At 37.1% G+C, this 121,896-nt stretch overlaps 2 protein-coding genes, 1 non-coding gene and 1 pseudogene across 4 annotated transcripts; 3 read left to right on the top strand and 1 right to left on the bottom strand.

Moving 5' to 3' along the window:
• Nucleotides 1-648: 648 nt before the first annotated feature.
• SERINC1 (serine incorporator 1) lies at nt 649-24,973 on the top strand. Its single transcript, XM_066248466.1, has 10 exons — nt 649-807; nt 7,176-7,337; nt 10,312-10,481; nt 16,667-16,746; nt 16,994-17,131; nt 18,416-18,585; nt 18,689-18,779; nt 21,181-21,325; nt 21,431-21,661; nt 23,457-24,973. The coding sequence occupies exons 1-10, from the start codon at nt 769-771 to the stop codon at nt 23,590-23,592; spliced, it is 1,362 nt and encodes a 453-aa protein (XP_066104563.1). The 5' UTR covers nt 649-768; the 3' UTR covers nt 23,593-24,973.
• Nucleotides 10,730-16,659, top strand: LOC136316410 (ADP-ribosylation factor-like protein 2-binding protein pseudogene; annotated as a pseudogene).
• A 686-nt stretch (nt 24,974-25,659) lies between the features above and the next one.
• Nucleotides 25,660-72,025, bottom strand: HSF2 (heat shock transcription factor 2). Of its 2 annotated transcripts, XM_066248463.1 has the most exons (13): nt 71,827-72,025; nt 48,470-48,578; nt 48,182-48,309; nt 46,486-46,610; nt 43,795-43,870; nt 39,746-39,807; nt 38,040-38,127; nt 35,958-36,103; nt 35,299-35,538; nt 34,565-34,670; nt 30,132-30,185; nt 27,000-27,084; nt 25,660-26,626 (listed from the first exon to the last, which is right to left on the bottom strand). In XM_066248463.1, the coding sequence occupies exons 1-13, from the start codon at nt 71,917-71,919 to the stop codon at nt 26,337-26,339; spliced, it is 1,602 nt and encodes a 533-aa protein (XP_066104560.1). In that variant the 5' UTR covers nt 71,920-72,025; the 3' UTR covers nt 25,660-26,336. The 2 variants fall into 2 exon arrangements, with proteins under 2 accessions (XP_066104560.1, XP_066104561.1); XM_066248464.1 differs by lacking the exon at nt 30,132-30,185.
• A 43,814-nt stretch (nt 72,026-115,839) lies between these two features.
• TRNAA-AGC (transfer RNA alanine (anticodon AGC)) lies at nt 115,840-115,915 on the top strand. The gene has a single exon. It is a non-coding gene; the product is annotated as a tRNA-Ala (tRNA).
• Nucleotides 115,916-121,896: the final 5,981 nt, after the last annotated feature.

Below are 121,896 nucleotides of genomic sequence, written 5' to 3'. Positions count from 1 at the left end.
ACAATAATACACTATAATATGATAAATGCATAATAAAAACATTTGTAATATTTTATATTGTAATTATGCTTACATGCCTATTTTTAATAATAATTTTAAGAAAAAAGTACTCATTCAGATACAAATACATCACATCACATGCAATGGATCGACTCTGCATCGTTTGAATACAGACAATTACAGATTAGTCTTCCAATATCAAAAAAGAGGACATGTAGGAGGACACTTTTCAAGGGAGGACGGAACTTACAAAAGAAGGACTGTCCTCCGTAAAGTAGGACTATTGGTCACCTTAGTTTACTGCTTTATTTACCACTGAAATCCTTAGTATCTAAGGCCTAAGCACTAAATAAATAATTGGTAGGAGGTGACTTTGGGTTGCAATAAAAGATGCTGTGACTGCAAAGGCAAATTCTACCCTCTACTAATCAAATTCATATAGGAAGTAAGTAAAGGTGACTTTTCCTCACATTGTCTTCTAATTCTGGCAAACTACGATTAGCCCTGCATTAGCCAGACACTTTGGACCCAGGGTATTAGAAGATTCTCCGAAATGAACTGCCCCAGGATCCACGTTTGCGCATGCGCGATCTCAACACGCCACTTCGCGATGCCACCCCACCCAGGCCGCAGAGGACGTGACGCAAAGCGAGGGGCGGGGTAGGTTCTGCGCCGGAAGGGGCTCGAAGATCGTAAATAAGCCAGAAAAGGCAGGAGAAGCGTTGTCTCCATTTTGTTGGCATTTGCTGCTCCTGCGACGTTTTGGAGATGGGGGGCGTCTTGGGCCTGTGCTCGGTGGCGAGCTGGGTAAGGTGGTTCTGGGCAGCCTCGGGGGGCTAGCGTGGGACGCGGAAGGGAAAGGGATCCGGGTGGGCTGCGTGAGGACGGCTGGGAACGTGGCACCCCACCCAACCCGGAGTGCCTTGCGGCCCCATTTTCTCCTTATTTTCGCTGGTCACTCCGACTCAGTTTCGGGGCTCTGATTCCTGTAAGAGCCGACCGGGCGGCCGTGGGAGCCTGCCTGGAGATGGGACGATGACTCCCACGGGGAGAGCGTCGGGGCGGGCTGGGAGCCGCCCGCCCGCACCCTTTTCCAGGCTCCTTTTGTGGTTATCCGTGTCTGCGTAGCGCTAGGCCGTCTCTGCGGAGCTCTCAGGCCCTTTCCTTCCCCGGAGTGCTTCGTCTCTCCCGGTCATCACTTCCCCGCGACCCCAGACTGCAGCAGTGTCATCCCTGGAGGCATGTCGGTCTCTTTGTTCTGTCGCTCGGACTACGATTATTTGAGACAGCCTGGCTGTAGTATTACTGTAGTAATCGAGTTTTGAAATAAATAGTCCTGTCTTGCGACTGAGTCCTCGACCTTCATGGTATGAAGAGATTACAGTACTTCTCAAGAAATATATGTATCTGGGAAAGCTGGTCGGTTCTACAATATTAAATTAACTTGTGTCTTTTGACGTTTAATTGTATGTACTTTGCATTTTGATTAGATAGCGTTGTTAGAGTGAAACCATTTTTCCTTTTATTGGCGAGATTTCTTGATTGAGATGGCACAAATAAACTTTAGTTTAAAATAACCACACTCAAATAAAAGTAGACAAAACGTTGGCATTACAGTTAGTAGAGATATTTGTAATTTTGAGATATTCGGATTCAAATAATATTTCTTTAATACGTGAGTTGTAAATTCCACTTCTAACAATTGCTTGTCTGACTTTCCAGATGTCTTCATTATATACATTAGCCAACATTTTGATTATTTTACATCGCCGTTTTTTGTTTTTGTTTTCGAAAGTTCATGTTATGACTTGAATTATAAATGTTAAATATTTATAATAAACTAATAGGTGAACGTTGTTACTACAACCTAGGTTGTTCTCAGTTTGGTCAGGGATTCTTGGTATATTTTTATCTAAAAACAAAAATTAGAGGATCGACCTGTGTGCTGACTGTTTTATGCAAATATATAGGGTAATAAATAAAATGCATTACAAAATAATAAATGATTATTATTAGATTGTTTTCATTGTTTTTTGGGGGGAGGGGGAGATGTCCTATAATTTGATTCATCAAGTCAGATTTTGTTCGGTTTTCAAGGGGGCATGTTTGTATATAGGAAAGATTTAAAAGGCGGTGTACATGTTTTCCATTTCGCTCTCATCTCTAGATCAGTGATGAGCCAACCTTTTTTTTACCTCAAGGACAATCACAGTTTTTAAAAAGTTTTAAGATATTTCTTTATATGTGTTTTAAATCAGAAAGAATAGCTTTAGTGAACAATGTTGGGAAAATGATAGTTTCTGTATATGTTTTTAAAACTTAGCTCTCCACCTTTGTTGACTACAAAACTGAATTAATACTGTCTTTCCAAGGGAAATTGAAAAGATACTAACAAAGAGGCAGTTTTCTTATCTTCTAGTAATTAGATCTCTGGCAGATGGAGAGGCTAGGTGACCAAGGTTATTCATGGTTCTAGGTTATTGTGGCCTGTCTAGGAATTCATTGTATGGTATGCAATTCAGATCATCTTTTTCCCAGGTGCCTTTGACTCTTTATTCCTGAATTGTTCAATTGTTAGTACAGTTCTACAGCAATTGAAGGGGACTTTGCCTTGTAATGTACAAACCCATTTCTTCTAGTCTTAGCAGTCAGTATGCTCTTAGAGGTATTGACAAATTTAAATTTTATTCAAATTTATAAAAGTATTCACATTATTAAATTAGAGCAGTTAAGTCAGAATTAAATAAACTTTCATTCTTCATTTGCTTAAGTTTCTTTTAGCTAATATTTGTAAAAGTTTTTCTAAATAACAAAGCAACTAGAAATTTCTGAACTATGGGAAAAGTAAAAAAGAAAAATTACATGTAATGTGTAGAGATTAGAGTGTTAAATTTTTTATTTCATTTTTATTTCTTTTTCATTTCTTTATTTATTTGCTGTTAAAAGGCCTAGAATTAGATGATTCATAACCCTTGGTTCATGGATGGCTCTTTGGTGATTAATTTCCACCAATTCCTGCTGAGACTGTGATTGAAATTGAGTTGAATCTATAGATCAATTTTAAAAGAACTGACATCTTAATAGTATTGAGTCTTCCAATCAGTGAACCCAGTGTATTGTGCCTTTTATTTAGGGCTTTGACTTCTTTCATTAGTGTTTTCTAATTTTATCATTAGTGATCTAGTATATATTTTGTTTCATACCTAAGTGTTTCTTTCTGCTTGTTTAATTTTAGTTCCAGTTTTTTTGGTTTGGGGTTTTTTTGGTTTTGTTTTGTTGGGGTTTTTTTGCTAGTATGTGGCAATATGATTGGTAAGTGTACATTGACCTTATATCCTATGACCTTATTAAACTCACTTGTAGTTATAGTAGCATTTTGTAAATTCTTTGGGATTTTCTATGTAGACAATTAGGTATGAATGGAAACAGTTTTATTCTTTCTTTCAAATTTGTATACCTTTATACCTTTTCTTTCTTTTTCTTGCCTTGTTATATTGACTAGGACCTCCCAGTGTGACTTGAATACAACTGGTAAGAACAGATATCCTTGCCCTGTCTTAGACCTTAGGGGAAATTATTCAGACATTCACCATAAAGTTTGGATGGCAGCTATAGATTTTTTTAAATGCCCTTTATGCTATTCCTTGTTTGCAGAAATATATATCATATATTTTTTTGTCATGGGAATTGAATTTTGTCAAATGATTTTTCTGCATCTTAACAGTATATTACTGTGATGAATTGCATTGGTTGATTTTTAAATGCTTAATCAGCCTTGCCATCCCGTTCTAAATTCCACCTGATAACAGTGTTATTCTTTTTTTTTTATGTTCTTTTAAAAAGATTGTGTTTTTGAGTAATTTTAGGTTCACAAATATTGAAAAAGATACAGAGATTTTCCATATAGTCCTTGTCCCTATGTGTGCATGGCTGCCTTAATTATCAACATTCTCCTCCAGGGTAGTATGTTTGTTACAATTCACAGAACTTACATTGACACATCATGATCATTCAGTCTGTACTTTACATTAGGATTAGCTTTTGCCGTTGGCATTCTGTGGATTTGGACAAATGTATAATGACATGTATCCTCCATTATAGGAACATAAAAATAGATTTACTGCCCGAAAAGTCCTCCTTGCCTTGCCTAATCATCCCTCCACCCACTCCCAGTCCCTGATCTTTTTACTGTCTCCATGGTTTTGCCGTTTCCAGAATGTCATACAGTGGCAATCATATAATATGTAGCATTTTCATACTATTTTTTTTTTCATTTAGTAATATCCTTTTAATGGCTTGATAGTGCTTTTTTTTTTTGAAGCACTGATTAATATTTCATTGCCTGGATGTACTACATTTCATTTGTCCATTCACCCACTGGAGGACATCTCTGTTACATCCAGGTTTGGGCAGTTATGAATAAAGCTGCTATAAACAGGTATGGGAGGCTGGTTCAATAATCCAAAATCAATTAATGGATTCATCACATCAGCAAGCTTTAAAAAAATCACATCAGTTGATGCAGGAAATGCATTTGACAAAATTCAACACTTGTTCATGAGAAAAATTCCCAATAATCTAAGAATAGAGGGAACTTCTTCAAGTTTAAAGAATATCAAGAAAACACTTCTAGCTAAAATCATACTTGATGAGAAACTCAAAGCTGCTTTTTCTCACTAAAATTAGTTACAAGGCCAAGAGTGTTTCCTCTTACCTCTTCTTTGCAACATTGTTCTGGAAGTTCTAGCTAGTGCAATAAGATAAGGAAATGAAAAGTGTACAGGTGAACAGATGACATTATGCTCTATGTAGAAAATCCAAAAGAATCAAGATAGAAACTCCAGGAAATAGTAAGCAGTTATAGCAAAGTTGCAGTAAACAAGGTTAATACATAAAAGTAAATCACTTTCCTGTATACCAGCAATTTTAAAAGTGGAACTTTCAATATAAAACGCTATAGCTTTTACACCAGCATCCAGAAAACAAAATTCTTGTGTGTAAATCTAATAAAGTATATATAAGGTTGTTAAGAAGAATACTACAGAATTCTGTTGAGCCAAGCTTGAATGGACAGATATTTCCTGTTCATAGATTAATAAGATTTACTGTTGTTAAGATGGTCAGTTTCTCAAATATCTGTAGTTTCAATGCAGTCTCGATCAAAATCCCAGGAAGTTATTGTGTAGAAACTGACAGACTGATTCTAAAGTTTATATGGAAATATAAAAGACTCAGAATAGCCAACTCAATACTGAAGAACAAAGTTGTAGGATCAACACTACCCAGCAGCATGATTTAGTGTAAACCTATAGTAATAATTAAGGCAGTGCTGTATTGGCAAAAGAATAGACAAATAGATCAGTGGAACCCAGTAGAGAGCCCAGAAATAGATCCACCTAAATATAGTCAACTGATACTTGACAGTGTTGCAAATTTTACCTTGATAGGTGCTGGTTATATTTCTATTTTTAAAAAATACTCTTGCACTTTGAATTTTATCTTTTTGATGCTTGCTTTTAGATGTTGTTAAGTGAGACTGGAATAGCCTTTAGTTTTATGGCTGATTTTTTTTCTCTAGTACTGAGTAATAAATACCCTTATAAGTCTGCTCAATACCTCATGGATTACAGGGATTTTTCATTCTAGCAGGTGGGGATACCAACTCTTCACACTTCCTGCCCCTGTGGGTAATTTTTTCAAATGTATGCACCGCTCACTACTCTCTCTAAGACTCAAGTTGAAGCCTCTGCACATCTCCAGGGCTTATTTTATGTAATTTTTTCCTCTCTCGGATTCTGCCTAAAGAAACTGTCTTTACTTCCCTGAACTCTCAACCCTGATAGACGGCTGGTCTCAGCCTGCATCCTACTCCCTGCACTGTCTAAGCAGAAAGATGGGCCACTCATAGAGCTCATTTGTTTCCTTCCTTAGAAATTACTGCCTTGCATTGCCTGTTGTTAATTTTCTGAAAATCATTTTTCATTTATTGTTTTCCATTGATTAAGGCAGTAGGGTATAAGTCTAGACACTGTTAACGTTATCTTGGCCTGTGTTTATGTGCATTTACACTGGGTAAAGGTAGCTGGCCTCAGTTGTTCATTTATCCTGTTTTGCCCAATTATAGTAGTGATTTTAACTATTATCCCTACCACCAAGTCAGAAGAGGGAAAAGATAAGGATACTACCAATTCACTTCTTTTCCTCTGGAGTATTTGAGGATTCGTCAAGTTTTGTGAATTCCACCGGTATGATTTCTAAAGGGCAGGAGGGGGAGAGATGGACTTGTGATCATGAAAAGGTCATTCCTTTTTTATTTTTCCCGAGTTAAACATGGCTGCTGGTGATTTTCCCCCTTTTTTGTTTTAACTGATTTTATTCATTTTGCTTGGTACTGGGGCAGACACTTTTATGTTTGACTTTGCTCTACCCCAGGGGTCTCAAACTCAACTCAGCATGTGGGCCGCAGAGCGAGATCACAGCCATTCCGCGGGCTGCACTAGGTCTACAAAAGGCAACTGTTACGAAACACTTTTCTCACTGCAGTTGAAAACAAAAAAAAAAAATCAGTACAACAAGCACAATCGTACATGCAGTTTACTCGGTGTCACAAAACGACCAGAAACTGTAGTTCGCATCACAACTGCTGTTAACTAAGCTAATATCTAGCTAGGATGCTAGAGAAATGAAAAATACAAGTAGGCCCCTAGGCTTACTTAATTTTATCCAAAATATTTTGAACTTTGTGGATTAGTCTGTGGGCTGCACAAAATTGTTCGGCGGGCCGTGAGTTTGAGACCCCTGCTCTACCCTAACCCAGAAGTTACTAAGGTTTGTGTGTGTTGAAAGTGAGAGTAAGTGTATTAAATCTTGGGACAGTAAGGCAAGGACAGGCCCATGGAGACAGGATGAGGATGTGAGCCTGGGACGAGCCGCCACTTTGCTTTCCTGGGTGCCAGTCTCTTTGGGATGCTTAGAGCTTAGGATGGAAGAAGCAGAGTACATGCCTGAGGAAAGAGGCATGGGCATGCTCTCATGCATTTTACCACTAAGCTTTGTAAATTTACAGTGATCCCTGGGAATTATCTTAACTTCAGTTCATTTTCTTTTTTGAATGGATAGAATATAAATTTTCGCTGTATCATTTTTAACTACATTGATTTTTAATATTTTCTCAGATACCATGTTTGTGTGGCAGTGCCCCGTGTCTGCTGTGCCGATGCTGCCCTAGTGGAAACAACTCCACTGTAACTAGGTTGATCTATGCACTTTTCTTGCTTGTTGGAGTGTGTGTGGCTTGTGTAATGTTAATACCAGGAATGGAAGAACAACTGAATAAGGTTTGTCTTTTTTTTTTTTATTGATTAACTGAACCTATAGTGGATGCATGCATAGAACTGACTTTTTGTGCATTGGAAACAGAATAATGTACAAAGTAAGATAATACACAATCCCAATTTTAATAACTCATAATTTTTTAGGAAAGACAGACAGTATAGGCAGCTTGTTAAATTCTGTGATGGTGGTATAGAAAATGTGCTGTGGTAATCAGAGGAGGTAAGTATAGGCAGTTTTGGAATACTAATGAGAAAGGTTCTCTTGGTTTTAAGACATTTAAATATTTATATGCACAGAAAGGTAAAGTAAATGCTCTGTTAAGACAAACATTTGTCCAAGTTGCATTTAATGGGTAAACGTACCTGTTTCAACTTACATACAAATTCAACTTAAGAACAGACCTGTAGAACCTATCTCATTCATAACCCAGGGACTTCCTGTAATTCTAATGAACTAAATGTCAATCTCAGTGGGTCTTATGGAAAACGGCATTCTGAGAATGAGTAGAACTTCTGTATTCAGATTGAGAAGTAGGAAGTTAAATGAGGATAAAGAGCTATTTTGAGTGGACTACATGCTTTAGAAGATTGATCTGATAATTGGAAGTCAATTAAGTGTGGAGGTGGTTGCAGTGATGTAACATGAGGTGTATAGAGAACCTAAAATAGACTTTATTATAGAAATGCCTGGATCTGGATTTAAACATTGGCAGTGGTAGGATTATAACCAGGTTCTGGTCTCTTAGACAACTGGGAGGAAACGATTGCTGTTAACTGAAGGAAATAAAGGGTATTTTATTTTTAAAGTATTTTTCACGGAGTTGGATTGTAAAAAGAGGTGAGGAAGATACAGTTTATTATAGTTTGTAACATGTTGACTTTGGGGTACTGAACTGAGAATGAGAGAAAGGGAGAGAGGCAGGAAGTAGGAAACATGGGTGTGTAACATTGAAAAAGAAAGTTGGGTTGTCGAGAAAAGGAAACCTCTGAAGAAACAGTGAAAAAAGGAATAAGCAAGAGAATGTACTGAGCAGACCTTAGGGAGAGTACTGGACAATCAGTACATGACTGTGTCTTAAAAAAGCAGTTTCGGCCTGACCTGTGGTGGTGCAGTGGATAAAGCGTCGACCTGGAAATGCTGAGGTCGCCGGTTCGAAACCCTGGGCTTACCTGGTCAAGGCACATATGGGAGTTGATGCTTCCTGCTCCTCCTCCCCTTCTCTCTCTGTTTCTCTCCTCTCTCTCTCTCTCCTTTCTAAAATGAATAAATAAAAAAATTTTTAAAAAAAAGGCAGTTTCTTTAGGGTGGGAGGGCCAGAGGCGAGTGGGAAGGAGTGGGCTGGCCATGAGGCTGTGGGTCCAGTGAGCATAAACTGCCCATTTATCATGAAGTTTTCGTTATGAAGATGCTGGTCTTAGCTGGAAACTGAGTTAAGGAAAGGATTTTGTAGAATGGAGAGATTTGATCATTTGTATTTTGAGAGTAGTCAAAGATCGGAGATCTCATCTGTGTGGGGGGGAGAGAGAGGAAGAGGAAGAAGAAGGGGATCAAGAGAAGGGGATATAGAAATTAGCAGTCCTTCAAGGCAAGACGAATGAAAATAGAAAATTTGAGGTTGGGAGAGAGTATTTATGTTAGAGAACCCCCATTGTAAAGCATACAGTTGTCTATTTGGGGTTGGCTTTGGGGTGAGGAAAAATGGTGAAAGTTTGGGAAATTATGATTTTGAAAGTAACTAGCATTGTACATGGCACATCTGGATGCTCAGGTATTGTGTATAAGCAGAAAACATGCCATAAGATGTTCATTGGGTTTTGTCGTGAATCCAGTTGATCGTAGTAATAATGGTTTATTTAGGTGATGGCTGTTGCTTCTTGTCAGTAAATATTTCTCCTTCTCTGCTTTCTGAAGATTTGCGTTTCCTAGGGTGCTCGTGATATGTAGGGTCATGTCCCTGGCACTGGTCAGTGAGTTGTGAGTGGACATGGTACCTGTCAGCTTCTACTTCCTTATGCAAGAGCTCCTTTCTTTTCTGTCACAACCTGTACATCATTTGAGATGGTGGCTTCTAGTACTCAGGACCAATTATGTACAGGTATATGAGCAAGAAATACACCTTTGTTGTTTTGAGCTGATATTTGCAAGGTTTTACTATATCAGCTTAACCTGACTAATATAGATGGCTGAATTAACTTAATGATGGAAATTGGCCAGGTGGTTGCTGCTATAAAGGAGTGGATAATTAAGGGTGCTAGTGAGTGCATGTTGCAAGCAATTATGGGTAAGTACATATTGCATAAGGTTTAGACTGGATCGGAAAGATAGGGTTTAAGTGAGACCGGAAAGAGGCTTACTGACTTTGCAGGAACTAGCAAAAGGAAGTAGTGCCTTCATAGCTTAAATAGAAGTCTTAAGTTCTCATACATACCAATAATGTGTGTAGCTCTGAGGACTACTCCCATTTTATTTTCCTTAAAAATATTTTTTTGTAGTCTAATTCCATGTGACTTTCTGAAATGGTCATCAGCCTTTTTCAATTCTAAGTTAAAAAATAAAATCTGCCAGCAATTATGTTAATCTAAGTTTATTCATTATTAGAAATAACTCTAGGGTTTAAAAACAGACTTAGTTACTCTATAGTTCTTAAACTTTTTTGATTGTATTTTTCTCTTATATAGGTAATTCGGTATATCACAGAATGTAAGTTTTAAATAATTTAGAAAAAGTCTACAGGTCAAAATAAATATTCTCTTTAGGATTTGAATTGGAGTTTATCATGTGCTCATGTAAAGTGAAAAAAATAATTAAACTTTTGTCTATGAAAACGTTCCCGATTTACCTTGATTACACATTCAGTGTAAACTAAAAAGCAAACGTTAGTTTTCCAAATCTTTTCTTAAACTACTTGATTATACAGAATTTTTATTTTTACTTGAAAAGTTCTGGATCACAAATTCTTGTTTTGTGTTATATTAGATTCCTGGATTTTGTGAGAATGAAAAGGGTGTCGTCCCTTGTAATATTCTGGTTGGCTACAAAGCTGTATACCGGTTGTGCTTTGGCTTGGCTATGTTCTACCTTCTCCTGTCTCTGTTGATGATCAAAGTGAAGAGCAGCAGTGATCCTAGAGCTGTGGTGCACAATGGGTAAGTGTTTGGATGCAGTCATATGCTGCCTAACGATGGGGATACACTCTGAGGAGTGTGTTGTTAAGCAGTTTCACGAGCATTGTAGAGTGTTCATACATAAAGCAAGACAGGATAGCTCAGTACACAAGTAGGCTATTGTTCCTATGCCACAAATCTCTACAGCATGTTACTGTACTGAGACTGTAGGAAGTTGAAACACTGCTAAGTATTTGTGTATCTAAACATAGAAACAATACAGTAAAAATATGGTACAGAAGATAAAAAAGAAATGGTACACCTGTATAGAACACTTACCATGTCTGGAGCTTGCAGGACTGGAAGTTGCTCTGGGTGAGTCAGGGAGTGGGTATGAGTGCATGTGAAGGCCTTGGACAGTGCTGTTGACAGCCTTTATGAACACTGTACACGTAGGCTACATGGAATATACAAAACAACACGAGATTAAATCAAACACAAGAGAAGATAATGCAGTCAAGGCTGCTGCCAGCATAACAATACACTGATCTATGGGAACCTTTTTTTTTTCAATAAGTACAAAAGAGTACACTCTAAAGTATAATAAAATATATGGTATACCTTGAAATTAATATAATATTGTATGTCAACTGTAATTGAAAAATTTTAAAAAGCATATAGTATAGTAAAAACCAGGAACAGGGTTCTATTGGCATTGTCTATTTTTTGTGCTGTATATAATTGTATGTGTTGTACTTTTATACAGCCAACCGCATACTAGGTTTGTTTTCGCCAGCATCCCCACAAACACCTGAGTCATGTGTTGTATCACAACACAATGACAGCTACAGTGTTTTAAGTGATCGAAATTTTTTGGCTCCATTGTGATCTTAGAGGACCACTGTCTATGGGTGGTTTGTCTGCTGACCAAAATGTTATCATGTGGTGCATGATTGTAAACTTCAATGTGAGAGTCTGGGTAGCCTCTTCAAAGTAAATTTGAATCTGTCTTAATAAACATTAAAGTAAAATAAACAAAGTTTGTTGAATTATTTTGTTATTCATGAATGATAAGACATTCTCTTTTGTCTACTTAAGAATGTCAGATTTTGGAAATAGAAGTGTTAAATACAAGCCTTGGTCATCTATCTACCAGTATAATCTCTGATACATAATATTTTATATTTTCATCCTAAAGAGGGGATCTGCCACATCTGTGAATATAATGAGGAACTTACTCTTTTTCTTCTTAGCTTTTGGGCGACCAGTCTGACTACTTAAAACAACTCGGTTTCTTTGACATACAGTGCAGCCAGAATGAAAAACTTTATTCCTAAACAGTGTGCTTACTTTTCTAAATGTTTGTGAAATGTAGAAAAGAACAGCTTTTAGCAATAAGGTAGCTTTAAAAGGCTCTTAGCATAAGTAACTTTATTTAGCTTCTCCTCCATCTTGAACTCTAAGTTACCCCAGAACTTACTTTTTCTAAAATTCCCTACTCCTGGCCTTGAAGTTTGTTTTGCCAAATTGCAGATGTGTCAGGGGTGGTAAACCCTAGAATGTTTAGAAATCTTTTTGTTAGGGATAGAAAAAAATGTATCACTACTGTTATCATCTTCAAAACTTATGGTCTTCATGTTTAGAAATATTTTTCTTTAAATTGATCTTATTGATAAACATTGTAACAAGTCAGTAAGATTTAATGAGCTTGTTAGCGAGATTAATGACTTTTATTGCTTTTGTACTATGCTTTTCGGGGCTCCCCCTCCTCCCCATACCCCAGTCAGTATGTGATTTTGTCTTTAAAAGCTAACTTCAAACTGTTTGAGGCTGCATGATTTGACTGACTTAGGTCTCCATGCAGTCGCCAGCTTTGAATAAAGACTCCTTTAAATTTGTACTTTGGTTTGTATACTCTTGCTGGTTTCAGTACAACATTTTTAATTTTTTGAGGAAACTTGATACTGTTTTCTGTAGTGGCTGAACTAGTTGGCATTCCCACCAACAATGCACAGGGGTCCTGTTTTTATTATATTCTCCCAACACTCATTATTTCTTGTTTAGATGATGGCCATTCTAACAGGCATGAAATGATATATATATTTTTAATTATTAAGTTAAATTTATTATGTTAACATGGATTCAAGTGTCCCACTGAATATAACACCCCCACCCCTGTGTCCCCATTTACACCCCTTTTGCCCCCGCCCCCTAACTCCCTCCCCCTTCCCTCTGTGATTTGCTTTCCTGTTATCTGTATCTCTGTGTTGTGTATATATAATTTTACTAATCCCTCACCTTCTCTGATCCCATCTCGAATCCCCCTTCCCTCTGGTCCCTGTGACCCCACCTCTGCCTCTATTCCGTTCCTCAGTTCACTTTGTTTATTAGATTCCACATATGTGTGAGATCATATGATATTTGTCTTTCTCTGCCTGGCTTATTTCACTTAGCATAATAGTCTCCAGGTCCATCCATCTTATAATGGTTTTGATTTACATTTCCTTGACCATTAGTGATATGGAGTACCTTTTCATGTATCTTTTGGCTATTTGTATTTCTTTGGAAAAAAGTGCCTTTGTCCTTTTTTAAATCAGGTGGTTTGCTTAATGAGTTGTATGAGTTCCTTATGTATATTGGGTATTCACACCTTATCCAATATGTGCTTTGCAGTTATTTTCTCCTGTTCTGTAGGCTGCTTTTTCATTTCGTTGTTGTTTTGTAGGCTATGCAGAAACATTTTAGTTTGCTGAGTTCCACTTGTTTGATTTTACTTTAGTTGCTATGCTTTTGGTGTCTCATTCTAAGACTCATCGCCAAGACTAATGTCAAGGAGCTTTTCTAGTAATCTTTTACAGTGTCTGGTCTTAGGTTTAAGTCTTTACTCCATTTCTAGTTAATTTTTGTGAGTAGTAAGATAGGAGTCCAGTTTCATTTTTCTACATGTGACTGTCCAGTTTTCCCAAGATTGTCTGTTAAAGACCATATAGATAAGGGCTAAGTTCTAGGCACTGCTCTGTCCCATTGGTAGTCTAGTTTGGAACCACTAAGTGTGATACCTCCAGCGTTGTTTTCCTTCTCACTATTGCTTTGGCTATGTGGAGTCTTTTGTGGTCTTGTAAATACTTTAGGACTGTTTAATCCATTTTTGTGAAAAATACCATTGGAATTTTTATAGGGATTGCGTGAAATCTATAGATGACTTTGGATAGTATGGACATTTTAACAATATGAAGTCTTCAGAACCATGAATACCAGGTATCTTTACATTTTGTAGTTTTTATTATGCAGATCTTTCACTTTTTTGGCTGAATTTATTTCTGTGTATTTTATTGGTTCTGATGCTGTTGTGAATTAAGATAGTTTTTAAAATTATTTTCAGATATTTTGTTAGTGTATAGGAACTAACTGATTTTCATATGGTGATTTCATATACTGTAACTTTACTAAATTTGTTGATTAATTCCTAGATTTTGGTTGAGTCTTGAGGATTTTATGTTTATAAGATCGTATCATTTGCAGATAACAATTTTACTTTGTTCTTTTCCAATTTGGCTACCTTTCATTTCTTTGTTTTATTGCATTGCTGTGGCTAGGACTTCTGGTACTCTGTTGACTAATAGTGATGAGAGTGAGAACCCTTGTCTTGTTCCTGCTTGTGAGGAAAAGCTTTTGTTATTTCACCATTGAGATTGATGTTAGGAGTTTTGTGTATATGGCTTTTATTATGTTGAAATATATTCCTTTTATACCCAATTTGTTGAGTGTTTTTTATCATGAAAGGATGTTGTATTTGTGAATTTGCTTTCCTAACATTTTGTTGAGAATTTTTGCATATACATTCATCAGGGAAATTGGTCTCCAGTTTTCTTGAGGCCAGGGTGGTATGTAGGTGCTGACCTGGCTGGGCCTTGAATCGGCAAAGAGCTGGTTTTGGCCTCAGCAGCAAGGCTTCCTCTGTGCCAGTTGGGGCTTTTTGGAGCAGAATGGAGGCCAGGCCACGACCACCAGCAGGGAAGGAGGCCTATGGACCAGCTCACTCCATGCGGGGTGGATACAGCTACAGCAGCGATGGATGTCCTAGAGCAGTGGTAGTCATCCTGGTCCCTACTGCCCACTATTAGGTGTTCCAGCTTTCATGGTGGGTGGTAGTGGAGCAACCAGAGTATAAATTAAAAGATAGATTTAACTATGCTAAGTTGTTTTATAAAGATTTATTCTGCCAAACTTAGCAAAAATCCAACATAAAATACTTGGTAAGTAATTATTATTATATGCTTTAACTTGCTGTGACTCTGCTTTATAAATTTTATAAAGCAAAGTTACTTCTCTACTTTATAAATCACCATTACTGTGGAACTGGGGGCTGTTAGAAGATTTTACTACTAACAGAGATACAAAAGTGGGCGGTAGGTATAAAAAGGTTGACTACCCCTGTCCTAGAGGGAGAGAGCTTCGCACTGTCTCTTCTGCCTCTGATACAGAATTTGATGCTGTGGGTTGGATATTTAGAGGACATTATCATGGAGTTCCAGTTATTACAAATTTTAAGAACAAGTACTGTACTACCAGGAATTTGAAGACACAGAAGAGAATAAATTCACCTACACGCCTATTTTTAGCAAATATATTTTTTTGGTAGAAAGTGTATTGAAGACCAGCTGATGGAGCAGATTCCTGGATTTAACATGGTGGCCTTGACAAGAACTTCACAGCACCAAAAAGATGACGTGGCTGATGACATATCTGACATGCTACTGACTTTTACTGATTTTCTGACTTTTAGAGAAATGTTTCTGGACTACAGAGCAGCAGAAGAAGACTGGGGATTGGATTTAAGTGGTGATTTAATGGTGACTTCGTTGTGTAAATCACTCTTTTTGCTGGCTTCCCAGAGCAGTCTGTGGCACTAGGTCCCACCTCCAGGCAGTGAGATTGTTCTGGATAGCAGCAGCCCAGTAGACTGGGAGAGGCTTCAGCTCATGACAGAAGAGTACATCTTGGAAAGACTGGCTTGGTACTGCAGCTCTTCATTGACGTTAAGTATTGGTGGGTCAAAAAATCACCTGACCCTCCTGGGACCTGTTCCTTCTGAAAAACCTTGGGATAGTAACCCTAATATTCCTCCCCAAGTAGACAACTCGCTCAGGAGCTTTTGAGTCAGGCTTCTCTGGACCAAGCCCACATCCAGCATCCCCCCTCGGGGCCTTCCCAGATGTGTCAGCGCTCACCATTACCCAACCTCTTTGTCTCAGCAGGCTTTGCATGAGACTTTCATGCATTCAAAGCTTTTTACATGCATTCAAGTTTCCATCCTAAATCGGATTTTTGACTGTTTGGGACTGTTATCTGGGTGTTACTCAAGCCAGATGCCTGTCTGGAGATTTCTGGAGCTTGTTATCACAGCTATTCTTAGCTGGGAACCTGCTGGAAAAAAGATGTTCTTTTCCTAAAAGCTACACGTGAAAATCAATTTCTAGTCTTTCATTTGCAGTCCTTGTATCACTGTATCTTCTGTGCTGTTCCAGACGTAGTCCCATGGTTTCTAAAAATCTCTTTTAAGCATAAGAGATATCCTTTTCTTAGATTAAATGTTCGTGAGGTTTGCTCTAAAGCCCTCCTGTGTACATCAGTATGTTAGGTTTTCTGTTGGGGAAAAGGGCTGTGCAATTCTTCCTGTCAAAGTCTTCTACGAAGACAGTGTTCCACTGGTCTAGCTCAGCAGTTTGAGTACAGATAGCAAACAGTACTGTGGGTCACGTGACTGCTTTGATTTAGTACATTGGCTTAAGTAAAAATAAGATCTGTACTGACTTTTCACTTGACTGTTCTGGTTTTAAAGATGAGCAATAGACTGTATGTTTTCTGTGCTGGGAATGGTGCTTAGTACTTTCGTATTGTGAGTTTAAAAAATAAAAGAAACTCAAACCTATTTAGTTATACAGTGCACCTTACATTTTCACAAATTATTGCACTCACTATCTGAAATGAACCTGTGAAATGGAAGATACTCTCATTTTATTATAATGAATTGACAAAAATATCTTTCTTAAAATTGTTCTAAAACAGTTGACATAATGGTCTTCACTTCTCATTTTCAGGATATCGGTGGGGGAATAGAACAGTCACATAAAGTGTAGCTGTTCTTTAAGATGTTTTTATAAGATTTTATATATGAAATTATTGAATGAAAATGTATTATTAAAAAATATTTCCTGTTGTTTTAGATTCTGGTTCTTTAAATTTGCTGCAGCAATAGCAATTATTATTGGGGCTTTCTTCATTCCAGAAGGAACTTTTACAACTGGTAAGAAATCATTTTGTGTGCATGTGTATATGTGTGTGTGGTGTTGGTATTTTTTTAAAGAAACTGAAATAATTGCCTGGAACTATAACTTCGGCTTGTTTCTGTTTTGTTTTCTCCCAGTTGGCTAAACTCAAGCATTTGTATAAAATTTTATTTTCCTCTTTGTGTATTGTGATTGTGTAAATGAAATAATAGAAACTGAACCAGCTACTCATTTGTGTTCTGTTTTTTTTTTTTTTCTTTTCAGTGTGGTTTTATGTAGGCATGGCAGGTGCCTTTTGCTTCATCCTCATACAGCTAGTCTTACTTATTGATTTTGCCCATTCATGGAATGAATCATGGGTTGAAAAAATGGAAGAAGGAAATTCAAGATGTTGGTACGCAGGTAAGTTTTTGTTTACAGAATATCTGCAGGATAGTTGAATTTTGAAGCTGAGAATAGATGTATAAACTAGAGGAAAATCATGATTTTAGTGGGGTTAGTTTTCTAGTTAAGAGGTTTATATTTATTAGTAACACTAAGGGAATTCTTATAATATTGTAACCAGTGCTTATTAATAATGATGAACTTGAGTCATATGGTTATACTGTAAAACATGAAAATTCATATGTTTACACAGTAGGTAACAAAAATGAGGGAAGAGAGCCAGGTTTAAGTTTACATTCAATCCTTGTGAAAATAGTAGAGACTGATGAATTGGAGAGTATAAAGGCCTTACCTGAAGGGTATAGCTACTGCTCATTTCCATCCAGTAGTTGCCCTGTGGAAGTCTGAACCCACTGTTGTTTAATTTTTTAATTTTTTTTCAAGAGAAGCCAGAAATCTAGTTTTATGTGAAATGATCTGAGTTTTAACAAAAATATATTTTAAATCAGTGAAAGCTAGCCTGACATTTCTCTCACACAACTCATTTGTGGTATTTGATCTCAGTGGCTAAAATAAGGAGAGTTTGGTGTTCAAAGAAATAAGCTTTAGTCATTTGGAAAATTCACTTATGTAGAAATACCTCAGTCATTAATGCAAAGTCTAAGATAAGAGTTTTGGTTTTGTTCTCTACTGTGTACTCAGGGCCTGGAATTTTGAGGCACATATACAGGTATACTGAGCACACATTAACATAAAAACTAAAGCGCGTGTGTATTTTGAAATTTACATATAGAAGAAACTTAGTTTACCGTCTTAAGTAATGACTTACTCTTTCATAACAAAAATGTTTTAAAAAAAGTTTTTTTAAGATTTTAGTTGAAAAGTACTGTTTAATGGGCTTAGCATTGACAATAAAAATAATTTTGTTTCAGATGCCTTTATAGCTTAAACAATTATGGTTCTTAAAAAAATCTTAACATTTCCCCTCTAGTTATTTCTCTATATTTTGAAAATAATGGTTAGCATATGTGAATGTTTTGTAAACTCTAATATAGTTATTACTATTAATAACAATCATATTAGTATGTTCCTAACTTGGAAACGTATAATAGTGAGCTATTTGTAAAGATGATAAAATTCTTCTAAAATTAAGTTTAAAATTAATCTCTTCCCCTACATTTACAGCCTGCATAATGCTGACAATGTTAGTTGCTTAAATATATGAGTACATTATTTTTATAAGGCCTCTATGCCTAATTTGTTTGTGATAAAATCTAAATGTCCAATTATATTTCTTCACAGCTTTGTTATCAGCTACAGCTCTGAATTATCTGCTGTCTTTAGTTGCTATCGTCCTGTTCTTTGTTTACTATACTCATCCAGCCAGTTGTTCAGAAAATAAAGCATTCATCAGTGTCAACATGCTCCTCTGCCTTGGTGCTTCTGTAATGTCAATACTGCCAAAAATCCAAGTATGCTCTTTATATCATTAGTTTGCATGAAGCTTCTATTTTTCTAAGTTTTCCTAAGTCTTGAATGATGTTACAATATTTATCTCCATGTTATTTTCTGTAGGAATCACAGCCAAGATCTGGTTTGTTACAGTCTTCAGTAATTACAATCTACACAATGTATTTGACATGGTCTGCTATGACCAATGAACCAGGTATGTATTGTTTGCTTGGGTTTATTTTTTAATCAATCCTGCAACTTTTCTCCCTTTCAAAGATGATTATTTTGTGAAATTAAGCTATTTTAAAATAAAGACAAATACTATATGATGTCACTCATATGTGGAATATAAAAAACAAAAGAAAGAACAAGCTCATAGAGATAGACAATAGATTGGTAACTAGAGGCAGGGGATGTTAGAGGGAGGGCAAAATGGGTGAGGGAGGTCAACTGTATAGTGACAGAAGGCAGTCGTATTCCTAGAAGAATAAAGAGCATGTAAATAAGACTACTTGATGGATTGTTAGATATTTTTTAGTTTCTTTCAATAAAATTTTATGAAAGTCTATGAACATTATAAGAAATATGCCTAATTTGCATAGTGCTTGTGATAAATAAAAAGTGGTTTAAATGCTTGATTCAGTTGTAATATTATTTTTTCACTTAAGTTATTCTATTTGTGACTACCTTCCAAGTGAAAATAATTGAGCTTTGTAATGAATCTCTATATAGATCCATTACATTGCATTTTATGGGAATAGAAGCCAATATATCATTTGAGGTGGAACAAATTGGTTGAGGAATTTGCTATATTTTGAAAAGACAATGATCTTTTTTCCTTTAAAATAATTATAGAACATGTTACCTCAATCTCATAGAGTTTACAAACTGTAGGTGCTTTATCACTAGTTGGAAAAAAGGGTGGTTGTTTTTCTTGTGGGTTTTTGGTTTGTTTTTAGTATATTAGAGAAGGATTCATAATATTGTCTATATAAGTGGTTAGAAAAACTATTAGTAATTTGATTTTGAGATTATCCTTATCTGAATAGCTTTATGATGAGAATCATTTTCATTAAGATGGTGACTGACAGCCCTGGCCGGTTGGCTCAGCGGTAGAGCGTCGGCCTGGCGTGCGGGGGACCTGGGTTCAATTCCGGGCCAGGGCACATAGGAGACGCGCCCATTTGCTTCTCCACCCCCCCCCCCTTCCTCTCTGTCTCTCTCTTCCCCTCCCGCAGCCAAGGCTCCATTGGAGCAAAGATGGCCCGGGCACTGGGGATGGCTCCTTGGCCTCTGCCCCAGGCACTAGAGTGGCTCTGGTCGCAGCAGAGCGGCGCCCGGGAGGGGCAGAGCATCGCCCCTGGTGGGCGTGCTGGTAGATCCCGGTCGGGCTTATGCGGGAGTCTGTCTGACTGTCTCTCCCCATCTCCAGCTTCAGAAAAATACAGGGAAAAAAAAAAAAAAAGATGGTGACTGACATCTGACTTTGTTGGGGTAAAAAAACATATTTTGGAAACAACTGAGTATCAGCCCTACTTCTTTCTTAGAAGAGTTAAAAAGCTGAATAAGCATCAGGCCATTATAGGTTAGTTCTTTTCACATAGCATTTGCTACAATTTTGATAACTTGGTATTATGTGTAAGCTATCTTGCTTGAGAGACTGATAAACTTCATCAAGTCACTAATCACTATTGGTATGTCACAATATATAAGGTCTACCAGAAAGTTCTGTCCGTTTTTGGAATAAAACAAAATACAATTTTTTCTCACCGTCAATAAACTTTATTAAATAATATAATTGCCATTATTATTAATGATTTCTTGCCAGCGTGAGGGCAATTTGTATATCCCATTTTTGAAAAATGTTTTATCTTTTCATGCGAAAAATCGAACCAGTGCTTATTGAGATCTTCATTTTTTAATTTTTTGCCCTTCAAAAAATTTTGTAAGGACAAAAACAAGTGATAATCGGTTATTATTCCTTCACCAAACACTTTCAATAAATTTCTACATGCTTCTGTAGCATTTCTTCCTTGTTGAAATTCGTAAAAATTACAGTGGCATAAATGAACTTGATCAGTAGCCATGGGTACACTATCGCTTCACACACAAGACTAACGTGAAGCAACTTTTAGTTAATTTGCTACATCAGTATGTATACATTAAGTGATAAAAATAGAGAGGCACACATGCGCCAAATAAACAGGAGCTTACATGTAGAAACTTGTTGTGATGGAAACGGACAGAACTTTCTGGTAGACCTTATATATACGATATATAGTAAAAAGCCAATGCATTTTGGTTTAGAGCACTTGAATTTATTCCTAAATCAGCTACAGATTTATTATAGAGAGCTTAATAATATCTCAGCTCCTTCATGAGGTTGAAAATGAAATGAACTTTTTCAAGCACTTCTATAAAATTAGCAATATAAAATTTGAAAGTTTTCATTATTAATACAAATATAAGTTGTCTTAAAACATTTTGTTAAATTTGTGTCCTTTTCCAGGAATCTCTTTGAATTTGTAAGTGTATATGTAGTTACAAAGAACTAGTTAACACCTTGAAAAATAAAATTTTTACACTAACATTTTTGACTTTCATTTACATTCCAGAAACAAATTGCAACCCAAGTCTACTAAGCATAATTGGGTACAATACAACAAGAACTGTCTCAAAGGATGGGGAGTCTGTCCAGTGGTGGCATGCTCAAGGAATTATTGGACTAATCCTCTTTTTATTGTGTGTGTTTTATTCAAGGTAAGAAAAGTTATGGATTTTGTAACGAGAAGTCTAGATATAAATTTGTAAATCTTTTTTTTAATGCCCTTTCTCTTCTCTTTTCCTAAACTGTCCTTCATTCAGCATCCGTACTTCAAACAATAGTCAGGTTAATAAACTGACTCTAACAAGTGATGAATCAACATTAATAGAAGATGGTGGAGCCAGAAGTGATGGATCACTTGAGGATGGAGATGATGTTCACCGAGCTGTAGATAATGAAAGGGATGGTGTCACATACAGTTATTCCTTCTTTCACTTCATGCTTTTCCTGGCTTCCCTTTATATTATGATGACCCTTACCAACTGGTACAGGTACTTATATTTTATGAAAACTTTGCACGTGGAAATTCTGCTTTTTCTTAATTCCATTGCAAAACATGGTATGAAGTTACTTTAATCCTTCAGTGTATTTCAAAACTTATAGCTAAATGAATAGTGAGATCAGTGTGCGAAATGCAGACTTACATGCTTTTGCAATAACATTGAACTTTTCCAAATCTTGGTGAGATTTAAATAGAACTTTTCATGAAACTAATATTTATTATAGAAATACATGTTGATATATTTAGTCCAACAGTTTATTTTTCCTTATTTTTTAAATACTGTAACCAATTCCTGACAAAAGACACAACAAAACACCTCTTGTTTTGTTCAAATTTTGTCATTAAGGCTTTAAAATTGAAGTGTGAATACATTAATGTACATGTATCCTTAGAAGTCTTCAAAGCTAATTTATGGGGTAACCATATATATCTTTCTGATAAGAGTAAAGTAGCAATTTATATTATTTATATTTTGTTTTCAAAAATTCTAATTTAGTCCAAATGATTACTGAAAGATTTGAGATCCAGGTGAACTATATGTTTTGGACAGTTCTGTTTTTAGTAATTTTTGATGCATAAAACCTTTAACTCATAATAAGACTTTAAATACCAGCAAAAGTTATAAAAAATTACTCTGCCTCATTTCTTTGTGAGCAGCCTTTACTGCCGTTTATTATTGAAAAATAAGCATTTTAAAAAAAATTTCTGGGCCCTGGCCGGTTGGCTTAGTGGAGCATCAGCTTGGGGTATGGACCTCCTGGGTTCGATTCCTAGTCAGGGCACACAAGGGAAGTGACCATCTGCTTTTCTCCCTCTCTCAACCTCCTCCGTCTCCCCATTCTCTCCCACTTCCCTTGTAGCCAGTAGCTCCATTGGTTTGAGCATCAGCCATGGGCACTGAAGATAGCTTGGTTGGTCAGAGCCTGTCAGCCTCAGGTGCTAAAAATTGTTTGGCTGATTCACACATCAGTCCCAGACAGGGTTGTTGGGTGGATCCCAGTAGGGGTGCATACGGGGAGTCTGTCTTACTATCTCCCCTCCTTAAAAAAAATAAAAAAACTACAATGTAATATATTAAACTGTAAGAATCCACATAGTTCTCAGCATTTCACAGCTCTGGCTTGCAGGTGATGAGTAAATGTTAAGACTTCAGATCAAAAATATACTTGGTGTGTTTCATTGACACAAAGATCAGCTAAATTTGGGGTATATTTCCTTCCCAGTCTTAAATCTAAGACAGGAAGGGGTGTGGGTAGTTCCCCATATATGCGTTGAACAGATTATATTCTTTATACAGGATAGGACTGTTAACTATGTTACATCTTAGTTATCCAAGGTCACATTCCATTTCTCTGCTATCTCTTTACTACTAACCTAGAAATACACAAAAAATCTCTTGAGTATTGTGTAAAAGAAGCTACTTTAGAGGGAAGTCTATGTCTTTTACTCCTTTAAAGAATATTACTGATAGTTACCTTCACAACTAACTGCTCACAAAAATTAAGGGATCAGGGAATGTGCGAATACTCCAGTATTTTCAGCCTTTTGTGTAATGCATTTTCACCAATGAAATAAAAGTTGGTTTTGCATGTCATTTGTATCATCAAACAACTTTTTTTGACTTGCTTTTCTGATATTCTTAATAAAAAAAAAATCAAATGCTAATTTTTGTGAGCAGTGTATCTTACCAGAAACTGAATACAAAAACACTTCTGAAGTAATGAAGTAACTTGATAGCTGATATTCAACACTTCCCTCTTTGTTTTCTCTAAATTAAATTTCAGATATGAGCCTTCTCGTGAGATGAAGAGTCAGTGGACAGCTGTGTGGGTGAAAATCTCTTCCAGTTGGATTGGCATCATACTTTATGTTTGGACACTGGTGGCTCCACTTGTTCTTACAAATCGTGATTTTGACTGAACAGGACTTCTGGCATGAAAGTCCCAATTTTATCATTGCTTATTTGAAATTAACAGTATTCCCAATTTTTGTAAAGTTGTGTATATGTATGAGTGTGCTTCCCATGAAACTTCTGCAGTGTTCTGGCATGAATTAGATTTTACTGCTTGCCATTTTATTCATTATATTCTTGCCAAGTGCATTGATAGGTGTGTTAGAATGAATCACAAAGGTTTTATGAGTATGGTGATGTTAGGAAAAATGGGTATTGTTAGGTTTATCTCCTGCTCTGTATTTGTTAAAATAATAGTAAAAACAAACTACTTGAAAATTTGATTCTGGAATTGTGTTAGATCTTAAGCTGTCTTAGGAAATATAAAAGCAAGTGTATGACTGCCTTTGAAAACTTCATGCCTTGCCCTATGGGAGGGTGCAAAGGACATGGCTATTTAAAAATTATATATATAAGTCACTTAACAGTTATCTGAAAACTCTTGGTTTTCAGTTTTTCTCCTGATATACATAGGAAACTTACACAGGTAGGGAATGTTTGGTGGACAACTGTAGGTTTATGATAGAGATTGAGACAGAGCCTTCAGAGAAATTCAGATTGGTGGTGGGTACTAAATTGAATATTCAATTAGGTTATAATCTTCCTTGAGCAAGGATGGCCTTCCATACCAACATAGTCAGCTTTTTTTATTATAAACATGCAAAAGTATGGGTTCAACGAAGATGTTAGAAAATCACTTTAAAGGTTTGTTTTGAAAATCAAATGTGGTAAACTTGACAGCAAGAAACTGTAAAATCCTAGGCTTCAGTAGATACTTAAGAGACAAATCTAGTCCAGTCCTCCTGCTTTAAACATGAAGTAACTGGAGCACAGACTTAAACAGCTCAGGGAGCTAGTTAGTGGCAAAACTGAGAAGTCCTAAGTCTGCCAAAAATAGCTGACATTCTTTCTGGCATTCAAAACTAATTTCTATTCAAAATACATGCATAACAGACTTTACACCTGTGTAGTGGTAGATAATTTATGTGATGTGGATTCCTATTGTCCAGCTTGCCTTCTATGTGTAAACTGAGGCCATGAGAATGTTGGAATGCTATAGAATAAACTCCTGCTTATAGTACATTATACAGTGCAAAAGATGCTTAAAATGCTTTTGTATCTGCTGCCATTTAATTAAAATGTTATAATCTTAAAAATCAAGCATTGTAACATTATAGAAACTCAATTACTTGTGCATTAATCTTAAAATCTACATTTGCTTCTTTTAATTATATTTATTTAAGTGAAATGTAACTTCCTCAACTTTATTCTGTATTGATATTGTCCATAATAATCTGTATTGATCTGAGTGATTGTACTTTCTCTAAATAAATGAATTCAGAGAAAGTATGCAAGGTATTAATTCTTTGTCAACTCTAATTTAGGTGGCTGTAATAGACCTACTTTCCTCATGTGTATAAGGGCTTCCTATCCCTCTGTGCTAGATTCTATTTACTTTGAATTTTTACATCTTTATTAGAGAAATTGTGAGATATCAAAGGACAAACTATGACCCATAGGGAAGCTATCTGTGTAATTCCTCATCAGGTAGCTCTATAAAATATTCACATACTAACCATACTGCTTCCAGCCCCCTGCCTGAATCTTCAGTGATAAAAGAAAGAGGCAGCCTTGTCTTACATTGTCTCCATAGTCCTCTGAGCACTGAGGAAGTGACCTGACTTTCTTTCATCTCAGGACAAAAATTGTAGGCCCTTAATGGCATACAGTGATAAATGTTCTTTACTCATTTGGAACAATGAGAGGCATATTTCTCTCAGTTCTTTATTAGAAACATAGAAAACAAGCCACTATAATTTTTAAACAGAACTCTTAAAACAGTAAGTTGAGAGGCTTTATATTCCTCCCTTATTGCAATACAGTCTGTATTTTGAGATGAGGCACGAAGATCATGGTGTAACTCACATTAAGAATAATGGATAACATACAGTTTACAGTTTATCTACTCCCTATGAAAAGGGAAAATATTACATGTGCATATCACCTTCAAAGAAGACACATAACAGACACTAGTAACATACATTTATTTATTTTACTAAATATGGTTCAAAAAAACAAACCAAAAAACTTACTTAAAACTAGTCCAACTAGGTGGACTGGGCTGACAACGACCCAACCCCCTTCTATGTATACAGAACTGGAACCATATCAGACAGCAAGCACTCATGTACACTTTGCCTCTCCTGTTGAACATGAACAAACTTCTCTGAACCAAGACAAATGAAGTTTTACAAGATACAGGCACTTTATGTTCCCAGTTTTAGAAATAAGCCAAGTGAAAAATACTTAGTAAAAGTAACTGGAACAGAGAAAGCTTTAGGAGTTCTACCATTAATTTTAGTGACCTACACTCAATGCAAACAAGACAGCAGCAAACAAGTAAAACAAAAGTTTAATAGGTTAATGGGCATATATATAAAAAATAATTCAAATTTACTACAACTGGAGAAAAATGCCCATCTGAATCCAACTTAAAGATATGACAATAATGTGCATTAAATTGTGTACACCTACATAGCTGAGTAACATCTGAAAGCTTTGCAAGAGTGTATGGTGAGAAAAGCAAAGGTGCTTTTGATTCCACAGTATCCAATTAAAACAACTTACCAAAAAAAAAAGGTACCAAATACTTTAAAATAAATAGTTCATCATTTTGATGAATATATACATATAGAGTCCACGTCTTGGGAATTTAGCTATCTAAAAGCGGCATATCACTATCCAGAGGTGCAGGAGCAAGTTCACATAAATAGAACAGTGTGGCTTCACTAGCTTCGGCCTCAGTCAGTGGCTCCAAGCGAACAAGCTTACTTTGGGTTGGTTCTGGGTCCAGGCTGCTATCCAGAAGCTCATCAACTTCTATGGGTTTATCTACAGTGGGCATAACTTCAGATGATGCTGTGCTCCCCTGTTCAACAGCAGAAGGGTTCCCATCAAGGAATGCAAGAAGTGGGAAGGCAGTGTACTGGATAAGCTGTTTATCTACAATAAAGATTAGGAAAAAGCACTGTTAACACCAGCTTATACAGAGGTTCAAGATAAAAGTGGAAAAAAAACAAACAGATGTGCATATATGCAATCACTAAACCAGCAAAAGAATATTTGTACCAGTAAATTAAAAAACGTTGAAGTCAGAAAAGTTAGTCTTTTTCGTTCAATAGTTACAAAAGGAGGGTCCTTTCAGTTTTCCTCAAGTTAAAAAGCAACAAAAATTTTCAGAACTATTACCTCATCAATTCAATTTTCTCTATGCTGGAACCTTCACACATGCATAGGATTTCATTAGCATACATTAGTTTTTATGAAGGACTCCTATTTTAAAATCTATAAAAACTAGTACTACATTTATACTTACCTGTTTTGGGTTTAGATTTTCTTCCCTCTTCTGAAACGGGCTGAATTACATTGTTCTTGGCAGTTTCTAATCCTTTATTCTCGGACTAAAAGAAAAATAAGATGAAAAATACCTTTTCATATTTTATATGTTCCTGAAAATAGCAAAAAAAATTAAAAACTGGTATGGGAATATTGTGAATAGTGATACATTATCTGAAACATGGGAAGGGGAAGCATCAGGAAAGATGGACTCAAGAGAGAAGATGTGAGTAGAGGTAATAAGACATTAAGAAAACGACTGCTGTCATCAAATGGTTGAAACAAAGATCCTGAACTAGAATGACAGGTAAGTATGAAAAGGGGACATTTCAATAGTAGAATAGACAATTTGTCAAGAATAAAAGATGGAAGTCAAAGAAGGCTGGTTCAAACTTCTAATTAAGAGACAATTCTTCAAACAAACTAATTTTAAACAGTTTTCATTAAAAACGTATTATGCAGCCTGACCAGATGGTGGTGCAGTAGATAAAGTGGTGGCCTGGAACACAGGACCCAGGTTCAAAACCTCAAGGTTGCCAGCTTGAGCACGGACTCATCTGGCTTGAGCGTGGGCTCACCAGCTTGAGCGTGGGATCGCTGGCTTGAGCATGGGATCATAGACATGACCCCATGGTCGCTGGCTTGAGCCTAAAGGTTACTGGCTTGAAGCCCAAGGTCGCTGGCTTGAGCAAGGGGTCACTCTGTTGTAGCCCCCAGTCAAGGCACATTTAAGAAAGCAATCAATGAATAACTAAGGTGCTGCAACGAATAACTGATGCTTCTCATCTCTATCCCTGCCTGCCTGTCCCTTTCTCCACCTCTCTTGCTAAAAAAAATAAAATAAAATAAAAACATACTATGCATTTCTCTTCATTCACAAGACAGATTAAATAAACATATTTAGAGTAGCTCAGGATAACATGGTAACATCCTAAAACTGTTTATCCCTATATTTGGAAGCTTCATATTAGAGGTGGTTCTTTACTTCCTTTATGTGGCTCTTTCAGTTCTTTTCTGTCATTTAAATTGCTTCTTTCAACCAGTGTCTTCTCTCCTTACATCTCATTGTAAGGGAATTAATTTCTAATGCTTTTAAGTTCTTCAGAGCTCTTTTCAACGATGTTCAAAGTGAGGTACAGAGATTCACAATTTCTCCTAAATAGCCGTTAAGTCCCCTATACTGCATGCTGGTTAGGTATATATGGTGTAACAAACATACTAATTTTTGTAATTCCGATAGTCATCATAAAATAGTACAAGTTTCCAGGATTCAGAGAGAATAACAATGTCAAGATAAGATAAAATCTTATAGCCTTCCAAAAAAGTTACATAAAAATATTTCTCATTTGGCATTCACAACAAACATTAAAGCAGTATCAATTTTATTTTTATACTCCCTAAAATGGGTATGTTCCAAAGACACCACTGTTATTACTCTAAAACATACAAGAACCAGGATGACAAATGAGTTTCAGCTCCCATGCAATTTCTTATTCATTAAAAATGACCACTTAGATTCCGGAATTGAGGAGTACGGGGTATCCTGATTTATTAAGAAAGTACTGTAATCCATGTCATATAACCCATCATGAGAAAGAGGTAACAATTAATGTGCTAATTATTTGAAAATGTTAATCTATATTCTAGTACTATAATGAAAAGTTGCTCTTAAATTTTTCTGTAGTAATTTGAAGCAATATACATACAATTTGCTGTTCAACTGCTATTTATGAAAACTGTTATTTAAGCTATTGGTTTTTGAAATAGGGAGGTGATCCCAAGAATAAATAATGACTCAATGTCTAGCAATAAAGAAACAGTATCACAGTCACTAAATAAATGCATGATATGGGTTCATTCAACTTAAGGTCTAACATTCAATAGTAACATATTTACTGAAACAAAGTACCGAGGTGTTTCATGGAATCTTATAAATCTAGGCAAACAATGGTCTACATGCCAAATTCAGCATGCTGCCTGCTTTTATAAAGTTTTGTTGAAACACAGCCATGCTTGTTCTTTTATGTACTGTCTATAACTACTTTTGCACTAAAATTACAGAGCTGATAGTGTGACAGAGAACATATGGCCTGCAAAACCTAAAATATTTATTAACCGGCCTTTACAGGAAAAGTATGCCAAACCCTAACATAAATCAGCCAAAGCTGACTGTAAAATTAACTTTCTGGTTCAAAAGTTCACAAATTCTTTCAACTCTACGTTACCCAGACTATAACTTAGAAAATGTAAAAAATCTGGTTAGACTATCCTCACATGTGATAACAGTCAAGAAAAATGCACCCCCTCACTACAACCAAAGTTATTTGATATGTGTTCATATTTTAGACTTTAAAATTTGATCCCACTAATCTAGAATTTCAGACTTGATTTACCTGTATAATCAATAAAAAACGGATTACTAAACAAGTTTATATAAATACAAGATAAATGGAGTGTATATCTATTCAAACAATAAGCTATATAAATTTCTAAATGTCTTCTCTAAACAACCTCAAATTGTCCGTTATTACTCATGAAAAACCAGCTTCAAAGAATTTTTTGTTAACGTGTGCTAATCCCAACTGGAATTCTTATATCTTTAAGAAAATAACAAAAGCCATTACCTAAAGAAGTCTAAAAGCCATATTTCGTTTCAATTTGCCTTACCTAAAATAGTATAAAATCCCTGAATTTTTACTATATTCTAATAAAATGAAGAAACTTATTTAAGAATATGGGTACCAGTAAATTCTCAGTAAAAAATGCTGAGAAGTTTAAAGAAGGAATAAGTTAAAATGAAATATATAAAATATAAAAAAAACTTGAATAATTTATTTCAGTAATACACCTGAACATGCCACGTTTAATCACATGATCTTCTAACACTTTGAGGGTTGATTTCATACTGTTTATTGCACTAGTGCCAGTAAATCTGGGCAATGATTTAACACATAATCAAAAGATAATTTTTCAACTTGATTTTACTATCTTGATCACACACACTAGGTAAGAAAAGAAAATGATAACTGGGAGTGATACTGCCCTCTACTTACTAGGACTTTTTTCAGATTCTTATAGCTATGGGTCCTGAGCAACATGAATTAAAACTTACTTTTGTATTATTGATGTAATCTGTGGGATTCATCTGCACAGAACTAGTGAAAAGCTGAAAGACCAAACAAGAAAGATGATAAGTTTAAAAAATATTAAGGGAAAAAAAAACTGTGTTCAAAAATTTTATACAGCCATGTTGGGTGAAGAGATGTAGTTCTTGCACTAGAAACTCTCCATACAGTTTGGAAGAGGAAAGCAGAAAGAAAAACAAACAAAAGCAGAGCAAGCCAGCTCATACATTTAGGTGTTCTAAGAATTTCTCTATAAAACTAAGAGACTAGGAAGTAAATAATGAGACAAATGGTGGTTTTCTATAGCTCTCCTTCTGCTCTTTTATTTTTCTTCTCTCTAAATGCCTTGGGCCTTGCGTGGCAACCAGGTCTGAGTTCCTTGCCCTGACATTAAGCCTTCACAGACAATCTGTTAATTTTTTCAGATATGTGATAAATTTATAGCATCCGTCCTACGATAGTGGCTACTAAAATAAATTACATGTGACATACCTCCTTTGTTGGTTGTTTTCTCCTCACCTAGCTACAAATGCTAAAACCACTGCTTACTGCACTCCTCAGTCCAGCCAGTTTACAGACACAACTTTTCTTTAAGTCATAAGTTTCCAAGTCATCCATTCCATAGGCATTTATTGACCATGCAAGAAATAATTGACATCATAAAGAATATAAAATGAAGACACTATTCCTGCTCTTCAGGAGCTTACAATCTAAAAGACAAGATAAGAACAACATCAAATAGCAACAAATGATCAGATACAATCCAGTATTATAATAATAATGGATGGCGGAGCTCAAAAGTACTAAGGAGTTAAGAGAAAGAAAGAAAACACACAGTCACAGACATACACATAAATACATAAGGTCCAAAAAGGAAAGCAAGACCAGTCAGTCAGGAGACAAGACCACATTCTGCCGGCAATAGGAGCACTGGAAATGAAATGAGCAATGAAATACAGCAATCAAAGCATTTTAAGAGAATGAGCACACCAAATGATTCTTCACAGAAGAAAATGAAATGCAGTGAGGCCACAGGCAGGATCCTCCTCCATCCTATCTACACTGTGACACACTGATTCCTGTCAACATTCCATATGCACAGTAGACCAAAAAATATCCCCGGCTCTTCTTTTTCTTTCATTAACTTTTCTCCCTTTCATAACACCTACTGATCTATGAAAAGGAAGAGACTCGGTTCCTAAAGAGTGGACTGCTATACACGACTGCCAGTTTCTGCCAGTTCAGTGTGTACTGCCTTAGAGGCCTGACCGGATTTTTTCCCTACAGAAAGTGACGACTAAAAAGGGTAGGCCAACAGAGTAAGATCCTCACTTTTTTTTTTTTTTTTGTATTTTTCTGAAGCTGGAAATGGGAGAGACAGTCAGACTCCTGCATGCGCCCGACCGGGATCCACCCGGCACGCCCACCAGGGGGCGACACTCTGCCCACCAGGGGGCGATGCTCTGCCCCTCCAGGGCGTCGCTCTGTTGCGACCAGAGCCACTCCAGCGCCTGGGGCAGAGGCCAAGGAGCCATCCCCAGCGCCCGGGCCATCTTTGCTCCAATGGAGCCTTGGCTGCGGAAGGGGAAGAGAGAGACAGAGAGGAAGGAGATGGGGAGGGGTGGAGAAGCAGATGGGCGCTTCTCCTGTGTGCCCTGGCCGGGAATCAAACCCGGAACTTCTGCACGCCAGGCCAATGCTCTACCACTGAGCCAACCGGCCAGGGCAAGATCCTCACTCTTTCTTTCCCCTACTCCCCCTTCACACTGACTCAGCAATATCTTCCTGTCGTCCCAGCAGATGTATGGTATGAACTAGAAAAAAACGGATCACAAATGAGGAGCTGATATAGTTGGTTGAATTCTATAGGCAGGCCCCTCCTGCCGATTCCACACTGGATCACTCAGAAATGAGCTTTGCAGAGAGAACTCATGAACTCCTCAGCATACTTATTCATGTCCTTATCATCTTTGCCATCTCAGAGAACAAGGCAACTTACAGGCAGATGGTTTATTTATGGAAATACAGCACAATTCAAAGATGAGATAATAATGGTCTTAGATGAGAGAGGCAAGAGTAGAAAGAGAAAGTACGGATGGTTTGTGAATGCTATTTTGAAAAATACACAGGACTTGGTGAATGATAAGATCAAGATCAGGAAGCCAAGATGCTTCTGTGATTATGATCCTGCGTGAGTCAAGTCAAGTCAACTCTGATACCACTACAGACATTAAAAAAGCTGAAGACTTCCCAGTTTAGAAAATAAAGAAAAGTTTAGTGTGTTAAGAACACAATCTAAGGCAAGATCTAACTGATGATTCTCTCAAAGGCATGGAATTAGAATTCAAACTAATTCTACGTTAAAAAATATTAAGAGCTGAAGATACACATTTGAGAGCAATCCTACAAGCACAAAACCCTTCACCAAGGATGAACAGAAACAGAAGAGGCACAGAAAAAAAATAAAAAGATAAAAGACCAGATACCTTGGAGAAGACCCACGAGTAGAAGACAGCGGAAAAAGAAAAAAAGTTTGAGGAAATGGAGAATGTTTAGAGAGGCAGGAAGAGAACAAAGTTCTGAGAACTTCTAAAATCAACAGAACAAGTTCTATTGTGGGATAGCAATAGTATTAATAATAATAAAGTTAATTCTTACAACAGCCATTCTGGACATTAGCTACATTTTATAGATGGGGAAACTGAGCAAGAGAGGTTAACTTTCACAAGGGTAATAACATAACTAATATAGTAAATAACAGGAGCCAAAAATGAAACCAACATCTGATTCAAAACAAAGCTTCCACTAGCCAGGAACCTTATTTGGGGGTTAAAAATATCACAGCCTACCTACTCTAGATAAACCAAGGCAGTGCAGGTTTAGAGAAAATATGCAAGACAATACAAGCTCTCCAAAGAAATATAGAGTAAAACAGAAGTAACAAACATAGCCACTCATTTCTAAGTAAGTGAAAGGATTAGGAAAGAATGGTAAATGAGCAGAGCAACATGTCAAAATGTTTTGTTAAGATGGGCAAATCTGTACCTATTGAAGGCAGATGGGAAGGATCGAGGATAGACATAGAAAACTGGCAGAGGGCAGGTTGTACAAACTGGCTTTAAATAGGAAGTAAGCACTACCTCTAAGATGAGATTCCACAGCTCATGAGAGGAAAAGGGCAGGGTGAATTATCCTTTGTGAATTGGAAACAGCTGGCTGGATGAGATCTTGAGTAAAATGAGAGTGATAAACGTTCCAAAGTTGAATTAAAATAACCTAGTTGGAGACTGCAAGGATTTGCAGAGTCAGAATTATGGGATTTTATTTCTTTCTTAGTGATCTAAGGGACAGCTATTCTAAATGGTCCCTGGATTCAGAGTGGGGACAAAGACTGATAGAATCAAGAAAGGCAGTCAAGTTACTGTTAACAAGTTGAAGTGGGTCATCAATGTGGATGCTGAATTCACTTAAGATGGTAACATAGGTCAGCATGGAAAGAAAGTCTTCAAAGGTGAAATGCATCCTGTGAGGCACTGATTATTTGGAAAACATAATAAAGCCTTGTTACACAAACACTGATGAGAAGTAGAGGGATAAAATTGTAAATTAAGATAAAAAAGTAAGAAACGACTAATTCCTTTTAGACTCACCAAGAAGCTCTTAAAAGGGAAAGACTGTACAATCTTGATGTGAGAGAAGCTCCACTTTAAGAAAAAAAGTCAAAAAAGGAGCAATAAAACTTTCAAAAGACAAAAACATGTTCACAACAGGAAGTGAAATGGGGAGACTAGATTTTTCTGGATAGGAGCAGGCCACAAAGGAGGTTTTAGGTAGGAGACGGAGTGATAGAGAAACACAAGGAAAGAAAACAAGAAAGGTGGTTAGTGCCAGAAATGGTACGTTAAGTATTCACAGACCAGATAACACTGGAGTCAAGTTCATAGAGGTGGTGGAGTAGGGGAACCTTAGAACACAGGACATAACATTTTTTAAAATATAGCACATATATTTGAGTGCAAACACTAATTCCTAAAGGTAAGAAGTGTCTTCAAGCTGTTTCCTGGCTACATATTTCTTATTAATAATTTTCACCAATTTCTACGCAGTGACAATTTATTCTAGAGCAAAATATAACACAGCAACAAGTCCAGACAAGACCTGGACTTCACAGTATTGTTGAACAGAGTTGATATGTTGTTTCAGGGAGATTAACTGAATTGCTACTCCGAGATAGTAGTGATTACCCTCCTTCACTGTCCTGAACCCATCTGTCCAATCTTCCTGATAAAGGAAATTAGTCATTAAAATAATGAAAATGCAAAAACAAGTGTAAGATACAAGAACATGATGTACTAATTTATAAATAATATACATTAACACACAAATTGCCAGTACAGCAAAGATTATTCAAAGTACCTACATCAACCAGGAGATCTGGGTCTATGCTAAACTGTCTTCCTGACAGCATGGCTTGGAAGTCCTCTAAACTGCAATCAATACTGTCAAGATAATCCAACAGCTCAACCCTAAGGGAAAAATTTGAAAAAAAAATTAGGTTTTCCTGTTTTTATGTTTAAGGTAACATTGCTATCTAGCTTGGCAGATCATTCTCAGCAATTGCTAAATCCTTACCAATTCTTAATCTTAAGAGATCCTATTCAATACGTAGGATTCATGAAAATTTGGCTAAATGGTAACTCACAGCCTTTACATAAAACTTTAGCATTTCTGGAGAAAAGTTCTGCAACAGCACAGACTAATTCATCTCTTTCCTCTATGTATATTATAAATTATTAAATGTTTAACCTTGTATTACTGGTCACTGCTACTAATTTCTGGTCGTCTTCTGTTATGTAAGTCCCTTAATGGAGATATGTTATTATACTGTCCTGATAAAAACACAAAATCACATATACTATATGGACATTCAAAACAAGAATTTCATTTAAAAAATCTGAGGAACTGCCAAGAAAATTCCAAGACTGCTCTTGGTATAATTAAATTCATATCAAACTAGCATTTATACAGCTTAGCCCTGACAAAAACAGAAAAAGGTAGACACCATACTGTGAAAGAAAGATCAAAGAGAAATAGAATATGTGAAGTAAACAAAGAAAGAAAATAAATTTAGACAATATCTAGATAAGCACTCACTTTCCCAAAAGATTGATGTTATCATTTAAAATGGAATCCATCATGGTTACAGGATCTTCTGTGGTCAGACTGGATGAGCCATTTAGCTGGACAGCACTAGACATGAGTGGGTTGGTGCCATCACTGTCTGAACTTAGGGATTCTCTGGCTGGTTCATTCTGATCTCCACTCTGAATGACAGGTGCATATTCATCTTCATTGTCATCTTCAACAATGACAATATCAGGGTACTGACTACAGCTAGATCAGCAATATGAGAAGAATCCAATTACATTTTTAGACCAATTAAATAAATTAATTCTATCCATTCCTTCTCTTTAAAAATCCTCTTCCCAAACCACATTATCAAAAAGTTGAAATTTCTTGGGAGAGTATCTTAATCACAAATATTGATAGTTCATATGATACAAGGCCACAAAAAGTCAATTAAAGGTGTTTAACTACACAATTAAAAAATGAGAATTCTCATTACTTTTTTGTTGGGAGTCTTTTTCCTGGAGAGGAGGAAGTCTCCAGTTGAATAATTTTAATTTTTTCAGTTTAATATCCCAAACATGAGTTAAGATATTAGTTCATCAAAGAATATAGTAGTTTTGAGTCTAACTCTTTGGTATAAAAGTAACCAATTTTTCAGAAATTTTATTTCATAATCTCCTTACGTGGAAGGATCAGATATAACATCCTCATTAGTTTCTGGAATAACTGGAATATTTTCATCTGCATTATCATCGGTAACATCATAAATAATGATGTCATCTGAAATCCGTTCCCTTGGTTTTAAACCTTCAGTCCTACTGTGTGGAACCTAAAAAATCAGGGAGATATAAATATTAAAAAGAAGTTATTGGAAAAAATATAAAGAAAAAAAATTATTTAACTACCAAACATTACTATTTTTAAAATGCTAACTGGGAACCTACTATTTACTAAATGTTGAAGATACAACAGTCAGCAAAACAGATATGTTCTCTATCCTTCTTGTACTGAGAGGTATCAGTAGTACTACATAATTCACAAAAGTATGATATATTCTCTGCATTCTACTTAACTAATTTTTTTAAACTGTAAGGGCCCTAGAAGATGACATGCTTCAGAATGTTTATATGAAAAGATCTTCAAATTTTAAAGTACTTTTTTAATACCCAAAGAATAAAAAAAAGTCAAGCTTTTACCAGAAATTGCAAGCACAACCAGATGGTCACTGTCTGATCAGGATTATTTCATTTCAAGCTGCTCTTTTTGACATATATTTTATTTTTAGTCATAAAATAGTTCCAAAAAAGGAGGGGGGGACCCACTCCAACTATTCCACAGTAAATATCAGCATGGCACTTTAGAATTTATTTTTAAAATTTAGCTACATTTAGATCATAAGTACAGTAAACAAAAAAACCATTCAATTCCTTAAAGCAAACAAGTCATTAATATAATGCAAAAATCAATTTTAACACTAGAAAATAGCAAAAGATATAAAGTATTTGAAAATATACAAATCCAGTTAAACATCTTCATTACTGTACATAAATCTTGCATCTTAAAAACAAAATATGCCCTGGCCGGTTGGCTCAGTGGTAGAGCGTCGGCCTGGCGTGCGGGGACCCGGGTTCGATTCCCAGCCAGGGCACATAGGAGAAGCGCCCATTTGCTTCTCCACTCCCCACCCCCTCCTTCCTCTCTGTCTCTCTCTTCCCCTCCTGCAGCCAAGGCTCCATTGGAGCAAAGATGGCCTGGGTGCTGGGGATGGCTCCTTGGCCTGTGCCCCAGGCGCTAGAGTGGCTCTGGTCACGGCAGAGCGAGGCCCAGGAGGGGCAGAGCATCGCCCCCTGGTGGGCAGAGTGTCGCCCCTGGTGGGCGTGCTGGGTGGATCCTGGTCGGGCGCATGCGGGAGTCTGTCTGACTGTCTCTCCCCGTTTCCAGCTTCAGAAAAATACAACAAAAAAAAACAAAACCAAAATATTAGGTATGCTTGTGAAAAGCATTGGTGGGCAGAGGAACCAGGTATTAGATTAACTCTGATTTTCCTGAGAACAAAAATCTTGATCCTTTTAATAATAAATCTGTAACAGTATTTAAAGTTCTAAGATTTGAAAATAACAATTATAATCAGGTCTGAGCTCTGGACTGGACAATTTTGCCACTGGATATAAGTTTGACAAATTAGCCAGAGAGCCTGTGACAAAAATGAAGGTAAACAAAAATATTTTTTGAAATTGCTATAGTAAAACAGTTTAGTCTATGTAGATTTATAATATAAATCAGAAACAACTTAAAATAACCAATGAATGAAGGCATAATTACATTATCATATCATTCAATTAATATCATATAGTAGTTGAGATGAACTAAATCTTGGTTTAATAAATCTCAAAAGCAAGACCAAGTAAAAAAAGCCAAAAGTCAAAATGATATGTACAAAATGGTATCATTTATATAAAGTTAGATATATGTAAAATTACCATGAAAATAAATAGTAATTCAAAATAGAGATTATCTCTAAGTGACAGAGAAAACTGGAAAAGGGGAGAAAACCAAACTTGGAAACAAGCAACTGAAACAACTATATAATGGTTTATTTCTTAAAACAATCTAAAGTAAAAAATGAAAAATGTCATGATTTAATAAAGTTGGATGATGAGCACTTAGATTATGACTTAATAAACTTTTCTGAATACATGAAATATTACTATAATAAGTTTAGTTTGAGACAATAAATATAAAATAGAATTTAAATAAAAAATTACTTTGTGATGGTGACTATCAGCTGGTTCTTTAACTATGTGCTGAAACAGATTCTTCTTTTGGGCTCCATTAGTGTTTAGAAGTAGAGGCCTGAAAATCAGATGATATCCATAAGATTCAGTGAAGCAAACATACAAGAAATTAAAACAGCTTTTAATAGTTTACCCACACACAAACACAGTCATTTATTATTTATTTATCTTGAGAGAGAGAGAAGCATCAACTCCTAGTTGCACCATTTTAGTTGTTCACTGATTGCTACCTTAAACGGGGGGCTTAAGCCAAACCAGTGACCACTTGCTCAACCAGCAACTGTGGGGTCAAGCCAGTGACCTTTAGGCTCAAGCCAGAAACCATGGGATCATTCTGATGATCCCACGCTCACACCAGCAAGCCTGCACTCAAGCTGGATGAGCCGGCGCTCAAGCCAGTAACTTTGGGGTTTCAAACCTGAGACCTTAGTGTCCCAGGTAGATGCTCTATCCACTGTGCCACCACTAGTCAAGCACAAACATAATTTTAATAATGAAAAATATTTTAGTAAGAATATAAAAGGAAATCTTAAAAATGATTATGTCTTAGGAATAGACACTGGGGGGTGAATGTGTCTAAAACTTTTATTGATCTATTCATCTATACTACTTTTATTATAATATATGTAATATACTCTCTCCAGATATACTTCATTATTGACTGAACTACATAACTCTTTAAGAACTGTGCTTATATGGTAAAAAAATAAACAGGTAATATCTAAAAACTAGTGGAAGTAGAATTAAGGCCATAGCATAAGTTGTGAACATAACCACCAAGCTTTGCTAAAATCTTAGCCTTACAAGATAAATCTTTTTCTCCTTCCAAGTATTCCTTCACTACTATTCTTCTTATTATATATATATTAGTTGTGACAACGGTACTTACATTAATAGGTATAACGACCCATGGTTAACATACTGGCTTTTAAATACCCTTACGAGTAGATTAAACATAAGAGGGATCAAGTGAAAAAAAAATTTTTTTTATTTTTCAAAGATATATATGGCCTCTTTTTAAGATCTTCTCTCAGGTTTTCTAATGCTACATTAAATTGCTAATGTGAATGTAGTATGGATTTTTTAGTAACGGTATGTGTCTGTAAAGTGACCATTTAGGCTATCACTGTCTCTCAAAAACATCAGCAGGATGACAGCACTAGGAAATAAGACACTCTTGAAATGTTGTGTGTTCATCCAGGACAACTCAGCAAATGTAGGCCATTCATAGCTAAACACTAAATTTTTGTCCATGTATATAGATTATAAAAACTTACCATTCGGCCCTGGCCAGTTGGCTCAGTGGTGGAGCGTCGGCCTGGCGTGCAGGAGTCCCGGGTTCAATTCCCGGCCAGAGCACACAGGAGAAGCGTCCATCTGCTTCTCCACCCCTCCCCCTCTCCTTCCTCTCTCTCTCTCTCTTCCCCTCCTGCAGCCAAGGCTCCACTGGAGCAGGGTTGGCCTGGGCACTGAGGATGGCTCCATGGCCTCTGCCTCAGGCTCTAGAATGGCTCTGGTTGCAACAGAGCAACGCCCCAGATGGGCAGAGCATCGCCCCCTGGTGGGCATGCCGGGTGGATCCCGGTCGTACGCATGCGGGAGTCTGTCTGACTGCCTCCCTGTTTCCAACTTCATAAAAATACAAAAAAAACAAACAAACAAACAAAAAAACTTACCGTTTACGTTTTAAACTCACAAGTTGGTTATTCTGAACCAATGTAACAATGAACTGGACAATCTAAAAGAAAAATGTAAATTAAAAAATTTCTATCATAGACTTCATCTTCTTTAGTCCACATTACAAGCCTTACAAAATTCATTTAAATATTTTATGTCCCCTACTCCAAGTCACATAATTTCTCATATATTAATAAATCTGAAATTTGGATGCATCTTAAAATTCCTATCTAAAGAAACATAACAACCTCCAGGCAAAAGAATGTTGCTACCACCTAAAATAAAGAAATGCCTAAGACATCCATCCATCCATTTACCTAACCCAATATTTAGTTATTTGTTTTGGTGATAAGTATTAAACATGCCTAAATATATATTTGAACTTTTAAAAATTCTTTCAAGAATATTTAAATGCAAAAAATATATATATATATATGGTGTTTGATAGAAAACACTTCTTGAAAAAGGTAATAGAAATAAAAATAAAAAAAACCCTGCCAACTCTTTTAGAATAATAATAGATCGTATAATTTTCAAGTTAGAACCAGTAAACTGACTGACTGCAGAAAAACTGTTGAGGCACTAAACATTTGTCAAAGCTTCCTGCTGACAATCAAGAGAAACAGGTTTAATCTTCAAAGTCTGATTAAATTGAGAGGAAAACTACTGAACAGATTAAGACATGCCATATTCCTTATATGTCAGTATTTCTTCAAGTGTGGTCCATGGAGCAGTAGTACTGGCCTAGAAACTTGATGAACATGGAAATTCTTGAGCCTCACTCCAGAAATGCTAATCTGAAATTCTGAGGATGGGGCCCAGCAATGTGTATTTAGCAAGTCCTCCAAATAGTTCTAATGTGAATATGAGAACCATATATAGTATGATATGCTTTGAAAGTATACTGTCAGCTTTCTCAAGAAACTAAAAAGTGAGCATCACATGGTGAACTATGAAAAAAGTATGTCATTGAAAGGCTATAAAGAAAAAAGGGACTGGAAGACAATGTAGACACTGCAGAAAAGTTCTTTGTAAGCATTGTGAATTATATGATTAAAGAATTATCAATTAAAAACACATATATAGCTTTAATATCATGTGTTCTCCCTCAAAAAAGCCTATTAAATAATTTGCCTTACAATCAATATCAGCTTTTCCAAGGGAAAAAATATAAACATTATTTTTAAAGTTACTGAATTTATTGGAGAGATACTGGTTAAAAAAATTATATAGGTTTCAGGTTTACAGTACTAAAGTATATCACCTGTATCTTGTACTGTACGTTCACCACCACAAGTCAACTTTCTTTCCATCACCACTTATCCCTTTACTCTCTCCTATCTACCCCCACACTCCCCTTTCCTTCTGGAAATCACTAAACTGTTATCTATGAAGTTCTTTTTTTTTATTGTCTTCCTTTTTTTCTTAATTCCTTTCAAAATATAAACATTTTAACTGAAGAGTCAGACACCATTAGAGTATATGAAAAGGTTAGCCACTAAACTGCTTATTCAAAAGAAAATGCTAAGCTGACAAAAGGACATTTACGCTTAAAGCTATCTTTTGAAATCATTCAATTTCAATTATTTTTATTAACTTACAAAACAATGTTATAGTAAAATTCTAAAAACATTAGTAACTGAATGTCTAAGAAGATAAATCACTGGCTAAATTTCTTCTAAAATCTGTTCTCTGATTCAGTTCTCCTTTTCTACTTCTGCATCACACTGTACAGAGTTTATAACCTGAATAAGATAGGCATCTAACATGTACCACATCTAACTTGTACACCCGACAAGTCCTGTAACAGATACTTCATATGCATTATTTCTAATTAATCCAGGGCCAAAGAGTAAATGGCAGAGTTAAAAACCAAGTCCAGGAATAGAGAAAAAATTACCAGCTACCATCATGCATTATATAAACTCCCTAACCCCAGAAAAAGGAACCCTCATTCACTGTTGGTGGGACTGTAAAGTAGTACAACCATTATGGAGGAAAGTATGGTGGTTCCTCAAAAAACTGCAAATAGAACTACCTTATGACCCAGCAATCCCTCTACTGGGTATATATATACCCCAAAACCTCAGAAACATTGATACGTGAAGACACATGTAGCCCCATGTTCATTGCAGCACTGTTCACAGTGGCCAAGACATGGAAACAACCAAAAAGCCCTTCAATAGAAGACTGGATAAAGAAGATGTGGCACATATACACTATGGAATACTACTCAGCCATAAGAAATGATGACATCAGATCATTTACAGCAAAATGGTGGGATCTTGATAACATTATAAGGAGTGAAATAAGTAAATCAGAAAAAAACAAGAACTACATGATTCCATACATTGGTGGAACATAAAAATGAGACTAAGAGACATGGACAAGAGTGTGGTGGTTACCAGGGGTGGGGGGAGGGAGGACATGGGAAGGAGGGAGGGAGAGAGTTAGGGGGAGGGGGAGGGGCACAGAGAACTAGATAGAGGGTGGCGGTGGACAATCTGACTTTGGGCGAGGGGTACGCAACATAATTTAATGACAATATAACCTAGACATGTTTTCTTTGAATATATGTACCCTGATTTATTAATGTCATCCCATTACCATTAATAAAAATTTATTTAAAAAAAAAAACAAAAAAAAACTCCCTAACCCCCACCAAAACACACAGGTTCAAAATCAAATCTGAACAAAGAGAATCTTAGGCTTCATGAAAAATTGAAATGTTATCTTACAAACTATTCTTTCCATTATGGGGGGAAAAAAACCCCAACAAATTGTGAAGTTAATATTTAACCAAAACACTTTTTTGAAAAAGATTTTTAAAATAAAGTGAAGGGTATGGTACATTATCATTTTAAATTAGGTTTTCTCTACAGGACTGCATGTTGAAGTTAGCTATGGAAGTTTTGAAAGTATATGTACTCAGACTTAGAATTGAATTCTACATTCAGCCATCACTTGCACACCATTTATTTTTAAAATAGGCTATTTTGATTATAGGCCAAAGGCTGCAACTACCATTCATCTCTGTTTTAAGCCTGTTCCACTCACTAGATTCAAATCCTGTCAGTCATAACTCTATTTTTAGCTAAAGACCTCTGAGCATAAAAAAGTTGAAGCTCTCCCACCCTCCCTCCCCCCACAGTGTCCACTTTACTCATGAGCAAAAAATAGCTACCTTAATTACTTTTATGTTTCACCTCTTATTAACATATGAAAGCTGATATAAACAGGTTAAACACAAGGATACAATGCAAAAGAGATTTTCAGTTACCCCAGTAATTTTTAGCTCAGATACTAAAATATAGGATTTATTTTACACCACTATATTAACTGCTTTTCTGCGGACTAATGACATACATTGATAATTCACTTTTTTGAACTCAGAATTGGGTCAACTGACTTGAAAATATTAGTTTCTTATCTTCTGAACCTATATCCATGCCTTTTAGAGTAAAAAAAACAAAACAAATGAACAAAAACCCCACACAGTAAAGCTTTGTCTTTTTTTTTTTTATTTTATTTTAATTTTATTTATTCATTTTAGAAAGGAGAGAGAGAGAGAGAGAGAGAGAGAGAGAGAGAAGGGGGGAGGAGCTGGAAGCATCAACTCCCATATGTGCCTTGACCAGGCAAGCCCAGGGTTTCGAACCGGCGACCTCAGCATTTCCAGGTCGACGCTTTATCCACTGCGCCACCACAGGTCAGGCAGCTTTGTCTTTTATTGTAAAAATTATGTAAGAAATTGATTGTGTATTAATTATGATTTTCTAAGAATACAGTATTTTAAAGTTCTATTGGGCAAAAAAACTTCTTTATTAAAAATTAATGACATACTAACAGGGAGCATGTAATAAATATATTTAGCTAATGAAAAGTTTTTTATTAAAAAGGATATATAACACTTGGCCTAATTTGATTCACAGTTTTACATCCAATATATAAGAAATTAAAATCAACCACTGACTGTTCAACAGACTTCTTTGGGTCACAAATGATACTCATTAAACAAATGCAACTAGGTCATGGGGGAAAAGCTTACCTTCCGAATAACTTGTTGCTGTTGTGCATGTTTTGCTCGTAATTCTGACACCTCCTTCCAAAGGGACTCGTTTTCACTGTTATCATTTATTAAAAAACAAAACAAAAATTTCAGTCAGAAAGCCAGGCCTCAACATCTTTAATGAAGTATACTAGAGAATACCACAGCTATAGAGAACAAGCTGATGGCTGCCAAAGAGAAGGGATGGTAAGGGCATGGAAATATTTTTTTTAATTAAGAAAATCAGAGAATTTGGCCGGGCCTGTGGTGCACAGTGGATAGAGTGTCGACCTGGAAGACTGAGGTCACTGGTTCGAAACCCTGAGCTTGCCCAGTCAAGGCACATTACAATAAGCAATCAACAACTAAAGTGAAACAACTATGAATTGATACTTCTCACTCTCCCCACCTTTCCTCTCTCTGTAAAATCAATAAATAAAATCACATACACAAAAAAGAGAATTTATCTAGTTTTTATTATATATTTTTATGAGACCAAAAAATCTTGGGTTCAATTATATAGATGGCAACTATCTTGACACAAATCCAGACTCGTTCCTTCATAACTGTAGTAGCTTCTACTCATGGCAACTACATACACAAGAACTTAAGATTCATGCTTATATCCATATAGTAGAAGGCAACTGATTTCTCTGATGATCTGGTTCATTACTTCTTATTTAAGCTAACCTTTCAACTATGGCTACCAAGTGAATTCAGTATTTGTACTTACAAAACAATTCTTAAATGGAAGTGACACCTAGTAAGTATTTCTTTGTCATGCTCTAGGCACTAAGCTAAGCATTTTATATGTACTGGTTATTTAAATTTCTCTCCAATCTATCAAGAGCAGAATTGTTATCTCTATTTTATAGATGAGGACACCAGAGAATTAAGAAGACTTGCCCAAGACCACATAATTTGCTAAATGTTAATGTTGAACTAAAGCCTGTCAGACTCTAAAACTGTGTATCTTAAGGTCTGTCTCAAACACAAGCCTATGAAAATGCTAAAAAATATTTATTTTTTGGCCCTGGCCAGTTGGCTCAGCGGTAGAGTGTCAGCCCGGCATGTGGAAGTCCCGGGTTTGATTCCCGGCCAGGACACACAGGAGAAGCACTCATCTGCTTCTCCACCCTTTCCCCTCTCCTTTCTCTCTCTCACTTCCCCTCCCTCAGCCAAGGCTCCATTGGAGCAAAGTTGGCCTGGGCACTAAGGATGCATCAGGAGCTAGAATGGCTCAAATTGCAGCAGAGCAATGCCTCAGAGGGGCTGAACATCGCCCCTTGGTGGGCATGCCAGGTGGATCCTGGTCGTGCACATGCTCCTATCTGTCTGTCTGCCTCCCGCCACCCGCTTCTCACTTCAAAAAAATACAAAAAAAGAAAAAAATATTTATTCTTTAAAAACATATTCAAATATATGATAAACCAGTAACTGGACCAGTAGTAACAGTTTCTTTTCCTTCATTCAACACTTATTGAAACTGTATTATTATTAAATGTTAGCAGCAATGATAATGCTGAGAAGACATAAAAGATAATCAACCTATTAAATGTTTAATTTTCATTCTTTTGTTAATTTCCACAAAAGCCATCTTCCTCAATCCAAACTACAGCATTAAAAAAAGGACTGGATTTGTAAATAGAGGGTATTGAAAATGGGACTTTCTTTAATACCAAAAAAATACTGTACTTTTTCTGACTCAAAAATTTAAAGATACTGTCATCTGCCTACTAAAGATAAGCAGGAGAAAGGTAACCTCTAAGATTTTGGGATCCCATTCCTTAAAGACTAAAGTTGAGATTCAAGAAAGTGGGTCAAAGAGCACCTCAGTAGACACAAGATAGATACAATAAACCAGTATAAGTAATTAAATAAAATATGCAAAATGAGGAAACTTTAACTGTTAGTCAAAAAGGGAATCAAAGTCCAATGTTACTCTTCTAACAAAGGTACTTAAGAACAAATTAATGTCCCATGTTTAAAATAGGAGAGAAAATACACAAAATGACTTCTCAAGACCTGGGCACCTATTAGGATAAGCGAAATTCCAGCTACTTACTAAAAAAAGAAGTATGTATCTACTATATACACATACAAGCAGTTACTGTAAGTTAGGATAATGATGCCAAGAACTGTAGTAAAACAAAACAAAGCATCTTTCTGTAGATAAAAGGCCCGAAAAATACTTCCTCCAGTGTATGTAAAATAAATACCAAGTAGGACAAGCCTCTTGTGTCCATTTTCCTGTTTTTAATGTCCTACTTTTTCCTAAGAGTTTAGATCGCACAGAAAAGTATTTAAAAAATCATAAAAGGAATGCATAACATATGCAGCACTTTTTATGGCTTTGTGTGTGCCCTCACATGTGTGTGAACATCAAATAAAAGCTAACCTTTGAATAATCATATTTCTTACACCAATGTAAAAATCTAGTGTTTCATCAATAATGCGTGTGCATCATATTATTTTGAATGCCCAGGTTTTTATAGTCTTTCGATCACCATCATGAAAATACAATATTGGAGTAAAGTTTATAGCTAGAAATCAAAAATAAAGGAAACCAGTGCTTACAGAAAAATCTTTCATCTTGGGTAAAAGTACTTAAAGCACTAACCTCCAACACCAACACTCAACACACACAAACCAACCCACATATTACAATTCTATTTGGAAATAATACTTTACCTTTTTAATTCGGAAAGCCTGGACTCAATAGTTTCTTGTTTTATTTGAACCTTCTGAGCACTACTTATAATTTTTGTTAAATCTTCCTGACGAATTTTATTTTCTTCTGGTTTTGAAGATGAAACCTTTTGAAAAGCAAATTTAAGACATCAAATTAATACTAAACACCATGACTGTAATCCAAAGCTTCCCTATTATAAAAGGTTTTTATAGCCTGCTCAGGAAGTTGAGATCTAATTCCAAAAGGTCCAGGATAACTTTTTTTTTTTTGTGTGGCAGAGACAGAGTCAGAGAGAGGGATAGATAGGGACAGACAGACTGGAAGGAAGAGAGATGAGAAACATCAATTCTTCGTTGCAGTTCCTTAGTTGTTCATTGATTGATTTCTCATATGTACCTTGACTCGGGGCTAGAGTAGACCGAGTGACCCCTTGCTCGAGCCAGCGACCCTGGGCTCAAGCTGGTGAGCCTTGCTCAAACCAGATGAGCTCACACTCAAGCTGGCGACCTCGGGGTCTCGAACCTGGGTCCTCCGCATCCCAGTCTAATGCTCTATCCACTGCGCCACTGCCTGGTCAGGCACCCAGGATAAAATTTTAGGGAAAATATAAACTTATAGCTCAAAAAAACAGGATAAGAAATAATCAGTCTTTTTTTTTTTTTAATGTAGATAAAGTGTCCACAAGTACGAACACCTTAAGGGTTTTTTTTTTTTTTTTTCCTTTTGCCAAACTCCCTGTAACTTCCCCATGCCTCTTTATTATCACATGCCACATTTAATTCAATTTATGTAGTAATAGCTTTATGCTAGAACAATTTCTTCTTTTTTTTTTTTGTATTTTTCTGAAGTTGGAAACGGGAAGGCAGTCAGACAGACTCCTGTATGCGCCTGACCAGGATCCACCCGGCATGCCCACCAGGGGGCGATGCTCTGCCCATCTGGGGCGTTGCTCTGTTGTGACCAGAGCCATTCTAGAGCCTGAGGCAGAGGCCACAGAGCCATCCTCAGCGCCCGGGCCAACTTTGCTCCAATGGAGCCTCAGCTACGAGAGTAGGAAAGAGACAGAGAGAAAGGAGAGGGGAAGGGGTAGAGAAGCAGATGGGCACCTCTCCTGTGTGCCCTGGCTGGGAATCGAACCTGGGACTCCTGCATGCCAGGCTGACATCTACCACTGAGCCAACCGGCCAGGGCTAGGCCATTTTTATTTCATGGTTTACTACCCTTATTACCCCCCTTCCATTTCTGTGGATTTGGTAAAAATACCTTATTTCAGAAAAAAAAAAAATCATTCAAAAACATTTTGTTAAATGCCTCCTATATGCAAAGGACTTATTCTAGGCAATGAATATTTGGCAGTGAACTGCATAAAAAGTCATCCAGGGAGCTTACAACATTCTAGCAGTAGCCTGCATTTTTAAAGCTAAATTAAAAAGAGCGAGCTATCCCAATATGAATGACTTCTCCCCTCAGTTAAATGTGAACATTTTCCTTTTCTTTAAAGGTGTCTGAGCTTTCAGTATAATTCAGCACAAGGAAAAAAAAAATGATGGTATAATTAAAACTTTATTAGTCTTAAGTCATCCTAAGAAAGAACACCAGTATATTTCTATACACTTAATATCAACAGCTGAAATAAAAGTCTTGGCCAATTATATTACATAGTAATACCCTAATAAAATCATGTTTATAGCTCACCTTCCTTTTAATGTTCTCCAACAAGTCATCCTGCCCTTGTTTGAAGTAAGGATGCTGAAATTCAACAGGACCATCTCGTTCTTGCTTTACAATTCCAGAGTCAATATGTACTACTTTACGAAAACCATCTGAAAAAGATTCAAAATTTAGATGACAACAACAGATGGAAGTCAAAATTAATGGTGTTTCTAGGCAGTATATTTTCTTCTTTATCATACTAATGGGAAAAAAAAACAGTTAATCAATGGCGACTGAGAGTATTTCAAATAAACTCCTGTCCATACTCACACATATTCAATTGCCTCACAAAGCTTGCCATGTTATTGTGCTTGAAGTATTTGGGAAGAATTTCTTTTGCAAATCGTTGTTCATCCAAAACCAGAAAACTCTGACCATTCTGAAAAAGTAAAAAGAGTCAATTAGTTCAAGTCCACTAGATGGTATATATGAACCCCCAAACTGGGCAATCTTTTTATAACTTCAGACCAACAGTTTATTTCTGTTAACGGCAAGAAACAAACTCCAATTAAGTGCCAAAATGCAATATTTTATTTCAACTTCAAAAGCTTAGGAATATGTCTCAAACCAAAACCCACATCATACTACTCAATGGTGAAATATTAGAAAAATTTCCATTAAATCAGAAACAAGAAAAATAAATATAATATGTAGTAAGCATAATGACTTAACATTGTTTAAAAGCCAACACAATTAGACAAAAATATAAAATTTGAAAGTATCATTTTTGCAACAGATATAATTATACCTTTGTACAATCAATTGAAAAACTAAGAGCATTTAGTAAAAGACATAATTAACTAATTAATACCTAAAATCACTAATGTGCTTCCATTCAAAAAATAAACAACAATGACGTCAGAGTAATGGCGGGGTAGGAAGCGATACCGATAAATCTCCCCCAAAACTCAACAAGATCTTCAACCACAAACAGAAAAACCTATACTTGAAGCTTCCAGATGCTTCGCAATACACCCAAAGGTATGATTGAGTGAAAAATTGGCTAAATATATAACCAAACCCCGAAGGAAATAGGGAGTAAGAAATGCTCCGCCTTCCTCACTAACCTAAACAGGGCGGCTTTCTCTGGTAACTGTGAATATAGAAACTGAGGCGGGGAAAAGGGGTGAATAGATCCAGGCCGCCGCGGCACAAACGGCCGAACCAGGCTGTGGCACGCAGATCCAAGCCGAGGAAAATCTGATCCTGTGGCAACCCGGGCAATACAAGCTAACACTCGCGCCAAACCCAAACAAAGAAAGACAAGCGGAGCAGCCATTTTACCCGGTCTCCTGGTCGGTGCGCAGTTAGTGAGCGAGAATTTCTTCCTAGGCCCCGAGAGTGGGTGCTTGTGCTACCCCACGGAGAGGCAGGGTCAGAGGCCTTTCTGGGGGCCGAGGGCAGAGTCTCTGGGCAGCCCCAGCGCCCTGGGAAAGCCACGCACGGGAGGGAGTGAGAACTAATTCCAACGGTGGAGATTTTCCGTGCTGGAGGGTGTTTCACTCAGAGGGAACCGCGGCCGGCCTCATATCCTGGTTTGCGCGCGCAGATAAGGAGTGAGCAATTCCTCCGAGTGCCTCGGCAGTGCGCGCCAGTGTTATCGCACAGAGGGGCAGAGTCAGGGGCCTTTGTGTGGGCCAAAGCGGAATCTCGAGCTGTCCCAGCGCCTTGCAAAAGCCGCGCACGGGGACGGAGCGAGACTCAATTCCAACGCTGCAACTTTTCCCTGCGGTTGGGGGTTTCACTCAGAGCGTGAGACTGCTGGCCGGATATCCTGGTCGCAGACAGTGAGTGAGAGTTTCCTCCAAGCGCCCCGGAAGTGGGCGCCCGCTTGTGTTACCGGACAGAGTGGCAGAGCCAGAAGTCTTTGAGTGGGCGGAAAGCCTGCCTGATTATGCTAGCAGCTCTGACTGACTGAGCCTTACCCAGAGCCCTGTGCTGAGTGGAAATAGAGTGGGGAGTTGCCAGCTCTTTGAGCCTCTTACTATCCAGGCAGAGGCAGCAGCAACCCCATAGCTGGATTATCAGGCTACTAATTGAGGAAGGAAAGACTAGGAGAAAGGCTCCAGGAACACGGACTCTCTCACTGTCGGAGCCTATAAATGCTAATGAGCTTCGACTGCCAATGAGACTAAAGCACAATACATGACAGTGCCATAGAGACTTATCAACTGCAAACCTCTACCTGAGCGTGCCAAAGGGGCAGAACCCGGGGTACAGAGTCACCGACCAGGAAGAGGGAGAGAAAAGAAAAAGCAAGAAGATAACCTCTCAAAATCAAGAATAATCTGCAGACTTTATAACCTATCCCATTTTATTATATTTGTTCGTTTGTTTCTCTTATCTTCATTCTTGATACTTTTTTTTTTCCTCCTCCAATTTGGCCGATTAACTCTCTACTGGTCTTACTCTCTCCTCTCCTTGAACTACACTACACATAAGTGTTACATCTCCCATTATCTTTTCTCTTCTCTTCCTTTCTCTCTATGAGGGTTGCACTCCAAAACCCTTAACTCTCTCTCTCTCTCTCTCTCCTTTCTTTTTTCTTCTTTTAGTGGTTCCCTCTTTTTTTCTCTCTCTCTCTCTTTCTTTTCTCCCTCTATATTAGTTTCTTCCTTTCTCCTTTACATTTCCTCTCATTCAAACCTCAATAACAAACAAATTATCTTATCTGGGACTCAAACCTATGTTTGTGGCATTTTGGGGGGTTTTTGGGGGGGGTTTTACTTCACCTTTTTAACTCACTAGCAGTGCTCCCATCCCTGGCTCTCCATATTATCTAGTTCTTGTTCCACTAAATACAATAGTAATTTTTTAATTTGTCCCCCCATTTTTCCGTTTTCCTCTTATTCCTCTCATCATAACTCTTAGACAACCAACACCTAAAAGCAAATCATTTTATTCTTGACCCAAATTTTTTCCTTATTTGCTTTTTGTGGGTCCATACGCTCTTTTTTTTTTCTTTTTTCTTTTTTTTTGCCCTTTTATTACTTTTCCCCAATTCAGGCCCTCCATCACAGGCATTGTTTGTTATAATTCACAGTCCACCACAAGATTTTCTCAAGAAAGAGGGGAGAGGAGAGGAGAGGAAAAAAGGAGGGGGGGAATAATTTCCTTTTTTAAAAATTTTTATTTATTTTTTTTTATTTTTTAAATTTTTTATTTATTCATTTTTAGAGAGGACAGAGAGAGGGAGAGAGAGAGAAGGGGGGAGGAGCTGGAAGCATCAACTCCCATATGTGCCTTGACCAGGCAAGCCCAGGGTTTTGAACCAGCGACCTCAGCATTTCCAGGTCAACGTTTTATCCACTGCGCCACCACAGGTCAGGCCTAAAATTTTTATTTTATTTTTCTTTATTTCATTATTAATTTTTTTAAAAAAAAACAACTCTTTTCGATTTTTTATTTTTTTTATTTTTTTAACTTTTTATTCTTTATTAAATCTCATTAATACTATCAACAAAACCACCCTCAGATGCCATTAAGGAAGAGAAAATCGAATATCATGGATACAAAAGAAAGAGAGGTAACACAAATAGATGAGGAAAAATCTATGGAGAAAAAATTTAATATATTGGAAACCTTGGAGCTAAATGACAGAGAATTCAAGATAGAAATCTTAAAAATCCTCCGAGATATACAAGAAAACACAGAAAGGCAATTTAGGGAGCTCAGAAAACAACTCAATGAACACAAAGAATATATGTCCAAGGAAATTGAAACTATAAAAACAAATCAAACAGAGATGAAAAACTCAATTCACGAGTTGAAAAACGAAGTAACAAGCTTAGCTAATAGAACAGGTCAGATAGAAGAGAGGATTAGTGAAATAGAAGACAAGCAACTTGAGGCACAACAGAGAGAAGAAGAAAGAGACTCAAAAATTAAAAAAAATGAGATAGCCCTACAAGAATTATCTGACACCATCAAAAAGAATAACATAAGAATAATAGGTATATCAGAGGGAGAAGAGAGAGAAAATGGAATGGAGAACATACTCAAACAAATAATAGATGAGAACTTCCCAAGCCTGTGGAAAGAACTAAAGCCTCAAGTTCAAGAAGCAAACAGAACTCCGAGTTTTCTTAACCCCAACAAACCTACACCAAGGCATATCATAATGAAATTGACACAAACCAACAGCAAAGAAAAAATTCTCAAGGCAGCCAGGGAAAAGAAGAATACAACATATAAAGGAAGGCCCATTAGATTATCATCAGATTTCTCAGCAGAAACTCTACAAGCTAGAAGAGAGTGGACCCCAATATTTAAAGTCCTGAAAGAGAGGAACTTTCAGCCACGAATACTATACCCATCAAAGCTATCCTTCAAATACGAAGGAGAAATAAAAACATTCACAGATACAGAAAAGATGAGGGAATTTATCATCAGAAAACCCCCACTCCAGGAATTACTAAAGGGGGTTCTCCAATCAGATACAAAGAACAAAAAAAAACAGAGCCACAAGTAAAAGCTCCAAGAAGAACACAATAAAACCAAATTTAAACTGTGACAACAACAAAAAGAAACAAGGGGAGAAGATGGAGATTAACAGTAGCAAAGGATGATGGAGTGCAAAAGTACTCACAAAATAGTTCGCTACAATGAACAGGGTAGGGACCCTTTTCATTACTCAAAGGTAACCACCATTGAAAAAACCACCACAGAAGCACATGAGATAAAAAAGATAGCAACAGAGGAAAGATGTATGGAATACAACCAAATAAAAACAAAAGATAGAAAAATGAAAGAGAAGGATCAAACAAGACACAAAACTAACAGAAAGCAAGATATAAAATGGCAATAGGGAACTCACAAGTATCAATAATTACACTAAATGTAAACGGATTAAACTCACCAATAAAAAGGCACAGAGTAGCAGAATGATTAAAAAAGAAAATCCAACTGTATGCTGCCTACAGGAAACTCATCTAAGTAACAAGGATAAAAACAAATTCAAAGTGAAAGGCTGGAAAACAATACTCCAAGCAAATAACATCCAAAAAAAAGCAGGTGTAGCAATACTCATATCGGATAATGCTGACTAAAAGACAGGAAAAGTACTCAGAGACAAAAATGGCCATTTCATAATGGCTAAGGGGACACTGAATCAAGAAGACATAACAATTCTTAATATATATGCACCAAACCAAGGAGCACCAAAATATATAAGACAGCTACTTATTGATCTTAAAACAAAAACTGACAAACATACAATCATACTTGGAGACCTCAATACACCGCTGACGGCTCTAGATCGGTCATCCAAACAGAGAATCAACAAAGACATAGTGGCCTTAAACAAAACACTAGAGCACCTGGATATGATAGACATCTACAGGACATTTCATCCCAAAGTGACTGAGTATACATTCTTCTCCAGTGTACATGGATCATTCTCAAGAACTGACCATATGTTGGGCCACAAAAACAACATCAGCAAATTCAGAAAAACTGAAGTTGTACCAAGCTTATTTTCTGATCATAAAGCCTTGAAACTAGAATTCAACTGCAAAAAAAGAGGAAAAAAATCCCACAAAAATGTGGAAACTAAACAACATACTTTTAAAAAATGAATGGGTCAAAGAAGAAATAAGTGCAGAGATCAAAAGATATATACAGACTAATGAAAATAACAATACGACATATCAGAATCTATGGGATGCAGCAAAAGCAGTGATAAGAGAGAAGTTCTTATCGCTTCAGGCATATATGAACAAACAAGAGAGAGCCCAAGTGAACCACTTAACTTCCCACCTTAAGGAACTAGAAAAAGAAGAACAAAGACAACCCAAAACCAGCCGAAGAAAGGAGATAATAAAAATCAGAGCAGAAATAAATGAATTAGAGAACAGAAAAACTATAGAAAAAATTAATAGAACAAGGAGCTGGTTCTTTGAAAAGATCAACAAAATTGACAAACCCTTGGCAAGACTTACCAAGGAAAAAAAGAGAAAGAACTCATATAAACAAAATCCAAAATGAAAGAGGAGAAATCACCACGGACACCGTAGATATACAAAGAATTATTGTAGAATACTATGAAAAACTTTATGCCACTAAATTCAACAACCTAGAAGAAATGGATAAATTCCTAGAAAAATACAACCTTCCTAGACTGAGTCAAGAAGAAGCAGAAAGCCTAAACAGACCTATCAGTAGAGAAGAAATAGAAAAAACCATTAAAAACCTCCCCAAAAATAAAAGTCCAGGCCCTGACGGCTATACCAGCGAATTTTATCAAACATTCAAAGAAGACTTGGTTCCTATTCTACTCAGAGAGTCTTCCAAAAAATTGAAGAAGAAGCAATACTTCCAAACACATTTTATGAGGCCAACATAACCCTCATACCAAAACCAGGCAAGGATGGCACAAAAAAAGAAAACTACAGACCAATATCTCTAATGAATACAGATGCTAAAATACTAAACAAAATACTGGCAAACCGAATACAACAACATATTAAAAAAATAATACATCATGATCAAGTGGGATTCATCCCAGAATCTCAAGGATGGTTCAACATACGCAAAACGATTAACGTAATACACCATATCAACAAAACAAAGAACAAAAACCACATGATCTTATCAATAGACGCAGAAAAGGCTTTTGATAAAATACAACACAATTTTATGTTTAAGACTCTCAACAAAATGGGTATAGAAGGAAAATATCTCAACATGATAAAGGCCATATATGATAAACCATCAGCTAACATCATATTAAATGGCACTAAACTGAAGGCTTTCCCCCTTAAATCAGGAACAAGACAGGGTTGTCCACTCTCTCCACTCTTATTTAATGTGGTACTAGAGGTTCTAGCCAGAGCAATCAGACAAGACAAAGAAATAAAAGGCATCCATATCGGAAAAGAAGAAGTAAAGGTATCACTTTTTGCAGATGATATGATCCTATACATCGAAAACCCCAAAGAATCCACAAAAAGACTACTAGAAACAATAAGCCAATACAGTAAGGTCGCAGGATACAAAATTAACATACAGAAGTCAATAGCCTTTCTATATGCCAACAATGAAACAACTGAGAAGGAACTCAAAAGAATAATCCCCTTCACGATTGCAACAAAAAAATAAAATACTTAGGAATAAACATAACAAAGAATGTAAAGGACTTATATAATGAAAACTATAAACCATTGTTAAGGGAAATCGAAAAAGATATAATGAGATGGAAGAATATACCTTGTTCTTGGCTAGGAAGAATAAATATAATCAAGATGGCTATATTACCCAAAGCAATATACAAATTTAATGCAATTCCCATCAAACTTCCAATGACATTTTTTAAAGAAATAGAGCAAAAAATCATCAGATTTATATGGAACTATAAAAAACCCCGAATAGCCAAAGCAATCCTAAAGAAAAAGAATGAAGCTGGGGGCATAACAATACCTGACTTCAAACTCTATTATAGGGCCACGACAATCAAAACAGCATGGTATTGGCAGAAAAATAGACACTCAGACCAATGGAACAGAATAGAAAGTCCAGAAATAAAACCACATATATATAGTCAAATAATTTTTGATAAAGGGGCCAACAACACACAATGGAGAAAAGAAAGCCTTTTCAATAAATGGTGCTGGGAAAACTGGAAAGCCACATGCAAAAGAATGAAACTGGACTACAGTCTCTCCCCCTGTACAAAAATTAACTCAAAATGGATCAAAGATCTAAACATAAGACCTGAAACAATTAAGTACATAGAAGAAGACATAGGTACTCAACTCATGGACCTGGGTTTTAAAGAGCATTTTATGAATTTGACTCCAATGGCAAGAGAAGTAAAGGCAAAAATTAATGAATGGGACTACATCAGACTAAGAAGTTTTTGCTCAGCAAGAGAAACTGATAACAAAATAAACAGAAAGCCAACTAAATGGGAAATGATTTTTTCAAACAACAGCTCAGATAAGGGCCTAATATCCAAAATATACAAAGAACTCATAAAACTCAACAACAAACAAACAAACAATCCAATAAAAAAATGGGAAGAGGATATGAATAGACACTTCTCCCAGGAAGAAATACAAATGGCCAACAGATATATGAAAAGATGCTCATCTTCTTTAGCTATTAGAGAAATGCAAATTAAAACGGCAATGAGATACCACCTCACACCTGTTCGATTAGCTATTATTAACAAGACAGGTAATAGCAAATGTTGGAGAGGCTGTGGAGAAAAAGGAACCCTCATCCACTGTTGGTGGGAATGTAAAGTAGTACAACCATTATGGAAGAAAGTATGGTGGTTCCTCAAAAAACTGAAAATAGAACTACCTTATGACCCAGCAATCCCTCTACTGGGTATATATCCCCAAAACTCAGAAACATTGATACGTAAAGACACATGCAGCCCCATGTTTATTGCAGCATTGTTCACAGTGGCTAGGACATGGAAACAACCAAAAAGCCCATCAATAGATGACTGGATAAAGAAGATGTGGCACATATACACTATGGAATACTACTCAGCCATAAGAAATGATGACATCAGAACATTTACAGCAAAATGGTGGGATCTTGATAACATGATACGAAGCGAAATAAGTAAATCAGAAAAAAACAGGAACTGTATTATTCCATATGTAGGTGGGACATAATAGTGAAACTAAGAGACATTGGTAAGAGTGTGGTGGTTACGGGGGGGAGGGGGGAATGGGTGAGGGATAGGGGGTGGGGAGGGGCACAAAGAAAACAAGATAGAAGGTGACAGGGACAATCTGACTTTGGGTGGTGGGTATGCAACATAATTGAACGACAAGATAACCTGGACTTGTTATCTTTGAATATATGTATCCTGATTTATTGATGTCACCCCATTAAAAAAATAAAATTATAAAAAAAAAAAAAACCAAAAAAAACAAAAAAAACAATTTGAAACTTACTAGAAAAATACAGTAATCAAAACAGCATGGTACTAGCATAAAAACAGACCAATAGAATAGACTGGAGACCCCAGAAATAAACTTTCACATATACTGTGCAAGGATTTTTGGTAAGGGTGCCAAGATCTATTAATGAGGAAAGGGCAGTGTTTTCAATAAATGGATAAAAGACCTAAACTTAAAATAATTTTAGAAGAAATCATAGAGAGAAGCTTCATAACATTGGATTTGGCAATGATTTCTTGGATAACACCAAAAGCAAAAGTAACAAAAGCAAAAATAAACAAATGGGTTGTATCTCAGACTTAAAAATTTTTTTTATAAATAACACTATCAAGAGAGTGGAGGCCCTGGCCGGTTGGCTCAGCGGTAGAGCGTCCGCCTGGCGTGCAGGGGACCCGGGTTTGATTCCCGGCCAGGGCACATAGGAGAAGCACCCATTTGCTTCTCCACCCCCACCCCCTCCTTCCTCTCTGTCTCTCTCTTCCCCTTCCGCAGCCAAGGCTCCATTGGAGCAAAGATGGCCCGGGCGCTGGGGATGGCTCCTTGGCCTCTGCCCCAGGTGCTAGAGTGGCTCTGGTCGCGGTAGAGCGACGCCCAGGAGGGGCAGAGCATCGCCCCCTGGTGGGCAGAGCGTTGCCCCTGGTGGGCATGCCGGTGGATCCTGGTCGGGCGCATGTGGGAGTCTGTCTGACTGCCTCCCCGTTTCCAACTTCAGAAAAATACAAAAAAAAAAAAAAAAGAGGAAAAAAAGAAACGGGCAAAGACTTAAATACACAGTTTTCCAAAGAAGACAGGCATCTGTCCAATAAACACATGAAAAGATGCCTATCATCAGTAATCATTAGGAAAATGAAAACCAAAACTACAATATACCACCACTTCATGGCCAGTAGGATGGCCATTATTAAAACACACATATGGAAAAACTAACAAACAGAAAATAAGTATTAGTGAAGATGTAGATAAATTAGAAATCCTACGCATTGCTGGTGGAAATGTAAAATAGTACAGCCACTGTAGGAAACAGTATGATTCTTTAAAAAGCTAAACACAGAATTACCATATAATTCCATTTCTGAGTCTGTACCCACAAGAATTGAGAGTAGGGACTCAAAAGAGGATTTGTACAGCCATGTTCATAAGAGTATTATTCACAGTAGTCAAAAGGTGTAAACAACCCAAATATCCATTGACAGATGAATGGATAAAGAAAATCTGGTATATATACACACAATGGGATGTTATTTAGCCTTAAAGAGGAAGGAAATAAAGACATATGACAACAAGGATGAACCTTCAAGACATTTGCTAAGTGAAATAAACTAGTCACAAGAACACCAATACTGTACAATTCTACTTATACAGGGTATTTAGAATAGTTAAATTCAAAGAGACTACAAAATAAGCTAGGAGGAAGAGGGAATTGGAAGTTATTGTCTAATGAGTATGAAGTTTCAGTGTAGGAAGACGAAAAACATTCTGGACACCACAGTAGTGATGGTTGCAATAACAATGTGAATATACTTAATGGAACGGAACTGTATGCTTAAAAATGGTTAAAATGGTTAATTTTAAGCTATGTATATTTTATCACAGCAACGAAATTAAAACAAAGGTTTATTTTGTTATGTGTATTTTATCACAAAATTAAAACTAAAATGGAATGAAAGATCCCAATAATAGAAAACTGTCAAGAATCTAAAAATAAGTTTTAAAAATACACAAGACCTTTCAGAACACATTAAACTACAGAGGGAAAAATACACTATTGTAAAGCTGTCCATTCTCCCTCAATTAACCAATACATTAAGTTATCTCTCAAGTAAATAAAATAAAGTGATTTTTGGAGGTTGGGTGAAGAGCTGCTAAAAGAAGAAAATGTAAGTGATAAAATTCACTTGTTAAAATAATATTTAACAATAGGCAAGAAAATACTAAAACCAATAAGGAAAGAGTTGTTAACCCTATCCCATACAGATGGCAAAATCAGTTTGTAAAAGTTTGGTACTAAAGAAAGAACAGACTAGAGAGGACAGAAGAAGGAGCAAATTCATCTGAGATTTTAATAGAGAATAAGGGTAGCATTCAAATCGGGTGGGGGGACAAGCGGGAAAGCATTAGTTAATAAACTATCCATGTGGAAAGAAAAACAAAGCTCACTGCTAACTCACTGCTACTTCACTTTTTAAATCAAGCTTTTAAAAGCATGACACATAATAAATCCAGAAGCCATGCTGGTTATATTCACAGAGACTACTACCTGCCTATCTCCAGATTCCTCTACTTTTTCAGTTTATTTTTAACAACGAAAATTGTATATACAGTACTTAAAGTGTACAACATGATGATTTGATATATATACACACACAGTGAAATAGCTAGTCAAGCCAATTAAGAGATCATCTACATAAAACTAAAAAGGTTCTATACATAGCAAAAGAATCAACAAAATAAAGCAACCTAAATAACAAAATGAGAAGATATTTGAAATAATATATCTGATAAGGGATTAAGATCTAAAATACAAGGAGAGCATATAACTCAATAGCAAAAACAAAAACAAAAAAACAATTAAAAAATGGGCAAATGACCTAAATAGTCAGTTTTCCCAAAAAGACCTACAAATAGCCAACAGGTATATGAAAAGATGCTCAACATCACTAAACATCAGGGAGCAAATCAAAACCAAAATAAGCTATCACCTCATACTTGTTACCATGGTTAATTATCAGAAAATAAAAGATAACAAACTGACAAGGATGTGGAGGAAAGGAACCTTTGTATACTGTTGGTGGTAATGTACATGGGTATACACATTATGAAAAACAGTTTATCAAAAAAATAAAATAAAATAAAACTAGAACTACCATATGATCCAGCAACCCCACTTCTGCGTATATACACAAAGGAAATGGAATCAGTATCTTGAAGAGATATCTGTGCTTCCATGTTCATTGCAGCACTATTCACAGTAGCCAAGATATGGAAACATCCTAAGTGTCATTCATCAATGGAAAAATAGATAAAAACTGTAATATTATATATGAACATACAAGTATATTTGTATGATATATATGTAGAATATATGTGATATATATACACATATATATACATACATACATATATGGTGTTCTACAATGGCATTATTCACATTAAAAAAAGAGAGATCCCGCCATATGCAACAAGGATGATTCTCTACTATCTTACTAACTGTATCACAACTCTGATGCTGCAACTACATTTCTCAGTCTCCCTTACAATTAAAGGTGGCCAAATATAGCTGACAAATAAAAGAATATATTCAGTAGGGCTTCTAGAAAAGCTTCAAAAAAGGGAGAAATTCAAACTATCACTCCCCTACCTACATCCCACATCCCTGCTTGAACTTGGAGCTAACAGAGCCCAGCAAACCAGAGGTAAAGGAACTATCATATTCCCCTATGTATAAGATGGACCTTAATTTGGGGGCTTGAAATTTGGGGGAAAAATGTATTACATAGTTATTGAACTCGTTTTATTCATCATAAAATTCATACAACCTTCATCACTGTCAAAACTTCCATCCATTAGCTTGTCCTCATCTGTGTCTGATGAAAAATCACTGTCTTCAACGAGCGCAAAACAAGCGGAAAAAATGCAAGTAAAAAAAAAACTATAACCACTGTATAAAATGCACCAAGTTTTATACCCCAAATTTTTCAAAAAAAGGTGCATCTTCTACATAGAGAATACAGTAAGTACAGCTGAAAAGACCAGAGGTTAACAGGGCATCTTCAGAAGTAAGAGAAAAATACCTTTTTGTTTAAGCCACTGTTGCTTGGATTTCTAATACTATGTACTTGTGTCTAAACTTAACTGATAATAGAGTTAATAGTTATTTTAAAATGTTCAATAAAGTTGAAAGATTATTAACATAAATTATTTTAAACATGACAAAAGATTAACTGCAGTAAGTTTCTAACAAATGAAAAACTGAATTTTAGAAACTCAGTTTCATTCATAATTGACTATATAGCAAAACAAATTATTTTCACGTTAGACTGGCAAAATTTTAAAAATTTGATAACCAGTGTTGGTTAATAGGTAATAACTTAAAAATGCATATATTTTTTCCCTAAAATCAAAGAACTTACCCTCTACCTCACTGCTCTCTCAAATTACCCATCAAATGAGTCTTTTCCTTCACTGCAAAATTTAACAAATATTTTGAAGTCCCCTTCTCCAACTCAGGATCATCTCACTTTTGCTAAAAATTGGTTTCTGTTTCCCTCACTCTACTTAAACTGATTTTTCTAAAATGTCAAATGCCAAATTTAATGCTTTCTTTTCAGTCATCTTCCTACACCTCTCTGTGGCATTTCATTTGGCATTACTGACATCTCCCTCATTAAATGCTCTACTCTTGGCTTTGAAACTATACACTTGACCATGGCACCTAAATACACTCTTTTCTTAGGCAATCTCATCCACATCAGTGTATCTAATTACTAACTTTATTATGAATAATGATTATCACATCTACACCTCTGCCCCGACCATCTCAAATTTCAAACTTGGATTTCCTATTGTCAACATTTTTACACAATGTTCTTTAACTCACTATGTTCTCACCCTATTACCTATTTCAAACGTATATTTCTATTCCACCACAGTCAACTTTTTCCTGTATCTTCCATCCTAGCATGCCTTTCTCCCCTTTAAGTTACCCAATTAAGTTTGACATTACCAACAAAAATAAAAAACTCATTTTAACAGCTAGTACTTAAGAGGTAAATACTAAAAATGTTCCCTTTAAAAATAAGAAAAAGGGCCTGACCTGCAGTGGCGCAATGGGTAAAAGCATCGACCTGGAACACTGAGGTCGCCAGTTTGAAACCCCGGGCTTTCTTGGTCAAGGCACATATGGGAGCTGATGCTTTCTGCTCCTCCCTCCCTTCTCTCTCTGTCTCTCTCTCTCTCACTGTCTCCTCTCTCTAAAATGAATAAATAAAATCTAAAAATAAATAAAAATAAGAAAAAAAATAAGGAAAAGGACCCTAGCCAACGTTGGCTCAGTGGTAGAGCGTCGGCCTGGCGTACAGGAGTCCCGGATTTGATTCCCGGCCAGGGCACACAGGAGAAGCGCCCATCTGCTTCTCCACCCCTCCCTCTCTCCTTCCTCTGTGTCTCTCTCTTCCTGTCCCCCAGCCAAGGCTCCATTGGAGCAAAGTTGGCCCGGGCGCTGAGGATGGCTCTGTGGCCTCTGCCTCAGGCGCTAGAATGGCTCTGGTTGCAACAGAGCATCACCCCCTGGTGGGCGGGCCGGATGGAGCCCAGTACAGCACATGCAGGAGTCTGTCTGCCTCCCCGTTTCCAACTTCAGAAAAATACAAAAAAAAAAAAAAAAAAAAGAAAAGGGATCCTATGATCACTGCTTCTATGATACCCTTACTGAGGTCTCAGCCACAGCAAAAGAAAACAATTGAAGGTATAAGATTCTAAAAAAAAAGAAAATTGTCATTTACAGATGTTATGGATGTACACTTAAGAGAACCCAAATCAGTAAAATGATTAGCTCACTAGTTTATTATCAATATACAAATGACATTTGTATTTCTAATTACCAGCAACAGTGAGACATATATTTTTAACTAAAGGACATCACATACAACAACTACAAAATACCCAGGAAGAAATTGAACAAAGATGTGCAAGACCTAATTACAAAAAGATTATGAAACTATTAAATAATAAATTTAGAAAGATGCCTTGTTTATGAGAATACTCAGTATTGTAAAAATATCTATTTTCCCTAATCTGATTTATAGTTTAAATGCAACTCCAAAAAAAATCCCAAGTTTTTTTTAAAAAATGGAACTTGATTTTAAAACATATATGAAAAGCCAAAGACCAACAATAGTGACGGCACTCCTGAAGAATAAGTTGCCCTCCAAAAAGCAACTCATAAACTTTCTAAGTTTTATAGTTATAGTAATTAAGACGTGATAAGGGTATGTGATATATGATTGTCCGATGGAATAGAGAACCTAGAAACAAAACCAGAATATATAATTTTGCTGTAAGACAGAGGTAGCAATACATATCACTGTGGAAAGAAAATTAACAAAGGGACAAGGACAACTAAATATATTAAAAATAATGAAACTGGGGCCCTGGCCGGTTGGCTCAGCGGTAGAGCGTCGGCCTAGCGTGCGGAGGACCCGGGTTCGATTTCCGGCCAGGGCACACAGGAGAAGCGCCCATTTGCTTCTCCACCCTTCCTCTCTGTCTCTCTCTTCCCCTTTTGCAGCCAAGGCTCCATTGGAGCAAGGACGGCCCGGGCGCTGGAGATGGCTCTGTGGCCTCTGCCTCAGGCGCTAGAGTGGCTCTGGTCGCAACATGGCAACGCCCAGGATGGGCAGAGCATCGCCCCCTGGTGGGCAGAGCATCGGTGGATCCCGGTCGGGTGCATGTGGGAGTCTGTCTGCCTGTCTCTCCCTGTTTCCAGCTTCAGAAAAATGAGAAAAAAAAAAAAAAAAATTAAACTGGATCACTCATAAGACACAAAAATCAATTCCAGGTGATAAAGATATGAAATGTAAACCTTTTAAACTTTCAAAAGAAAAAGACATAAAAAAAGCTCTTTTCTTTCTGGGGTAGAGAAGGAAAATGTCTTAAAGAAACAAAAAGAGTAAACCATAAAAAAGACTGATATATTAAATTATACTAAACTTAAGAACTTCTGCTCATCAAAAGAATGTAAAAAGATAAGCCACAAATTGAAAAGATACAGGCAGCACATATAATCAAAAAATGAATATACAGAATATACAAGGAATTTCTACAAATATGAAAGATAAACCACCCAATAGAAAAACGGTCAAACACTTCAAAGAATAGAAAACAAATGGTCAATTAATACAAAAAGGTGTTTGAACTTATTAGAAATTGGGGAATTACAAATTAAGACCTCACTGAGGTAACAGTTTACATATACTATAGTAGATTGGTGAAAATGATAAAATCAAATTTTGAAGGTGTGTTAATGGACAATCTCAGATATGGCTAAGAGTATAAACCAGTGTGATCTCTTTTGGAAAAAATCTGAGCTGTCTTTAGATGGAAAATTTCATATCCCATTTGCCAGCAACTCTACCCTTCTATGTGTATGCAACTTAGAAAAATTTCTGCTTATATATACCAGGAAAGTAGTATAAAAATATTCGTAACAGCATATGACACAATTGATTATCTCCTGTTTCTTTTTTTTTTTCTTTTTTTTTTTCTTTTTTTCATTTTTCTGAAGCTGGAAACGGAGAGAGACAGTCAGACAGACTCCCGCATGCGCCCGACCGGGATCCACCCGGCACGCCCACCAGGGGGCGACGCTCTGCCCACCAGGGGGCGATGCTCTGCCCATCCTGGGCGTCGCCATGTTGCGACCAGAGCCACTCTAGCGCCTGGGGCAGAGGCCACAGAGCCGTCCCCAGCGCCTGGGCCATCTCTGCTCCAATGGAGCCTTAGCTGCGGGAGGGGAAGAGAGAGACAGAGAGGAAAGCGCGGCGGAGGGGTGGAGAAGCAAATGTGCGCTTCTCCTGTGTGCCCTGGCCGGGAATCGAACCCGGGTCCTCCGCACGCTAGGCCGACGCTCTACCGCTGAGCCAACCGGCCAGGGCTATCTCCTGTTTCTTGAACCATTTTCTTCCATTAACTTTTTTTTTAAACTCACATTATTTTATTTGATTTTATGTTTACATAGATTCAAGTGTCCCACTGAATATATCTCCCCCTTAATTCCCTCGCCCCCTCCCATACCTTCCCTCCAGGATTTGCTGTCCTGTTCTCTATAATGCTGTTATGTGTATATAATTTCACTAATCTCTTTTCCCTTCTCTGATCCCAACTTCTACTTTCCTTCTAGACCCTTTGATCCTGCCTCTGCCTCTGTTCCCTTGCTCAGTTCACATTGTTCATTGAATTCCTCAAATGAGTGAGGTCATATGATATTTTTCTTTCTCTGCCTGGCTTATTTCACTTAGCATCATAGTTTCCAGGTCCATCCATGTTGTGGCAAAAAGTAAGATTTCCTTCTTCCTCACGACCCTGTAGCACAGTGGTTCTCAACCTGTGGGTCGCGACCCCGGCGGGGTCGAACGACCAAAACACAGGGGTCGCCTAAAGCCATCGATGGGGTCGCGACCCACAGGTTGAGAACCGCTGCTGGTGTAGCATTTCATTGTGTATATGTACCATGGCTTTTTAATCCACTCTTCCACTAACTTTTATGACCTCAGTCCCTGTTCTTTCTCTTATTGTTCCTTCTCAATCTCTTTTGCTGTATTTTTCTTCTCTTCATAGCCTCTAAATGTTGGAATATCCTTTCTTTCAGTTCCTTCTGTTTTCATTTGTCTCCCTGATGATCTCATCCAGTCCCATGGCTTTTACCACTAACAAGCTCCAAACTCCACCATGAATGCCAGTCTTATATCCAAACATCCTATTCAAAATTTCCACATGGATGTCTTGAAGTGTAGAAGTCATTCAGGCTGCTCAAGAATATTCATTTGTTCTCCTCAACACTGCATGTACTTCCTCACCTCCTTTAAAATTAGATGCAACCATATGAATAAGCGTGGTCAATAAAAATGTAAGCAAAATAAAATAATTTTCAAATAGTATTAGTAAGCCATCTGTAGTCTCAAAGTTAAGATGGTTCTGCCCGTATTTCTCCAAATATTCCCATATCTTAGCAAATGGTATCATCCATCCTGTTGCTCAGGCCAAATCTAATTCTTCTCTGTCCCTCCTCTAACGTCAGCCTATTTATCAGTTTTGCAGCTCTGCCTTCAAAGTAGGTATCAAATCCTATTACTTCTCAGCACTTTCACTGCTACTACCCTAGTCTCAGCCACACTGTAATAAATACCATAGTGGAAAACAGTGATAGTCTTCTAACTAGTTTCTTAATTTCCACTCTCTTAACCAGAACCTTAAGGCCCTACCATCTGCTCCTGCCTACCTTTCTGACCTTACTTTCACATTTTCTAAGGATACTCTAATAACATGCGCCTTTCCAATAATATAAACATGTCATGTTCAAGGCCTTTACACTTGCCATTATCCTTTGGTCCATTCTTTCTAATCATGTCTCTGCTCAAAAGTCAACTGTTCAGAGAGGCTTTCTTCATTACTCTACCTACACTACAATACCCACAAATCTCTATCATTTTACATACTAGTTTATTGCTCCAAATTAATTCTTCATTGTCTGCTCTGCAAGCATGGAGCTGGGTCCCATAAATATCTTTTTCCAGTTGGCATGGTGTTAAGCTTTGTCAATAGAAGATACTAGAGAGATATTAAAAGGATTCTCCTTCCTAATTCCAGTGTGTCCTTAACAGGCTCCTTCAGTGCAAGCAGATCCTCCACATTCATCTCCTGCAGTGTATGGAGGTCAGCAGCACCTCAGGCTAGCAGCCTCCCTCAACATTCCCTCTTCCTTGGGAGGTTTCAAATTCCCCAAGAATAGCTTTCTAGAGAAAGAGCTTATAAATATTTCCTTAAAGGGCTAATTAATAAATATACATTTTAAGCTTGCAGATCATAAGGTCAAAACTCTGCCCTTGTAGCAAGAAAGCAACTATATAGACAATATGTAATAAACTAAGCATGGCTATGTTTCGATTAAACTTTATTTGTAAAATAGATGGCTACCTCATGGTCATAGTTTGCCAATCTCTACCCTAGAGGTTACATTTCCCAACAAGTCCTGAAGGATGAATTTCCAGTAAGTTCCACCAGTGTAGCACCAGTAACTTATTTGCCAGTCAGTGAGACAGGGTCACTCTCTCCAACAAAGCCAGCATCTTCGAATTGGAGGAAAGGGCTCTCTTACTGGGGCATTCTATCTTAGCCCTAGCAGTGATGGGTGCGTCTTCTAACTGCTATTCCTTTATTTCATAGAGTTTTCTTTACTCCAATTCACCTAATATAGTTAATAATTCTATTCAACTTTCCTTGTTCAAAAGACTGTATGACATGTTTCCTAACTGGACTTTAAATTGATACACTCTCTTTTGACCCTGATTTATTTTCTTTATGGTATTTACACTATCTTATTTGTGTTTGCTTACTTTTTAATTTCTTATCCTTCACTAGAATGCAAGCTCTATGAAGGCAGACTATTGAATGAACTCCTAGTACTAGCACACTGGTCATAACAGATTTGCAACAAATATTTGTGAATGACTGAATAAATGAATTTGGGTCACAGTAAATTTTATTTTTAGAATTTCAACTCTTGGATTATATCAAATATGTGGTGGCGCAGTGGATAAAGCGTCGACCTGGAATGCCTGGTTGCCGGTTCAAAACCCTGGGCTTGCCTGGTCAAGGTATATATGGAAGTTGATGCTTCCTGCTCCTTCCCTCCCCCCTTTCTTTCTCTCTTTCTCTCTTCTCTAAAATGAATAAATTAAAAAAATTTAAAAAGATATTAATGGCTCTTGGTTATTTCCGCTCTCACATACAACCCTCATTTACTCAAATGATTCTGTCTCTCCACTTACAGTATTCCTGTAGTCTCCACTCTAAAATTAGTAAATAGCATCTGAGTGCAAACATTCCACCTTACTGCTGTGTAGACTTGTGAAGCTCAAGCAATACAACCCAGAACTCTCCCTACACATTTTACAAGGGGCAGAAAGCCATTACTGAATAGAATGGGTAGCTTCTTCTTAGGCCTCACTCATGAAGGTTGATAGGCTTCTGAAGAGGAGTAATGGCTGTTACCAAACTGGTCCTCTTGGTTAAAAATATCTAAAATATTCTTATTAATAAATACTTAAGCTACACTACCTTAAAACATTTTTCAGAACAGAAACTTGCAATACTTTTTTAAACAATCAGTCAACTACTTAATGTTCACCAACCATATTCTGAGTTTCAAGCTCATTCTCTCCTAGGTAAACAAACTAAAAAGACTTCTCAGTGGATCTTTCAACTTTTCTGTAGACCCATCTAAGGTGGATTTCTGCCAAACTGTGGCCTTACTTGTTTTCACTTGCAAATACTGTAATAATGCAATGGTTACTGAGAAGGTCCAAACAATACCAGAACATTGGGAGCAAACTCAACCAAAACAGCTAGAGAACACTGGACAAATACTATTTTTGCACCCTTCCCCTTCTATTTCCGTATTTTTCTCCACTGATTTGAGAGGGATTTGAAAGTAAAGAATAACAAAAGACACAAAAAAGTTGGATGTAAGGTCTTCAGTAGAAACTACTTCTTGGTCTTCTCAAGCAACCTGAAGAACAGAGACAAAGGTAGTAACACCAGCAAAACAATAAATTCCTAGTTTTTCCTTTTTTTTATTTTTTATTACTGCTTCACTTCAACATACTCAAGTTATCAAATATCAATAACTGTAAAAGCTGTTTCTCACTATCAGTAGCAAGAACATCCTTCAACTTCCACAACCTCATCTCTGAATATCAAGGATCCCCAGTTGCTTCCAAGATACACCTGTGTACTCTGTTTAGGACTCTTTTACAACCGAAACAGCTTTATGTTGCCTAATATTACTATCTGTTCTTGATTTAGCAATAGACTACCTACCAGAGCCAAAATAGTTACATAAAATTTTGAAGTTACAGCAACTGAAAGAACAAAGGGAAAGTAAAAAAAAAAAAGAAAACCTTCCATGAGGAGAATGTGAGAAAAATAAAACATGTACAGTATGTTTTCAAGACAATCTGGATCTAATGATATTTCTATTATTTGAATCAATAATGTACTTAGTAAACTTTTGATGGCTTGGAATATGTCTATAATTAATGATAAGAATGTGGATTATTTCATTTTTAATTTTTGTCATATTACAAGTTTCAAAGAAAACTAAAGTTACATAAGTCTTTAGGACTATTAAGCCAAGTTTTACAAACTATAGTTGGTTAAGCATTTTCTTCCCTTGCCTTACTCAAACTAGAGAAGTAAATTATTGTATTTTCCACCAGCGAAAAAAATTGCATAAAATATTGTCTTTCCAAAACATCTGCTGCTTCTAAAAGATCTTAATATGAAATAGGATAAATGCTAAACTACCTCAACAAAAGTTTAGCAAAACAAGTTTGAAGGAAATCAGACTTTTTTTAAATAGCAACTTAAATTTTTATTTCATTTATTGACTTTAAAGAGAGGAAACAAAGGAGGGAGAGAGGGAGGGAGGGAAGGAAGGAAAGGAGAGAGGGAGAGAGGGAGGAAAGGGAGAGGCAGAGACACACATCAATTTGTTGTTCCACTTATTTATGCACTCATTACTTGTTTCTTATATGTGCCTTGACCAAGGATCAAACCGCAACTTGGCATTTTGGGATGACACTCTAACCCAGCTACCTGGCCAGAGCCAATAGCAAGTTCAAAAAAAAAAAAAAAAGCAATTTTTAAAAGATGAGAGTAACTTACTTTGGTTTTTCCATCTAACATCACTGTTTAAAGTTTTATCTTTTATTGTTATTACTTTTGGAAAAATCAGACGGCTTCTTTAAGTCACTAAGTTTTAGCCCTAGACAACATTAATCCAGAAATGCCAAGTGACTTGTGAACGGGTAATATTTTGGTAACTACATCTTGTGCCAAGCTGTATTAGGTGTAGTGATGTTGCTGGAACACTGATCTAGGTCAGAAACCTATGCTAGATTCCCACCTCATACAATGGCTAGCTTTGTAATTATGAATAACTAATCTAGTCTGCTAAGCCTCATATCCTCATCTACATAATGATAAGACTAAATTAGATGATTTCTAAGAGTCTTTTCTGGCATAAGTAAATCCATATCATTCGTACTACTCCCATTATATATTCTGAGAATTTCATTGATTCATCAAATATTAAGTACCTACCGTGTCTCTGGCATAAATACTGTCCTTGCCATCACTGAATTTATATTTTAATTGTCCCATTATGTACTAGAAAATATAGTTAAGCTTAAACTTAATGGAATAAATAAGCATAATTTTAAGCTGCTTATATGGCTTAGAATTCATAAAATGATGCACTTATGGATCAGTATGAAACTCTCCGTATTGGATACTGCCCATAAAGCAAGAAACGTTATTAATATACTTTGGCTAATGAGAATTTATTAGACCTGCCACCGACATAATATCCTTTAATTAAAGCCATATATTTATGTAACATTTCCAGGAAATAAAAAGAAGGCGGCCCATACAAGCCAAAAAGGTATAATAAAAACAGCTTGGGTGGGGGGAGACTCAGTCCAATCTCCAACATGAATACAGGATGAGTAACAGCACTCTGTGCTGATCCATCCTTGTCAACTTTTAATCCTTCAGGCTGATGAAAGCATGAGACATCGGTTTATTTTTAAGTGTATGTGGGCAGCTGGTTTCCCTATTTTCACCTTTCTTTGTACAACTGTACAATTCATCAGATGCTTCATACCATCCAGCTGATAGTGACCTTTATGAAAATAAGTCCTAAAAGGAAAATTTAAAAAAAAAAATGAACAAATGACTGTAACGTAAGACAGAATATGGTATTATCACGGTCAAAACTTCAAGTATGTACTGAACATAGTGCCCCCTGTGAAAACAAAAGTAAATTTTAAAGCTAAGAATTCCTTTAAATAGGAAAGGAACAGAAAAGCAGAGGAGAAAGAGAGGCCGTAACATCTACTCAGCACTGAAGAGTGTCGCGCACTGTGCAGGTAGTTTTCACTTCTAACCCAGACGTCTGAACAAGAAAATATCCCAGAGACGATCCTGTACAACAGGAGAAATCCGCTCCCCTTCACGGGACGATTCCAGCAGCCGGGAGTGAATTCTACCACCAACGCTGTTCGCGCAGAAATCATTCCGCTCGGCCTCTCCGCGCTCGGCCTCGGAAGGGGTCTCGGGTCACCTAGGCAACCCGCTCCTTCCCGCAACGCCGCAGCACCGGCCAGAGAGGCGGGGGAGCCGGCCACGGTCCCCGCTTCCAGGCCGAGCTGGGATCAAACCCGTCACCGAGTCACTCCCTCCATCACTTCGAAGAAACCGCTAGTGAAACTCGGCGCTTCGCGTTAGCTCCTCAGCCGTCACTGAACACCTATCAGCACTCGTATTACAACAATCAGAAAAATCTGTTTATATAAATATGGCTCAGAATCACCACATGACAACGTGCTATTTCCTACTGAATATTGTAAAAGCTCCTGATCAGCGGCCACCTGCCTTGGCCCATCGGCCTATGGCCCTGAGGCTCTCCTCGCTGCGGGGCGTGCGCGGGTTCAGTGACGGGAATCGGGTCGCTGGGGTGAACTTCCCCCGACACGGAGGACGAAGGACGAGCGTGCAGGAACGTGCTTCCCGCGCCCTCGGCTCGTCGGCCGCCGCAGCTCCGCCGGGCGGTTCCGAACGCCGCCGCCGCCGCCGCGGCCGGACCGTTACGAGGCCCAGCGGAGGCCGCGGCGCCCCGCGCGGGCCGCCCCTCCCCCACCGCGGCCTGGGCGGCCAACGCCGGCCGGACACCCGCCGCTCCCCGCCACGGCCTGCACGAACAATACCAGGGGGCCCCCGCGAGGCCGGGCGCGAGGCCCGCGCGGCCCAGCCACCCCACAGGCCTCGCGCAGGTCGTCGAGCCACAGGCCGCGAGGGACAACCCCGCGGGAGACAGCGAGAGCGGGGGCGGTTAGTCACGGGGCTCGGAGGCCGCGGTACCCTGACCCGTACCTGGCTCCAGGTGATGAACTCGTTGGTGTGGGTCTCCTCCACAAGCGTCCACAGCTTGCTGAGGAAAGCTGGCACGTTCGAACTGTGCTTCATTGTTAACGAGGCGCAGAGATTCCACGTTCTACACCGAACGCAGCAGTGGCGTTGGCGGCGGCAGCAGCTGCTCCCCGAGAACGCCCACAACGCAGGCGCAGCAGCCCTTGTGCCCCGCCCCCCCAACCTCGCCTGGCGCGCCGCGAGGAGGGGAGGCCCCAAGGCCGCACGTGATTGACAAGTCTCCTGCGCTCCTCTCTTGCGCAGTGGTCCCGCGCCCGTCTCATTCCCGGCCAATCCCGGGCTCTGACTGCATGACAGAGAAAAGTGATTGGATACTACTGATGTGAGGGGGTGGGAGCAGAAGGGGATGCTGCCTTCTCCTTCGCCTTTTATGCAAACGCTCTCATGGTAGCAGACCTTTGGCTTAACGACCGTGTTTGGTTGTTTCACGTGGGAACAGTTTAGATTTCCTGGGCTGTGGCTGAGAGGCTACAAAAAACTCACAGGCCTGCCTGAGTCATAAATTTGGCAGGCATGTGTATAATTCAGATTGGAGAAGAGAGCAGTTTTCAAGCATGATGTGTTAGGCCCCAAATTGAAACTATCTTAAAAATAATAAACTTTGTCCTTAAATTTTAATGAGAAAATGGACCCTTTAAAATACAGGTACTTGTATCAAAAAGAGGAATTAAATAGCTCACTCTTTACTAAGCATTTACTACTATGAACCAGGATCCGTAACAGGCGCCTTACATTGCTGTGTTTAATTCAACGGACATTAACTGCCCACTATATGCTCAACATAAAAAGAAATAGTCCTAGCCGGCCGGTGGCTCAGTGGATTGAGCATCCTCCGACCTTGGGGATGACCCAGAGCGCCCATGGTCCCAGCTGGATTGGAAGGCCCCGCTGGACCCTGAGGTCTCAGGTTGGAGTCCAGATCCAGGCACCAAGAAGCAATGAATGGGTGCACAACTAAGTGGAACAACAAGTTGATGCCTTTCTCTCTCTCTCTCTCTCTCTCTCTCTCTCTCAGAAAAAAGAAAAGAAATAGATTTACACTGCTTTAATCAACTAAAATAATTGTTTCTGTGACATCTTAGGACAAGCGGTACAGGCCACCAGCCATGAAAACTGAGTACATCCAGTACATGGCTAGAGGAAAAAAGATAAACAACCGTTAGAAATGTAGCAATATTTTCCACTGAACTCTATGTACCCAGGTCAAGGAAGCCCCTACCCTAGAGACTTAGCCAAGAACAAGGTCAGCTAATCGCACCTCTCCCGCCCTTGTAAACGTTGCTTGCTTGCTCAGCCTAGATAGCTACCCTATAAAAAGGAGCCATTTTAGAAGCTTGGGGCTGCAGTGCTCCCTTGCGTGGGTTGCCTGCAGTCCCTGCGCAGGTTTGCAATAAAACTTATAAAATTCACTTTGGGTTTGCTGTGGTCTGTCTCCTGGGATGTAACAGTTTCTACATGTATTTATAGGTATATTCTTATTTGCTGGAGATAGCTTGGTTATAGTGGGAGAAAATATTGGACAAGCATATGTTTAGACCCAACTTCAGGTCGATATTAAATTGTAATGATACCTTGTAATTTATAGTAATCCCTTACTCTGTCAGTGCCCTTCTCCCTCGTTTTCTCATTGGGAATCAGAATATCTATTTTCACCCATATAAAGTATTAATAATAACATAATAGGTGTAAAAATGCTTTGAAAATAAAAAGAATTGTAACAGCTCAGAGCTAATAAATAACACTTTATGCAAAATTTAAGATAGGATTGACTTACTTCCTGGATGCATTTTTTAAAAAGATGCATTCAATTTCCAAATAGTAAATATTTATTGAATATCACTTTTGTGTTCAGTACTGGTCTGTCTGCTGAAGCAAGTCAGATATATGATGTGATAAAGCTGATAAAGAAGTCAATGTTTTATGAGCCCTGATATATACTCCGGTCTTTACATATATTATCTTATGTAATCCCTATAAACACCCAATGAAATAAGTCTAATTATCCCATTTTTTCCAATGAAGATTCTGAAGCTCAATGTGAATTAATTTGTCACATCACAATTAGTAAATAGGACAGGCTATTTACATGCCGTCCTCAAAAGATTGTGCTCTTTCCATTATATGATGATGACACCATCTTGATGCTTAAGATGTTTATATTCTAACTCAAGAAACAACATGAACACAATGATCAGCAATGATTAATATTTTAAAAATAATAACTAAATTTACGGTACAAAACAAGTACTTGAAAAGTTTAGAAAGACAAGAGTTAAGTGAATTAATATAGTGAGGAAAGACTTTGTGGAAGATGACTTGAAGTTGGATCAACAGTGAGCAAAGATAAGGAGGCTAACGAGCATGATCTGTCTATAAAGAGAGACAGCTCAGGAAGTAAGATAAGTAAGATTGGTGGTTTTTGAGGGGGAAATGTGGCCTACTTTCATGGATTGTATTATTTCCATCTGAAAACAACAGCAACAACCATGGTCAGATACAATTATAAACTCCTCTTTGGGTATTAAACCTGTACAGGCATTGACCTGTGCTTAGTAGGGCCCTTTCCTTGTTTAATGCTCTGTTCTCACCATCTTGAAATTCTTAGGTTTTGAACAAGGAATGCTGGATTTTCATTTTACATTGAGCCCCTCAGGTTATATAGCTTGTGTGCTTCCAGTGTATTAGATCTTATTGACCAGTGGTTCTTAAAATTAAGTATGCATCCAAATCAGTTGGAGAGGGAAGACTGCCAGTATTACAAGTGAATAATTTAGGCATTATTTAAAATACTAATAAGGCCAGCTAATGGGTTAAGCTGTTAACCAGATAATTTGTGGATGGCACCCAAGAATAAATGATGTGTCCAAAATGATATGGTTAGGGTTCTAATTGAAACCATGTTCTTTGTAGACTGAAACATATGCTTTTTTTCCTGTTTACACCAATGTGCCTCAAACTTTATGTCAGAATCACCTGGATTCTGCAAAAACAAGTAGCTGTTTCTCTCCTCACTCCACTCAGTAGGTCCAGGGTTCAGGCTAAGAATTTGTATGTCTGACAAGTTCCCAGGTGACACAGATGCTGCTGGCCCTGGGACCACATTTTAAGAACCACAGTTATAAAGAAAAGGTTAAATTGACATTCCCTTGATAACATATACAAATTTGTTACCCTTCATTTCTTAAATTCCAGACATTCCAGAAATAATTTAAACTACTGTATTTTCTTTTTTATGAACTTAATACTTAATATTGATTTTGATTAATAAATGTTTGAAAACTTTATTGACATTTTTGAAGGGAAGAGAAAATTATTATTGGCTCATTTGCACTTATTTATAAAATTGAGAGGCAATACTAAATCAAGCTTTTTAATTCACAATTATTTGCCACCACCCACAATATCCCACAAATAGCAGAAGAAATAAATCTGAGACAGTGTCAACAATTTTGAAATGTTTACAATATTAGAGAATACAAATATCACTTTCTTAAGTAAATTGCCAGGAGTGCAAGATTTAGAAAATTTAAAAGAGCATTAGAAAATATGAGTGATGCAGACCTTTGCCTAGGAAATAAAAAAGAATATTGTGGAACACTTTGATGCTTCAAAGCATCTGATTCGGATTGTACAAATTCTGTCTAATCAATTATGCAAAATGGTATGAATCAGCAGTGCAAACTTTTAAAGTTTATTTTTGAGGATAACATAACTGAAGATAAATGGCATAGAAGTTTCAAGCAACACTGCCATCTGGACAGTGTTGATTTTGTTCAATTTTGGAATGACCTAGGAGGGGATTTTCAGCAAATCATGTGACACCTAGATACTTCTACACAAAATATAAAGGGAAATACCTGCTATACTCACTTTCACAATGTTTTTAAGATCAGATAAATTGCTTCTTTTTCCAGTTCACCCTCACAATCTTTACAGATACTTTTCTAAAACACAAATCTGAAAAGGTCACTGCCTAACTTAAAGCCATTCAGTGACTTCCCATAATTTTCAAAATAAATCCAAACTCCTTAAAATGGTGTAAAAGACATTCTGTGATCTTATGCCATCCACCATCCCAGTCATTGTCTACCACTCCTTACAAACCCATAATCCTTAGCCATGCCCAGCTATGTGTAGTTACCTAACTGGCTACGTTCTTCACATCTCTATATATTTTTGCAAGCTGTTGCCTCTTCCTGGAGAGCCCTTCTTTTCCATTATCTTCTCCTCCTTAACCTTCAAGGTCAAGCACAATTCCATAGAGAAGTCGCCTTTTGTGTGTGTGTGAGACCTTCCTTGGGTACCCTGATAACAGCCCTTATTAAATCATATTGTAATTATTCGTTTGCATGTAGTTTTTATATTAGACTATGAAACTCCAACATTAAGACTATGCCATATTTACATTCATTTTCATCTACAATGGCTTGGTACACATTAGACTTTCAATAAATATTTGTTGAATTAATCAATGAATACATTAACCTGAGTGCTAACCACTCATTTAGCTTCCTTTACCTTCAAATTTGATTAATTGTTTCTCCTGTGTGTCCCCATGGGGAACTTTACCTTCATGGTCTTCACCACACTGCTAGTGCTAATTTACTTCTCAGAATCCCTCCTTAGCCTGACAGACTATGTTTGCATCATTCACTCTTGTATCTTTAACCTTAAACACAGTGCTAATAATATAGGAGCGGCTCGATAAATATTTGTTAAATGAATAATATTAGTTTTCAAAACCCTTTGGATAAAATGTCCTCTGCCTAGTAAGGATACTTCTTACAATTGATTAAGTCTCAGTCCATATAAACTTTTTAGTTAATAAGAGAAGAAAATGAAGACAAGGAGGGCATAAGGATAGCTTACAAAGAGACATGTAATTGAGGAGCTCTTAGTGGAGCAAATATGAGAATCTTGACATTAATGCCAAACATTAATGAAATGTGATAGAATACCAGACTTGAGGTAATTTGTCTTTAAAACAAACAACTCTTTGGTGACAGTGGCAAAATGTTTGAAGACCCTATCTAGGCTTTTGAATAAGTATAGACCTAGAAGACTATGAAAGGTAATTTAAACATTTCGAGAAGGTCATAGTGCTTTCTTTCTTTTTAAGACTATAACTTGGGTGCGAAATGTGTTAGTACCACTTGTACTAGACTTGCACTGGGACTGTTTTACAACCTAAGTTCCATTCGATGCCTAGTTTGCTAGAATCCAGCCAGTCACTTATTAAGGGTGACAAAGAAGTACTGAAAGTCTTTTTCTGCCCCAGGTACTACCTTAGCCCAGGCAAATCAGGGTGATTGATCACCCAAACTATAGCCTCTTCCAGTTATTGATGTTGGACAGGAAGCTCACTAAGCTCGTTAAGCTAAGCCTGGTAACTTGTATAGCAGCTAGTGCACATGAGGGATATAAAAAAAAAAAAATGCAACTCTTAGCCTTTCTGGAAGCAAGGTGGTGGTGCTCTTATACAGGCACTCTAACAGCCAGCTGATAAATGGAAGGAATGTGTGTACCCCACAAATTAAGATTTTGCTGGAAGCCCAGACCCATGCAGAGATGTGTTGATAGTAAAGTAGCCAAAATAGATGGTGTTCGGATTTCATCTTTCTATATAATGGGGCTAAATGATTATTTTATTCAAATCATTTAATGGTAAAGATTGGAGCCCCCCTCAAAGATCAAATGAACTGGGTTATATGACTTAAGTGCAGAAGTCTACCAATACCTTAAATATAAAATTAAACTGGGGAAATTGGCTTCATTAAAGAGGTAGCCACTGTCACAGATGTGTGCCATGATCTGAGAGATGTATAGGAAGAGATGACAATGATTGAAACACTTCTGACCCTTTTAAACTTTAGCCAAGAACTATGAGCAGCATTTAGGGACCAGCTGGAAAGGGAAATGCCCTTTCTAGTCTGTATGCTCCAAGTGCAGGTAGGTGCAGCAGAGATCAAATAGAGACACTGAGGGCAGAAATGAAGACTTCAGACCTTCCACAGAAAAAGTCTGGCATCGTTTAAATCAAGGACCTGCAAAAAACCTGAAAGAACCCTTAACTAAGTATTTATAAAGCCCTTATATATGGTGATTGTTCCATTTGCTATAATTTACTTTCAAATACAGCTGTTTAAACAGTGATACATAGTGTGACAGGTCATTGTAATTTACACCCTAGGAACAGCTTGTTAACATTTGAAATACTCTAATTAAGAATGCTTTCTCCAGGAGTGTTTAGTTAGCATTTGAAAAAAACTAATCAGAAGCCTACTCTATGGAGGCTTTATCTTAGAAGTTTCTATTATCCCATGAGAACAATAGAAATGAAAATAATGTTCCTTTGGTGAATTAAGGTCATGATAACATGTATTGACTAGAAACAATGAAGTGGCCTTCCTACCCTTCACTGTATTGGCCATCAAGATATCTTGAACCCAATAGTCTAGCTGCAGGCACCCTAACCTTCGATTCTCATAGGCCCTTTCTTCAAAGCGCTTTTCAGGCCACTCCGGAAGATTTGAGTGCCCTGGGTCAAAAGTAAGAGTGGAACTCCACGTGCATATTTTAGAATGTTTACAGACCATGAATTAGGTTCACAAAGTGTTAAATAAAATACAGTATGCTCTATTTTATTACCTGGACAAATATATATTCATAATAACAAATTTGAAAGATATATGTAAAGCTATAGTATTTATAAGACACCAAGTTGGCAAAATATCTTTAAAAAATCAAATTTAATTATTGTCCGGTGTCCTGTTGATTGGAAAGTGGTGTTTTATGACAGATAAAAAAATAAAGACACATATATTGATAATTCATAAATTATATGTTTATTCTATAAAATAGTTTTTTTCTTCCCTTTCTTTAGAAAAATTATTAGTTAGGTTGTCATCAAGATTGCACATAACCTATGTCTTATTGAAGATAATGATTAAAGTATTAAGAATGTAATTGTGTTCAAAGCATAGTTATATTTAAAATCCAAATTGAATATTGTTGGTCAAATAAGTTTGCTCGCTTATAGTTTGCATTGGGTGTGGGAGACCGGCTGTAAACGGGCAAAGTCATTATAGCCTAAAACTCAGTTTTAAGACTAAGCCTTTCCCAAAGTCTTTTTAAAACTAAGCTTTTCCCCACACCCTTGACTGTTGCATGAGGTGGGGTGGTGCACTCTTATGAGGAATCCCATTTATGCCTCAGATAAGTGATTTTGTATCAGAGACTTCCTTATTTGTATATTGGATTAAAGGTTTTGATTTCTACACTATAAAATGGGGCAGACCGGGGGCTCTCTCTCTCTTGGTTCCTGAAATCAGCATTGCAGCAGAGAGACAGCCAAGATGGTGGAGTGCTGAAAGAGAAGCCAGTTTGTGCAGAGAGAAGGAGATGGGGAACAGAGGTGAATAAGGCTGGTGAGGTAGAAACCTTTGATTCTAGGAAAACACAGATGAGTTAGTGGCTTTGGGAGCCCTGAATGGAAAGTATTTTCCCACTGTGTGTATTTCTCGCCTGCCGGGTGTGAACTAGGATTAAAGATAATGGCCCACCAGTTCTTGGCTCTGTTGTTTCATTACCATCTGTCCAAATCAAATGTGAACCTGCATGGGCCAGTGGCTACTGGCCTTACAGATATATGGTGGCCGTGGCTACTGGCCTTACAAATATATTTCATAAAATGTTGTTTAGAATAATTGTAAGCCTAGCGATGGCCAGATAGCTCGGTTGGTTAGAGCACTGACCTGAATCACAGAGATTGCCAGTTCGATCCTGTTGGGCAGATAAAATGTATTATGCTCACTTTGTTAAAGATAACACGAGGAGGCCGTCTCCCAGGTGATATTAATGTGTGTTGGGGTGGGCTAAAGGCAGGCAGAATCCTTGTAGCCTGGGGCTTGGTTTTGGGATTAAGCCTTTCCTACCCTTTTTGATGTGGGGTGGTACAATCCAATCATACCTCAGAAAGTGACTTTGTATTAGAGACTTCCCTATTTTGTATATTGGATTAAGGGTTTGGATTTCTACACTATAAAATAGGGACGGAGCGGGAGTTTGGGCTCTTGGTTCCTGGGATCATTAGAGGAGAGAGCAGAGCAGAGAGCAGAAGGAGGCCACGTGGAGTAGGCCAGGAGAAGCAGCCAAGATGGCGGAGTGCTGAGTGAGATGCCAGTTTGTGTAGAGTTTGTAACTGGGATAAGGAAGGAGATGGGGAACAGAGGTGAATAAGTCTGGTGAGCTAGAAACCTTTGATTCTAGGAAACTCGGATAAATCAGTAGCTTTGTGAGCACTGAATTTGATTGGGTTTTGGAGCCCAGTGTGTGTTTTTACTTGCCCGCCGGGTGCAAGCTAGGATTAAAGATGAAGGCCCATCAGTTCTTGGCTCCATTGTTTCTTTACCGACTGTCCGAATCCAATGCGATCCTGCATGGGCCGGGCTGCTCTGATGGTGGCCCTGGCCGTGGCTTCTGGCTTTACAGATCACCGGTCAGGGCACATCCAAGAATGGATCGCTGTTACTCTCTTTGTCTCTTTCTTTTTCTTCTTCTTCTTCTTCTTCTTCTTCTTCTTCTTCTTCTTCTTCTTCTTCTCTCTCTCTCTCTCTCTCTCTCTCTCTCTCTCTCTCCTCCTTCCTCTATGGCTAAAATCAATAAAAATGAAAAAGTAATCATTGTAAGCCTGAACCGTGGTTGGCACAGTGGATACAGGGTCCACCTGGGATACTGAGGTTCCAGATTTGGAACTCGAAGGTCGCGAGCTTGAGTGCAGGCTCACCAGCTTGAGCGCAGGATCACCAGTTTGAGCATGGAATCATTGAAACGATCCCATGATAGCTGCTAGAGCTCAAAAGTCACTGGCTTAGGCTCAAGGTCACTGGTTTAAGCAAAGGTCACTGACTTGGCTAGATCCCCCCAATCAAGGCATGTATAAGAGTGCAATCAATGAACAACTAAAGTGATGCAGCTACGAGTTGATGCTTCTTATCTATCTCTTCTCTTGCTCTCTCCCTTCCTATCTCTCACCCTCTCTTTCTCTCTCTTCCATCAATAATAAAATAAAATAAGATAATTATAAAAATTTGAGAAAGTTATATGCATATGTTTTTAAATTATAAGTTATTCAGAATTATGTAGTAAAGTTTAAAATTAAATATAAATTATAATTAATACTTTTCAAAATTTAAATATGTCTACCTTTTGGCTATTGTGAATAATACTGCTATGAATGTTGCTCTATACACATAATTTTATGCATTTTGCTTTCTTCACTAGACAACACATAATGGAAATTCTTTGAAGTCAACTGGCATAACTATAATTTACTTTGTTTAATGATACCATGCTATTCTGTGGTGTGTGTGCAGCACAAAATATTCACCTATTTTGCTAATGGTGGGCATCTGTTTTGTTTCAAGGTTTTTATTTATTTATTTTTTCACTAACAAAGATGCTGCAAAAAAAAAAAATCCTTCGACATGAGTCCTTAAATATGGGTGTTTCTATTTCTCCATATTAGCAAATTAAGATTTTCATGTATAATATGCATGGTAAATTGATATTTTTTATTATTTTATCAGCATATAAAAAGAAAATCTAGCCAATTAAAAGGCCCCTCATTTGAGCTAACAGAATGCTTTTGTGTACATATTCAATACTGTGATGCTCCTAGCAACCAGACATGTCAACATCATTCTTCTGTGACATTAACAAACGTTTAAGCTTGGTAGAGAAGAATCTAATATTCGGTGCTCAGAGGAGTTTGACTACTAGGATAGAAACTAAAATAGATACCTTTATTTTTAGATATTTTTATAACAGAAATGCAAAGCTAGGAAATGTAGATTTTATTACTTGTGACTTTAAGAGCATTAGTGGCTGAGATATATTCCATGTTGCTTCTGGTCCTATTTAGTCCTGGTGTATTTTCACTGGGTTAAATTTATAATTTTCAGTAATGACCTCCTCCACTCATACTCAGCTGAGCAACAAGAATAAATAAAGAAAAGGAACTCATGTTATGGAGATATTAATTGAAATTGAGACAATTTTATTTTCAGGAACTTTGATTACATTCTCACAAATTCACAACCAGTATGATATATAGTTAGTTTTTAATCTTTTTTAAATTTCAAACTTACTCACCTTAAAGCCCGTGTCTTCCCACCACTTTAAGATTTACATTGAATCCAAACCACACCTTACACCCCACATATGTATCTGATGCGTCTGGAGTGAGCGCGCAGCATTTCCAGTCCACAGCGGTTGTCTTTTTTGACTCCCTTTGTTCTATTGTATTCTATAACTGCATTCAATCATAGTTTTCTGATCTGCACTTTCAATTTCCACGCTAGGTCCAGAGTTCTGACACACAGACCCACCCACTCAGTTGGCTGGGCTCCTCCCCTAGCCCTTAGAAGAAAATTAACGGTACTTCATTATAACAAATATAAGAAAGGGCAGTCAAGTTCTGCTTTTTCTATTCTATTTGATGCTTTCTGAAAATATAAAAATATGCAATAAACAACAACAAAACCTCAAAAGAAATACATATAAAAATACATATTTTGGTTCTTCTGCTTTTCCTAATGCTTAGTTAGGTAATTAGGTGTTTTGTATCAAATCTTGTTTCAACTTGATAGGTCATTCAGATACTGATGCTAGGTGTCATGGGCTGGATTGTGCCCTACCCCCCATTCTTATGTTGAAATTCTAATTCTTAGGACCACAGAATGTGACTGTTTGGAGATAGAGACCTTAAAGGATAATGAGGTTAGATGAATGGGCCCTAATCCATTAAAAGCAGTGTCCTTATATGAAGAGATTAAGACCTGGTGGCACAGTGGATAGAGCATTGATCTGGGATGCAGGGAACCCAAGTTTGAAACCCAGAGGTCGCCAGCTTGAGCGCAGGCTCACCAGCTTGAGTGTGGGGTCACTGGTTTGAGCGTAGTATCGTAGGCATGACCCCATGGTCACTGACTTGAGCCCAAAGGTCACTGGCTTGAGCAAGGGGTCACTGGCTCGGCTGGAGCACCCCAGTTAAGGCACATATGAGAAAACAATCAATGAACAACTAAGGTGCCACAATGAAGAATTGATGCTTCTCATCTCTCTCTCTCTCTCTCTTCCTGTCTTTTTGGCTCTATCTTTGTTTCTCAAAAAAAAAAAATAAATAAATAAATAAAAAGAAGAGAGAGATTAGGACACAGACAAAGACTGCGGGATAAGCATGTGAAGACATACTAGTAGTAAGAAGGCAACCAGCTGCAACCCGAGGAGAGAACCTTAGAATGAATCAAACCTGCTGACATTAATCTTAAACTTCTAGCCTCTTAAACTATGAGAAAATAAATTTCTCTCGTTTAAAACACCGGGCTGTGATATTTTATTATGGCAGCCTTAGAAAACTAACATCCTAGGTGAGCATTGCAACACCCAGCTGTTCCTTGGCTTCTCTTTTTTGGTTCTTAGTACTGGCCCAGGTAAGGAAGAAGTTCCTATTACCATCAAATAGTGTGATAGTACATGTCTGCTGAGCAGCTGCCCTCAGGCGGCCTGTCGCCAGGCTCCCTGTTCCACCCTAGTTCTCTCTGTTCATTCCTCCCCCCTTGCACACTGGTGTTGCTGGACACCCTGCAGCTGAGACTACTGAAGTACTCTCTGCAGAAGGCCTATGACCTTCAACTACACCAAAACCTCAGGTTACCCAAAAAGTTGAACCATTTTGCATATTAAAACAACTGTAATAAAAATATTGACTAAAAATATATATATATATTGACTAGCCTGGTTGATTTATAATGACTGGGTAAACTGACAAATTTTTAATGGTTATTAATATTATTTTATTTTAATAATAAATATTGATAAGAGTAAGGTACTATTCTAAGCTTAAGTAAATAATCATTTTTCTATATTAAAATTAACTTTAAATTAATTTTTCCCTGTGATATTCATTATTAATATAGACGATTTAATGAATATGCAATACTTGATACCTAACAAAATCATTTTGGATTTTTTTTTTCTTTGCTAGATTTCTGCTTTTAAATTATCCTTTATCAAGTCACTATATGATTCTATGCTACTTATTTTTTTATGTCAACGCTTCCATCTCCCTCCAAGTAAAAACCAAAAACACTTATGTCTGAGCTCACCTATTACGACTTTCATTTCTCTCCCGATGTACCAGATTCCTTCTTCTTTTTGCCTAAAGGCTTTTGCACTGACATTTGCTGTTTCCTGAATGCTTTGTTTCTACATTTCCTAGAGATAATTCCCTCCTCTCTTCTAAAAATCTTTGCCCAAATGCCATCTTTTCTATGAGGCCCATTCTGACCAGCTTATTTAAAATTGCAACTATTTTCCTGCCTTGGCCATATAGCTCAGTTGATAAGAGTATCAGCCCGAGCACAAAGGTTGCCAGTTTGATAGCCAGTCAAAGCTTTGAGTACAGGAACAGACTGATTCTTCTGTCTCTGTCTCTCTCTCTCTCTCAAATCAATAAATAAAACAACTAAAAAAATAAAATTGCAACTACTTTGCCATCACCTCTTCATGTACTCATAGTCCATTTTTATTTTTTCTGCAAGCATAGGCAGTGATCTTTTTTTTTTTTCCACCAATGTATCCCTATCTAGAAGAGTGCCTGTTACATTATAGGTGCTCCATAAATATTGTTGAAAACTGGATACATGAATGAATAATAGGAGTAGATTTTTAGGTAATATCTTGTCAACTAAGTTTATAGCCAGAGCTGGCTAAAGGACTTGTCTTAAAGGCAGGCTCCATTTAGTGATGTATTAATTCTACTTCAAGTTAACAAAAAAATTCTCCACTGATGGGGTCAAGAAAGAATTGAGGCTGAACTTTAAAAACATGAAAAATCAAAGTACTTTATTGTTTTTATAAACTTTGTTTGCTCAATAAACCTCACTCAAATATTTCCATATTACCTGTCAGAAAAAATATTTATTCCACCACTGAAAAATTTTAATATTAATATTTTGGCAACATTCTATGTAATTTGCATAATTCTAACCTTTTAAATCAGCTTCTGACATTTGATAATTCTTGCTAGATTTCCTTGGATATCTGAAATTTTGCATTTTGTTTCTTTGTTCTCACTTTATTTGTGCTTCCATAATTTTCCTGACTATGTAATATACCGGTTCACTCCAAATAGAAGAAGTTATTTCTCCAATTTATATTACTTATGTTAACGGAAGGTGTCATAGAAGAAAAAGCACATGGTATTTGGTAGACATGGATTAGAACACTAGCTCTGTCATTACTAATGACAATGCGACTGTGGACCTCTCTGAGCCTCACTTCTTTACAAAATATCATATGGTGGTTGTAAACTTTTAATTCAATAATGAATTTATTGTGGATAAATAGATGTGTAATAGTGATATCTAACAAATGTTCTCTGACACTATCAAGTAATCCTGAAATAGTGAAATACTGTTTATTTGAGCAGTTCTGCTCAGATATTTTCTGAGTTCATTTATGATTTTCACTTTCCACTAATGTATGTGTGGGCTTACGTTTCATAGTTGTCACTCATTCACTTATAAGATATAAATTCTATTATTAGCTAGCGTTTTTTTGAGTGCCTATCAGTTTTCCTCATTCATATTAGTTCCACAGCCAAATCAAGTAAATATACAATAATACTTCATGGGGCCTGCAAAGAGGAATTTATAGTATAGTGAAGATACATAGTAAAAATGCACACAATAATTGGAGAATAATTTAATATTAACTGGGTAACACTGGCTAGGAGTACAGTGAAACAAAAGATCAGAGCAGGGTGGCAAGATTAGAAAAAGCTTCATGTAAGGAATGTAGAGTATTTGAATTGGCCTCCATTAACCCTAATGGAACAATGCCAACCGTAAGGAACACTTAAGCATTACTTAATATGTTCCAGGAACATTGTAAGTACTTCATATTTACTAACTCATTTAATTCTCACCAAATCCCTATAAATTAGGTACTGTTTTAATTCCATTTTACAAAGGAAGAAAGAGGCAAATAAAGGACGAGGATTAGTAATTATGATCTTCATTCTTTCCCATGGAGTCTGCAGAAGGTGGAAAAGACTTGCTGACAGGAAGAGTCTGTTCTGAATATTGCCGAGGAACCATCCTTATTGTCTGGCAAATGACCTATGACATTTCCAGTTATTCCTCCTTATGCACTCATGGTTTAACATACTTAATCTAATCCCTCTTTTACCTCGTGTTATTATTGATCTTGTTCCCTCCATTTACACTCATTGACCTAAGACCTTTTTATTTTTATTTTTATTTTTTTAATTTTTCTGAGGTTGGAAATGGGGAGGCAGTCAGACAGACTCCCGAATGCGCCCGACCGGGATCCACCCGGCATGCCCACCAGGGGGCAATGCTCTGCCCATCTGGGGCATTGCTCTGTTGCAACCAGAGCCATTCTAGCGCCTGAGGCAGAGGCCACAGAGCCATCCTCAGCACCCGGGCAAACTTTGCTCCAATGGAGCCCTGGCTGCGGGAGGAGAAGAGAGAGACAGAGAGGAAGGAGAGGGGGAGGAGTGGAGAAGCAGATGGGCGCTTCTCCTGTGTGCCCTGGCTGGGAATCGAACCGAGACTTCCGCACGCCAGGCCGACGCTCTACCACTGAGCCAACCAGCTAGGGCCTGATCTAAGACTTTTTCTGATGGTACTGATAGTTATTTGTATCTATTTCTTATTATATTATGAGCAACAGAAGAAAGGAACAATGGCATTTGCATTTTTATCTTCCTTATTTATCCTGGCTGCTACCGCACAACCCTGGTGCCTGGTACATGTCATATGCTGGAGGCATGTGGTAAGTATTTGTAAAATAAGTAAATTAATGAACACAGCCACAGACACTGTTCTTCCTACTTTGCTAAAGTTAAAAAGAGGTAGTTGTTTCAATAAATGGGAAAGAGAAAGAGAAATAATGGAGAAAATGGCTAAGATTACAAAAGGAGGAAAACTTATGGATGGAAGAAAAAATAATGAATGGAAAAATGGAAAAATTACTAAAAAAGAAGTTAAAGAGCATTAAAAAACTGGAGCCTAAATACTATGTAATTTGAACATATAATAAAGTAAAAATAAGAAAGAACAAATAGGAAACATTTGGAGAAAAAGAGTGGAAATGAAATAAAAAAGGAAACAAAACACAAAGGAAAAGAAGTATATGAAATAAAAGTGAGAAAACATGAGAGTATAAAGAGATATGAATAAGAACGCAAAATAAGTATGCCCCTTTTCTGGGCATACATCTGTAACTAGGTCGCCCTAACAAGTCTTTCTTAGTAGAAGTCATAAATGAGGTGATTTTTTGTGGCTTAAACGCTCTTTCCCAAGGTGGACAGTCTTCATGTAAGGAACCCAGACTCTGCATCGATTGGTGCAAAGGTATTCCGAACAGGAATCATGGACGTGCTACAATATTTGAAAACGATGTTTCTAAAATATTTAAAAAATAAATTGGCAAGATCTTTTTCTAATTATATTTACCCAAGAATTAATAGTTGGTAAGAATGGACTCCATTAAGGATAGTTTAGTATTTTCAGACTACTCTTGAGAATAAAGAGATCTGTCAATTATTTCAATCAGCATGCTTTGTACACCCTCGCGGTGTGGAGTTTTGCATAAGTATGCCGGGGACAATTTCTGGCGTGTTTTGGCAGAAGTGAAACACTAGCTTCTCAGACGTTCACAATCTGGCCCGCGCCTCTACCTCCCTCTGCTGTTCATGCTGCGTTACTGCTGCAACCTGTAAATTCATTAATTTCGGTCTCTGAGTTAAAAATAAATACAGCAGAAAAAATTATAAGAAAAATAACTGTTAAAGAAACCTGAATCTTATTGTAAGAGGCCTTCAAAATGGTGTTTAATACAATTAATTTCCTAAGTTCAATTCTCCAAGCACTAGAATTGCTAATTCTTAGCAAAACTATATCACTGAATATACTTCACAGGGTTGTAGTATTCCCTAGGTTCAGATTTTCTCTCCTTGGTTAATAGCAGTTTTCTTTTAATACACTGCTCACAAAAATTAGGGGATATTTTATCACTTCAGATTCATTTTGAAATATCTCCTAATTTTATAGTTTTCTTTTAATTAGTTATAAGACATGAATGAACAGTAAGTGATTCTATTGGCAAGTATAGTTTTTTATTTTTTAACTTTAATTAAAATTAATGTATTGGGCCTGACTAGGCGGTGGCGCAGTGAATAGAGCGTCAGACTGGGATGCAGAAGACCCAGGTTCGAGACCCCGAGGTCTCCAACTTGAGCACAAGCTCATCTGGTTGGAGCAAAAAGCTCACTGGCTTGAGCCCAAGGTCGCTGGCTTGAGCAAGGGGTTACTCAGTTTGCTGAAGGCCCGCGGTCAAGGCACATATGAGAAAGCAATCAATGAACAGCTAAGGTGTTGCAACACGAAACGAAAAACTAATGATTGATGCTTCTCATCTCTCCGTTCCTGTTTGTCTGTCCCTGTCTATCCCTCTCTCTGAATCTGTCTCTAAAAAAAAAAAAAGAAAAAGAAAAAAATAATTTATTGGGGTGACATTGGTTATTAGAATTATACAATGCACAATTACACAATGCATCATCTGTATATTGCATTTGTGTTCACCACCCCAAGTCAAGTCTCTCTTCTTCTTCATCTATCTCCTCTCTACCCTCCTCCACCTCTCCCATCCCCTTTTCCTCCTTCAACCCCCACACTGTTGTCTGTGTCTATAGGTTTTATCTTTGCTTAATCCCTTTACCTTTTTCACTCTGCCTCCTAACCCCCTTCCACTCTAACAGCTGTCAGTCTGTTCTCTGTATCTGAGATTTTTTTTTTAAACAGAGACAGAGAGAGAGTCAGAGAGAGGGATAGATAGGGACAGACAGACAGGAACGGAGAGAGATGAGAAGCATCAATCATTAGTTTTTTGTTGGGACACCTTAGCTGTTCATTGATTGCTTTCTCTTATGTGCCTTGACTGGTGGGCTACAGTAGACCAAGGAAGCCCTTGCTCGAGCCAGTGACCTTGGGTCCAAGCTGGTGAGCATTGCTCAAAGCAGATGAACCCACGCTCAAGCTGGAGACTTCTGGGTCTCAAACCTGGTTCCTCTGCATCCCAGTCCAATGCTCTATCCACTGCGCCACCGTGTGGTCAGGCTGTATCTGAGTTTGTTTCTATTTTGTTTGTCAGTTTATTTTAATCATTAGATCCCATATATAAGTGAAATCATGTACTTGTCTTTCTCTGACTGGCAGGCATGTTTTTTTTTTTTTTTAAAGTATCTAGGTAATGTTAAAGGCACATTGTTTCTCTGAGTTATTTCTAATTTTCATTAAGTCAATAGAACTTTGAAATACTATTAAAGCATGGTTCATATTTATTTAAAATTTTAAAAAAGTTATCTTCTTAGAGTGTGGTTCATATTTATTTAAAATTTTAAAAAAGATATCTTCTTAAGGTTATTTCTTAGATTTTAGGAAACCATTTTGGCATTACAATAAGTTTATAATATTAAATAAATTACATTTATATGTGTTACAATAATGAATATATTATAGAAATCAATACGTTTTAATATTTCTGGAAAACCTGTTTCCTTGTTCACCAATCCAGTGAGTACTCCAACAGGGATAAGCCAGTCCTGGAAGAGAGAACACGAACATGCTAAAACTCAGGCAGGGAAACCAGTCTAGAGGGAGAGAAGACAATGAGAGAGAAAAAGAGCCAAGGGGAGAATAAAGAAAGTGAAAGGGAAAACGAAAGGAATAATCCATGTACATCGCAAAGAGGAGTAGAGAGCCCAAACTCTTCTGCCTGAAAAATAATAGCAAATAAATAAATAATAATAAAAAAAGAATTTGGCTTAGTTGCGCTCACAGTAATCCTTTAATTCAATTTGACTTTATATAGATTTTTTTTTTTTTTTTTCATTTTTCTGAAGCTGGAAACAGGGAGAGACAGTCAGACAGACTCCCGCATGTGCCCGACCGGGATCCACCCGGCACGCCCACCGGGGGCGACGCTCTGCCCACCAGGGGCCGATGCTCTGCCCATCCTGGGCGTCGCCATGTTGCGACCAGAGCCACTCTAGCGCCTGAGGCAGAGGCCACAGAGCCATCCCCAGCGCCCGGGCCATCTTTGCTCCAATGGAGCCTCAGCTGCGGGAGGGGAGGAGAGAGACAGAGAGGAAAGCGCGGCGGAGGGGTGGAGAAGCAAATGGGCCCTTCTCCTGTGTGCCCTGGCCGGAATCGAACCCAGGTCCTCCGCACGCTAGGCCGACGCTCTACCGCTGAGCCAACCGGCCAGGGCGACTTTATATAGATTTTTACTACTTTCATAGAAGAGCTTAAAAATTCATCATATAATTTTAAATTTGGCATCTCTAGGTTTTAGAATGGACCTTATTCAATGGTAAACATGATTTTAAAAGTAATTTAAAGTATTTCTGTCATCAAGACAGTACTTATTCTTGTTAAAAGATACAAAATAACAAACAGTATAAATAATTAAAATTAAGAGCCCTATGGCTCCCTTACCCACCTCCACCAGTATTATTCATCAAGAAATACCAAACATATATTTATGTGTTTGTATGTCATTCAATGTACCAGGCAATACAGAAGAGATTTACATATATATTAGCTCATTTAATCTTCACAATAAATACTATGAAGTATGTACTAATATTATTCTCATTTTACAGATGAGGAAATAGGCACAGTGGGGTTAAATTAGTTTAGCTGCAACACAGTAAATCTCTTAGGTATCTTCAAAATGTGCTTATATATCTATTTCTAGATGCATTAGTTTTAGATACTGTTTGTAATATTGACTTCTTGCTATGATAGATAGCTCGTTACCAAACTTTCCAATCTTTTTCTTGCTTCTCAATATATTTCTATCAAACATTTAATCATCTATGCTATAGCTTTAGTTTAGGTAAATGTTTTACTTCCTTCATTTTTTTTCTCCAACAATAGGGAGTAATGTTTGACTCCACTCTGTAAAACATGAGTAGGAGCCCTGATGTTCCTTCCGTTCTCCCCTACTTTTCCTTCCAGCTGTCACTTTTTGTCATTATACTTTTACTTTTATTGAGGGTCATACCTCTTCTATTCTACTCTACACAATACTTTCATCCATTCTCTGTAAGTTGTTTCTAAAATTTGTAATAATAGACATATAATGGTTATTATAATTATGTAAATATTATTCCCTGCAGAATCAAGTAGTATATTATAAACATTGGTTTCTTTTTTCCTTGCATCATTTGCCTTTATTACATTTTGTTCAAACTTCTTATCATGCAATTTATGATATTCTGGACCTTGTCCCTGCCAGGTTCTCCTACATGGAGCTCTCCTTCCTCCTGGGCCACCTAGTGTGGCTGGCTGGGTACCCTGCTGCTCTCCTGTGACTCAACTTGACTGTTCTTCTGAGTGGAATCCATTGTTTCCTGGTATTTTCTTTTTTCTTGGCTTATTCCTTCTTTATGTTGTCTAAAAATATTTGTTTCTGGACTTACATAGACTCTCAGGTGGAAAATAATTTTCCTTCAGTGTTTTGGAAAAACAAAAAATTTTCACTATTTTCTATCATCTGGTGTTGCTGATAATTCTGATAAGTATGTGTAATTTATTCCTTTGTAAGGGATTTGTTTTATTTCCACAATAAAAAATTTAAATATATTATCTTTATTTATTGTTTTGGCTCAGTGTGTCTTTCTTTTATTCATTAAACCAGACATACCACGAGACTTCACAGTTTGTAGATTTTCACAGAAGGGCATCAACGCTAAGAGATTTCTTCTACTATGATCACCTCCCTTCTGTTATCACAGTTCTCTTTCTATTGTTGGACATCTTGGAGTAGTCATCTACGTCTTCCATTTTCTCACATTTTCTATTTCTTGTCACTTAGTGCTATTATTCTGGAAGATTTTTTATTATTCATATTTTAATATGACACTTGAAGACATGTTTACTGATTTTAAATTTTTAATAGCATCCTTTTCTTGTCTTGTTTTATACATGCTATAAATATAATTTCTTCTTGAATAACTCAGAGGTTGCTATAAGAAGTGTTTTTCAAATCCCTTTGTTGGTTAATTGCCTCTTTTTTTTTTTTTGAAAAATATTTTTGTTTCTTTTGATTTTTCTCATTCACATTTCAGGGTTTTCCCATCCCAGCTCTTTGATGGTTCTTGCTTGTCCATTTATGTCTAAGAAAAATATAATAAAAAAGCTTAGTGAGTTTCTGTCACAGGCGTTTCTGCACTGGCCAGCTTTCTTTTAGGGTGCATGGGAGAGAAGTTGAGCATTATAATCTGTAATTCTTAAATGTCACAGTTTCAACTTCCACACAAGCGGCACTCCTTCTCAAGAAGTATATTTAATTTTTATCTAAAAGAGTGGCTGCTTTTACTTTCTCCTCCCTCCCTTCCTCTCTTCCTTCCTTCCTCTTCTCCTTCTTTCCCTCTTCCCTCCCACTATCCCTCCCTTCTCTCTCCTACCCCACCCCATTTACTAACTCTTTCTTTTTCTTCCTTCCTTCCTCCCTCCCTCCGTCCTTCCCTCCTTCCCTCCCTCCTTTCTTTCTTTCTCTTTCTTTCTTTCTTTCTTTCTTTCTTTCTTTCTTTCTTTCTTTCTTTCTTCTTTTTTCCTTCCTTCCTCCCTCCCTCCCTCCCTCCCTCTCTCCTTCCCTCCCTTCCTTTCTCCTTCCTTCCTTCCTTCCTTCCTTCCTTCCTTCCTTCCTTCCTTCCTTCCTTCCTTCCTTCCTTCCTTCCTTCCTTCCTTTTTCTTTCTTTCTTTCACCCAGGGTTGAGATGAAGGAAAATGCTAGGCATTTAGACCTACTGAAACAAATGCTGTGTGAAGAGGTGGATGTGAGAGGAAATAATGTGTTTTATTTAAAATCTTTCAATGAATCTCTCTGTTTTTAGTTCACATGCCATTTCTACTCTCCACTGTATAGTTGTTGGCACTGGGCTGATCAGCTTCCTACTATAGCCCTTTCTGTGTATACTTATAGCATCTTCCTTTTCCTTGTTTTACAGTCACTAATTTATCATCTTCTTTCAGTCTTCCCAAAATTCTGTTGAAATAATATGTTGAGTGTCCTGTTTTCTCTTTTTCTCACTATTGGTTTATACAATTTTTGTGTTTATCTACTATCATTTTCATTGACTTTTGGGAAAAATAAGAAATAAACATAGTACTTCTTTCATATTGATTTTTTCCCTTTAAATGAAGATAAAACGATCATCGTCATTCATGGATCTATTTGTTTATTCCTGAAATATTTATTAAGTGTTCCTTAACTGTATGCAATGAACTGAAAATGTAAAGGTTAGCAAAAACAGAGAATATTCATATGCTCATGGGAACACCAAAGGGAGCAGAGGAAAGTGGTAGGCTGGCTTAATCTCAGGGATGCAGTTCTTTGAGAAAGTGAATTTGAATTGAGACCTAAGGGATGACTGAAAATGAAGTAATTAGATTAAAATGGTATGGGGAGAAGAGTGTTCCAAGAAAAAGCAGGAGTATTTGCAAAGTCCCAGACTTGGAAAAAGTATGTTGTTTAAAGGCACTAAAATATTTTTGATAGCTGCTGCAAAGGAAGAGCTATGAGACAGAACAAGTAAAGCAGGTGCTGGCCAGATGAGATAGGCGAAAGGAGCCTCTTAGGTAGATGCAGGTCTGGGGTTTTGCTCTGTTAGAGCACTGGGAAGCCACTGAACGGTTATAAGAGGGTTTAGGAGGTGGGACAAAGTGAGGAGACTGGTCTGACTGCTCTGTAGTGAACTGAGCATGGGCATTAGTGATAAAGAAAGATGAGTTTGGACGTTATTATAATTGCTCAGGTCAGAAATATTGGTTGTTTGAATAAGAGTGAACAGAGTTGAAAGTTATTTAGAAGCTAAATCAGTGGTCTGGATGATGGATTAGATTTGGAAAGAGAGGGAGAGGCAATTTTCAGTGATGACTTTCAAGTCTCATGGTGCCATAGACTAAACAAAGGAGATCTGCAAGGGAAGCACATTTTGGGAGAAAAACATAATGGCTCTGAACATGTTGAGTTGGAATGTCCTTTGAAATAAACAAATAGAGATTTTGAGTTGGCTTTTGAATATGTAGATGCAAGATCTGTATTTGGTTATTAATTTGAGGTCAATAGAACATGAGTATTAAGCAAGACTTTATTTTTAAATGAGACTAATTAGGAAAAGAAAGCACATAGTGAGAAAAAATGAAGACAGAAATTTAGTTCCGATTGAGTGCTTTTAAGATAACATAGTAAAATAAAAGAGCTTCTCATTTAAAAAAAATGTGTTTATAAGTAAAAGTAATAATTAGTTTTAGAAAATCAGTTGAGTAACTGCCATCAAGATAGAGTTGCATTATAAAAAATTATACTCATAGAAGGTAGTGTTACTGTTAATTTAACTCACTTTGTTACATAACATTTTGAGGCCTAGAAAGATACTTGGTAAAAATGTTTGGTGATGAAGTCTGATTTTTTTGTGTTTTCTTGGTAATAAAACACATAGGCTTGGAAGTTTTATAATCTATATTCAGTGTTCCTGTCAGTAGCATAGGTTTTATTTATTTATTTATATTATGTGGCATAAAGAACAAAAGAGAAAGTTTTTTCTTATTGTTTAAACTGGTGGTTCTCAAAGTGTGTGCCAGGGTGCACTGGTGCACCCTAGAAGATTTCCAGGTGCGTCCTATGATATTCCAGAGAAATATGTGCCTATTAGGGACCAAAAACCAACAAGGTTTTTGGAGTTTAGATTTTTAGGGGACAGAAGTGTGGGGAATTGGCTGTAAGCTGACAGTCTGCCCAACTCTCCACCTCAATTGCCTGATTAGGTTGCAAAAGGCTGTTAAGCTTTGGCACTGGATTGTTTACACTAACCCCCATGTTCCCTGGAGTAACTGGAGGCAAGTTTCTTCTATCCTTTGTTTGGTGTAAAGTTAAGATGATATGTATGTGGGAGTTTTTTGCACTCAACACAATTAAGAGTCCAAAGACAGGAATTCTTCAATGTGTTGATGAGGAAATGAGAGTTTGCCTTTCAAATATATGCCCAGAGACTGAAGAAATCACTAGGACACATCAGGCTTATATTTCTCATAAACACAAGAATGAAAAAACTTAACACATTCGCGCCGGGGCCTGCCGAATTTATTAAATCTTACTAAGAATGTATCTATATATGTAAAAAGATAACTTTTTTGTTGTTTTTTAATTTTTAACCCCTTTTTTATGAATTCTAAAAAGCACAACTCAAAGAATGTAAAATAAAAATGTTTTTTAATGTCAGAATAAATTTAATTTTTATCATATTTATTTTGTTTAATTACCATAAAAGCACACTTGGACTTTATATTTTTTCTTTAATATTTGACTTAATTATTATAACGTATTTCTCAGAAAGGTGTATATAGTGCACCTACAATTATTTGTAGGATTTTAAATGAACCCCAACTTCAAAAAGTTTGAGAACCACTGGCTTAAACTATTTATTGGTAACACAAGTCTTACATTTAGTTTTAAATAACTAAACTTTAGCTTAATGTTTGAAAAAAATCCAGCTGTAGGTTCTCCAGTTAACTAAAAGAGATTAGACCATTATGTTCAAGACAATTTTAATAATTGCAACTATAAGGATTCCTACTAGATGCCAGTTGGCATCTGACTTCATTTAGATGAGATTGAAAGTCATATTCTAGTAAGACTATATGAAAATTATCTAAAATAGATGGAAAAGTTTCTATTTTATAACTCAATGAGATTGTTCAGTATGTCTCTATAACTAATACAAGTGTTTATGTTCAATAGTAATTTTGAATTTTCCCTCTAGGTGGTGCACAAGACACATTTATGTTGGAAAATCAATAGGAAATCCCTAAAGCTTTTCTATATTTTATTCTGCATCTGAATAAAACCCAATCTCGTCTTTCTATCTACTATAATTCAATAATTGAGATGACATGTCATATTTTGAGAGACTTGCATATATACAATCATTTCTTGGAGTATATTAAAATGTAGGTATAATATTTTCTTGGTATTATAAAATTAACTTTTAGCCTCTAACAAAGAAAATTTTGATATATCCACTTCTTTCAGTTATGTCAAGTGAATGATAAATATTCAAATATCAAGACCATCATTAACTATACAACTATCAATGCAGAATGGGAAACAGGTCTACATTGAAGATTAGCTCTTGAGGGTGTGCATTACTGCCATGCCTTCATATACATTAAATAATTCCTATCTCTTCCTTAACACCAAGGCAAAGTACAGGAAGTCTGAATGCAGTGGCATATATAGTTTGAATTATCTTTCCTCCCTGTTTGTTGCATAGGTTGGGAGCCACCACAAGAGTGCAGGGCAGGCTTTCTGCAGGAAATGGAGCAGCAGTGGATTGCTGAGCACTGGCATGGCTGGATAGAATCACTTTTTAGGTGTTAATATGAGTTTTAATAACTTTTTTTGGTGTGTGTGTGTGTGTGTGTGTGTATTTTTCTGAAGCTGGAAACGGGGAGAGACAGACAGACTCCTGCATGCGCCCGACCGGGATCCACCCGGCACGCCCACCAGGGGCGACACTCTGCCCACCAGGGGGCGATGCTCTGCCCCTCCGGGGCATCGCTCTGCCGCGACCAGAGCCACTCTAGCGCCTGGGGCAGAGGCCAAGGAGCCATCCCCAGCGCCCGGGCCATCTTTGCTCCAATGGAGCCTTGGCTGTGGGAGGGGAAGAGAGAGACAGAGAGGAAGGAGGGGGGGATGGAGAAGCAAATGGGCACTTCTCCTATGTGCCCTGGCCGGGAATCGAACCCGGGTCCCCTGCACGCCAGGCCGACGCTCTACCACTGAGCCAACTGGCCAGGGCGAGTTTTAATAACTTTTAAAACTTAGGTTGCTTTTCTATAAAAAGTAGCTATGTTCAAATAACTGAAAATTTTCCTTTAGGATGAAGTCTGAATAATTCTTTAAGGTTGCATTGTTTTTTTTCTTCTGAATGACTGTCTCAGAAGTGTTCAGCATAGCTCTTTGCATGGAGTAAAAATTCAATATTTTATTGTTTATTATTCTAATTTTGATCGAATAAAATTGTATCCATATTTTCAGTCCTACCTATCTAATTTTTTCTGAAGAAGAGTCTGGCTGTGCTCACTCAGCCTCTTTCCAACAACCACCTACCAAAAGGATTGTGACACTATCAGAAAGGATTTTAGATTGTTTGTAATGTCACGTGGCAACAGGTACAGATATGGGATGGATAAAAACCTGGGCTGATTCTTAGGGAGAAAAGTCACGACATTCAGAATGACATCGATCAGAAAGTCACAGTCTGTGGGGGAGGTTCGGGAGTATTAGGTGTGAAGGGAAATAGAGAAGAACCAGGAGCAAAAACACCTCTGGGTTAAAAAATCAGTGTTTGCAGACTGAGCATTTCTGGAAACCTTGAGGAGAGCAAGAGCACTGGGGAGGAGAAAAGGATTCTACTGTATTGTTGTGGACTATGTATTTAGATAAACTTTTCATGTTCTTTGATACATATATATATAGATAAGGAAGGGATTTGGGTCCGAAATCTCACATTCTGCTATATGTTGCATGCTATAGATGCTGCTGCTGCTGCTGCAGAAGACAATGGGGTAATTGGGGTAATTGGCAAAGAGCTTCCTCTGTACTTTTTCATCTGTGTACCACTAACTCATATCCCAGTACCAGGCACCTAGTATATGCTCAGTAAATGTTTGTGAAACTAAAAGAATAATAATAATATCTCCTGTGCTCTGCCTTCTTATTTTTTAAAACAGCAACACCATCATTTTTCAGGTTCTCCCCTCAAAACAAAAACAGAAATGTTTGGTGTCATTTATGGTTTCTTTCCTTTTACCAATCTGGTACCAATCTATCACCAAATCCCATCTGTGCTTATTCAACAAACTTTCTTTACCCCTGGATGATTACGCAGCTTCAGAGGTCACGCGGTTTACTTGGGTCAGACAGTTTACAGAGCTGTCTGGTGTGAAGCAACAGGGTGATGCTTTTAGAACCAGAGTGATTTGAGTTTTAAAGAGGAGAAAGACATAACATCCATGTGCATCTTTTCTCTTAATTCTGATTCAGTTGCAATAGACAAAGAAGGATCTAAATGTTAGTTTTATTATTGCCAGAATTGTTGGGAAACTCATTGTGGATATGTGGCAAAAACACTGGAACTCCATAAATAGAGAGACTTTCCCACCCACAGGCTTGTCTGGACTCTGGCAGGCCTTCTCCCCCAGGACAGAGTTGTAAAATTTCAGTTGAGTTAAGAAGAGAGGATAATGTGTACTCTCTTGCAGGCAAATTGTTCCAAAGAGGAGGCGGAGAGGGGAAGGATCTCGGCTCTGGTTGTTTGGTTTCTGTTTCCAGGTTTGTCAATAACTCCTAAATAAATCACTTATCAGAGTTTTGCAATAAGATTGGATGAAAATTTAAGATACTCTTGTAATTAACTGCCATCAACAAAGAGATATCCCAAATTTGAATATAAATGCTTTCCATTTATAAAATTTCCAAGGATATTCTAAAGATTTAAAGTCTTAAGTCAAATTATATTGCACAAGTTAAATTAAAATCAAAGAACTTCAAACTTCAATTTTAACTCTCTCTATGTCTAGGTAGAGTCAGGGTTTTGTTTGGTTTTGTTTCGTTTAGCATTTGTAGCCAGGGTTTTACATTAAAATACATGTACTGTAGTTCCTTCAGTTAAATCAGTTAAACCTTTTATATGCTTGCCCTTAAAAAGTGTCAGGAGTTAGTGTCAGGACAGGGCATTATCTGAGCACCAACCCCTCACTCACCCCGTTTAAAAAATGGGTGAATTCCAAACTCCAAGAGCAGTGATCTCAAGTAAGACTCTGTTCCCAGAACCCTGCACTTAGGTTTGCCAAAGTCCCAGTGGTATTTGAGAGAAAGAGGTTGGATGGAGATATTTTTCTCAGCTCCGATCTGCTATGATTTCTTCTCAGCATTGTATTCTATACATTCCATGACCAGGGGACTTGAAAGCCTGAGATCTCTCCTAACAAGCGTTAACTTTTGCACTGTCCCATGACCAGAAATCAGGGAGCAGAATCTATCCATGTCCTCTGGTCTTTTCCCCTCAAGTTTAAAAGTTATAATGGTGGCAACTTTGGCCAACTAGTCTCATTTGAAGTGTTTTTCTTCTTTAAATTTATATTTTTCCCTTTAAATCCTGTGCTTCTGGTACCGCAGAGCTTAATGAGCGGACTCTGTCTAGAGACACAGTCATCAGCATCTTGTGAGCAGGCAGTTTCAGCCCTGTACTTGTTCTTCTCATAGGAATTGCCTAATCCCAGAAACCTGCTGCTAGGTAAGTTTATCACTACTACCTTTCTGAGAGTCACCCTTAATTGATTTCTGAATTGAAGTTCCTTTGGATAATTTTGAGAACTGGGATCCTAGGCACCTACTCTAAAGAGCATTGTACTTAGTTTTAAATGTTATAGGTCAAGACCAAGTAACATTGTTTTTCCCACATCCTTTTCTGTAACTCTTTTGTCTAGCTTCTCTTCTCTCTACTGTTCTGTCAAACCTTATGTGTGTGTGTGTGTGTGGCAGAGACAGAGAGAGTCAGAGAGAGGGACAGATAGGGACAAACAGACAGGAAGGGAGAGAGATGAGAAACATCAATTCTTTGTTGCGGCTCCTTAGTTGTTCATTGATTGCTTTCTCATATATGCCTTGACCGGGGGGCTCCAGCAGACCGAGTGACCCCTTCCTCAAGCCAGCAACCTTGGGCTCAAGCTGGTGAGCCTTGCTCAAACCAGATGAGCCCACGCTCAAGCTGGCAACCTCGGGTCTCGAACCTGGGTTCTCCACATCCCAGTCCAATGCTCTATCCACTGCGCCACCGCCTGGTCAGGCCTGTTCTGTCAAATCTTAAGAGAAGTTCAATTGTATCTTTAATCAGCTCCTTGTTTTCTTCTCTAGCAATGTTTGTTTTATCTAATTGCTTTTCTTCTTTAGTTCATTCTTTGCGTTTCTACACTATTCCTCCAGATTGTGTATGGATGCTATAGTGGGCTAGCAGGATCCTGGGACCGCCACCACCTTTGCATGTTAAACATATCTTGTGCAATTTACACATTTTGTGTTGGGTAATGTCATCTAGGTGGTACTCCCCCAGAGGACCATCATCTAACTCAGGCTCCATCTGAGTTTGTTCTGCCTGACTCCACTCTAACAAGTCTCATCTTTGCTTTGCCATCCCCAGAATCCTAATTTTACTCACATTTTTGGCATGTACTTTCAGGACACTGTATTACTCTGAAACTCACTGAATAATTCTTACTATGCTGTTCCTGATTTTCTCACTTCAAGTCTATGCAGATTTTAATTTTCCTAACAATTTAATATTACCATCCTAAATTGAAGGGGTGGTTCCCCAAGTACTTTTATAATGGACTCTATACTTGTAGCTGGAGAAGCCAAATTTAATGTTCCCTGGATCCTGGTCTCCTTCTGAGAAATCAAGCTTGTTTTTTGAGATTTTACCTAAAGCTGTTTGATATCTCTTTCTTTTCTAAAATGCTTCTTAACAGCAAACTATCCTGGATGCACCTCTATTTTCTTTTTGCATGTTTCTATTCCAGCCTTCAGACTCATTTCTCCATTGTATTTTTTTCTCCTTTCTTTTACATTTCATTTTTCTCTTGTGAACATTTCTGTCTTTCCCAGCTTAGTCATTTTTTTTAAAATTTGTATCCAATTTTCCACCTAGGAAGTGAATTTGAAAAGGTAAAATTGAGCCAGATTTTAAAGGGCCTTGAATGCAAACTCTATTCTATAGCTTTCTCTAATGTGGCTGCATATTAGAATTATCCAAGGGCTCACTTCCAGAGATTCTCAGTTAATTGGTGTGGTGGAGACTAGTATTTGTGTTTGAAAATGTCTCCCCAGGTGAGTCTGATTTTCAAGACTAGTGAAGGGTCTCGAATTTTACTTTATTTGCTAGCTAAAATGTTAGTGTTTCATAGTTTCAAGGACACTGGAATAAAACATGAGATTACATAGTCAGAGACAGAATTATCATTAGCCAGAGTATCACATATTTTTTTGTGCTGGTTCCTTGAGCCCTAATTCCCATAGGGTTTTGATACAAAGAGGACCAGATGGCACCTTTATACATAGTAGGTTTCATTACAGGAGAGGATCCAAGAGTTTTGGGGATCTGAATATTTTATCCTGGAAAGTATCATGCCCATTCTTTGCTCCACAGAGAGAGGCACTATTTCTATATAAACATCGTTGGTGAAATAATCTGAAGCAAAGAGCAGTCATGCTTTGTTTCACATGATGAGGACATGTGATAGGCCTGTGGAAAATAATGTTTAACAGAGTTGAGAGAGCACTTCTGTAGAAAAAGGGGAATCCTAAAATTGTTCTAAGCAGGTAAACAAACAAAGTGATTTAAATAACAGAGATTTTACCAGGAAAGATAAAAGGCAGAATAACAGGTTAGAAGTTATTATTATATTAATTTAGGCAAAAGTAGAAAAAGGCTTTGGCCAGGTAATGGTAGAAGTTGGATTGATACAAGAAGAAATTTTAAAGGAAAATTGATTAAATATGAGAGGATGAAGATAGTGACAATGGAATTCAGTTTTCTTTGTGGGCAAGTTAATGTTTTCTTTAAGAAATAAAGGGCTATTCAGGTTATCAATTTCTTCTTGAGTGAGATTTGGTAGATTACATTTTTAAGAAGTTTATTCATTTCATCAAAATTGTTGAATTTACAAGCATAAAGTTGCTCATTAGCCGCACAGGTATGGGATATATAATTTTCCACTAGTTTTAAACAGTTGAATATATTGATTTTGTTCCCACTAAGAAAATGATACTTTCTTTCCTTCTTTCCTTCCTTCCATATTCTTCTCTCCTTCCCTCCCCCCTTCTTTCCTTCCTTTTCTCTTTTTAAACTTTTCTTCACACATCTCTAAAAAGAAGTGTGATACAGGGAAAGTTTCTTCAACTTTGAAATTGTTCAAACAATCCATCAACAATTATTTACTGAACATCTACCATGTGCCCTGAGTTGTTATAAAAGTTGAAAGTACATCAGTGACTTATACTCAAGTCTGCTCTGATGAAGATAATATTCAAGTAAATGAAGACATTATTTGATTTCTGAACACCCGTTTCCTCATCTCTAAAATGGAATTTTTCTAAAATATGGCTCTCATGGCTTAATTGGGTAATGAATGCTATCATACATTCTTGGCATATAATATATAGTCAAAAAATGATACCTATTGTTATTATCACTATATTCTTTTTGGTCCATAGCTAAACTTTTTATTTCTTTTTTTTTTTGAAATTCACTAAATTCCAGTGGAGAGGGTAGACCTCTGAAGTTCCTTTCAACACATCCAGTTATGTGCTATTTACTTAATAGCTCTCTTCAGCTACCCAAGAAGGTAAATCAAAATGAAAAATTGTTGATTAACCTTCTCTAAAAGTTCTTTGAGGCAAACACTTTTCTTTTGAATGTATGAAAAATATCTTTCCTTTTCTTTACCTCCTTGCACACATGGCCTTTTTTTGCCTCAATTGTCAGATAGGTGACTTTGACAATACCTGGTGTCCATAGGTAATTTACTTGGTAGAGTAGTTAGAAACCAGGCACAAGCTACAGAAGTTGTCTTAAGCTAGAGAATTTTATCCATGGTTTCTATCCTATGGTACATTTTAAATCAAAGACTGTTGACAAAGTTCAGAGAAGGCACAGAAAGAATTTATTATTTTGCATATCTTTCTTTATTAGTCTATATGAATTTCATTTCATAATAGCAATATTAAAGCCTAACAAAACAATTTCTAGTTGATTTATGCAGTTCTTGTGAATCACTTTGCTTTTTTGGCCTGAGGCTCTATCACAACAGCCACTGTGATAACAACTCAGAAATGTGCTGCCTAGCAGGCTACCTTGCTTAAATAATCTATTTTTGTTATTTCACTCAGCAGTAATGTGGCTTTGATCTAAATGAATCCAATGTCAAAACTCCTTTCTAAAGTAAAGCAAAGTTCAGTATTAAAGGACTGCATGTCTCATTTTAAATGGCTTTTGGTCATTGAATATTATGTGGATTATTGCCATTTCAGCATGATAAAGCAACAACCAACATTTTCATTCTTTTACTATAAATCAGAAATGATTCTGGATTGAAAGTAGATTTTAAAACTTTCTTGAACATTTTCATGTGTGATTGTGGTTTTTGGTAACTGAATATATGTGGCTATATTTGGAACAAATACATATAACTAACTCTTGGGTTTTTGGAGAAACCATAAAGGATTCATAGATTATTCAAGCCAGATAGTTCACTTGATGACAGATTGATTTCAGTGAGGTCAACATGAGTTAGCTCTCTCTGTTAGTGTCACACAAAAACACTGTTCCTTGGTCACATACCGTAATCAAGTGTCTGGTTAACTATTCCTTATATACTTATTCAAAATTGAATGCTGGAATGAACACATCTATTTTTTTTTATTTTGTTGACAGAGACAGAAAGACAGAGAGAGGGATAAACAGACAGGAAGGGAGAGAGATGAAAAGCATCAATTCTTTGTTGCAGTACATTAGTTGTTCATTGATTGCTTTCTCATATGTGCCTTGACTGGGGGCCTACAGCAGAGTGAGTGACCCTCTGCTCAAGTCAGCAACCTTGGGTTTAAGCCAGCGACCTTGGGCTTCAAGCCATCTACCTTTGAGCTCAAGCCAGTGATCACAGGGTCTCTCTATGATCCCATGCTCAAATCAGCGACCCCAATGCTCAAGCTGGATGAGCCTGCACTCAAACCAGCAATCTTGGGTTTTCGAACCTAGGTCCTCTGTGTCCCAGTCCAATGCTCTATTCACTGTGCCACAGCCTGGTCAGGCACAAACACATCTATTAATAGAAATCAACACTAAATTACATCTTGTGACAGATCTTTGGGATCTCATTTGTGAAATCATCTTATCATTAACTGTTCCTGATGGAGACAATATCCAACGGAGACGCAGTGTTAATGTAGGACATATATGTAAAGTAACTTCTTACTTTTTATTACCTCAGAAGTCTGTATCTACTTTCCTCAAAGCAACAAAAGCTAACATCTCCTTTTTTTATTAAATGTATTGGGATGATATTGGTTTTCAAATCATACAGGTTTCAAGTGTACAGTTTGGTAAAACATCAACCACACACTGCATTGTGCACCTTCTGCCGGAAGCAAAGTCTATTTTGGTCCCCTTTCTACCCCTCCCCCCAGTCATTGCCCACCTCCACCTAGCCCCCACCTTCTTTTTCCTATGGCTAGTGCCTCATTGTCTCTGTGTCTATAGGTTAAGTATATATGGTTTTTGGCTAATACTTTCACCTTCTTTCATCCAGTCCCTTTACCCCCTACCCCTCTAACAGCTGTATGTTCCATGTGTCCATGCGTCCATGCCTGTGTATCTATATGTTTTGTTCATCAGTTTATTCTGTTCATTAGATTCAATAAAAAAAGTGAGATCATATGGTATTTGTCTTTCTCTGACTGGCTTATTTCATTTAGCATAATAAACTCCAGGTTTCAGGTTCATCCATGTGATCACAAAAGATTGCATTCTTTTTTACGGCCATGTAGTATTCCATTGTGTAAATGTACCACACAAAAAACTAATGTCTTTCTAATAAAATATATTTTGTTAGTTTTCTAAAGGCATTTTTTAAAGAAACACTATTTTTATCTTTATTGTCTTTATTTAGAAATGCACACACAAAAGGTTTTTAAGCAAAATGGGGCACTCACTTACTATACCCGAGAGATCAAGTAAATTTCACCTTTTATCTTTCCTTTCTTTTTTTTTTTTTTCTTTTTTTTTTTTTTTTATAATTTTATTTTTTTAATGGGGTGACATCAATAAATCAGGATACATATATTCAAAGATAACAAGTCCAGGTTATCTTGTCGTTCAATTATGTTGCATACCCACCACCCAAAGTCAGATTATCCTCTGTCACCTTCTATCTTGTTTTCTTTGTGCCCCTCCCACCCCCTATCCCTCTCCCATTCCCCCCTCCCCCCCGTAACCACCACACTCTTATCAATGTCTCTTAGTTTCACTATTATGTCCCACCTACGTATGGAATAATACAGTTCCTGTTTTTTTCTGATTTACTTATTTCGCTTCGTATCATGTTATCAAGATCCCACCATTTTGCTGTAAATGTTCCGATGTCATCATTTCTTATGGCTGAGTAGTATTCCATAGTGTATATGTGCCACATCTTCTTTATCCAGTCATCTATTGATGGGCTTTTTGGTTGTTTCCATGTCCTGGCCACTGTGAACAATGCTGCAATAAACATGGGGCTGCATGTGTCTTTACGTATCAATGTTTCTGAGTTTTGGGGATATATACCCAGTAGAGGGATTGCTGGGTCATAAGGTAGTTCTATTTTCAGTTTTTTGAGGAACCACCATACTTTCTTCCATAATGGTTGTACTACTTTACATTCCCACCAACAGTGGATGAGGGTTCCTTTTTCTCCACAGCCTCTCCAACATTTGCTATTACCTGACTTGCTAATAACAGCTAATCGAACAGGTGTGAGGTGGTATCTCATTGCCGTTTTGATTTGCATTTCTCTAATAGCTAAAGAAGATGAGCATCTTTTCATATATCTGTTGGCCATTTGTATTTCTTCCTGGGAGAAGTGTCTATTCATATCCTCTTCCCATTTTTTTATTGGATTGTTTGTTTGTTTGTTGTTGAGTTTTATGAGTTCTTTGTATATTTTGGATATTAGGCCCTTATCTGAGCTGTTGTTTGAAAATATCATTTCCCATTTAGTTGGCTTTCTGTTTATTTTGTTATCAGTTTCCCTTGCTGAGCAAAAACTTCTTAGTCTGATGTAGTCCCATTCATTAATTTTTGCCTTCACTTCTCTTGCCATTGGAGTCAAATTCATAAAATGCTCTTTAAAACCCAGGTCCATGAGTTGAGTACCTATGTCTTCTTCTATGTACTTAATTGTTTCAGGTCTTATGTTTAGATCTTTGATCCATTTTGAGTTAATTTTTGTACAGGGGGAGAGACTGTAGTCCAGTTTCATTCTTTTGCATGTGGCTTTCCAGTTTTCCCAGCACCATTTATTGAAGAGGCTTTCTTTTCTCCATTGTGTGTTGTTGGCCCCTTTATCAAAAATTATTTGACTATATATATGTGGTTTTATTTCTGGACTTTCTATTCTGTTCCACTGGTCTGAGTGTCTATTTTTCTGCCAATACCATGCTGTTTTGATTGTCGTGGCCCTATAATAGAGTTTGAAGTCAGGTATTGTTATGCCCCCAGCTTCATTCTTTTTCTTTAGGATTGCTTTGGCTATTCGGGGTTTTTTATAGTTCCATATAAATCTGATGATTTTTTGCTCTATTTCTTTAAAAAATGTCATTGGAAGTTTGATGGGAATTGCATTAAATTTGTATATTGCTTTGGGTAATATAGCCATCTTGATTATATTTATTCTTCCTAGCCAAGAACAAGGTATATTCTTCCATCTCATTATATCTTTTTCGATTTCCCTTAACAATGGTTTATAGTTTTCATTATATAAGTCCTTTACATTCTTTGTTATGTTTATTCCTAAGTATTTTATTTTTTTTGTTGCAATCGTGAAGGGGATTATTCTTTTGAGTTCCTTCTCAGTTGTTTCATTGTTGGCATATAGAAAGGCTATTGACTTCTGTATGTTAATTTTGTATCCTGCGACCTTACTGTATTGGCTTATTGTTTCTAGTAGTCTTTTTGTGGATTCTTTGGGGTTTTCGATGTATAGGATCATATCATCTGCAAAAAGTGATACCTTTACTTCTTCTTTTCCGATATGGATGCCTTTTATTTTTTTGTCTTGTCTGATTGCTCTGGCTAGAACCTCTAGTACCACATTAAATAAGAGTGGAGAGAGTGGACAACCCTGTCTTGTTCCTGATTTAAGGGGGAAAGCCTTCAGTTTAGTGCCATTTAATATGATGTTAGCTGATGGTTTATCATATATGGCCTTTATCATGTTGAGATATTTTCCTTCTATACCCATTTTGTTGAGAGTCTTAAACATAAAATTGTGTTGTATTTTATCGAAAGCCTTTTCTGCGTCTATTGATAAGATCATGTGGTTTTTGTTCTTTGTTTTGTTGATATGGTGTATTACATTAACCATTTTACGTATGTTGAACCATCCTTGAGATTCTGGGATGAATCCCACTTGATCATGATGTATTATTTTTTTAATATGTTGTTGTATTCGATTTGCTAGTATTTTGTTTAGTATTTTCGCATCTGTATTCATTAGAGATATTGGTCTGCAGTTTTCTTTTTTTGTGCCATCCTTGCCAGGTTTTGGTATGAGGGTTATGTTGGCCTCATAAAATGTGTTTGGAAGTATTGCTTCTTCTTCAATTTTTTGGAAGACTTTGAGTAGAATAGGAACCAAGTCTTCTTTGAATGTTTGATAAAATTCGCTGGTATAGCCGTCAGGGCCTGGACTTTTATTTTTGGGGAGGTTTTTAATGGTTTTTTCTATTTCTTCTCTACTGATAGGTCTGTTTAGGCTTTCTATTTCTTCTTGACTCAGTCTAGGAAGGTTGTATTTTTCTAGGAATTTATCCATTTCTTCTAGGTTGTTGAATTTAGTGGCATAAAGTTTTTCATAGTATTCTACAATAATTCTTTGTATATCTACGGTGTCCGTGGTGATTTCTCCTCTTTCATTTTGGATTTTGTTTATATGAGTTCTTTCTCTTTTTTCCTTGGTAAGTCTTGCCAAAGGTTTGTCAATTTGGTTGATCTTTTCAAAGAACCAGCTCCTTGTTCTATTAATTTTTTCTATAGTTTTTCTGTTCTCTAATTCATTTATTTCTGCTCTGATTTTTATTATCTCCTTTCTTCGGCTGGTTTTGGGTTGTCTTTGTTCTTCTTTTTCTAGTTCCTTAAGGTGGGAAGTTAAGTGGTTCACTTGGGCTCTCTCTTGTTTGTTCATATATGCCTGAAGTGATATGAACTTCCCTCTTATCACTGCTTTTGCTGCATCCCATAGATTCTGATATGTCGTATTGTCATTTTCATTAGTCTGTATATATCTTTTGATCTCTGCACTTATTTCTTCTTTGACCCATTCATTTTTTAAAAGTATGTTGTTTAGTTTCCACATTTTTGTGGGATTTTTTTCCTCTTTTTTGCAGTTGAATTCTAGTTTCAAGGCTTTATGATCAGAAAATATGCTTGGTACAACTTCAATTTTTCTGAATTTGCTGATATTGTTTTTGTGGCCCAACATATGGTCAATTCTTGAGAATGATCCATGTACACTGGAGAAAAATGTATACTCAGTCACTTTGGGATGAAATGTCCTGTAGATGTCTATCATATCCAGGTGCTCTAGTGTTTTGTTTAAGGCCACTATGTCTTTGTTGATTCTCTGTTTGGATGACCGATCTAGAACCGTCAGCGGTGTATTGAGGTCTCCAAGTATGATTGTATTTTTGTCAGTTTTTGTTTTAAGATCAATAAGTAGCTGTCTTATATATTTTGGTGCTCCTTGGTTTGGTGCATATATATTAAGAATTGTTATGTCTTCTTGATTCAGTGTCCCCTTAGCCATTATGAAATGGCCATTTTTGTCTCTAAGTACTTTTCCTGTCTTGTAGTCAGCATTATCCGATATGAGTATTGCTACACCTGCTTTTTTTTGGATGTTATTTGCTTGGAGTATTGTTTTCCAGCCTTTCACTTTGAATTTGTTTTTATCCTTGTTACTTAGATGAGTTTCCTGTAGGCAGCATACAGTTGGATTTTCTTTTTTAATCCATTCTGCTACTCTGTGCCTTTTTATTGGTGAGTTTAAGCCATTTACATTTAGTGTAATTATTGATACTTGTGAGTTCCCTATTGCCATTTTATATCTTGCTTTATGTTAGTTTTGTGTCTTGTTTGATCCTTCTCTTTCGTTTTTCTATCTTTTGTTTTTATTTGGTTGTATTCCATACATCTTTCCTCTGTTGCTATCTTTTTTATCTCATGTGCTTCTGTGGTGGTTTTTTCAATGGTGGTTACCTTTGAGTAATGAAAAGGGTCCCTACCCTGTTCATTGTAGCGAACTATTTTGTGAGTACTTTTGTACTCCATCGTCCTTTGCTACTGTTAATCTCCGTCTTCTCCCCCTCTTTCTTTTTGTTGTTGTCACAGTTTAAATTTGGTTTTATTGTGTTCTTCCTGGAGCTTTTACTTGTGGCTCTGTTTTTTTTTTGTTCTTTGTATCTGATTGGAGAACCCCCTTTAGTAATTCCTGGAGTGGGGGTTTTCTGATGATAAATTCCCTCATCTTTTCTGTATCTGTGAATGTTTTTATTTCTCCTTCGTATTTGAAGGATAGCTTTGATGGGTATAGTATTCGTGGCTGAAAGTTCCTCTCTTTCAGGACTTTAAATATTGGGGTCCACTCTCTTCTAGCTTGTAGAGTTTCTGCTGAGAAATCTGATGATAATCTAATGGGCCTTCCTTTATATGTTGTATTCTTCTTTTCCCTGGCTGCCTTGAGAATTTTTTCTTTGCTGTTGGTTTGTGTCAATTTCATTATGATATGCCTTGGAGTAGGTTTGTTGGGGTTAAGAAAACTTGGAGTTCTATTTGCTTCTTGAACTTGAGGCTTTAGTTCTTTCCACAGGCTTGGGAAGTTCTCATCAATTATTTGTTTAAGTATGTTCTCCATTCCATTTTCTCTCTCTTCTCCCTCTGATATACCTATTATTCTTATGTTATTCTTTTTGATGGAGTCAGATAATTCTTGTAGGGCTATCTCATTTTTTTTAATTTTTGAGTCTCTTTCTTCTTCTCTCTGTTGTGCCTCAAGTTGCTTGTCTTCTATTTCACTAATCCTCTCTTCTATCTGACCTGTTCTATTAGCTAAGCTTGTTACTTCGTTTTTCAGCTCGTGAATTGAGTTTTTCATCTCTGTTTGATTTGTTTTTATAGTTTCAATTTCCTTGGACATATATTCTTTGTGTTCATGGAGTTGTTTTCTGAGCTCCCTATATTGCCTTTCTGTGTTTTCTTGTATATCTCGGAGGATTTTTAGGATTTCTATCTTGAATTCTCTGTCATTTAGCTCCAAGGTTTCCAATATATTAAATTTTTTCTCCATAGATTGTTCCTCATCTAGCTGTGTTACCTCTCTTTCTTTTGTATCCATGATATTCGATTTTCTCTTCCTTAATGGCATCTGAGGGTGGTTTTGTTGATAGTATTAATGAGATTTAATAAAGAATAAAAAGTTAAAAAAAATAAAAAAATAACAAATCGAAAAGAGTTGTTTTTTTTTAAAAAAATTAATAATGAAATAAAGAAAAATAAAATAAAATAAAAATTTTAAAAAAAAGGAAATTATTCCCCCCCTCTTTTTTTCCTCTCCTCTCCCCTCTTTCTTGAGAAAATCTTGTGGTGGACTGTGAGTTATAACAAACAATGCCTGTGATGGAGGGCCTGAATTGGGAAAAAGTAATAAAGGGGCAAAAAAGAGAGAAAGAAAAAAAAAAAAAAAAAAAAAGGAAAAGAAAAAAAAAAAAAAGAAAAAAGAAAAAAAAAAGAGCGTATGGACCCACAAAAAGCAAATAAGGAAAAAATTTGGGTCAAGAATAAAATGATTTGCTTTTAGGTGTTGGTTTTCTAAGAGTTATGATGAGAGGAATAAGAGGAAAATGGAAAAATGGGGGGACAAATCAAAAACTTACTATTGTATTTAGTGGAACAAGAACTAGATAATATGGAGAGCCAGGGATGGGAGCACTGCTAGTGAGTTAAAAAGGTGAAGTAAAAACCCCCCAAAATGCCACAAACATAGGTTTGAGTCCCAGATAAGATAATTTGTTTGTTATTGAGGTTTGAATGAGAGGAGATGTAAAGGAGAAAGGAAGAAACTAATATAGAGGGAGAAAAGAAAGAGAGAGAGAGAAAAAAAGAGGGAACCACTAAAAGAAGAAAAAAGAAAGGAGAGAGAGAGAGAGAGTTAAGGGTTTTGGAGTGCAACCCTCATAGAGAGAAAGGAAGAGAAGAGAAATGATAATGGGAGATGTAACACTTATGGGTAGTGTAGTTCAAGGAGAGGAGAGAGTAAGACCGGTAGAGAGTTAATCGGCCAAATTGGAGGAGGAAAAAAAAGTCTCAAGAATGAAGATAAGAGAAACAAACGAACAAATATAATAAAATGGGATAGGTTATAAAGTCTGCTGATTATTCTTGATTTTGAGAGGTTATCTTCTTGCTTTTTCTTTTCTCTCCCTCTTCCTGGTCGGTGACTCTGTACCCCGGGTTCTGCCCCTTTGGCACGCTCAGGTAGAGGTTTGCAGTTGATAAGTCTCTATGGCAATGTCATGTATTATGCTTTATTCTCGTTGGGAGTTGAGGCTCATTAGCATTTATAGGCTCCGACAGTGAGAGAGTCCGTGTTCCTGGAGCCTTTCTCCTAGTCTTTCCTTCCTCAATTAGTAGCCTGATAGTCCAGGTATGGGGTTGCTGCTGCCTCTGCCTGGATAGTAAGAGGCTCAAATTGCTGGCAACTCCCCACTCTATTTCCACTCAGCACAGGGCTCTGGGTAAGGCTCAGTCAGTCAGAGCTGCTAGCATAATCAGGTGGGCTTTCCGCCCACTCAAAGACCACTGGCTCTGCCACTCTGTCCGGTAACACAAGCAGGCGCCCACTTCCGGGGCGCTTGGAGGAAACTCTCACTCACTGTCTGCAACCAGGATATCCGGCCAGCAGTCTCACGCTCTGAGTGAAACCCCCAACCGCAGGGAAAAGTTGCAGCGTTGGAATTGAGTCTCGCTCCGTCCCCGTGTGCGGCTTTTGCAAGGCGCTGGGGCGGCCCGAGATTCCGCTTTGGCCCACACAAAGGCCCCTGACTCTGCCCCTCTGTGCGATAACACGGGCGCGCACTGCCGAGGCACTCGGAGGAATCGCTCACTCCTTATCTGCGCGCGCAAACCAGGATATGAGGCCGGCCGCGGTTCCCTCTGAGTAAAACCCTCACCAGCACGGAAAATCTCCACCGTTGGAAGTAGTTCTCACTCCCTCCCGTGCGTGGCTTTCCCAGGGCGCTGGGGCTGCCCAGAGACTCTGCCCTCAGCCCACAGAAAGGCCTCTGACCCTGCCTCTCCGTGGGGCAACACGGGCACCCACTTCCGCGGCTTAGGAAGAAATCTCTCTTCCACTAACTGCGCACCGACCAGGAGACCGGGTAAAATGGCCGCTCCGCTTGTCTTTCTTTGTTTGGGTTTGGCGCGAGTGTTAGCTTGTATTGCCCGGGTTGCCACAGGATCAGATTTTCCTCGGCTTGGATCTCTGAGCCACAGCCTGGTTCGGCCGTTTTTGCTGCGGCGGCCTGGATCTATTCACCCCCTTTGCCCGCCTCAGTTTCTATATTCACAGTTACCAGAGAGAGCCGCCCTGTTTAGGTTAGTGAGGAAGGCGGAGCATTTCTTACTCCCTATTTCCTTCGGGGTTTGGTTATATATTTAGCCAATTTTTCACTCAATCATACCTTTGGGTGTATTGCGAAGAATCTGGAAGCTCCAAGTATAGGTTTTTCTGTTTCTGGTTGAAGATCTTGTTGAGTTTTGGGGGAGATTTATCGGTATCGCTTCCTACTCCGCCATTACTCTGACGTCATCCCCCCTCAGTCTTATCTTTCCTTTCTATTGTTTTTATTTATATTGAGGACTTCGAGGTTAGGTTTTCAGATTTTTATTCTTTCCATCTTATTATTTGTGCTTAGTCATCTAATCTGGGACTTGTTATGTAAAATAGAAAAGGAAGAGGAAAAAATACATTGACCTGGGCTTTGAATCCTCATTTTTTTATGCCAAACATTTTTTTCACCATCTCTTGATTTGTTTCCATGTCAAGTATCCAATAAGTGCAGTGCACAAAAACCATGGTAGCTTTGAAGCACTTAAATTAGTGTTTTGGTTTTCAGTGGGGAATGACAAAATTCATGTGGGTTGTTGCTGGAACAAGATGTACATTTGAGACTCTGGAATTCTATTATAATTTTTACCCTTTTTTTTCTTTGCTTTTTTTTGGTATCAATTATCAGGTTTGAGATATTGTATTTGTGTTGTTGTTTGTTTAATTTATCTTTAAAAGGAATTAAAGTTTGTAAGTAAAATGAGTTTTCAGCTTGTTAGAGCATCAATGTTGGCAATTTAGAATGCAAAATTATTCTTTTGAAATAGCACTAAATCAGTTCTTTACAATCTAATTAGTTCTGTGCTCTTGGGAAATCTTAAAGTTCTAACTTTGTATAAAAATCCCATGGAACTTCTCCTTGATGTTCTTCAAGAACATTACTAAGGTGCTAATGTATTTGAGCTGTATCTACTTTTTCATTTTGATAGTTGCTCAGCATCATTTAGATTCCTCATGTCCTTTTGTATTGGTAATATACTATTTCTCTGTGGCTTGGATTTAATTTGTTTTTAGTGAATTGCCTCAGTAGCTATTATATTTCACCATAGGAATGTCTCAGTTTTCAGGTGAAAATGAAGTCCCTGTATCTTATAAATGAAGCTTAGTTAGAAGATATGAAAGCTAGGGTGATGTTTTTGCTAAAAATCAAAATAAAATTTTTGTTAAATTTGTTCTCAGCATGGGACCACAGCTAAGAAATAAAGATGTGTTTATGGTAAACAAAATCTTGAACTAGATAACATGACATTTGGCTTCTAGTCTTAAATCGGCCACAGATTTGCTCTATGGTTCTGATGAATCTATCTGGGCTCAGTTTTCTCATCAATAAAATTATACTTCGTTTCATGAGGTACTTTCATACTTTATCATTATGATTTGAGTTGAATACAAATACCATTGAACTACTCAGTAGTAAGAAGCCCAGAAGCATCTGAATGCAAAAGACTTAGTTTGAAATACTATTAGAAACTATGATGAAAAATAAGAGTTAGGGGGTATTAATATGGAAATCAGATACTGCGGTAGACCTCAGGAGAGAACATATGACCAGGGATAAGGTAGGGCAGAAGGTTCAAAATCTGACCAGTCTGTGGACTTACGGGACTATTAAGAGCCATAGTAGATGACAAATGAATAGAAGGATAGATTTAAGACACCAGCCGCCCCCCTCAATAAACATAGTTGAAGTAACTTTCTGTCTTCCTTAGTTCCTTATACACTTCCTATTCAGGTAAATGAAATCCCAATTTTGTCTGGTTTAAGAATTGAAAGAAGAGAAAGTAAAATAAGAATATAATGCTTATGTAAGCTGAATTTAGGTAAAAAATAAGGCAGACTAATCCTTACATATTTAAATCAAACCGGTTTTCTCTTTTATTTATGATTTTTAAGGAAAGCTGCTTTCTTATATGTCATTGAATTTGGACATGGCTTGATATCTAAGATTATGTAATCTTCAAGTGGACGTAACTTAAGTTGATAATTTTCCTCGTGATAATTAATTTTTAAAAAACACTGTCAAGTTAGTCACATAAATGTTTTGAACCTTCATGTCTCTGAAACAGAAAGTATAAACTAGACATTTGGCATCTCCAGCAAAATGAAAGTATTTATTCTCATTTTCTTTTCTCTGGATCAAAAAGTATATAAGAGATAACATAAAATAGATATGATTTTTATAAGTGAAAATGAAAGAGAAAGGTCCAGTTCTTAGACAAAAAAATAAACTAAATTACCTTTTGGATATGTCCACTTGAAGATCATGTCATTAACTCATTGCCGGTACTCCCTACCCTTTTACTCTGCAATTCTTCTTGTATTTCTTAATTCTTTAAGGTATCAAACTTAAAACCCCCAAATCACCCTTTATCTGTCTCTCCATGAGTGGATAGAGTTATTTAACACAAGTCTGATGTAGGACAATTAACCCTGTACAAACATTTACAATTTTGTTTAAAGTCATTGACTAGTGTGGAAAAAAGAAACACTATAATGATAGGAAGCCTACATGTTCAGTTCAAAATGTGATATGTTTTTTCCCTTAAATAACATGTACTTAATTGTCCTCAGGCAGCCATTTGGTTTTCAATAACCATATTTAAGGATACATTCATAAGACTGATTAGATAGTCTAGGTAAAATGGTTATAGAAATGGAGGCAGTGTCATCTCAGAAAGCTCATCTACATATCAAAACCTATTTTGATATATGGAAGTTTATAAAGAGGCTGAATTCTTCAAGCAAATCATGCATTCTGCACGTCAAGAACTCTTTTCTTGGCAAGAGCAAGCTGAAGCTTAATTATGAAGGTAAAGTTGCTAATGCTAAACTTTTCTTCTAAACTTAAATATAGACAGCTGAAGGAACTAACACTCAGAAAGACAGCATGGTTTTTCACATTTTTACTATTTTAAGATTAGAACCCTATAAACTCATTCATCAACTTTCTTACCTTTCTGTATTATTTTTGGCACTCAATTAAGACTGCTGATGTCTATTGCACTTTGTACTTTCACATTCTCAAATAAGAATTTAAGATTATAAAATGTGCATAAAAATTGTATAAAATTATTTTGTCATTTAACGTATTTGGGGAGATTTTCATAGCATAATTAATGTGAGGATAAATATTATGAATCTACCTTCCTTTTAAAGTCAAATGACAGAATCTCCCAACTCTCTGCATTGTTTTAAAGTTTAATGAGATCATTTGTTGGGCCACCAATATTGGCAATCAGAAAATTTTAAATATTGGAGAAGGGACTATGGAGAAAAACAAGAAAATTTCAGATGTCTCTTTATCTTACAAAAAATTGGCGCCCTGGCCGGTTGGCTCAGCGGTAGAGCGTCCGCCTAGCGTGCGGAGGACCCGGGTTCGATTCCCGGCCAGGGCACACAGGAGAAGCGCCCATTTGCTTCTCTACCCCTCAGCCGCGCTTTCCTCTCTGTCTCTCTCTCTCGTCCCCTCCCGCAGCCAAGGCTCCATTGGAGCAAAGATGGCCCGGGCGCTGGGGATGGCTCTGTGGCCTCTGCCCCAGGCGCTAGAGTGGCTCTGGTCGCAACATGGCGACGCCCAGGATGGGCAGAGCATCGCCCCCTGGTGGGCAGAGCTTCGCCCCTGGTGGGCGTGCCGGGTGGATCCCGGTCGGGCGCATGCGGGAGTCTGTCTGACTGTCTCTCCCTGTTTCCAGCTTCAGAAAAATGAAAAAAAAAAAAAAAAAAAAAGAAAAAAAAATTGGCAACCTGTTATAATCATCACCCCTTATGTACCAGAAAATTATATGGTATAAACTAGTCCTGTCAGTAGAGGAGGTCACGGTGACATTTGCTGGACACTAGTTCATATTCTTTTGAGTCAGTAAAGACTGAAATAATGTCCCATGTTGACTTAGTTATTTTGAAATATAATAAAAATTATCATTGAGGTAAAACAATTCTATTAACTGGATGATCACAGAATATATCCATTATATTTTTCAGGACAGACAATTTTTACTGTGGAGCGAATAGGTAAAAATTATAATGGATAGTAATTGCATTTAGGCTATAAGAAAAGAATCTGCAGAGAAATCTATGCAATAAACAATTTGTCCAAATTAGTTTTTATTTGGGAAGGATGTTCTGAAATATCTCCAAAGTAGTTTACTCATCAATTGAAAGTCCTCCAAAAACAGAACTATTGGGAAACTGTGGTGTGGAAAAGAAAAACTCCTTCAATTGACCAATGTCACCCCAATAAATTCCATAAAAAAGAAAAAAAAAGTCTTGCTTGAGTTTAAATTAAAAAAAAAATAAACTTAATGGCTAAGTTTATTTAGTGCAGTTAAAAATTAAACTTGTTGATTTTAACATTGCTATTACATCTGAAATAAACTTATGTGATGTTCTGGTAAATTAAAAAGAAAATCACCCTTTTCCTGCTCTCTGGTATTTTGTAGCTAGATAGGTTCTAATCCCTGTTGATTCTTCTAAAATATATCTAACATCTAATTTATTTTTTCCTGCTTGTTACCATTATAGCCAGCTTCCTACCCACACTCTCCAAGTTTCCATTGCCTTCTTAACACTTTCTCAATATATTCTAATTCAGTGGTCACTTCCACACATCCTTTTTTTTAATTTCTTCACTTATGAAATTTTTGAAAAGTCCTAATATTGAAATATATTGAATTTATAAGCTGTCATTTGTTTAGTTAATTTATCTATATTTTATAAACCTAAGATGTATACTGCATAACTACAATAAAAGTTTGATCCACAAGTAATATTCAGGTAATCACACCAAACAAATATGCTCTTTTAACATACTATACATTCCCTCATTCGTGAGTGAAGTTCCTTGGGGCTGCAGGCTACATACCACTGTTCTAATCCATTTAAAATGAAATATTAATTCCATTATATTTAGGGAGATTATATAAATTTATTGTTCAAACAGGGTCACTTTGCATAGTGAAAGGGAAGATATTAAAAGTTATTATAATTCTGTCTAGACAGTGCTGTAAACTGGGACTGTCTCAGGCAAAGTGGAAAAAAGGATCATCCTAGTTATGTCACTCCTGTCTGTAACATGGTGCCTGCCACCATCTTGGAATAGAACTAAGATTTATTTTTTGCTTGGCATTTAGGAACCTTGTATTACTCATTGTGTCTTTCTGGTGGGTATAGTCACTGACACTCTCACATCTTTTGCTTAAACTTTACTACCCTTGCACCTTTACTTAACGTTATTTTCTCTCCCTGGAATGTTATTCCACACTACTTCACCTATCTAATTTTAATATAACTTTTAAAGAGAAGTTTATCCCTTCTATTTTTGATAAAACCTTCTCTTTAGTCTACTCTGATCACTTACTTTATGCTGAACTACTGAGTGCTGGTTGATCACTTGACTCATACATGGAATTGTGTCCTGACAACAGATTTTTACGTTTAATTATTTGATATCTCTCAAGCAGATTTCAGATTCCCCAAAAGCACCATTTTCTACCCTTACTTTCTTTTGGTATGTTAGGGTTTTCTTTTGCCTTTTCTATCCATTCTTATCATCTAGACCCGTGGTCCCAACCCCCGGGGCTGCGGACCGTTACCGGTCTGTGGGCCATTTGGTACTGGTCCGCAGAGAAAGAATAAATAACTTACATTATTATTTTTTTTTTAACTCTGAACGATGTTTTATTTTTAAAAAATGACCAGATTCCCTCTGTTACATCCATCTAAGACTCACTCTTGACGCTTGTCTCGGTCACATGATACATTTATCCGTCCCACCCTGAAAGCCGGTCCGTGAAAGTATTTTCTGACATTAAACCGGTCCATGGCCCAAAAAAGGTTGGGGACCACTGATCTAGACACTACCCTGCAAGGAGCTCTGGAGTTGATATTAAAATGTAGAAAGTGATTTCAGAGGACAGAGACTAGAAGAAAGACACTTCACTTGAAATAAGAAACATTAGAGGTTGGAGACAGTTACAAAGCTACAAATTTGATGATTGTACCAATATTTAATAGAAAGGGAGTGGGCTGGGGTGTCATGAAAGAAAGGTACTAGAGGAAAAACAAGTAAGTTGGAAACAAATCCTGGAAGAAGATGGGAGGAATGGCAGCAGTGGAATTCTGAACATTGTCTAGCCCTGGAAATTTGTTATTCAGAATGGTCTACCATCTGGCAACATTGGCATTGCCTGGGAGCTTATTAGAAATACAGATCATAAGGCACCACTCTATACCTGTTGAGTCAGAATCTTCATATTAACAAGATGATTCCTTCAAGAAGCACCGGCCCAGAACAAACACTTGTCTTGCATCCAGATTTCATGATCGAACTGCACTCTGGTGCATGAGTAGATCTCTCTGGTTGACTATTCAAGGGTGAAATTCAGAACAGTCAGTAATAAAGACTGGTTGATTAAATGTTGATTTGAAATCTAGTTTAATTTTCACGTTGTTTCCTTAGTGCTTCAAATGATAGTGTGGGTCTTGTACAGACTTTCACAAAGGTGTGGATGGATGATATTTGAGCTCTATGTGTGCTGGAATAATATTTTTCAGATAATAATTTGAGATTCAGTAAGAGTAGGGTGGAGAATAACTGAAATAATCTAATTATGGATGAACCAGAGTTTTCAAGTGTCTGTTCATGTCATTAGGATCTGTAAAGTTTTTGACCTCAGATATATTTTTGCTAGTTTTAAGTGCTTCAGGACAGGAAAACAGTTGACCATCTGGTTTTATTAAACACTTTCTCACATACAAGGATAAGATGTATTACTTGGAGCAGCTGGGAAGTGCACTGTTGGAAGAATTTAGGACACTTTTCTGTACAAACTACTTCTCAAGAATAAAGAGCTTGGTCTGTATCAAAAATTAAAGCAATATTTTTGGAAGTACTTCTGATTCTTCATATGTGTTAGTTTTCTGTATATTGTCTATAAGTAAGCATTTACTTAACTAGAGAACATACATTCTACTGTCTCTAGTTTGAATGCCATATAGCAACTCTTCCACCATTCCGTTAATGGAATAGAAAACTTTGCTATGCAAATCTTTGTTAAGTGAATTCTGTTCTATTTTTTCTTGTTATTGTTATTATTGAATTAGAGAGGACAGTTGGCTAGTTAAAATTCTGTTGCTTAACAAGAAGAAATGAAATCACATGTTTAAAAAGACTAATGATACACTTCTGATGAAACATTAACTGTATTGTTCAGTAGGAGAAAGAGCAACATAAAATAATTAAATGTCACAAAATTCAGTGTATTCCATTAAACATATTGTTTATACTATAGCTATAAGAAACTCAGGAACAGAAAAACATTTTAACATTACTAATTTTATACTTAAATTAGTCTCCCTCCCCCACCGTGATCTGATCTAACTAGTCTCCTACAGACATTATGTTTTTTAATGATCCTTGCATAATTTGTTACAGGGTGCTTTGGTCACAGTTAATAACACAAAAAATAGAAGGTCAAACTACCAGCTTATAACTAGGAAGACAGATTCAAACAAATATGTCAGCCTTCCCATTTTTTGCTATTCAAGTTATCATAAATAAAATATTTTATTGTAAATATGAACATTCACAGGCTTTTTAAACAAAAAAGATATTAATATAATGAAAATCAGGAAAAAAACTGATGTTTCTTAATCCAATAAGTATTATTGAAAGCTTACCATTTACCTTTCACTGTGAAAAATATGTGAGTGTTTAGAGAAAAAAGATATTCTCACTCAAGGAGATTAAAATATACCCAAAACTAACGCAAACAAATAATAGTACAAAATAGTATTATCATTTTTCAGTTTCCTTCTCTTCTACCTTCATATTGTCTCTATAATTTATACCTTCCCAAGAAAGAAAGAAACAAGTGGTTTCTATCTTCAAATGACCTTTGAGTGTCTGTTCTGTTTTATTCCTGCCATTTATCCATCACTTTATAGTTGCTTGAATTGCTGCCACAGTTTCCGTTGAAGGATGACCCAGATACGTATGTAAGCAGAGTGGAGAGTTTAAAAAAGATAGTAGAGCTTGACCAGGTGGTAGCACAGTGAATAGGGTGTGAGACTGGGACACGGAGGACTCAGGTTCAAAACCCAAGGTTGTCGGCTTGAGTGTGAGCGCACCAGCTTGAGCATGGGATCATACACATGACCTCATGCTCGCTGGCTCGAGTCCAAAGGTCGATGACTTGAAGCCCAAGGTTGCTGGCTTGAACAAGGGGTCACTTGTTCTGCTGTAGCCCCCCAGTCAAGGCACAAATGAAAAAGCAATTAATGAACAACTAAGGTGCCACAACGAAAAATTAATGCTTCTCATCTCTCTCCCTTCCTGTTTGTCCCTATCTGTCACTTTTTCTGACTCTCTCTCTGCCACTGTTAAAAAAATATAGTAGAAAAGTAAAAAAAAAAAAGAAAGCAAAGTACAGGATTTTAAATGGCAGAATAAAAGAATTTGGAATTGATTTGTAGACAATAGGGAACAGCTACACAATTAAAATACCTTTTTCCTATTTCCTGATATAATTAGAAGGGATTATATTTAGATGGGACTTGCTAAATCTAACTGTGCAAAGGAAAAAAAAGCATATATGTAAATCCTCGGAATGTACTTTTATCATGGAGAAAATAAGAGTAAAGTCGAGTGTGGTACCGCAGAATGGAATTAAGAATTCTCTAAACTAGTGTTTTTGATAAATATAAAATTAACGAGACTATATTTTCCTGGGAAAACAAAAGAATAAAATCAACATTCTTTACTTCTTAACTGGCATAACTTATTATTTTTTTAATTAGTTTATTACTTTATTTTAAAACATTTTTATGTTTTAATGAAAACACAATTAGCTACTTTCCTAATTTGTGTATAACAATTGTATATAACAAATTTCTACCAAACCTTGTTGTTTAATATTTGCTGACTTGAACTCTTAGTTTACATAATCAAATATGCTTTCACCGAGACTATGAAATTAGCATGAAGACCCAGAGTCCAAATAAATTGTGGAATAAATGAGAATCAGGAAATGGACTGAACGGCATTCAAAATGTCCTGTTTATCTTAGTATATCTTTATAGCATACCTTTTATGAGAAAGATTTTTCATGAGAATCTTTTCTAGAGAATTTATAGCTTAGAGAGAAAAGAGTATTATTAATAACAATAAAAGAATTGTAAATTCTGGGACACATTTATACATTTTTTAGGTGAGATGAATTTTAAAACATTTTCAAGGGTGTCTTAGTGCTAATATATTTATCCTATCATCAAATAAGTAACTTTAAATTTGTGATTGACAAACAATACTGTTAGAAAGAGCCTTTTGCAATTTTCAAGATGTATATTATTAATTTTTCTGTAAGTATATGGCCGTTTG

The sequence above is a fragment of the Saccopteryx bilineata genome, chromosome 12 (assembly GCF_036850765.1).
Source record: "Saccopteryx bilineata isolate mSacBil1 chromosome 12, mSacBil1_pri_phased_curated, whole genome shotgun sequence".
Lineage (NCBI taxonomy): Eukaryota > Metazoa > Chordata > Mammalia > Chiroptera > Emballonuridae > Saccopteryx > Saccopteryx bilineata.
The sequence above is the reverse complement of the archived record's forward strand: the minus strand, read 5'-3'. Positions and strand labels throughout refer to the sequence as shown.

What these genes read in the sequence shown, in the direction of transcription:
- SERINC1 (XM_066248466.1), top strand. Translation starts at nt 769, where the DNA reads ATGGGGGGCGTCTTGGGCCTGTGCTCGGTGGCGAGCTGG. An exon ending in AGAAGGAACTTTTACAACTG is followed by an intron (nt 16,747 to 16,993) that starts GTAAGAAATCAT and finishes TTTTCTTTTCAG; the next exon opens with TGTGGTTTTATGTAGGCATG. An exon ending in TTGTGTGTGTTTTATTCAAG is followed by an intron (nt 21,326 to 21,430) that starts GTAAGAAAAGTT and finishes TCCTTCATTCAG; the next exon opens with CATCCGTACTTCAAACAATA.
- HSF2 (XM_066248463.1), bottom strand. Translation starts at nt 71,919, where the DNA reads ATGAAGCACAGTTCGAACGTGCCAGCTTTCCTCAGCAAGCTGTGGACG. An exon ending in GTTATATCTGATCCTTCCAC is followed by an intron (nt 35,539 to 35,957) that starts GTAAGGAGATTA and finishes TTGCTGATCTAG; the next exon opens with CTGTAGTCAGTACCCTGATA. An exon ending in AACATCAATCTTTTGGGAAA is followed by an intron (nt 34,671 to 35,298) that starts GTGAGTGCTTAT and finishes TTTTTCCCTTAG; the next exon opens with GGTTGAGCTGTTGGATTATC.